Raw genomic sequence first — 115330 nt, 5'->3', positions numbered from 1 at the left:
ATGGCTCTGAATGGGGCAGATAAATAGGAAAGACTGTTTCAAAGAGCACAGAGCTTAACTCTGGAATTTACTCCTGAAGGATGTGAGGATGACTACCTTAAACCATTGTATAAGGAATTGAACAAATTCAAAAAGGATAGAGGTGCCCATTAGACCAGATGCTGCTGGCAGCATTCCTCTGAAAGCTAGTTGCTAAGAAATATCATTGAAAAAATCAATAAACCACTATAATTTGTTTTTTCTTTAATCAGAACTCTATACTTTAGATTTAATATTGGTTACAACATTAGTGAAAAGATGGCTCCATTTTGGAGTGCAGTGATTTTAAAATGCCTGACTAGCACCAGGAAGATCAAGAATCAAACCCACTACCAGCCCTAGCTGATTTTGGTTCATCTCTTAGGGCTACTGTTATGGAAAAACATAAATTGAACTTGTGTGTGAACAAAAACATGAACAGTGTGGAAAGTTTTAAAATGTCATTGTGCGTGCCCTCACTTCCTAAGGTTCTTCACCATGTTGTATAAAAATGATTTGCCCCTGAACTACCTTCCCTTAAAAGCAGAAATCTTATATAGACTTAGGGGTCTTTCTTGGAGCTTTTACATGCAGTTACCTTAAGATAGAGAAACAAATATATTCATCCCTCCGGGGATCTGAACAAACACAATTCCACATCAGTGGAATACAATTTGACCACTTAATACTTTCAAAAGTCAGCATTAATATTCCAAAATTACTGCAACCGAAGCTATGATTGAGGAAAGGGAGAACAAAAAAAAATTATAATCTTAAGAGAAAGTTTTGAGATTTAACATGAAAATATGAATTTGCTTTCCGAAACAGCAGCAACGAAGTTTTTTTAAAAAATAATGATGTACTCATCCATATTAAGCACAAAATGGGGGACATCTTTCTTACATCTTTCTGGTATATTTACTTAACATAGAAAGCTTATAACTTGCCAGTTTAGTATAGTGGTAAAGGAACTTGGCTGGAAATCAGGAGCCTGAGTTCTAGTCCCAGTTTATGCATAAAAATCAGCTGGGTGACTTTGGGCCAATTAATCTCTCTCTTTCCAACCCATGTTGCAGGGTTATTGATGTGGGGTAAATAGGAAGAGGAAGGAGCATTATATATGTTAAAAATAAAATAAAATGGGGTTATAATTTTTTTTTAAAAAATAGAAAAATCTTGTCAATCTTGACTGGTGAGTAATAGCACAGCAAAGACACACACACACACACACACACACACACACACACACACACACACACAGAGGTGATCAACCCATAATTGCAGACTACAAATACAAATTTCTACAATGTGTTTGAATTGTGCATTGGGTAGATTTTATTTGCTCCTGAAAATGCAAAAAACAAAAAAAACACAAAACACTATCCATGAGTTGGGAGAACATCACACTACCCCATTGTTGATGCCCAATGTTTCTCTCATAAGGGAATCTTTAACAAATCCTTTCTGGATGTCTGAACTGGATGGGCAGATTTCATTTCGGCAAGCTACTGCTGTTGCTGCCTGTTGTATCCCAGAGTTGTATAGATCTCTGATTAACTTCACTTCATGTCTCAAATAGCCAGCTGGTTATATTATATTATAGATATATTATGTAAAGTCTATGATATAAATTAAAATTTTAATTCTCACAGTTTAAGATCAGCAGGCTATATTTTTTAAGTGGGCCCATTTCAAATAAAGTTTCACAACCAGGAACTACCCAAGAATATTTCATTTTACAATCTATAAACTTTACCATATTCATGGTTAAGTTTTTTATAATGGAAATATTCTTTAATTTTATGAACATTAAAGAAGTAGAATAACTAGATACCTCACTGAAGCATCATAATTTTTAAAATGAAGGACTAATGCAGTACCATCTGAAAACCTAGTATAAAAAAAACCTAATCAATTTTGATTTCCATTTTATCATCTTCAGATACAAAATCCCATGAATTTGGAATTTCTTCCCTGTTTTTTCCTCAAAGAATTTCAGAGTTAGTGTGACAGTCATGGCAATATACAATTAAATACTTCACAATTCAGCCTCAAGCTGGAATAGTCAGGTTCTTCAATTTAACCCAGCCATTGACATTTTTATGTGTAAAAATGAAGAGTGCACCATATAAATTATCTCGTAAGCAACTTGAAGGAACAATTGGATTAAAATATATGTGAAATTAATTATATTAAATTGTCTACAAGTAGCAAAATCATTTAGGCTAAAGGAAGCTCATATAAGTTATATAGTCAGCAGGTGGTAGTATCTAACTAACCATGTCTGAATAGAGAAGCCAACCAGTGTGTTTCTGATTATTCGATTGTTCAACACGAGACTATCAGAGAATGCCAAGGCTTCTGGCTATGGGAAATTGAAAAATATCTTGGAAGGTAATTGTGGCAAACTTCACAGAATATGTACACTATTTCTGAGAAAACTGCATTGGTGTGTCCATGAAGTCTGTATTGCCACTGTATTGCTTAACACGGTATAAGCCGCCCTGAGTCTTCGGAGAAGGGCGGGATATAAATTCAAATTTAAAAAAAAAAGTCACCAGTAGTCAAGCTTAATTATAAATCTTTATGTCATGCAGAATGCTCTCAAATCAGAGTTAATTTCCAACTAGCAATTCTTTTATTTAATCCTTATAGTTAGGGTAAGTCTCTATATTTTTGGGACACTTTGAGAAATTCATTTCCTGAATTCTCAGTTTTAGTTTTAGCTATGTTAGAGTCCCGAAATTTCTTTCAGATGCCAATACAATGTAGTGAATTTCAGTAAGAGCATTGCCATTGGATATGGAGTTTTGTGACAGTAAGATGGTTGGGTGAATAAATTTAATAAATCCCTGCAGCTGACCGTACACATTAACTGTCCTACCTTTCTGCAAACTAGCCACTTCCAAAGAGTTTGCAGCCATTATGTTCTTTATAACTCGGGAAGATCCTGAGCTGGAGAAGGTCTAATTCACAATCTATGGGATCAGGCCAAGGATCTGCATCAACATCGGGTCCCAATTATAGAATAAATCTACTCTTATACTGACTTTTCTTTTAAAATAAAGTGCACCGTTTGAAGTCACTTCTAGATTTCTTGGTATTTGGAACTATTTGTTTTTGATTTCTATTTGTACTTATATTAAAAACATCTATAAGGCATATAGGAGAAAGATCCCTTTTAACATCTGCATTATAATTAACTTTTATATGAGTTACTCTCTTTTATTTATTTATTTAATTAATTAATTAATTAGATTTTTATACCGCCCTTCTCCCAAGGGACTCAGGGCAGTTTACAGCCAGATAAAAACGAGTGACAATATAAATACAAGATAAAAATACTGTTTAAAAAACTTATTCAATTTGGCTCTAATTAAGATAAATTTAAAACAATAAAACCCATTAAAATTAAAAATCTAAAATCCTATGCCAGTCCTGCACGAATGAACAAATATGTTTTTATTTGTCCCAACAGGCTTAAAGATACTCTCAGTCTTAAACTTGCAGAATACCTATAAAACCTTGCAACTCTAACCAGCTGTTTCTTTTGCTCTTCCGTGATTTTGCTTTCCATGATCATGAAGAATTCTAAAAATACCTTTTAATATCCTATTAGCCTAATGATGTAGCTCTAGTTTTTATTTTTCCCCATTATAATCTAAGTCGACCATTTTGCAAAATAATTACCCATCCTCTTTAGAAAGACTTTCGCAGCAGCAGCCCCGAAGCATTTCACCAGTTCTTCCCTCGCCACCAATTTAATAGACTTCCTGTTTATCGTATATGTGTGAGGAGAGAGGAGGGGGCCCTTTTCTTCCATCTGCCACCTCCTCCTTCCTGTTTTACCTTCTCTCCCTCTTCGTGTGTCGAACACCGACGCACCACTGGGTTAAGGGCTCCAGGAGCCCGCTCCCCGACATGATCCCTTCCCCAAACCAGCATCTCCGCTCTTCCACCTTACTCCCTTGGCTTTAGTGGGGCGCTGGCCCGGCCCTGTGTCGTTGCCCGGCTCTTCACTGTACAAGAGGCATCCTAGCCAGAGAGCTGGCGGCTCCGCCTTGCCCTGTCCCGCCTCTGGAGTTAAGTGTCGCAATAGTTTGGGGGGGGGGTGTTGCAGCCGTTCGTTCAGGAAGGTGTTGGATATATCACGGAATGAGGGTCATCCGCACCGATGCCAGCAGTGGGGGCACTCCCAGCTCTTCTGCTCCGTCGCCACTTTCCTACGGGCCGGACACTGGACTACTCGACAGAGGCTACGCGGGCTCTTGCTCTGCCATGCTGAAAGTAGCCCAAATGGTAAGGATCAGAGGGGAGAGGGGGCCCATGGGAGAATGGGGGAAAACTTGAATGTTTCGCCAAGCTGCTGGAGCAACTGCGCTTTCTCTCCGTTCAAGTTTTGCTAGGATTTGTTTGCCTGTCGGGCGTTTCCCAGGAAAGATAGAAAGATTTTGCTTCGCCCAGCCAACAACAGCTGGCGCTGCTGGCTACGTTCCTCAGGGCGGGCAACGCGCTGCACGTGTTACCTACCCTAGTTCCCGCCAGGAATTAATTGGCGACAAAAGGGGAAACTGAGGCGAAGAGCGGTTCCGAAAGTCTGGGAACTATCCCTTGCAGCTGGCGCGCCTTTCCGACTCTTCTGAGAGAAGCAGCACTGCTTCTTCCTGCAGATTTTGGTCAGAGTCAAGTTCTGTTTTAGTTCTCCCTCGAGTCACTCTAGAATGCCCAGAACAGTGTGCCTGAGTTAGCTTATAAGCTTGAGAAGAGGGCCGCATAAGATTTTTAAAACAAAGCTAATGGAGACCTTGAATAAATAAAAGAAATCGCAGAACTGCTAGGCAGAATACCCCAGTTTATTAGTATTCTTTCTATGATCGCAGTCTTTTCAATAACTAATCTCAGTTATTGTTTGTAGCCTGAATAGATTTGTAATTTATTTCTTTGACCAAGTCAACTTGAGAACTACATTGAGCTTTAAAGACTGTCTTTTAGGAACTGAAAATATAATCTCTAGACTTGAATTAGAAATACAATTTTGGACAGGTAAGTAATCATACAAATTGCAGAGAAGGGAGTTTCAACAGGTGTTCAGCCATCTCTGCTTGATTATTCTTATTTACTAATTTCCTTCATTTAGGTCTGACATAGAAAGGGTATTTTAATATTCCATTAACATTTCATTCACTTGCTTGAAGAAAGGGGGCTGTGAAATACTTTCATGCTGCAGCAGAGGGTGTTCCCACTTCTCTTTGGAAAAAGGCTGGATCTGCACACCCAGTGATTTACCAGCATTAACCACTGGCCTAGCCTCTGCCTGGAATCCATTTCTCCAGTGTACTCTGGAATGTTGGACTATGAATCATGTCTTCCTTAGCCAGTATGGTGATCTTTGGAATTAATAGAAATATGGAGAAATCAAAAAGAATTGTTCTAGATTTAGACACTGAATAGTTGATACATTGTGCTAAAATTTGGACTGTTTAATTATGGTTGATTGAATAAGCTTATGCAATATTTCAAGCAGAACCAAATCAATCACACTATAATTTAAATCAGGGATAGGCAGGCAACTCCAAAGACACAAGCCTGATCATCTCTTCTGTTCACTACTGCTGAAAATTGATGGCAGTTTCCTATTATTTTTGATACAGAACTCAGTCTGGAGTTTAATCTATTTTCTAATTGATTAAACATGATTTAAGAAAAATCCTATTCAAAGAAATACTGTAGTAGACAATGGATTAATCTTCCAACAAAATGAATGGATGATAGAGTGTAAAGGGAAAAGATGTGAAAGGAAGGATGAGTTTATATCAGACAAGAGGTACACAAACTACACTTTTTGCTTTTCAGGGAATCACTGAAATATGTACAGGTGGTCCTTATGATCACAATTTCTGTGGTTAATTGAGATATTAAGTGAGTTTTGCCGACTTTACAACCTTTCTTGTCACAGCTGTTAAGTAAATCATTGCAGTTGATAAGTTAGTAAGACGGTTGTTAAGTTTATCTGGCTTCCCCACTGACTTTGCTTGTGAGAAGGTCCCAAAAGAGGATCACATGACCCCTGGGACACAGCAACGGTCATAAATATGAACTGTTTACCAAGCATCTGAATTTTGATCACATGATTATGGATATGCTACAAAAATCGTAACTGAAAAATGGAAAGTCATAAGTTACTTTTTTCAGTGCCATTGTAACTTTGAACGTTCACTAAATGAACTGTTGAAAGTCGAGGACTACTTGTATAAGTGTGAGGGAAATGGCAACATTTGTCAATTTAGAGAATGCATATGATACAGTGGATTTAGAGAATGCATTCTGCAGTGCCGAATGTTCTCTGCAAATATAGAGTTGAATGTTGACTGCCAAATGTAATAAGCACAATATATGGAGGAACTAAGAAGCCTGTGTTAAAAAAGTGGAAATTGAATATATTGAGGAGGAAGTAAGGAGAATGTGATATCCTACTAATTGATTAATTAATATATAAAGAATACTTGACTTGATGTGTTGGAGCTTGCTGTTTTGCAAAGATTTATGTACAGTATACTGTATTTTTTGGAGTAGAAGATGCACCCATGTATAAGATGCACCAAGATTTTGAAGAGGTAAGCAAGAAAAAAAAAGTTTTTCCCTCCCCAGCCCCCAGGAGCTCTCTGCAGGCCTCCCAAAGCTTCTGCATGCCCCGTTTTTTGCAAAAACGGGACATGCGGGTGGGGTTTCGGGAGGCAAAATGGCTGTATTCAGTGTATAAGATGCACCAACATTTCCACCCTCTTGGGGGGGGGGAATGCATCTTATACTCTAAAAATATGGTAAGTAAAGTTTTATTATATAATAAAATACAGTTAAGGTGGATGCAGGATGGACAAAAACTAAAGAAAGAAGTGTTGACTTCTGATTATTTTCAACACAGTAAAATACTACTAAAATTATGACTTCAACTTTGTATGTTACTTGCAATTATACAAGTCAGTTCTGTAACTATACAATTATTATTTAGTTTTCAAACTAAATTCTAATTTCATTTTTTTATTTCAAGACTGTAAACCGCCCTGAGTCCTTCGGGAGAAGGGCGGTCTATAAATTAAATTATTATTATTATTATTATTATTATTATTATTATTATTATTATTATTATTATTATTATTATTATTATTATTATTATTATTATTACTAAAAACCAGAAGGCATATCTCGTTATAAACAAGACCAAAAAAAATACCTTTCTTTGAAACAGTTTGCCATCTTAACCAAATCCAAACAAAAAGAAGCTTTTTTATTTTTGTCACAAACTTTAGTTCATTTTGAGCCTTAGCTTTTCTGATCTCATTTTTACAGGTTTGGCCTGTTTGCCGATATTTTGCCTTGGTTACCGAATTTTTTGGAGTATAAGATGCATTAGAGGAAAATAGGGAAAAAAAAATTCTGCCTACCAGGTATTCATCTGACTAGTCCTTAGCCTGGTCAGCTTCAGCACGTTACTTTGCTTGTTGGTTTTGAGGCTGGGGCTGATTGGGGCTAAAAAACAGTTTCTAAACCACAGCTGATCATCAGAGATAGCAGCAATTAGAAGAGCAGGCAAAGCACGAAAGATCGCTTAGCGCTTGTTGGGGCTGAAAAACAGCTTCAAAAGCACAGCTGATCATCGGTGGGAGCTCCAGTGACTAAAGCAGGTGAAGCGGAAAGGGTAAGAGAAGGCAGCAACTGTTCCAGGTAGCCATTTTGGGCACTGCATGTTGCATTTTCAGCCTCCAAATGCACCGTGTTTTCAGGCGGCAATGTGCTTTGGCAATCCCTACAGCCTTGAAGGGCTCAAATAGAGTGTTTGAAGACTGAAAATGTGATGCGCAGAGCCCCAAAACACAAGCCATCATTGGTGGCAATCTCTGCAGCCAGGAAGAAGACATGCGGAGGCCAAAGGGTGGGGGTCAGCGGGTGGGCGGGGTTAAATTCAGAGTATAAGACGCATCCAAATTTTCAGCCTCTTTTAGGAGAGAAAAAAGTGTGCCTTATACTCCAAAAAATATGGTATGTGTTCCTCTTTCTACTTTCTATACTTGTCCTTTTTTGTCTTTCAGTTTTTCAGAGAGTTCTTTGTGCAGCTATGCTGGTTGTTTTGAAATCTTTTATTTTTCTTTACTGGTATTGTGCTAGACTATAATCTCACTTTCAAACTTTCCCAAGTTCTTGGGTTGTTTTCCCCTTGAGGATTCTCATCTATGGAATCCTTCCCAACTCTCTATAGGTTGATTGAAATCAGCTCTTCCGAAGTCCAAGACTCTAGTTTGACTTTGTTCTATTGTTTAAGTTTGCATAAAGTTGAATTTCAATATTGCATGGAGACTCCACTCCCCAAGGTTCCTGTAACTTCATCACCTTCCATAATTTCATTTCTGTTAGTGAGAATTAAGTCTAGTATGGCTCACCCTTTACTTCTTTTCTCTACCTATTGGGAGACAAAGATGTCTGCTACGCTTGTCAGAAATCTATGTGATCTTATTTATAGCATTTGAAAATTACCATATTTGAAAGTTTCTGTATTAATAAATCATTATTATCCCAAAAGATAAGACTTTGTCAGTAAAATAAAATTGCTGATAATTTTCTTTCATTGTTATCAAGTTCAACTTGTTAAAACAAGAAGCTTAAATATATGTTTCCTGTTGCAAAAAAAACTAGAAAGTGACTAATTTTACAGTCAACTTCCTCTAAATTAAAAAATTAAAAAAGCATTGCAAAATCTAAAGAAACACCATCTTCGGCATTTTCAAGAATTCAGTCTGTTATTATGGTCACAGACCAGGCATCTGAAGATCTAGAAATTGTATGCTGCTAAAAATTGCAGTTATCACATTATTACTTTCTACTGAAAATCCATATTGCTATATGTCCTGAACTAAGTTCAGTCTCTTCAGGATTGAAGGAATGAATGAATTTCTTCAGGTTTCCACCCCTTTCAATTTTTTAAATTCCTCTAATAAAATATGCACAGCAAGTGGCAGCATCTAACCAACTTTACCTGTCTTGAAAAAGTTAAGCATGATTAGCGATGATGGCCTTTGAATGAGAGCATCTGAAAATCTCAATGTTGTGAATTAGATGAAGAAATTTAAATAACAATCTTAGAAGACGACAATGTCATAATACATGAAAATATGTCCATCTAGTCCATCTAGTCACTTTGATCTCAGCCATTCTTTTTTTTTTATTGAAAAAGTTTTAAAAAAAACAAAGATATTTTCCCCCCTTTTTCCCCCTCCCTCCCGGAAAACCCCCTTCCCCCCCTTCCCCCCCCCCCCGGCTTCCCGGGTCAATCACAAGGTATTGTTATACATAAACCAAACATAGAATAAAATTTTCCCTTCCAATCCAATTAACCTCATCCAAAGCTTTTCATCTCCCAACCCCCTCCCCATTAGATAAAATAACTTTCTAATTATTCAAAGTCCAGCAATGCTGCATACTGTCACCCTGCCTATTTAACTTATATGCAGAGCACATCATGAGAAAGGAGATGAATCAAAAGTTGGAATTAAGATTGCCGGGAGAAATATCAACAACCTCAGATATGCAGATGATACTACTCTAATGGCAGAAAGTGAAGAGGAACTAAAGAGCCTCTTGATGAAGGTGAAGAAGGAGAGTGAAAAAGTTGGCTTGAAACTCAACATTAAGAAAACTAAGTTCATGGCATCCAGCCCTCTCAATTCCTGGCAAATAGATGGGGAAGAAATGGAGGTAGTGACAGATTTTATTTTCCTGGGTTCCAAGATCACCGCAGTTGGGGACTGCAGCCAAGAAATTAAAAGACACTTGCTCCTGGGGAGGAAAACTATGGCAAATCTGGATAGCTTACTAAAAGGCAGAGACATCATTCTGCCAAGAAAAGTGCATGTAGTCAAGGCTATGGTTTTGCCAGCTGCAAAGTATGGCTGTGAAAGTTGGATCATAAGAAAGGCTGAGCGCCAAAGAATTAAGGCCTTTGAACTGTGGTGCTAAAGAAGACTCCTGCCAGTCCCTTGGACTGCAAGGCGATCAAACGGGTCAATCCTAGAAGAGATGAACCCTGACTACTCTTTATAAGACCAGGTCCTGAAGAAGAAACTGAAATACTTTGACCACCTAATGAGAATGAAGGACTTACTGGAGAAGATCCTAATGCTGGGAAAGATTGAGGGCAAAAGAAGAAGTGGAGGGCAGAGAATGAGGTGGCTGGATGGAGTCACTGAAGCAGTAGGCGTGAGCTTAATGGACTCCAGACGATGGTAGAAGACAGGAAGGCCTGGAGAAATGTTGTCCATAGGGTTGCGATGTGTCGGGCACAACTAATAACAATAGAATACAACCCCCTTTTTCAAAATATCTTTGTTCAAACAGAAAAAAGAAACATTTTGCATCTCTATCATGTTAACTGAGAATTAGTGGAGCATATGTGGTGTTCTAGGAGAATACAAATTTCACTCTTCACTAATTTAATTTTGTTAAATTTGCAGGATCAATTAATCTTAAAATTTCATAAAAAGCTCTTAGTAAAGTTACAATTTCCATGGATTTTATTATATAGGTAGTCCTTGATTTTCAACCACAATCGAGCCCAACATTTCTATTGCTAAGTGAGAAAATTGTTAAGTAAGTTTTGCCCTATTTTATGATCTCATAAAATGTGGAAAACTACTTAACAACCTCTCTCTTAGCAATGGAAATTTTGGGCTCATTTGTGGTTGCAACTCAAGGACTACCTGTAATCAATTTAAAAATACATTGAATTTTCCATGTTTCATTTTTATTCCCAACTAGACTTTTTAATCACTTAAGTGGTGTTTGGAGCCAAAACGGCAAGAGTACCCAGGCCAGAAATATTGGAAATCCTGAAACCTAGGGATGGTATTAGATTCGGGAAAGCTGGATGCATGAATATATTGTCATATTTAAAACAATGCAGTTATATCTTGGGTTAAACCAGTAATTTCTTAACCAGTTTATTTTATCTTATGTGTTGTGTGGTTCATTAAACATGCAGTTGTTTCAGATTTCAGTGCTTGGGCTAATGATAATGAATTGAACAGTCACTCTTTTTCTGTTTTAAGAGGAGGTGCAGGCTGCTGCAGCTGCTGCTTTGTTCCGGTCATCCCGATCTCTGTGCCTTGAGTGATTTATTTATTTATTTATTTATTTATTCAAATTTGTATACCGCCCTATCTCCCGAAGGACTCAGGGCGGTTCACAGGCACATAAAACATTTATATACAATTAAAATAACTATTAAAAAACTTATTCTAATGCCAAATATTAAAAATATAAATATAAATCTTAAAACCAAATTTAAACCCCTGTGAATTTAAAAATCTATAAATTTAAAATCTAAATTTAAAAGTCTAAGCCAGTCCTGCGCAGATGAATAAATGCGTCTTAAGCTCGCGACGGAAGGTTCGGAGGTCCGGAAGTTGACGGAGTCCTGGGGGGAGTTCGTTCCAGAGGGTGGGAGCCCCCACAGAGAAGGCCCTTCCCCTGGGCGTCGCCAGACGACACTGTCTAGCTGACGGCACCCTGAGGAGTCCCTCTCTGTGAGAGCGCACAGGTCGGTGAGAGGTATTCGGTAGCAGTAGGCGGTCCCGTAGGTAACCCGGCCCTATGCCATGGAGCGCTTTAAAGGTGGTTACTAACACCTTGAAGTGCACCCGGAAGGCCACAGGTAGCCAGTGCAGTCTGCGCAGGATAGGTGTCATACGGGAGCCACGAGGGGCTCCCTCTATAACCCGCGCAGCCGCATTCTGAACTAACTGCAGCCTCCGGATGCCCTTCAAGGGGAGCCCCATGTAGAGAGCATTGCAGTAATCCAGGCGAGACGTCACGAGGGCGTGAGTGACCGTGCATAGGGCATCCCGGTCTAGAAAGGGGCGCAACTGGCGCACCAGGCGAACCTGGTAAAAAGCTCTCCTGGAGACGGCCGTCAAATGATCTTCAAAAGACAGCCGTTCATCCAGGAGGACGCCCAAGTTGCGCACCCCTTCCATCGGGGCCAATGACTCGCCCCCAACAGTCAGCCGAGGACTCAGCTGACTGTACCGAGATTCCGGCATCCACAGCCACTCTGTCTTGGAGGGATTGAGCTTGAGCCTGTTTCTCCCCATCCAGACCCGTACGGCCTCCAAGCACCGGGACAACACTTCGATAGCTTCGTTGGGGTGGCCCGGTGTGGAAAAGTACAGCTGGGTGTCATCAGCGTACAGCTGGTACCTCACACCGAAGCCACTGATGATCTCACCCAGCGGCTTCATATAGATGTTGAACAAAGGCGAGAGGATCGACCCTGCGGCACCCCACAAGTGAGGTGCCGCGAGCCGACCTCTGCCCCTGTCAACACCGTCTGCGCCCGATCGGAGAGATAGGAGGAGAACCACCGATAAACGGTGCCTCCCACTCCCAATCCCCCCAATCGGCGCAGCAGGATACCATGGTCGATGGTATCAAAAGCCGCTGAGAGGTCTAACAGGACCAGGGCAGAGGAACATCCCCTATCCCTGGCCCTCCAGAGATCATCCACCAACGCGACCAAAGCCGTCTCAGTGCTGTAACCGGGCCGGAAGCCGGACTGGAACGGGTCTAGATAGACAGTTTCATCCAGGTGTAGGGGAAACTGATATGCCACCATACTCTCTACAACCTTCGCCGCGAAGCGAAGGTTGGAGACCGGACGATAATTACCTAAAACAGCCGGGTCCAGGGAAGGCTTCTTGAGGAGGGGTCTCACCACCGCCTCTTTCAAGGCGGCCGGGAAGACTCCCTCCACCAAGGAAGCGCTTGTAATTGCCTGGAGCCAGCCTCGTGTCACCTCCTGAGTGGCCAGCACCAACCAGGAGGCACGGGTCCAGTAAACACGTGGTGGCATTCAACCTACCCAACAACCTGTCCATGTCCTCGGAGCCACAGGGTCAAACTCATCCCATAAATGTCACCAAGACCGCCTCAGCCGTCTCACCAGCGTCACTACAATTCTGGTCCAGACCATCCCGGCTGAACGATTTTATCGTATAGATAACCATTAAACTCCTCAGCATGTCCCTGCAACGGGTCATCCCTCCCCTGATGTAAAGGGAGCGAGTCACCCGAAACAGGGCGGCTGGGCGGTTATCTGCCGATGCAATGAGGGAGGAGGCGTAGCTACGCCTCGCTTCCCTCAATGCCACTAGGTAAGTCCTAGTATAGGACTTCACTAGTGTCCGATCAGCCTCCGAACGGCTAGACCTCCAAGAACTCTCTAGGCGTCTTCTCTGGCGCTTCATCCCTCGCAGCTCCTCGGAGAACCAAGGAGCTGGTTGGGACCTGCGCCGGGTCAGAGGCTGCAAAGGCACGACTCGGTCTAAGGCCCCCGCCGCGGCCCGTTCCCAGGCCGCAAAAGTTCCTCAGCCGAGCCGTGGGCCAGACCCTCAGGGAATGGCCCAAGCTCCGTCCGGAACCCCTCCGGGTCCATCAGGCGCCTGGGACGGAACCAACGCATCGGCTCCGTCTCCCTGCGGTGGGGAGTAGCGGTCAGAAAGTCCAGGCGAAGAAGAGAGTGATCTGACCATGACAAAGGTTCAATGACTATTTCCTTCAAGTCCAGATCTCTCAACCACTGACCAGAGACAAAAATCAAGTCCAGAGTGCCACCCCCAATGTGAGTAGGGCCATCAACTACTTGGGTCAGGTCCAAGGCCGTCATGGAAGCCATGAACTCCCGAGCTGCTGTCGATGACGAGCCGGAAGATGGCAAGTTAAAGTCCCCCATGACTAAAAGTCTGGGGGTCTCAACTGCCACCCCGGCCAGCACCTCCAGGAGCTCGGGCAGGGCGACTGTCACGTAGCAAGGAGCCAGGTACGCGATCAGTAATCCCATCTGACACCTATGACCCCATCTCACAAAGAGGGATTCGCACCCAGCAATCTGAGGTACAGTGGTCTCCCTCGGCTCTAGGCTCTCTCTAATCACAACCGCCACCCCTCCACCCCTACCCTGGGCCCTTGGCTGATGGAATGCACGGAAACCCGGCGGCACATCTCAACAAGGGGCACACCCCCTTCCGTGCCCAGCCAGGTTTCCGTAACGCCTATAAGGTCCGCAGCGCCCCCCTGAATAAGAGTGATCTAACATATTTCACAGTTCGCTCCATTTCTTCAAACTCAAAGACAGAAATGAGGTTCAGAGGGTAGAAAGGAGCTCATATAATGCTAGTAAGCAACTCTTTGAGGAAAACATTTTCAAGGGATTTGTGGCAACCTTCTGAAGCAATAGCAGCAGCAGCTGTGTAAGTCTGGAATAAGATTCATTTGATTAAAAAAACCCTGCACATCAGTACTACATGCAGATTCCCCCATTAACTCAGAAGCACTTTTTGTCCTCAAATCCAAAACACTGGACTGTAAAGTTTATTTACAGCACTAAATAAATAAATTTGCTACTGGCTGACTTAGAAGTATACCTCACTGACTTTAATGAGATTTTCTCCCAGGTAAAGAATGATAAAATGTATTAATTTTTATTGATGTTTAAAAATAGCGCCTTTTTTTTTTTTATGCAAATATTCTGGGCGGATTACTGAATTAATTACTACATATGGGTAATCCTCACCTTATGACCACAATAGAGCCCAAAACTTCTATTCCTAACTGAAACAGTTGTTAAGTGAATCTTAACATTTTACAACTTTTCTTGCCACATTTCACTGCTTAGTGTCTGTTTAAAGTAACCAGAGACCGTGGAAAACTGGATTTGAAGTTCTATCATTCACCCACCTTCCCCTCCCCAAAATCACATGACTATTTTTTGATCACTCAGCATCTGGCCATTCGCAGTGTCCCACGGTGACACAACTGCAATTTATGATGAAGTTCCTAGAGGTCTGAATTTTCTATTTCTGGAAAAAAATGCTCCATCGCGAATAATGTGTATGCTTAATGATCCTCACAGAAAATGTCATAAAATCAGGCACAGTCATGTGATGACCTACTTTATGACTATCATGATTTATAACTGAAAATGCAGGCTCAATTATGGTCATAAATCAAGGACTACCTATATTCCAACTATCACATAAGAACAACTTATAGGTACTGTAGATTACTTTTTAGCGCACACTCTTTTAGTCCAGAATGAGAACTGGATAGAATGAATTCTCTAAACTTTTAAAAATCCATTCTAATTTGGAAGTATCTGAATGCTTTCTCTTCTCCAGTTCTGAATATTTTTAGTCTTTTAGCTGGATTTTTTTTTTTCCTTTTCAAAATTGTTAGCTCTGAACATTTTATTATTCTTGGAATGTAGTCTTTCATGCATTCTTCACACAAACGTTTCATTTTGTTTTGCTATTTGTCTTACAGTTATTGTTGCTGATTGGATTCATTTGTGTAAGATCTTCACAGTGGACAAATCACAATGCATACAGCTACTTTGAAATTGTCTGCATATATGACTTAATTATGATCTTCATCTTTTACATTATCTACATCTTTAGAGCCTATCGAAAGTTGACTTGCATCAGCTGGCCACTTGCAGTAAGTTCCTATCCATAATTAAAATCATCATTGTCAACTTCTAGAAAGATTACTACTTATATTAAATTGTTTTGTTACACAACAGCAATTCCTATGTATCATTTTTACTCCATTTACTTATTATTTAGGATTGCAGCTTCTGATGATACATAGTTTCCTGGATCTAAAAAAAATATTAACATAGAAACAGGAACCACTGAATGTCTTCATTTCCTTATAAAGTTAAAATGGCCAATTTTTTATCAATCTGTTTGGCAAGATTTAGCAAGGTATTAAGAATAGATGTACACATTTTGCTACTCATAATTTGCTCTGATTTAGTTATTATCCTTGCAGATTGAACGTAATTGCTTAGATGTGTAATGGTCCCTGAATTTCCTGATTTTAGTTTATTTTTTTCCACTACTACCTCTATACAGCATCCATTAGGCAAACAAGCCCACCTACCAGTGATAAGAAACATACTCACCAAATAAAGGGGCACTGTATCTTACTGTACATCATATAGAATATCCTAGGCTTTCCCTTAGACATCTCAAGATGGAAAAATCTGAAAGGCATCTGCCTATGACTATTAAAGAATGAAGTTAAGTTCTTAGCCATCCACCCTCATGGAAAGCAAGATTCTTCCAGAGTGTTTTATCCAAGATCTACTGAAAGAGGGTAGGATAGAAATCTCAACACCTGGATTGTTTCACTTCTCTCTCTCCCCACCCCCACAAAATTCCATTTATTTTCAAGGTTCCTAAGGCATACACTTAAATAGCTAAAAGTTTCTTACTCATGGCTTCTTTGTGAATTAATGAGGAGGAGGCGGCTGGTTTCTTAGCTGATATGGGAGGGATGTCCTACTTGTTTGAAAGTGAATGTCTATTTCCTTATAAAAATACCATTATACTCCATCACTGGTCAATAGGCAAAGCTAAGCCAGATACACCAAGTATAAGGCAACTTCATCTTTTTAGAAAGGTATACCATGCTGAATACATAACTTTTAATTTATATACTACTAAAACTCTTATATCTGTAATCTTTAGGTGAAACATTCTGAACCAAAGTACCTCTACAGAATGCCTCCAAAATCTGGGATCCATAACCCCTGTGGAATTGAAATTTGGCAAATTTTGTAGAATATTTTACAACATAACAGTATCATAAAACAGTATGATATAATACAAAATGCTGTAAAACTTTTCTTCTGATCAGCTCTACATTTCAACATGGGCTATTTCCAACTTGGTGGTTGTTGTTGTAAGTTGTGAAGTCGTGTCCAACCAATCGCAACCCCATGGATAATGTTCCTCCAGGCCTTCCTGTCCTCTACCATCCTCTGGAGTCAATTTAAGCTCACACCTACTGCTTCAGCGACTCCGTCCAGCCACCTCATTCTCTGCCCTCTATTTCTTCTTTTGCCCTCAATCTTTCCCAGCATTAGGATCTTCTCCAGTGAGTCCTTCCTTCTCATTAGGTAGCCAAAGTATTTGAATTTAATCTTCAGGACCTGGCCTTGTAAAGAGCAGTCAGGGTTGATCCCCTCTAGGATTGACTGGTTTGATCGCCTTGCAGTCCAAGTTTCTCACAGGAGTCATCTCCAGCACCATAGTTCAAAGGCCTCAATTCTTTGGCGCTCAGCCTTTCTTATGGTTAAGCTTTAACAGCCATACATTGCAACTGGGAAAACCATAGCCATGACCATACACACTTTTGTTGGCAGGATGATGTCTCTGTTTTTCAATATTCTGTCTAGATTTGCCATAGCTTTCCTCCCCAGGAGCAAGCGTCTTTTAATTTCTTGGCTGCAGTCCCCATCTGCGGTGATCTTGGAGCCCAGGAAAAAATAAAATCTGTCACAACCTCTATTTCTTCCACATCTATTTGCCAGGAATTGAGAGGGCTGGATGCTGTGCTCTTAGTTTTCTTAATGTTGAGTTTCAAGCCAACTTTTTCACTCTCTTTCTTCCCCTGCCTCAAGCTCTTTAGTTTCTCTTCACTTTCTGCCATTAGAGTGGTATCATCTGTATATCTGAGGTTGTTGATATTTCTCCCGGCAATCTTAATTCCAACCTTTGATTCATTCAGCCTCTCCTTTCTCATGTAAGTTAAATAGGCAGGGCAACAATATACAGCCTTGCCAGACTCCTTTCCCAATTTTAAACCAATCAGTGGTTCCGTGTCCAGTCCTGTTGCTTCTTGACCCTCATATAGGTATCTCAAGAGACAAATAAGATGGTCTGGTACTCCCATCTCTTTAAGAACCTGCCACAATTTGTTGTGATCCACACAATCAAAGGCTTTAGCATAGTCAATGAAGCAGAAGTAGATGTTTTTCTGGAACTCCCTAGCTTTCTCCATAATCCAGCCTATGTTGGCAATTTGATCTCTGGTTTCTCTGCCTCTTCCAAATCCTGCCTGTACTTCTGGTAGTTCTCGATCCACATACTGCTGGAGCTTAGCTTGCAGGATGTTAAGCATAACCTTACTAGCATGTGAGATGAGTGCAATGGTGTGATAATTTGAACATTCTTTGGCATTGCCTTTCTTTGGAATTGGAATGTAAACTGACCTTTTCCAATCCTGTGGCCACTGTTGCGTTTTCCAAATTTGCTGACCAATTGAATGTAGCACTTTTACTGCATTGTCTTTTAAGATTTTGAATAGCTCAGCTGGATACTATCACCTCCACTAGCTTTGTTGTTGCTCAGATTTCGTAAGGCCCATTTGACTTCACATTCTAGGATGTCTGGCTCAAGGTCAGTAACCACCCCATCGTGGTTATCAGTGATGTTAAGCTCGTTTTTGTATTGTTCTTGTAATTTTGCCACCTCTTCTTAATCTCTTTTGCCTCTGTTAGGTCCCTTCCACTTTGGTCCTTTATCATGCCCATCTTTGCATGAAACGTTCCCTTCATATCTCCAATTTTCTTGAAAAGATCTCTGGTCCTCCCTATTCTATTGTTTTCTTCTATTTCTTTGCACTGTTCATTTAAGAATGTATTCTTATCTCTTTTAGCTATTCTCTGGAATTCTGCATTCAGCTGGGTGTATCTTTCTCTTTCTTCCTTGCCTTTCGCTTCCCTTCTTTCCTCAGCTATTTGCAAAGCTTTCTCAGACAGCCATTTTGCTTTCTTGCCTTTCTTTTTTTGGGGGGGATGGTTTTAGTTGCTACCTCTTGTACAATGTTGCGAACTTCCGTCCATAGTTCTTCAGGTACTCTGTCTATCAGATCTAATTCCTTAAATCTATTTTTCATCTCTACTGTATATTCATCAGGGATATGATTTAGTTCATACCTGAGTGGCCTGGGGCTTTTCCCTATTTTCCAATTTAAGCCTAAATTTTGCAAGGAGAAGCTCATGATCTGAGCCACAGTCAATCCTGGTCTTGTTTCTACTGACCGTATATAGAGCTTCTCCATCTTTGGCTGCAGAGCACATAGTCAGTCTGATTTCTGTGTTGACCGTTTGGTGATGTCTCTGTGTAGAGTCGTCTCTTGGGTTGTTGGAAAAGAGTGTTTGCTATGACCATTGTGTTATCATGACAGAATTCTATCAGCCTGTGCCCTGCTTCATTTTGTACTCCAAGGCCAAACTTGCCTGTTATTCCGGTTATCTTTTGGCTTCCTACTTTAGCATTCCAATCCCCCATCATGATAAGGACATCATTTTTTTGGTGTTAATTCTATCAGGTGCTGTAGGGCTTCATAGAACCGGTCAATTTCATCCTCTTCAACACCAGTGGTTGGGGCATAGACGTGGACTACTGTGATATTGAACGGTTTGCCTTGGATTCAAACTGAGATCATTCTGTCATTTTGGGGATTGTATCCCAGTATTGCTTTTTGTACTTTTTTATTGATTATGAAGGCTACTCCATTTCTTCTGAGGAATTCTTGCCTGCAATAGTATACCTGATGGTCATCTGAATTAAATTCGCTCATTCCTGTCCACTTTAGTTTGCTGATTCCTAAGCCGTTGATGTTCAGTCTTGTCATCTCTTGTTTGACCACGTCCAGCTTACCTTGATTCATGGATCTTACATTCCAGGTTCCTATGGAGAAAAAATATTTACAGCATTGGACTTTCCTTTCACCACCAGATACATCCACAGCTGAGCGTCCTTTCGGCTTTGGCCCAGTCGCTTCATTCTTTCTGGCGCTACTAGTACTAGCCCTCCCCTCTTCCCCAGTAGCATATTGGGCACCTTCCGACCCATGGGGCTCATCTTCCAGCATCCTATCTTTTTTCCTTTTTGTACTGTCCGTGGGGTTTTCATGGCAAAGATACTGGAGTGGGTTGCCATTTTCTTCTCCAGTGGATCACATTTTGTCAGAACTGTCTGCTATGACCTGCCCATCTTCCGTGGCCCTGCACGGAATAGCTCATAGCTTCATTGAGCTATGCAAGCCCCTTCGCCAGGACAAAGCAGTAATCCATGAAGGTAATAACATAAGTAATTACATGAAGCACATTATATAGCTCATAGCTTCATTTAGTTACACAAGCCCCTTTGCCACAACAAGACAGTAATCCATTAAGGGGCATCCAGGACTAAGGATGACAAAAACATGGATCCAGAGGCTTCATGCACTCTGAAGGCGTTCAGTCTTGCCAAGGTTCAGTCAAAATCTTTTGTCCTTATCCAGGTCACTTCAGGCACCCTGAGAGGGCAGGAACAGCATAATTCAAATCACCAGGTGTAGAGATGGAGAGCTGGGTATCATCAGCATATAGGTGCTATCCCAACCCATGATGACAGATGATCTCATTCAATAGCTTCATGTGTAGAGAGTATTGAGCCCTTCGGGACACAGCAAGTGAACAGTTGGGGGCTGGATCTCTGAATCCTATCTATATCAGTTGGGACCAACCTTGGAGAAAGGAGCTGAACCAGCACAAAAGTGTGCCACCCAGCCCCAGCTCATGTGTCTGTTCTAAAAGAATATCATGGTCGATGATATCAAAGGCTACTAGAGGTCAAGTGAAGTGAGAATGGTTGCACTGCTCCCATTCCACCCACCCCTAGAGATTGTCCATGAGTGTGCCCAAAATTGTCTCTGTGCCAGAGCCAAGCCTGACTGAAAGGAATCCAGGAAATTTGTTTCATCCAGAACCCGCCAGAGCTGTCAAGCAACCACCTTTTCCATTACCTTCCCCCCCCCAAAAAAAAATATGAGAAACGGAATAAAAATTGTCCAAGCAGATGGGTTCAATTGAAGGTTTTATTAAGGAAAGGACAAACCAGGGCATCTTTAAAATGTCCTGGGAATATTTCCTCTTGCAGTGAGGAATTTTTACGGCACGAACCTATCTGCTGGTCACCATCCTGCATGCTTTCACCAGCCAGGAGGACAAGAGTCTAATTGACTGGTGGGTGCACTGAGAGCACAGAGGAGCACATGGAGAATGGTTGCAGTAATTGGGTATGTCTAGTTTAATGAAAAGAAACATTAAGATGATATAACAGCAATGTTCCAACACCTAAAGGGCTACCACAAATGCAATGGGTCAATCTATTTTCCAAAGCACCAGAAGGCAAGACAAGAAGCAATGGATGGAAACTAATCAAGGAGGGAACCAACCTAGAACTAGGGAGAAATTTTCTGACAATGAGAACAATTAATCAGTAGAATTACTTGCCTCCAGGAGTTGTGGGTGTTCCAAAACAGAGGTTTTTAAGCAGGGATTGGACAACCATTTATCTGAAATGGTATAGGGCAGGGGTGTCAAACTCAAGGCCCAGGGGCTGGATCCGGCCCCTGGGATATCTAGATCTGGCCCATGGGGCCACCCTGGAAACAGTGAAGGACCAGCCCATGGTGCTTCTGCCAGCGAAAATGGGCTCCGAAGCTCTGGTTTCGGCTGCCACAGCTTCCTGCAAACCTCTACCAGTGAAAATGGAAAATGGAATTCAGGAGGGCTGTGCACAGCCCTCCTGAGTTCAGTTTTTACTGGCAGAGGGTTGCAGGAGGTTGTGGCAGCTGAAAATGGAGCTCGGGAGCCTGTTTTCTCTGGCAGAGCACTCGGGCTACCACAGGCATCCCCAACACAAGTGACATTGAGCTGGCCACGCCCATCCTGGCCGTGCCCACCCCGACCCCAGAGGTCAAACAGCCCTGATGTGGCCCTCAATGAAATCAAGTTTGACACCCCGGTATAGGGTCTCCTGCTTAAGCAGGGGATTGAACTAGAAGATCTCTAAGGTCCCTTCCAACTTTCTTATTCTGTTACATGAACTTATTAGCTATACCTGGGGCTTCAGTCACACTGAAATATTCCTTTGAAAGGCTTCTGATGTAAAGTACAGAGTCTTTGTAGCTTTTCTTCTAAACTGCATTTTCTTTGTTTCATTTTAGGAGTTTCTTCATTACCTAATAGGTACTATTCTGCTTCTTATTGCATCCATTGTGGCAGTTGCAAAAAGCTCCAATTCAGCAGGCCTGGTAGCTGGAGCGGTGAGGCTGTTTGCCATTTTTTTGTTACATATTAGCAACTTTATTTATCAGATCTTAAAATATATGTCAAATTTTTTCCCATAATAAGCACACTAAAAGAAAGGAGAGTTCATGTGTACATATTGATTGAGGACTGGGTATGTTAGATCTTAAAAAATACTGGCATAGATATTTAACATTGTCTTTTCCCACTTTTGTTCTAATCCTCCATTATCAAAATCCACACTGTACACACAATTATTAGGCAAGTTGTATTTTGGAGGATTAATTTTATTATTGAATAACTACAGTGCTCTCGGTCAATCCAAAATGTTAATAAATCGCAAACCTGAATATTTAAGAAAGTAAAAGTGAGGTTTTGGCTTTCTTAGGAGAATATTTATGTATGCACAATTATTGGGCAGCTATTAGTGTAAAGAATTATTGTGCAACCAAATGAAAAATGAAAAATTGCCCATCACACTCATTTATTTGCATCTGTTAAAGTGAGAATTAACTCAAAATATACAAATAAACATTTCTGACATTTCAAAAAAATAAATAAATCAGTGACCAATATAGTCACCCTCTTTGATAAACTGAAAGACAAAAAGGACAAGTACAAAAAATTGAAAGATGTTCACATAACTAAGGCAGAATATCAGCAAATAGCCAGAATCTGCAAAGACAAAGTAAGGAAAGCAAAGGCTCAGAATGAACAAAGACTTGCAACAAAAGTCAAAGATAATTTTTAAAAAAGTTTCTTTCAACTTTCAACAAATAACAAGAAAAAAAATATCAAGGAGTCAGTCCACTAAAGAGAGAAGATGGCAAGGAAGTAACAGGCAGCAGAGAGAAAGCAGAGCTAACTTTGTATCAGTTTTCATGCAAAAAGAAACTATAGCCCAACCTACCAAAAACATAACTGTAAAAAATAGATTAGAAATAAAAGTTAAAATAAGCAAAATAAAGGGTAAGAGAACACCTGTCTGATGTTAATTAATATAAATCACTGAGACCTGATGGATTACATCCCAAAATTCTAAAGGAGTTGGCAGATGTCATCTCAGAATTATTGTAACGTATCTTCCAAAAATCTTGGAGCACTGGGAAACTACCAGAAGTTGGAAATCAGCTGATGTGGTTCCCATCTTCAAAAAAGGGAGAGAAAAAACAGACCCAGGAAACAGACCAATCAGCCTCACATCAATATCTGGGAAGTTACTGGAAAAGATAATCAAAAAACATCTGCGAACATCTAGAAATGAATAAAGTATTAACTAGAAATTAGCATGGGTTTGTTAAAACAGATCGTGCCAAACCAATCTTATTTCGTTCTTTGACATAGTGACTAAATTAGTTAACCAGCGAAATGCTGTGGACATAGTATACTTAGTTTTCAGCAAGGCATTCAACAAGGTAGAAACCTACTTTTTGGTAAGCTAGAAAAAAATGGGACAGGTAGTATCAACATAAGATGGATTTGTAACTGGCTGACAAACCATACTCAACAAGTAGTCCTTAATGGTACTATATCTATATGGAGGGAAGTAAGCAGTGGGATACCACAAGGTTCCGTCTTGGGCCCAGTGCTCTTCAATATCTTCATAAACAACTTAGATGAGGGAATAGAAGGGGAATGTATCAAATTTGCAGATGATACTAAGCTGGCAGGAATAGCCAACACCCTAGATGATAGGCTCAAGATCCAATGGATCTTGATAGACTTGAACACTGGGCCCTTATTAACAAAATAAAATTCAATGTAGAGAAAAGTAAAGTCTTACACTTAGGCCAGAAAAACCAAAAACATATATAGATTGGGAGAAATCAGATTAATAGCAGTAATTGTGAGAAGAATCTTGGAGCCTTAGTGGACAACCAATTAAATATGAGTGAGTAGTGTGCGGCAGCAACCAAAAAAAGCCAATGCAATCCTAAATTATATTAACAGAGGTATTTAATCAAGATCAAGTGAGGTACTAATACCACTTTATAAAGCCTTAGTAAGACCATACCTAAAATACTGCATCCAGTTTTGGTCATCACACTGTAAAAAAGATGTTGAGACTAGAAAGGGTGCAGAGAAGAGCAAGAAAGATGATTAGGGGAGCTGGAAACAAACATATGAAGAACTGGCATGTCCAGTTTAGTGAAGAGAAGGGTAGACATGAAGCAATGTTCCAATAGTTATGGAGCTGTCACAGAGAGGTGGGTGTCAACCTATTTTCCAAAGCACCTGAAAGCCAGACAAAGAATAATGGATGGAAACTGATCAAGGAGAGATTCAAACTAGAAATAAGGAGAAATTTTCTGACAGAACAATCAACCAGTGGAACCCCTTGCCTTCTGAAGTTGTGGGAGCTTCAACACTAGAAGCTTTCAAGAAGAGACTGGACTGTCAGAAACTGTCAGACAACAGAAAGGGGGATGGGCCTGCAGTGTCCAGTTGCGGATTTAAGAAGCTCAGGGCAGCGGGAAAAACGGGGCTAGGCCTGCTGAACCTCTCATGCCCACCCTGGGGGTCAGTGTGTGTGTGTGTGTGTGTGCGTGCGCTAAGAAATGAGCGCAAGCAGTGGTGGAGGCTTCCTTCAGGTGACCTTCCTTCTCCCTCAGCGGGGCCAAGAGAAAGAAGGTGGTGTGAGGAAGCACTCCCCTCCCCTGGCCAAGTCAGAAGGCGCACTCCAACATCGCCCCAACACACGTTTCCAGCATGCACTCCTCTGTCCTGAAGTGGGATTGAGTGTGGGGGAGGTAGGGAGCAGGGGGACGGGTAGAGAGGCTTCTAGGAAGAGAAGCCTAGTTGGCTTTCCTTTTGGTGTGAGGTGGGGGGAAGACCCAATACCCGCTCCATGGCCTGCTCACTGCTCTCCCAGTGTCTTGTGCAGCACAGTGAAATTTAGCGCATCTCCCCGAGCACCTGAGGTACGCCCAGCACTCTTCACTTTTTCCTGCAGTGGAGCAAGCCCTGACACTCATCCTGCCAAATTTGGCTGAAGGAGCCCAAAATGCCCCCAAGGCAAGCTTGCTGTGGCAGAGGCGCTAAAGTCACAGCAGAGAATCCCTCAAGTTTCCAGCTCTTGCAAGGAAATGAGTCCTGAAAGGGGAAGAAACTTGCGGAAGTGCTTTCGGGAAGTGCGCAATGTAGACAGGGCAGAAATGCCACTGCCCTCCCCTCTTTCCTAATCATGCAAGTGGGGGCAGGCATTGATGGCTGGTGTTGTGGCGGGTAACTGTGAGGAGTTTCCCACAGAGAGGCCAGGGTGCAAATAGTACGTGGGAAGAGAGGTAGCAAGACTCAGCGACTGGGGTTGGTGGGTGAAAAAGAGAAAAGGGCGACCTGCAAATCTAGGAAGGGAGACCGTGGGAGAATGAGGGAAAATGAAAGAGAGACAGAGAGAGAGAATGGGAAGGAGGGTCAGGGTTGAGAAATAGATAGAGAGGGGGGAGAGAATGAGAGGAGGGGACATCATTTGACATTATTGTAGATGTCAAAAGTGTTTTGTGGCTCCCAGTGTTTTTTAACAACCAGTTCTCTGCCCTAATGACCAGTTAGGTAGGCATGGCTGGGGAGGGTCATGTGACTGGGTGGGAGTGAGTGACATTCCATTGGCCACGCCTATCCAGGTTTTGTGGCTCCTGGTGTTTTCTTTTCTATGGGAAATTGGGCTGTAATTTTGGCCCAAATTAAATAATGCCATTCTTTAAAACTCCATTCTGTTACCAGATTCTGCAATAATGTAAAGGGTTTCTGAGGTCATGAAGATTTCAAAATTTCTGAGTAACAGCTATTTGTGGCTTGGTCTTTTACCTAGTATTGCATAGTGCATGCAGTACTGCAGAGTACATGCAATATTAATAAAACAGCTAAATTTGAACTCTAAACTTAATGTTTAAGGAATCAGCTTGCTGAATGCATGCTAAATAATCATTGGTACTAGACACATTTTAAAAACAGATTTACAACCTTTTGCTCTAGTTGCTGAGCAGCCTGTTACAGGGCTCTCATACTCTCAATTTCTCAATCTCATCACAGATAATAGAAATGGATTAATAGAAAGAAATTTCTCTCTTCTCCCATCCCTTTTTTATTTATTTATTTTGTCACAATAGTATATATAAGCATGAAGTAACTGTGATAATATATAAGCATATTATTGAGTATAAGTATGTAATAACTATATAAATTGGATAAAATGAAAGGAAACAGTAGGACAGGAACGGTAGGCACGCTTGTGCTCTTATGCATGCCCCTTAAAGACCTCTTAGGAATGGGGTGAGGTCAATAGTAGACAGTTTTTGGTTAAAGCTTTTAGGATTTTGAGAAGAGACCACAGAGTCTGGTAGTGTGCTCCAAGCATTAATAACTCTGTTACAGAAGTCATATTTTCTGCAATCAAGATTGAAGCGGTTAACATTGAGTTTAAATCTATTGTTTGCTCTTGTATTGTTGTGATTGAAGCTGAAGTAGTTTTCAACAGGAAGGAAGGACATTGCAACAGATGATTCTATGAATTAAAATAGATCCTATTGAAGGCGGCGGAGTTCTAAGTTTTCTAAACCCAGGATTTCAAGTCTGGTGACATAAGGTATTTTGTTATATTCAGAGGAGTGGAGAACTCTTCTTGTAAAATATTTCTAGACACGTTCAATGTATTGATGTCTGAAATGTGGTATGGATTCCAGACAGGCGAGCTGTATTCAAGAATTGGTCTAGCAAATATTTTATAAGCTCTGGTTAGTAGTTTAGTGTTTCTGGAGAAGAAGCTACGTAAGATTAGGTTAACAATTCTTAATGCCTTTTTTGCGATGTAGTTGCAGTGGGCTTTGGCACTTAGGTCATTGGATATGAAGACTCCAAGGTCTTTGACTGGTGGGGGTCATCTGTAAGGTAATGTCCATTGAGTTTGTATTTAGTGTTTGGATTCTTTTTTCCAATGTAAGACAGAGCATTTGCTGGCTGAGATTTGGAGTTGCCAGGTTTTAGACCATTCTGACACAAAGTCAAGGTCTTTTTGCAGAGTAGCTGTATTGTTGGTAGTGTTAAATAGTTCGATATTGTCAGTGAAGAGAACACAATTACTTTTAATATGGTCACAAAGATCATTAATGTATAATATGAAGAGTGTTGGTCTAAGAACACTGTCTTGGGGAACGCCGCTATTGACAGGAACAGGATTTGATAGGGCACTGCCTATTTTGACCACTTGTTGTCTGTTTGACAGGAACACTGTTATCCAATTGTGGAGGGGTCCGGAGATGCCATAGGATTTAAGTTTTAGGAGAAGTTTGTCGTGTACCATTGAGTCAAAAGCTTTACAGAAGTCTATGTATATTGCATCTATTGTTTTGCCTTGATCAAGATTTGTAGTCCATATGTTTTTGCAGTGAAGACGTTGTAAGTTACATGATAATTTTTTTTCTGAAACCAAATTGTTTATTAGAGAGTAAATTGTTTGTTTCTAGGTGGAGGGTAATAGATTGGTTGATAATAGATTCCATAAATTTACAGGTGACACAGCATAGAGAGATAGGTCTGTAATTTTCAACTAAGCTGGGGTCTTCTTTTTTGAAGACAGGGATGACTGTGGCTAGTGACCGAAGTTTGGGAAAGGAACTGGTCATAAAGGCTTTTCCAAAGATTATGCTTAGGGGTTCTGCTATATTAGTGGAAAGCTTTTTCCAGAAGTATGCACATAGTTCATCAGGTCCTATAGATAGGGATGGTTTCAGTTTGCGAAGAGCTTTTTCAACATTTTCTTCAGTGAAATCTATATGTGTTAGGTGATTTTTGGTGCGGTTTGGAAATTTCGGGTATGAGCCATTGCTGTTGACAAAGACTGAGCCGAAGAATGTGTTAAAGAGCTTTGCTTTTTCCTTTCCATCGCTGTGTTTTCATTACAATTATACTGAAAAAGCATTCTGCCATTAATTGATACAGAACATTTCTGTTCCCAGCAATCTAAAATTGATAGGGTTATCGGTGCATGTAACATGTTTGTGCGGGTAAGATTATCAACCTTGCTGTCAAGTAAAACCAAGCATTTAATAATGAGTGCCATACCATTTGCATTAATCAAACAGGTGGCAAGAAAATAGGGACAGTCAGGCACAACACAGGTTATGTAGACAGTAAACATAGGGTCAATCAAAATGGACTTAAATGTCTATACACCAATGCATAGAGTATGAGAAATAAATGGTGAATTAGAAATTTAAATAAATGAGGGCAGATATGATATTGTTGCCATTACTGAAATTTGGTGGGATGAAACCCACAAATGGAACCTACAGCTAGAGGGATTTAAATTATTTAAAAGAAATATACCAAATAAAAGAGGAGGTGGAGTTGCACTATAAATAAGAAATAGCTACATCTCTACAGAAATAGAGCACAACAATGATGAAAATTCAGGTCAATATTAAAGGAGGGGGGGATGACATTGCCTTAGGTCTATCTATAGGCCACCCAACCAAACAGAGGAAGTAGATGAACTTTTTTCCAGTCAGCTAACTAAAGTATATAGGAAACACATCACAATAGTAATGGGGATTTTAACTACCCTGACATCAACTGGAAGACAAACTCTGTACCAAATGAAAGATCCAACAGGTTCCTAACAAACCTAGCAGACAACTTTGTTTCCCAAAAAGCAGAGAAGGGAACAAGGGGACTTAATTCTCACTAACAGAGATGAAATGATAGAATGTGTTGAAGCTACATGAACCTTGGAGGCAAGTGATCATGCAATATTGGAATTCAACATTATGCAAGCACAAGTAGTAGAACAAAGTTAAACTAGAGTCTTGGACTTTATAAGAGAGCTAATTTCGATAAACTTAGGGAGGGCTTGGGAAGGATTCTATGGATGAGAATCCTCAAGGAGAAAACAACTCAAGAACCTTGGAAAATTTTGAAAAGTGATATTATAAAAGCCCAGACTAGCACAATACCAATGAAGAAGAACAATAACAGCTCTCAAAAGAAACTAACATGGCTGCATAAAGAGCTCTCAGACAAATTGAAAGACAAAAAGGACAAGTATAGAAAGTGGAAAGAGGGGCACATAACTAAAGCAGAATATCAGCAAATAGCCTGAGCCTACAAAGATGAAGTGAGGAAAGCTAAGGCTCACAATGAACAAAAGTAAAAAATAACAAAGTTTCTTCCAACATGTTAAAAACAAGAAAAAAGTCAAGGAAACAATCGGTCCACTGCTGGGAGAAAGTGGCAAGAAGGTGACAAGCAACAGGGAGAAAGCAGAACTACTTAGCTCATTTTTTGCACCTGTCTTTACACAAAGGGAAAAAACAGTCTAACCTACCAAAAACAGCACCACAAAAAACAGATTAGGAATATCAATTAAAATAGGGAAGAAAATGGTAAGTGAGCACCTGTCTATCCTAAATGAGTTGAAGTCACCAGGACCAGATGGATTACACCCCAAGGTTCTGAAGGAACTGGCAGACAAGATCTCAGAACCATTGAACTATATCTTTCAAAGATCCTCTCCCCGCCTCTCATCTAACTCTCCCCTCCCCCTCAGTCTCTTTCTCTCTCATCTCTTATCTTTCTCCCTCTCTCTCTCTCATCTCTCTCAGTTTTTCTTTCTCTCTCTCTCCCTCCTCTTTCTCCCCCCCTCCCTTTCATATCTCTCTCTCTCTCTCTCTCTCTCTCTCTCTCTGTCTCGTGTGTGTGTGTGTGTGTGTGTGTGTGTGTGTGTGTGTGTGTGCCCTCATGTATCATTTTCAAAAACAGGCAAGGAGCTTTTTTTTTGGCTGATGTTGTTCTTTCTTCTTTGGGTACTTTTTACTATATGATTTAAATCAAAAGTAATTTCAGGTTCCCAGATAAATGAAGCTCTTTCGTCCCCCGGCTGTGGTTTCCTGCCGGCTGAACCCACCACTGGCTGGCCCCGCTCCTTCCCCTCCCAGTCACTCCTCGTCTGAGAAGGTAAGGGCGACAGCCGCAGATGGAGACTTGTTCTATATTCCAGAATGAGAGCGAAGCAGCCCTGTACTTGCTTCTTCTTCCAGCCCTTTTTGGTGCTGCACACACCTCTATCATTTGGGGAGACATGCAACTTTCTCTCTGCCCGGAGACATTGGCGGCTGACGCCGGTGCTCCCACCGCCTCCATAGCCTGCTCGCTGTTCTTGCAGCACCTTGTGCAGCACACTTAAATTTAGCATGCTTCACAATGGGGGAGACAACGTCCCCTGCTCCTCCTGGAGCCCATTATGATGGACAGCATTGGTCGCTCAGGGAGATGCACGACTTTCTCTCTGCCCCAAGACACTGGCCGGGCCTGGTGCAGCCAGTGCTCTGTGTTGTAATGGGCTCCAGGTGGAGCAGGGGACACTGTCTCCCCCTTGTGAAGGCACTAAATTTAAGTGCTGCACAAGGCGCAGCAAGCAGCACAAGAGCAGCAAGCAGGCCATGCAGGCAGTGAGAACGCCGGTGTGAGCCGCTGCTGAGCTGGGCCAGTGTCTCGGAGTGGAAAGAAAGTTGTGCATTTCCCCAAGCGCCCCAGTTGTGTGCAGCACAACAAGGGCCAGAAGAAGAGGGAAATACAGGACCACTTTGCTCCCACTCTGGAATATGGAGCGGGTCTCCATCCGCTGCTGTCACTCTTACCTTCTCAGGTGAGGAATGACAGGGAGGGGAAGGCGAGGGGTGGGCCAGCCAATGGTGGGATCCAGTTTGGCAGGGAGCCACAACAAGGGGCCCAAAGAGCTGCATGCTGCTCCAGAGTTGCTGACACTCGGTCTACTTTAATGAAAAGAAGGACTAGGGGAGACATGATAGCAGTGTTCCAATATCTCAGGGGTTGCCACAAAAAAGAGGGAGTCAAACTATTCCCCAAAACACCTGAGAGTGGAACAAGAAGCAATGGGTGGAAACTGATCAAGGAAAGAAGCAACTTAGAACTAAGGAGAAATTTCCTGACAGAACAATTAATCAGTGGAACAACTTGCTTCCAGAAGTTGTGAATGCTCCCAACACTGGAAGTTTTTAAGAAGATGTTGGATAACCATTTGTCTGAAATGGTGTAGGATTTCTTGCCTAAGCAAGGGGTTGGACTAGAAGACCTCAAAGGTACCTTCCAACTCTGTTATTTTATTCTATGGTTTACATGGGGGAAAAAAAAGAAAATCTGTCTTGGAAAGGTGATAGTGGACAAAGCTCACTCTTTCCAATTACTACTATACTTAAAACAATTTGTTACAAATTGCAAACAATAATTTGCAAGCAGATTTCTGCTGGTTGGAATAATAGAGAGTGGGAGGACAAAAATGTATTCATTTGACAGTACTTGCAGTAAATGTCTATTTGGGTATTTATTACTAACCTCTGATCACAATTGATACATTCTTTGAAATGTTAAAGGCTGTTTAATATTATTTAGAATCTATAGAAACTTAATGTAAGATATTTTTATGTATGGCTCCTTTGCTGATGCTTTTTTTTTTTAAATAGGTCTTTGGATTTTTAGCTACATTTATATGCTTCCTAAGTATATGGCTCTCTTACAAAGTCTCTTGTAACACTCAGTCAGCAGGTAAGATCCCAATCAAACAGTTTGACAAACCAGCTCTGTGTTGCCCATTTTCCTTGCATTATTTAGTCCATAGACAGATCCATTACATTATATTTTCAGGCTCTATAATCTATTTATGTTTATTATTTAATCTGGGGAGTGATAGGGAATTGATAGTGATCTGTTCCACTTATTTATTTGTTATAGAGAGAGAGCAAAACGAAAGTGACCCATTCTTTGTTCAGGCAGCTAAGGGTGGCACGCACGGTATTTTCACTTTCAATTTTATCCCTAAAACAATCTAATGGGAAATATTGATCAAAAAGACAATGACATCCTCCTTCCTCACTACAGTTGTAGGAAGAATGTTGTGTCTAACTGTGTGATAAAGTCATATTCAGATTTGAATTTTTATTACATATGTAAAGCCATCCAATCACTTCCATGATGACTATGGTGTGATATGAATCTGGGCTTCTTAAATTCTGTCTTGGGTCCTAATCATTATTCCAGTTTTGCTCTTGAAATAATATTCAATGAAGGAAGAAATTCTTTGGGAATTTTACACATATTTTCATTGCTGATTTGACCTATGTAGAGAATAGCCAGAGATGAGGGTTTTCTTTCTCAATTACTATAGTCCGGCAGCGACATTGCAAACTGCTCTGGAAATTTGTTCTTATTTCCTTCTGCTCTATGCAGAATTCTGCAGCTTACTTCTATACACAAAATTTATGAAACAAGACCGAAATAGGCACTCTATGTTTTATGGCTGTAGAATTCAAGAAGTAGCCATATTGCCAAGCAATTTATACTTCATTTGTTAGTTGCTCAAAATATTTGTAGTTTCTTCACTGATCTCCTTTAGCTCAGGATTTTCTTGACAGACCAAGATAAACTCCTATCCAAATTTCGCATCTCACATATAGGTAGTTGATTTTTATTATTTGCAATATTTCAGTAATTGTTTTATTTTATCAATTAAAGTATGTTTGCTTCTCAGTTGCTCTGACAGAACGAGTGATCTAAAATATTTATTTTAAAAAAATAATTTACAACCTACTGGGTAATCTTGATTTGTCAAAGCATTGAGAACTTTAAGATTACTTCTCATAATATTAGAGAAAAAGCCCTAACATGCTTTTCTAGTTAAATACAGTAAATACTTCAGATACAGCACATCATATTTCTATCACATGTTTATGGATTCATCCCTATCTAGATTTTAATGGAGGCAAAATTCATATTTGGCTGATTATCTTGCCCCGTCCTGGATTTGATGGAAGGTACTCTATGCTACTCTAAAGTTTTGCTATTTGAGATATTTTGGAAACCTTAAATTTAATGAGACGTTTACCATTAAAATTGCAGTAAGCTGGTTTTAGGTTTTTCTTTTCTCTCCTATTTTTTAGATGCTACCATATGAGTCTTTTGCTACTTCAAAATGTATACACCTGTTGAGGGAAAAGCTTAGAAAAACATGCAAGTTGGAATGGTATACTGAGATACAGTGACTCTGAAAAGCATTCTTACTGGGCATAGAGTGCCATCTTCTGGCACTTTTCAGCTACTCCTGAGGTTACTTTACAGCAGCCTGTTTCATCTGGTCAAATTTTTGGATCCTGGAAGACAAGAAGGGCTGCAGAAAAAGATCCTGTTGGAAAGAAAGGGTCTGTCTTTTAAACAAAGAGAAATTATCTTTTTAATTCCAGCTGCTAATATTTCACAGATTGTAGACCAATCTTTATGACCTAGATCACTAAGGAGAATCCAAATTAAAAAATCAAAATAGAAAATATATTCTACATCAACCCAGCTATAACTGGCAAAAGTTGGAAACATTCCCCATGAACCAACAACCGTTGCATCTCAGAAATCATTTTTTTACCTCTCTGCATTTCTTTCCTTTGGGTTCTAGCTCTTAAAATGGGCGTCTCATTTAACCTGCTGTGAATATAATATGGTTTAAGATGGTTCCACCCCAGTTTTTGGATTGTGCTCCCTTAATTAGTATGAATTTATTTTTCATACTAATTTTTTAAATGTTTTAAATGTTCTTGGCAAAATTTTAAATGTTCTTGTTCAACCATACAGTTTAACTTTCTATATTCTTTTGATTTCTTTGGTTAGTTTTTATTTCTCTTGCCATGTATTTTTATTATATTTTTATAATTGTATACCTATCAATATAAGATCCATTAAGAATGAAGAATGTTTACTAAAAATCCACTGCATTCTACTGTTCCTTTTTCATGTTGTGATACACTACAATCAATTTACACTTATTACTAATGTACATGGAGAATACAATTCTCTGTAAGGATTCACAGAAGCAGTATCAAATTATCTACAATGGGTTAAATACAAATTCAGTATATATTATTGGGAAGAATGAAAAAAATAGCTATATTGATTGATTTTCCAATACTACTGTGCGTTTATAAATGAATACATAATGCTTAGGGAAATTTCTAATATACCTATTCTAAAGAAAGTAAATTTTCTGCAAAATGTAATTTTACCAAGGATTTTTTAAAATGGTAACGGTTTCTCCTGCGCAGTCATGTCCATTTCTAGGGCGCGGTGCTCACCTCTGTTTCTTAGACAAGGGAGCCAGCATAATCCAAAGATGCTTCCATGGTCATGGTCGCCATGACTACACTGAAACACACAGAATGCTGTTAACTTCCCACTGAAGTGGTACCAATCTATCTACTCATATTTGCAAGCTTCCAAACTGCTAGATGTACAGAAGCTAGGGCAAGTAATGGGAGCTACCCCCTCAAACAGTGCTGCTGAACTATTACATGAGTGCATGAATGACTATCCTTGGCATTTAAATGTATAAATAAATGTATTTATTTTCTTTTTCTAATGATGAAATACTTGAGCTATAGAATAGCACAATATATAGGAAAGACTGGATAAATGAAAGTCTATAATATGCTGGGAGCAATTTTTCGTAGATATTAGTCCTACCAATGCAGAGAGCAATACATGAAAAAAGAGCCATATATAAAACAACTCCTGTCCAAGAGAACAGAAGCAACCTTCCACCCTTCCTTTCACTTAAAAGGGCCTGCTCAGCATCAAGGCTTGGAGGAAGAGTCATTTAAAGAATGGTTAAAGGCAGGCAAGGTGGGGCCCATATGAATATCCAGGGGATGATGTTGGGTGCCGCACAACAGGATTCCTGTGGCCAGTCTAGTCCAAATCCAAGGAACTGCAGCGCATCCAAAACTACAGTATATCTTGCCTAAATAGTCTCAGGCTGAGGAAAAGCATCAAAACTAGCCTGCACCAAGGCAGCCAATTCCCTATTTCTACTCAATATCATTTCAATTTTGAATGGCTTGACTTTTGTAAAAATCCTAATTCATATTTTTATTAATATAATTAATTTACTGCTTAGTTGAAAGCCATTTAAGGTTTACACCTGCCAAGCAAGCGTTATGGAAGTAGGATTCACAAGTAAACTTGAAAACTTCATAACAGATATAAGTAACATTTTAAAAAATGGTAGTGCTTCTTCTGTATATGAAACAATGAATTGCCGTGAAGCAGATGAATGTTACATGTCAACATTTCTTTCTGTTTGGGCTCTGTCAAATTAACAATTGAGGCTTATTGGTGATGGCAGAGAAAATAAAAAGGTTTAAATTGCTTAGAATCACTTGCACCTAGTACAAAGCCAGGGAAGGAATCTGCAGAATCCCCAGAAAGAAAAGCACAGCTCTGGACCATAGATGGCAGCAAAACACTAGGTGGTTCAGATCCTGGAGAACTGGGTCAAAAGAAGAGAGAATAGCAAACTCTGTAACATCTGGGCAGGCAAAGATGAATGTATTTGTGGGAGGAAGGGAAGAAATCAGCAGCTAAGCATGTTATATCCTAATTCAATTGGGTGTTGTTTAACATACCCCAAAGTGGGTGGAAATTCATATATGTTTTGCCAAACAAATTGAGTACAGGAGTATGCAACCGTGTACTGAACAACTTGGAGTCCAATTTTTACAAGCTGAATAAATTTTCAGGAACCTCAATCAACATGACCTATGGTGAACATCCTGAAAATTGGTGCCTCAGCAATTTATGCTGGTTGCAGCTGGGACATTTCTATCTTAGAGTTTATTTGATTTCTGACGTTCTTTGTTCACCATTAAAAGCGATGAAGTAGAAAGACTAAGCAACCTTGAAGAGTTTGTACAGAACAGTTACTGATATACACCTTTGCTTGTTCTTGCATGCATTTAGGAGGTGTCTTGGTGTTTATCGTAGAAGCTCCCCCGTTTTTTAGAATTGTATTTCCCAAGATTCTCAGGATCTTCTAGCAATTCTCAGAGCACCATTGATCTGAAAATTCCATCTAGAATGACTGCAGAATATAATTTTGTTTAAATGTTTTAAAAATATAATCAAAGAACTGCATAAATCAGTTAAACAAAGCAGTATAAATGTTACTAGGTTTTTAAAGGCCACAATTCTGTTTGCATGTGTTAATCATGTTGGAAAAAATACAAGTTCCTAACAGGTAACATACTGCAATATAATTGTCTACCTATGGCAACAGCATACAGTATATTGTCTTACAAATAACTCTGAGTTATTTTTAAGAACATTGATCAAATTAAAATAGTTTTTAATTAACTATTGATTCTAGCTCAAATTAATATTAGTATTGTGGCTGGTTGTTTGAAGACTAGTGGTTTGGTCTAGTGGTTAAAACTACAAACCAGGCAATGAGTTCTGTTTCTCCCTTAAGGCATGGAAGCATCTGGATGTCTTTGGGCCAGTCACTCTTAGCCCATGACAGCAGACTTGGGCAACAAGCCAGTAGGTCAATTTCTGTTACAATCATGTATTTGATTAAAAAAAGAAACATGCCCAGCCCTTGCAAGAAAAAATGCTAAGGAAAAAATATGTCTAATTGTTTATTATCAGTATTTTAAAGCAGTTCTTCCTGTAGACTGGAATGAACTAATATAGAAAGAAGCATTTTAAGGAATCCAATGTTGCTTTGGGGTTGCAGTTATCTAATACAAAAGTGGTTCAATCTGGAACTAACCCACTATTCAATTCAATATATTCACTATTAACTCTTATATTCTTTTTTTGTTTGTTTATTATATTCCACAAAATTACCATGGTTAAAACTTAACTGGGAATAGCTACTACTGGACACCATAAAATTACAATTGAAACATTTTAATAAGTACTTAATTAGATTCTCCAATGCTGCAAATGATGAGAAAAACAGAAACTGCCCTAACCCCAAATGGCAGAATATAAAAGATGAATTAAACACCAATGAAGAATAAAGCCACAAGGTTATACAGTATTTTCTGTATTCCTTATGATATTCCAACTTTCCCATTGCAGAGTTATTTTTAAACATGAAAATAAGGTAAAAACAAAAAATACTGGAGTGATCATGGATTTATATGCCAAACTCTGCAATGTATCTTTTCCTCCACAGTTTAAACCAGGTGTTCCTAAAGCATTTGCCATCAGACTTTTTTCTAGTGCAATCATAATATACACAGCACACACAAAAATCCAAACAACAAAATGAACACAAATGAACAATGAAGACAAATCAATGAAATTTTGATAAAGGTGGATTTATTATAACAATGTATAGTACAATTAAAAGATTCTTTACATCTTCATTGGATTCTGTCTGCAGTTCCCCAGAGGAGATACTGTGTTTTCCTGAAAATAAGACATGTCCAGATAATAAGCCCAATTGGGCTTTTGAGTGCATGTGTTATAATAAGCCCCCCCCCAAAAAATAACCCCCCCTAAATACTTAAACACATGCGCAGCTGCTGTGCAAACAGCATGAGGTGAGGCGAGGCAGGGGGTGAATGGTGGGGTAACATGCCCCACGTGCACCTGCCATCCACCCGAAATGGCCTCGCAGAGGCCGCTCCCACAAACCATAGCTTGCTCACCCCTTCTCTTAGTGGCAGCCGCAAACAAACTCTTGCCAGACCTAGCCCTGTTGACCTGGGGGGAGGGGTATTGGCGCCGGAGCTCTGAGCAGTGGCTGGTGTGGGCTGTCTGCGCAGCCATGAAGCGGGATCGGTGTGGCCGGTTCTTGCCCACAGTATTGCCAGCAAGGATCAGGTCAGAGCCGCTGCCGCCCAAGATCAGTAGGCCAGATTCAGTGAGCCGGACACATCACTGCCACTTGGGAGAAGAATAAAGAGGAGACATTGTGAGAGAGCCCATTTCTGACCTTCTCCTCCTGGGGGCAGCAGCATGTTCAGCTTCCTGAATCAGGCTTGCCGATCTCAGCCGGTGAGGGGGAGTGGCAGGTGGGGAGGAATGGGGAGGCGGAAAAGCGAGACACATGGAATGAGATGGAACAACCCAAAGGTGAAATATAAAGGCATGCCTTCCCCACATCAGGATGTTGCTACATGAAAAAGTCCTTTCCTTGTTAGTTTGATCAGTAATTTTAATGTCTAGAACCTGCTAGATTTTTATGTCAGTTGTCTGTTTTTACTCACTGCAATAAATTCCAGGACTTGGTGGGCTCAGAAACTCAAACGCATAGCAGCTCTTCCTTTGGGTGACCTGTTGCCTAAAACATTCAGGTTTTTTATTTTAATTTTTAGCTCGCCACTTAAGTTGGGGTTTATATACAGGAGATGGGAATGGTGTATTACAATGAAGTACTTTGGATTATTAAATTCAAATAATTTAACAACCGGTTCTCTGCCCTAATGATTTCTTCCAACAACAAGTTCAGCAAACTGCTCAGAAAGTTAACAACCGGTTCTCCCGAAGTGGTGCGAACTGGCTGAATCCCACCCCTGCTTTGGATTGCATCTCGCTTCTCTGCTGTGTCTTACCTGACTTCCAGCTCCTGCCATGGCTGGCGAGGGAAGGGAGAAGAGATGGCAAGGGGAGCCTTGTCTCATTCCATGCATCTTGCTTCTCTGCCTCTCCATCCCTCCCCACCTGCCACTCCCCCTCACCACCTGAGATTGGCAAGCCTGATTCAGGGAGTGAACACCCTGCTGCCCCCCAGGAGGAGAAGAATGTCAGAAAAGGGCTCTCTCACAGCACCTCCTCTCTTTCTTCTTCTCCTGAGTGGCAGAGGTGCATCCGGCTCACCAAATATGGCCTGCTGATCTCGGGCGGCAGCAACTCTGACCTGATCTTCGCCAGCAATGCTGCGGGCAAGAACCGGCCATGCCAATCCCACTTCATAGCTGCGCAGACAGCCTACACTGGCCACTGCTCAGAGCTCCAGTGCCAGTACCCCTCCTCCCAGGTTGACAGCGCTAGGGCTGGCAAGAGTTTATTTGCAGCCACCACTAAGAGAATGGGCGTGCGAGCTATAGTTTGCCGAAGCAGCTTCTGCGAGGCTGTTCCAGGTGGATGGCAGGTGCGCATGGGGCATGTTCCCCTACCGTTCGCCCCCCCACCTCACCTCATGCTGTTTGCATAGGAAGCAAATTAAAAGCTGTCATGATTGCTGGAGGCAGTGGCCTGAGCTGCACTGGCAAAGCAGCTGGTTGGCGCTCCAGCACCAGTCCCCCTGCAGCAGGCCAATGTTTAGAGGCCTCCTGCATCTCAAAAATAATAAGACCCCCCCCCCAATAATAAGGCCAAGGCCATAGTTTGGGGGTCAAAAGAAAATAAGACCCTGTCTTATTTTCGGGAAAACACAGTACATTTCACAGTTTCAGTATTAATTGCACAAATAGCAATAGCACTTAGACTTATATGCCACTTCACAGTGCTTTACAACTCTCTAAGTGATTTACAGAGTCAGCATATTGCCCCCAACAATCTGGATCCTCATTTTACCAACCTTGGAAGGATGGAAGGCTGAGTCAACCTTGAGCTGGTGGGAATCAAACTGCCAAACTGCTGGCAGCCAACAATCAGCAGAAGTAGCCTGCAATACTGCATTCTAACCACTGCACCATCACGACTCAAATAAAAGTTGTTGTAGAATAATGAAATGTGTATAAAAAGGTGTCATCATAAAAATGAAAAAAACTAAAAAAAAGTACAATATTGGATTCATTTATGGATAAGTATGATTTGATTTCAAACAGATACATTGAACTGATAGAATTAACATATAATCTCGGAGCCCACACTACAGTCACTCATGATCTAATGGTTCTTATCCACAACATGTATATCTAAAAAAGCTCTCAATAGGCCTCTGTATGTCATATAGTACAACCCTAATAGTAGTTATACCTTAAATGTTATTCAAATTGCCTAGGTTTCAATGTGCATTTTCTAGTCAGCATGTCTACTAAGGTACTGCATTAGGTGGGGCATCAGGTGGGGAAGGATCATTATAAATAAAATAGTTGAGTTAGGATTTGATTCAATATTATTATCATAGTATTATGTCTAGCAGATTTACATTTGTTAGATCAGAGTCTCATTACAGAAGGGGTAGCTTCCACAGCTACTGAGATGATTCTATAGATATTAAACTATATATGTTTTATTTTTAAACTGTCTGTTCCACTAAAATATACAGGATAGTTTATAAGGATAGCAACATAACTGCAATCAAGATGATCAAAGGGTAAATGTGACCATTTAAAGCCACAGAATAAAATCATTATTGACAGTGCACCAAACACCCAATAGAAATCTAGCCAGGAGTCCTCAAATTATGGCCCACCAAAGCCATTAATCCAGCCACATTGGACCACTAGGCTGCCCTGTCCACATCACCTGCCCCCACCCTTCAGCCAAGTGCAGTACTTATCTTCGCAAGCCCCACAGGCTGGAACTGGAAGGTAACGCCAACATTTTTGGCCTGCAGAGGGCTACTAGAGAAGGGTGAGGTGAAAAACAGGGCACACGGAAGCCCCAGGAGGCCAGGCCCATTTTAGCCTGTTTTGGGCCTGCAGAATATGCTTCTGGAGGCAGGAGAGGTGAAAAATGGGGCATGCGGATGCCCCAGGAAGCCAAAAATTGTCCTGTTTTTGGCCTCCCTCGCCTCCAGTAGCACTCTGCAGGCCAAAAACAGGGGGGGCACAGAGGCCTCCCAGGCTGTTTTTGACCTCCCCCGCCTCCAGAAGATAGCCAGAGAGAGAGAAAGAGAGAGAGCGGGGGGAGAGACTTGCTGATTGTAAGCTCCTTGAGGCTGAGAAGAATTGCTGCAAAACTGAGTTTCCTGAAGTGGTCCACTAGATTCCTAAACAACTGAAAAAAGGATCTAGTAAAAAGAAAAGTCAACCAAAAGAGCAACATGCAAACAAAAGCAAATAAAACACCCCCAGGAGTAAAATAAATTAAAGTTTAGTTTGTGTGCATTGTTTAGACTGCTAAATTGGCAATGCCCACCTAGTCACATGCCCACTTAGCCACACCCAGCCAGAGCCAGTCCACTCCCCCAACAGTCTGAGGGACCGTGTATTGGCCCCTGTTTAAAAAATTTGAGGACCCTTGATCTAGACAGACTCAAGTTCAGTTCCCAGCTGAGTTATAGTTACCATCGTTCTTTCTACAGTACTTATCCCATAGCTTTTTGGATGACAAAAGGAAGAAGGAAAATAATCTCAATGTGGTACAGCTAAACCAAATATATTTAAAAACATTCCATCAAATCAGCAGGAATGCATTGTGTATGTTTTAAGTCAGCGGTTCTCAACCTGTGGGTCGTGACCCCATTGGGGGTCGAATGACGATTTGCCAGGGGTTGTCTAAGACAATCGGAAATATGGGAAGTATACTTGCGAGTCGAAGAATCGTGCTTCAATGGTTGACTCCACAAGCCAGCTGCAGGCTCTTCAAATCGCTAGCCGAATTTGGCTTCTGGCGCGATGAATTAAAAAAGAGAGAAATCTTTGCTCTGATGTCTCCCTCTCAAGCCAGCTGCAATCAGTTCCAATCGCTAGCCTAATCTGGCTTCAGGTGCAATAAATTTAATAGGGGAGGAGTCTCCACTTTAATGCCTCCGTCCTCAAGGCAATCGCAAGCAGTTCAGATCGCTAGCCAATATGGCTTCAGGCGCGATAAATTCAAAACGAAAATAATTTTACAGTTGGGGTCGCCACATCGTGGGGAATTGTATTAAAGGGGTCGCAGCACTATAAAGGTTGAGAACCACTGTTTTAAGTGAATATTGATTAATGACGAACAAAAACCTATAACTCTTGTTTTCCCAACTTTAATATTTTAATATGCTGTTGTGATGTTACAGTTCGGCAGTTATTGTTCTTATTGCATATTTTTAAAATCTTGAATTCTATTCTGCAATATATTTTGGTTATAATAAAAAGTGGGTTATAATTATAAAAATACTGAAAGGCAGCTAAAAGGACAAGCAGATAGATATAATCCATGCACAAATTAGAATATTAAAGGAATACTTTTTAAAAACCTATCATAAATTATAAAACTATTTTTCAAAGGATAAAAGAAGACATAATTATAAAATAAGGTGGAAGAAAAGGATATAAATTTGAGTAAAATTCTCAAATTATGTCCTTTGTTTTGAGCCAAATTGCATAACAATAGTGTTGTTTTTTCATCTGCTTCCTACTAATACAAACCATAAAACCAAATTTGGCAACTTTAAAAGTTACATCGTTATGGTTTATGAAGAAAAATAAAAGTTAGAACTTGATAGAAGTGCAACAACAAATAAGACACAATTTCAATGTTTTCTAAAAGAGACAAAACTTTTCTAGTTATTTGGTACCTCCCAGGAGGGCTAAGGCAGTGTACAGTATTAGAACATGCTAAGGTAAGGGTCTTACAATATTTTATAATAGAAGATTATAGATAACCAGAACAAAATGTTTACAAGGTTCCTTCTCTCCAAAAACAAGGGAAGCTGCTAGAATTATCTCTTTGAAATCAATAACCATTATTTACTTCTGACAATTTCTTTTAGCTTTGGTAAAGTCCCAAAGTGCAGGGCTGATCAATATCTTCTAATTTTAGATGGAACTGCCTCCAAAAGTTAGAAATCCTTGAAATTATTAGAATTTATTTAAAAAGTTGCTTAAAATGTTTCTTGCATTATGATGAAGTTAAGAAAATTATAATTGTGACGAACATCTATGGCATACCAAATTCTGTTTGCTCTAGGGATTTTTAGACATTTTGCCTATGTCATAGTCCCAAACTTATTTCAAACCATTTTTAACTATTCTGGAAGTAAAATGATACACTTCCTGATAATGTACAACAAATCATTTGGTAGTGCAAAGCTGAAAGTGTTAACTCAGGATTAAGACCTACCAGATTCCTGCAGATCCAATGCATCTTAATTCTTTGGAACAAATGTTCTTCAAATTGTTGAAATCCAAATTCCTGTGTATACAATTTCTATAATTCCCAGCCAGTAATAACACCGGAATATAACTGAAATTTAATATGGGGTTGAAAGTTTGCTAATTACACATCTACACAAATATATCTTGTCGATATTGCGATAAACTACTGTCAGATTCAATTGTTTTGAATTTTCTGAACGCTACATTTTACATATAGATTTACAATTTTGTCAAGTTGGTGACACTATTTGTAATCTTGGTAATTTCCATCTAATTTTCCATTAAATACTTTAATCCTAGGATTTATTTATTTATTTATTTATTTTATTCATTTTATTAGATTTAGTCATGAAAACCTTTGAAAGGCTAGTGCTTTCCTACCTGAAAACCATCAGGGATCCGCTGTTAGACCCCTTGCAATTTGCATACCGAGCAAATAGATCAACAGATGATGCTGTTAATATGGCTCTGCACTACATCCTACAACATCTTGAGTCTCCAAAGACCTATGCAAGGGTCCTTTTTGTAGACTTTAGTTCAGCATTCAATACCATCATTCCAGACATTCTTCTAACTAAGCTAAACCAGCTACAGGTACCGGAACAGACTTGTAAGTGGATCACAAGCTTCCTAACAAACAGGAAGCAGCAGGTGAAGCTAAGCAAGATCACATCAAATACCTGTACAATTAGCACAGGGGCCCCCAAGGCTGTGTGCTCTCCCCACTTCTCTTCTCTCTGTATACCAATGACTGCATCTCCAATGATCCATCTGTTAAGCTACTGAAGTTCGCAGATGACACAACAGTGATTGGTCTCATTCGAGACAATGACGAATCCGCATATAGACGAGAGGTCGAACGACTAGCCTTGTGGTGCAACCAAAACAATCTGGAACTGAACACACTCAAAACCGTAGAAATGGTGGTAGACTTTAGGAAAAACCCTTCCATACTTCCACCTCTCACAATACTTGACAACACAGTATCAACAGTAGAAACCTTCAAATTTCTGGGTTCTATCATATCGCAAGATCTCAAATGGACAGCTAACATCAAAAACATCATTAAAAAAGGACAACAAAGAATGTTCTTTCTGCGCCAACTCAGTAAGCTCAAACTGCCCAAGGAGCTGCTGATCCAATTCTACAGAGGAATTATTGAGTCTGTCATTTGCACCTCTATAACTGTCTGGTTCGGTTCTGCAACCCAACAAGAAAAACACAGACTTCAGAGGATAATTAGAACTGCAGAAAAAATAATTGCTACCAACCTGCCTTCCATTGAGGACCTGTATACTGCACGAATCAAGAAGAGGGCCGTGAAAATATTTGCAGATCCCTCGCACCCTGGACATAAACTGTTTCAACTCCTACCCTCAAAACGACCAGAACAACTAGACACAAGAACAGTTTTTCCCCGAAGGCCATCACTCTGCTAAACAAATAATTCCCTCAACACTGTCAGACTATTTACTAAATCTGCACTACTATTAATCGTTTCATAGTTCCCATCACCAATCTCTTTCCACTTATGACTGTATGACTATAACTTGTTGCTGGCAATCCTTATGATTTATATTGATATATTGATCATCAATTGTGTTGTAAATGTTGTACCTTGATGAACATATCTTTTCTTTTATGTACACTGAGAGCATATGCACCAAGACAAATTCCTTGTGTGTCCAATCATACTTGGCCAATAAAAATTCTATTCTATTCTATTCTATTATAAACCGCCCTTCTCCCGAAGGACTCAGTGCGGTGTACAGCCAAAGTAAAAAGAAACAATGTACAGTTAAAATAAATTAAAAAACTTATTATACAGTGTGGCCGAAATTAAAACAGTTAAAAATCTAAAAGACCCCAAATTAAAACTAGAAAGAAATTTAAAATTTAAAACTAGACAATTTAAGAAAGCCCCGCACGAACAAACAGATATGTTTTCAGTTTGCGGCGAAAAGTCCGAAGGTCAGGTATTTGACGTAAACCAGGGAGAAGTTCATTCCAAAGAGTAGGGGCCCCCACAGAGAAGGATCTTCCCCTGGGGGCTGCCAGCCGACATTGTTTGGCAGACGGCACCCTGAGAAGACCCTCTCTGTGTGAGCGTACGGGTCGGTGGGAGGCATGAGGTAACAGCAGGCAGTCCCGTAAGTACCCAGGTCCCAAGCCATGGAGCGCTTTAAAGGTGGTAACCAGAACTTTGAAATGCACCCGAAAGGCAACAGGAAGCCAGTGCAGTCTGCGCAGGAGAGGTGTCACATGGGAGCTACGTGAGACTCCCTCTATCACCCGCGCAGCTGCATTCTGGACCAACTGAAGCCTCCGAGTGCATCTCAAGGGGAGCCCCATGTAGAGAGCATTGCAATAATCCAGGCGGGAGGTAACAAGAGCATGAGTGACTGTGCATAGGGCATCCCGATCAAGGAAGGGGCGCAACTGGCGAACCAGGCGAACCTGGTGAAAGGCTCTCCTGGAGACGGCCGCCAAATGATCTTCAAACGACAGCCGTGCATCCAGGAGAACACCCAAGTTATGCACTCCCTCCTTTGGGGCCAATAACTGCTTCAACAGTCAGCTGCGGCTGCAGCTGACTGTATCGGGGTGCCGGCATCCACAGCCACTCCGTCTTGGAGGGATTGAGCTTGAGCCTGTTCCTCCCCATCCAGACCCGTACGGCTTCCAAACACCGGGACAACACTTCGACAGCTTCATTGGGGTGGCCCGGGGTGGAAAAGTACAGCTGAGTATCGTCAGCGTACAGCTGATATCTCACCCCGAAGCCACTGATGAACTCACCCAACGGCTTCATATAGATGTTGAACAGAGGGGCGAGAGAATCGACCCCTGCAGCACCCCACAAGTGAGGTGTCTCGCGGTCGACCTCTGCCCCCCTGTCAACACCGTCTGCGACCGGTCGGAGAGATAGGAGGAGAACCACCGATAAACGGTGCCTCCCACTCCCAACCCCTCCAGCAGGATACCATGGTCGATGGTATCAAAAGCCGCTGAGAGATCTAATAGGACCAGGGCAGAGGAATGACCTCTGTCTCTGGCCCTCCAGAGATCATCTACCAACGCGACCAAAGCTGTCTCCGTGCTGTATCCGGGTCGGAAGCCGGACTGGAATGGGTCTAGATAGACAGCTTCATCCAGGTACTGGGGTAGCTGCCGTGCCACAGCACTCTCTACAACCTTCGCAGTAAAGCGAAGGTTGGAGACCGGACGATAGTTACCTAAAATAGCTGGGTCCAGGGAAGGCTTCTTGAGGAGGGGTCTCACCACTGCCTCCTTCAAGGCGGCAGGGAAAACTCCCTCCGACAAAGAAGCGTTAGTAATCCCCTGGAGCCAGCCTCGTGTCACTTCCCGGGAGGCCAGCACCAACCAGGAAGGGCACAGGTCCAGTAAACATGTCGTAGTATGCAGCCTCCCCAGCAACCTGTCCACGTCCTCGAGAGTCACAGGATCAAACTTATCCCAAATAACCTCCACAAGACGCGACTCCGCCCTCCCACCTGGATCATCCCAATTTCGGTCCAAGCCGTCCCGGAGCTGAACGATTTTGTCGTATAGATAACTACTAAACTCCTCAGCACGGCCCTGCAACGGGTCATCCCGCACCTCCTGATGCAGGAGGGAGCGGGCCACCCGAAACAGGGCGGCCGGGCGGTTATCTGCCAACGCAATGAGGGTGGAAGCGTAGGAGCGCCTCGCCTCCCTCATTGCCATTAGGTAGGTCCTAGAATAGGATCTAACTAGTGTTTGGTCAGCTTCTGAACGGCTGGACCTCCAGACACTCTCTAGGAGTCTTCTCCGGCGTTTCATCTCCCTCAGCCCCTCGGAGAACCAAGGGGCCGGTCGAGATCTACGCCGGGTCAGAGGCCGCAAGGGCACGACACAGTCCAAAGCTCCAGCCGCGGCCCGTTCCCAGGCCGCAACTAGCTCTTCAGCCGAGCGTGGGCCAGGTCCTCAGGAAATGGCCCAAGCTCCATCAGGAACCTCTCTGGGTCCATCAGGCGCCTTGGACGGAACCCACGCATTGGCTCCGTCTCCCTGCAGTGGTGGATAGCGGTCCGAAAATCTAAGTGAAGGAGAAAATGATCTGACCATGACACCGGTTCTGTTTCTAACTTATCTAATATCAGATCATTTCGCCACTGACCAGAGATATAAATTAAGTCCAGTGTGCCACCCCCTGTGTGCGTGGGGCCATCAATTACCTGAATCAGGTCCAAGGCCGTCATGGAAGCCTGGAACTCCCGAGCCGCTGTCGATGACAAGCCCGTCGATGGCAGGTTAAAGTCCCCCATGACTATAAGTCTGGGGGTCTCAACCGCCACCCCGGCAAGCACCTCCAACAACTCGGGTAGGGCTGTGGTCACGCAGCAAGGAGCCAGGTACGTGATCAACAAGCCCATCTGATTCCGAAGGCCCCACTTCACAAAGAGGGATTCACAACCGGCAATCTGAGGTACAGTGGCCTCCCTCGGCTCTAGACTTTCTCTAATAACAACCGCTATCCCCCCACCCCTACCTTGGGCTCTCAGCTGATGAAATGCTCGGAAACCTGGCGGGCATAACTCCACAAGGGGAACACCCCCTCCGGACCCAACCAGGTCTCCGTAATGCCCATAAGGTCCGCGGCTTCCCCCTGAATAAGATCACCAATCAGGGGGGCCTTATTGACCACGGACTGAGCATTACATAACATCAACCGGAGACCAATGTTCTGAGGACCATGACCGCCCGGGGAACGGGTAAAGACTGAGGGGCCGGAGCACGTGATCGCTTTGAGACAGCGAGCCCGTGCTCCCAACACTTGATATGGCCCCCCACTTCCGCCATATCTGCCTCTCCCACTTACCGTACAGATGGAACAATTCTCTACTCCTGGAACGAACCCATCCCCCTCTGCCTTCGGACCAGATGGTACAGTGCCGCGAACAAGCACAGGGGCTAAATCCCTCCCCGACGAGTTATTCCCCCCACCCGTCGTATCCCTCCCTCCCCTTAAAAGACCCCTCTTTAAAAACCTATTTAAAAACCCCCAAAAACTCTTCTTGGCCGCATGCCACCTCTCTGGGTCCCAAGACCCTTTGTTAAGGTAAGCTCTCGATAACCTAGAGGGCCATTCCTGCGAGGCGGGGGAACCTCGCAGTCGTAATAGATCGGTGGATGAGTATCTCATGAAAGAATAACAGTTTACGACAGCTAAAGTGTACAACCCAAGCCGGCATAGATGTTAAACGGCTTCTAGGCCAACCGAGTTGACTGTTCCGCCCAAGTCCAAATGAACCCAGAACCGGCCAAGTCCAGATGATCCAGGAAACAACCAAGGGGTCCAGGGGTCCGGCCAAATCTAATGGTCTCCCCCCCGACAGTTGGTACAATAATATCCTCCTCGGTTGCCGACCACTAAGATGGAATAGTGGCCCTCGGAAACCCAGCATTACTCCATCCTGGGAAAGGGGCTCCTGCCACTCCGTGGTCTGATGGAATACCGCATGCTCCAGTACCGCCAGTACCGCAATTGCCACCAAAGTCACCGCCGTTCCAGAGGCCGCCATTAATAGCGCTGGATCCATGTTAGATTCATGTTCCAGCGTGCCGCAGATAGAAGTCGAGGATGCTCCGCCAATGTGCTGCTGATGAAAAATGCGGCACAAAATCATGCCGCTGAGGAACATTTCAGCGAAGGCCAGGCCTGACTGAAAAGTCAGCTGGGGGGGAGGGGAGAAACAGCCGATCTTCGGGCCCTCCAAAATTTCAGCCCGAGCGGCCCACCACACTGCCGCCAACCTTGTAAGCGGCCAGGGGATCGAACTAAGGCCTGCCCGGGACGACTGCCCCACCCCGAAATGGCCGCCGCCATCCGCTGTCCCTCCGTTGGTAAAAAATGCGATTCAAAAATCCTGCTGCTGATGGAAGTCACGGCCGAGGCTAAACATACCCAAAAAGTCAGCTGGGAGGGGGAGAAATAGCTGATATTCAAGCCCTCCAAGACTCCGGCCCGAACGGCCCACCACACTGCCGCCAGCATTTGCTCATGGCCGGGGATCTCAAAAGCCAGTCCGGGACGGTAACCCCAACCCTAAAATGGCCGCCGCCATCCGCTGCTCTTCCCAAGACTCCGGCCCCGAATTCAGCAGCCGAGAGACCACCGAGGTCCAAAGACCTCACTCTCGGCTGCCAGCATGATGACCCACCTGGGGCTGAAGTCTATGCAGCCCGGCGAGCGGCCGGGGATCTCAAAAGCCAGCCTGTGGCTGTGCAGTCTGCAGTCTGCGAAGTCCGCGCAGCCCGGCTCACGGCCGGAGATCTTAAAAGCCGGTCTGGGATGGTAGCCCCTACCCCAAAATGGCCGCCATCCGCTGCTCTTCCCAAGACTCCGGCCCCGAATTCAGCAGCCGAGAGACCACCGAGGTCCAAAGACCTCACTCTCGGCTGCCAGCATGATGACCCACCTGGGGCCGAAGTCTATGCAGCCCGGCGAGCGGCCGGGGATCTCAAAAGCCAGCCTGTGGCTGTGCAGTCTGCAGTCTGCGAAGTCCGCGCAGCCCGGCTCATGGCTGGAGATCTTAAAAGCCGGTCTGGGATGGTAGCCCCTACCCCAAAATGGCCGCCGCCATCTGCTGCTCTCCAAGACTCCGGCCCTGAACTCAGCAACCGAGAGACCACCGAGGTCCAAAGACCTCACTCTCAGCTGCTGGCATGTTGACCCACCTGGGGTCGAAGTCTGTGCAGCTCGGCGAGCGGCCGAACAGCATCTCGGCCGGGAAACACCAGCCGCCGTCTTCACGAGGATCAAAATACCACTGCCATTACGCACATGCGCAGAAGAGCCAAGGATACATGTCGTTATCTCCTGTTTTGCTATGTGATTATGGACTCCAGACAAACATATGTCTACAATAACTAAAATACTATAATCTCTCCTTTTGTGGATGTTAGCTGGACCATTATATCAAGATAGGAAACATTCTACTGTGACATGTTTTCTCCCTCAATGTGAGTAGTCTTCTTGGCATAATATTAAATTTCAGTCTTCTTCCATGCCTTTTGCTTTGCCTTTCCTTCCACAGAGAACACCTTTTACTAGATAAGTCTGTTCATTTTAGAAAATTATCAGCCTTTTGAATAGTAGCTGTTGGAGGAAATAGGAAGCCACTATTCTATGAATGCATCTATCTTTAATAAGATATAATAAAATAGATTATTTAAAAATAAAGAAAACTTAAATAAATGAAATGCCCTTTTGGGAATGTTAGAAGGTAAGTATACATTGGAACAAAGTCTCATAACTAACAAGTGAATATTATTTATTATAATTTATTGTTATAGCATAGTGCAAAATGTATTTATAATAAATCTATCGCAAGGTGTTTATATTTATCTATCTATATATGAAGTGACCAAGCACTTGATGGAGCACTAGTTACAGGCAAACTCTGTCCACAACCTGGAGTTTGATCCTGATGGGGCTCAAAGTTGACTCAAACTTCCATCTTTCTTAGGTCAGTAATATGAGGACCAAGATTGTTGGTGGCAATAGGCTGACTCTGTAAACCACCCAGAGAGAGCTTTAAAACACTATGGAGCAATGCTCTTGCTTTTAATATATAATAACATACATTAAAAAAATCTAGCTATAATAACAGGATTTTAACCAAAAAAAATTCTCCCCCTTTATGTTAATTTGGATATCCATCTTTTTTCTTTATAACGTTTCAGTTTGCTTGCAAATCATAGAATAGAATAGAATAGAATAGAATAGAATAGAATAGAATAGAATTTTTATTGGCCAAGTGTGATTGGATACACAAGGAATTTGTTTTGGTGCATATGCTCTCAATGTACATAAAAGAAAAAGAAAAAAAATACCTTCATCAAGGTACAACATTTACAACACAATGATGGTCATAGGGTACAATTTAATACTTAATGATACAATACTTAATGATAATCATAAGGTACAAATAAGCAATCAGGAACAATCAATATCAATATAAATCATAAGGATTGCAACAAAGTTGCAGTCATACAGTCATAAGTGGAAAGAGATTGGTGATGGGAACGATGAGAAGATTAATAGTAGTGCAGATTTAGTAAATAGTTTGACAGTGTTGAGGGACTTATTTGTTTAGCAGAGTGATGGCTTTCGGGAAAAAACCTGTTCTTGTGTCTAGTTGTTCTGACGTGCAGTGCTCTATAGCATCGTTTGGAGGGTAGGAGTTGAAACAGTTTATGTCCAGGATGTGAGGGGTCTGTAAATATTTTCACGGCCCTCTTCTTGATTCGTGCAGTGTACAGGTCCTCAATGGAAGGCAGGTTGGTAGCAATTATTTTTTCTGCAGTTCTAATTATCCTCTGAAGTCTGTGTCTTTCTTGTTGGGTTGCAGAACCAAACCAGACAGTTATAGAGGTGCAAATGACAGACTCAATAATTCCTCTGTAGAACTGGATCAGCAGCTCCTTGGGCAGTTTGAGCTTTCTGAGTTGGTGCAGAAAGAACATTCTTTGTTGTCCTTTTTTGATGATGTTTTTGATGTTAGCTATCCATATCTTGTGATATGATAGAACCTAGAAATTTGAAGGTTTCTACTGTTGATATTGATACTGTGTTTCTAGTATTGTGAGAGGTGGAAGTCTACCACCATTTCTACGGTTTTGAGTGTGTTCAGTTCCAAATTGTTTCGGTCGCACCACAAGACTAGTCGTTCAACCTCTCATCTATATGCGGATTCGTCATTGTCTGGAATGAGACCAATCACTATTGTGTCATCTGCGAACTTCAGTAGTTTAATAGATGGATCATTGGAGATACAGTCATTGGTATACAGAGAGAAGAGAAGTGGGGAGAGCACACAGCCTTGGGGGCCCCCTGAGCTAATTGTACAGGTATCTGATGTGATCTTGCTTAGCTTCACCTGCTGCTTCCTGTTTGTTAGGAAGCTTGTGATCCACTTATAAGTCTGTTCAGGTACCTGTAGCTGGTTTAGCTTAGTTGGAAGTGTGTTTGGAATGATGGTATTGAATGCTGAACTAAAGTCTACAAAGAGGACCCTTGCATAGGTCTTTGGAGATTCAAGATGTTGTAGGAAATAGTGCAGAGCCATATTAACAGCATCATCTGTTGATCTATTTGCTCGGTATGCAAATTGCAAGGGGGTCTAACAGCGGATCCATGATGGTTTTCAGGTAGGAAAGCACTAGATTTTCAAAGGTTTTCATGACTACAGATGTTAATGCAACTGGTCTGTAGTCATTCAGTTCGTTGATGGTGGGCTTCTTCGGCACTGGGATGATAGTAGAGCATTTGAAGCAAGAAGGAACATAGCACATCTCTAGTGATTTATTGAAGATATGGGTGAAGATGGGGGCCAATTGGTCAGCACAGACTTTTAAGCAAGAAGGAGTTATCTTTTTTATTTTTTATTTATTTTTTATTTATTTATTTATTTTTGTCACAACAGTATATATAAGCATAAGCATGAAAATAACTATATAGTATATAAGCTTATATATGAGTATAAGTGTAATAACTATATTAATTGGATATAATGAAAGGAAACAATCAGAATAGTATTAGTTTAGTTTAGTTTATTTAGATTTTAGATTTAGATTTAGATTTAAGAGGAGTATTTTATCCATCTTATTTGCAAGTGAATGTACATTTGTTAGGAAAATTAAAGGCAGAGGAATTTTATTGCTTCTATTTCTTAATCTGTTTAAGATCCCAGCCCGTTTACCTCGCCGCTGCTTCCGTCGTTTGGTTTTTTTGATAATCCATGGCTCCGGGGGAATTGCCTCTTCCTTTGTTAGAATCTCCTCCACATTTGTAAAGATGGGGGGGGGGGAATCACAGAAAGCTGCTCCTTAAAGAAATGTTGGTTAATTTTTAGCAGATGGTCTCATGAATAGGAAATCAGTAGTGAGTCGCAGAGTACAATTAGAAATAAAGAAACCATTAGAGAGTATTTCACCGAGGCAGCCTTCGTTGGTGCCATTTTGAGGAAGATGAGATTATCTAGTTAGGGTAATAAAACATCTCCCCCTTTATGTTAATGAAATTCTCTCCCTTTATGTTAATTTGGATATCCATCTTTTTTCTTTATAACATTTCAGTTTGCTTGCAAATCATGCCTCCATAACACTTGCTTGGCAGGTGTAAAGCTTAAATACATAGCAGGTCCTTGGCCATTCAAATCATTAACAAACTATATATAATTTTTTGCTTAGGTAACTTAATAGCTTAGTATAAATTATTAAATCTTGTGATGAAGGGATAGGTCATTTTGTTGTTTTCTTTCTTATTTTCTTCCTTTTCCATTTTCCTTTTCTGTGCTAGTTTTTTTCTTTTTGCTCATTTATTTCATCATGTGTAGTTTTTATTTTTTCACTTACAATGTCTAATAACATTAATATCAATAAGTGTTTAAAGATATTTGAGGCTGAAATAATATTTATCCTTGAAATACCCTTGGGCTCCAATTTGATCCTCCTGCATAATTATAGAATTTAGTTTCTGAAAGGCATACCTTTCCCAGATATAGCATGTTGATTTTCCCTTCATGTCTGTAGGGTTTTTTTTAGTATATATATAAAAAAACCTTTAGTTCCATTATCAGTTTTCTGGAATTCTAATTAGGCATCCTGACTGTAATATAATCAGAGTTTCATCTATGTTAAAACAACTTGTAAGTCACCAGGTAGGACCTATGTTGCCTGCTTTGAACAGCACTTGGCCAGTTAACTATTAACCAATAAAGTTAGCAGCAAAAATTGAATAAACAGTTTTACACATTTTGCATAGTGTGTTACTTATGCATCCACAAAAGAAAGAGATCTTACATTCAGTTAAGGCACCTGGTGCTTAGTTTTTTGATCTGCATAAAAATATTAACTAGGATTTTTGCCATTCAGAATCAAAATACTAAGTATATTGAGTGGAGATAAGGCAATGAGTTGACCGTTCTGGTGCAGGTTATCATTTTTTAAAGCCTCACTCTTCCCCCAAGCCATGAGATGGGCAGGCCCTTTTAAGCTGGAAGGAAGGGTGGAAGGATGCTTTTGTTGTCTCAGACAGGAATTATTTTATTTTTTCACTTACAATGTCTAATAACATTAATATCAATAAGTGTTTAAAGATATTTGAGGCTGAAATAATATTTATCCTTGAAATACCCTTGGGCTCCAATTTGATCCTCCTGCATAATTATAGAATTTAGTTTCTGAAAGGCATACCTTTCCCAGATATAGCATGTTGATTTTCCCTTCATGTCTGTAGGTTTTTTTTTAGTATATATATATAAAAAAACCTTTAGTCCCATTATCAGTTTTCTGGAATTCTAATTAGGCATCCTGACTGTAATATAATCAGAGTTTCATCTATGTTAAAACAACTTGTAAGTCACCAGGTAGGACCTATGTTGCCTGCTTTGAACAGCACTTGGCCAGTTAACTATTAACCAATAAAGTTAGCAGCAAAAATTGAATAAACAGTTTTACACATTTTGCATAGTGTGTTACTTATGCATCCACAAAAGAAAGAGATCTTACATTCAGTTAAGGCACCTGGTGCTTAGTTTTTTGATCTGCATAAAAATATTAACTAGGATTTTTGCCATTCAGAATCAAAATACTAAGTATATTGAGTGGAGATAAGGCAATGATTGACCGTTCTGGTGCAGGTTATCATTTTTTAAAGCCTCACTCTTCCCCCAAGCCATGAGATGGGCAGGCCCTTTTAAGCTGGAAGGAAGGGTGGAAGGATGCTTTTGTTGTCTCAGACAGGAATTGTTTTATTTTTATTTATTATTTATTTATTTTGTCACACAGTATATATGAGCGTAATCATGAAATAACTATACAATATATAAGTATATATATATATATATATATATATATATATATATATATATATATATATATATATATATATATATATATGTATGAGTATGTAATAATTAAATTAATTGAATACAACCAAAGAAAACATTAGGACAGGAACGGTAGGCACGCTGGTGTCTTAAGCACGCCCCTTATAGACCTCTTAGGAATGAGGTGAGGTCAATAGCAGACAGTTTTTGGTTGAAGATTTGGGGATTTTGAGAAGAGACCACAGAGTCAGGTAGTGTATTCCAGGCATTAACAACTCTGTTACTGAAGTCATATTTTCTGCAATCAAGATTGGAGCTGTTAATATTAAGCTTAAATCTATTGTGTGCTCGTGTATTGTTACAACTGAAGCTGAAGTAGTCTTTAACAGGAAGGACATTGTAATAGATGATTCTATGAGTTAAACTCAAATCATGTCGAAGACGGCGTAGTTCTAAATTTTCTAAACCCAGGATTTCAAGTCTGGTGGCATAAGGTATTTTGTTGTATTCAGAGGAGTGGAGAACTCTTCACGTTCAATTGTATTGATGTCGGAGATGTGGTATGGGGTCCAGACAGTCGAGCTGTATTCAAGAATTGGTCTAGCAAATGTTTTATATGCTCTGGTTAGTAGAGTAGTGATTTTGAAGAAGAAGCTATGCAAGATTAGGTTTACAACTCTTAAAGCTTTTTTTGTGATGTAGTTGCAGTGGGCTTTGGCACTTAGATCATTGGATATGAAAACTCCAAGGTCTTTAACAGGGTCGGGATCATCTGTAAGGTAATGTCCATCAAGCTTGTACTTAGTGTTTGGGTTCTTTTTTCCAATATGCAAGACTGAACATTTGCTGGTAGAGATTTGGAGCTGCCAAGTTTTAGACCATTCAGATATAAAGTCAAGGTCTTTTTGAAGGGTAGCTGTATTATTGGTGGTTTTAAATAGTTTGACATTGTCAGCAAAGAGAACACAATTACTCTTTTTTCATATATTGCTTTCTAAATTTTGTGGAGCTAGTATCTATTGAAAAATTGCTCCAAGCACATTGTGGGCTCCAATTTTCCCAGTCTTCCCTATATATTGTGCTGTTTTATTCTAAACTAAAGCATTTCGTCATTAGGATTCATTAGGAAAAAGAAAATAAATAAATGTATTTACACATCCTAATGCCAAGGATAATCATTCATGCATTCATGTAATGGTCCAGCATCCCTAGTAAATGTGTATTTTGCAGAAGTTACTTCACTTAGAATAGCTGTGCTGCAAAATTTTCTAAGCATTATGTGTATATTTATGAGTGCCTAGTTGAATAAATAAATCAATATAGCTGTTTTTCATTTGCCCTAATAATATATATTGAATTCTTATTTTACCTGTTATAGATAATTTGATACTGCTTTTGTGGATCCTTACAGAGAATTGTATTCTCCATGTACATTAGTAATAAGTGTAAATTGATTGTAGTGTATCACAACATGAAAAAGGAACAGTAGAATGCAGTGGATTTTTAGTAAACATTCTTCATTCTGAATGGATCTTTTATATTGATAGGTATACAATTCTAAAAATATAATAAAAATACGTGGCAAGAGAAGTAAAAACTAACCAAAGAAATCAAAAGAATATAGAAAGTTAAACTGTATGGTTGAACAAGAAAATTTAAAATTTTGCCCCCAAAAAGAAATTCTTACTAATTAAGGGGAGCACAACCCAGAAACTGGGGTAGAACCATCTTAAACCATCTTATAGTTTAATAAGCATACTCATATTCACAGCAGGTTAAATGAAACGCCCAATTTTAAAAGCTAGAACCCAAAGGCAGGAAATGCAGAGAGGTAAGAAAACGATTTCTGAGATGCAACGGTTGTTGGTTCATGGGGAATGTTTCCAACTTTTGCCAGTTATAGCTGAGTTGATGTAGAATATATTTTCTATTTTGATTTTTTAATTTGGATTCTCCTTAGTGATCTAGGTCATAAAGATTGGTCTACAATCTGTGAAATATTAGCAGCTGGAATTAAAAGAGGATAATTTCTCTTTGTTTAAAAGACAGACCCTTTCCTTCCAACAGGATCTTTTTCTGCAGCCCTTCTTGTCTTCCAGGATCCAAAAATTTGACCAGATGAAACAGGCTGCTGTAAAGTAACCTCAGGAGTAGCTGAAAAGTGCCAGAAGATGGCACTCTATGCCCAGTAAGAATGCTTTTCAGAGTCACTGTATCTCAGTATACCATTCCAACTTGCATGTTTTTCTAAGCTTTTCCCTCAACAGGTGTATACATTTTGAAGTAGCAAAAGACTCATATGGTAGCATCTAAAAAATAGGAGAGAAGAGAAAAACCTACAACCTACAAATTACTGCAATTTTAATGGTAAACGTCTCATTAAATTTAAGGTTTCCAAAATATCTCAAATAGCAAAACTTTAGAGTAGCACAGAGTACCTTCCATCAAATCCAGAGCAGGGTTTTTATTTTGCAGACACATCTATTGTATAAAAGATGTAGGGGGAAGGGGTTAGGATCTGCAATGAAGAGTCAGCACCAAACAATAACTTGTAAGGAGTCTATAAGGAGTTATAGTGTTATAGATAATAGTATTTATTGTAATAAGCGTGAGAACCCCAGGGCCTCACAACTGTACTTGCCTTTCAGAATGGTGGAATGGACAGATGCGTGACAAATTCCCAAGGAACGGGGCTTCACAAGTTGTTCAAGGTGGGGGGAACCCACAAGCAAGCACATCACATCTGTCTTTAGAGGAACAGTTGTCAGATTGGAGCAGCAGATAACCACAACTCATGGATCGGAAGAAGTGGAAATGCAAGGTATGAACTGATATTACATGCATGTGTTTATATGAATTTCCAGGCGGCAGTCAATATGTTATTTATACTATAATAAGTAAGAATAAAGTAAAGGTAAAGGTTCCCCTCGCACATATGTGCTAGTCGTTGCCGACTCTAGGGGGCGGTGCTCATCTCCATTTCAAAGCCGAAGAGCCAGCGCTGTCCGAAGACGTCTCCGTGGTCATGTGGCCGGCATGACTCAACGTCAAAGGCGCACGGAACGCTGTTACCTTCCCACCAAAGGTGGTCCCTATTTTTTCTACTTGCATTTTTACATGCTTTCGAAACTGCTAGGTTGGCAGAAGCTGGGACAAGTAACAGAGCTCACCCCATTACACGGCAGTACTAGGGATTTGAACCGTTGAGCTGCCGACCTTTCGATCGACAAGTAAGTAAGTAAGAATACTAATCGCTAATTATTTGTGTGTCTACAGATAGAGGCAGTGAGCAGGGGAATGCAGAAGTATCAAGTCCTACCACATCAGAAAGTGTTCATCTGAGTATTGAATCGCAGCAGACTCCATCGTGCAGTGCATGGAATATACAAGGACAGGAATCTGAGCCCCAGCAGTCCATATCACATGACATATAAGGTTAATTAAAACATCCAGTAATTTCTAAATAGGTTGTTTGTATTCATTAAACTGTGGCAGCTCTTTGATATGTTTTTATTTTTATTTATTTAGAACTGGCTTGTAAAAAGTCAAAAATGGGGGATGAGAATCAGCAGTTTACACCTACATACAGTGACATTTCCAGTGAAGAGTGGGATATGTCAGAAACACAATCAGCAGAGGAATGGGACTCTGGAAGATTATGATTCACTAAATACACCAGAAGCACTGCCTATGTACCTGGAGAGTTCAAGAATGGCAGAGGGCCCTGCAGCATTACAGAGTGATAGAGTACTATGAACGCTATAGATTTGTAAATATGGAACATATTCAATCATTCACACAAGCTATAAATGTTGTTCATAATGAGATACAGAATCTTTTGAATCATATTTCCAGAGATATACGGCCCTGGACTTTGTACAATTAAGGCTGGATGTTGAGGAATTAGGCAGGCCACTCTTTAGTGTTAGAAGGCCACTCGAGGAGTTAGATGCTGATCAGTATCTTAGCTATATAGAGAGCTTATTACAAAGCAATGTGGAGATCTTATGAAGGAACTCTTTGGAATTAACAGTCCCGATTGTTAAAAACCACGAGGGGGGAGGCCTTAGAAAGTTAGGAACAGTTCTATTCAGTAAAGTCTTGGAGAAGAAAAGGCAACACCTGGTTGATTTCAATGTGGATGGCCTATTTCTGTGTTTTGTGTGCAGCCTGCTGTCGTTGTTAGATAACCACTTGTCTACTAAACAAGAAATTATCACCAGAGCAGGGGCGGGTTCTAAATTTTTTTACTACCGGTTCTGTGGGCGTGGCTTATTTTGTGGGCATGGCTTGATGGTCATGTGACAGTGGGTGTGGCTTGACGGTCATATGACTGGGTAGGCGTGGCCAACTCAATGTCTCTCATGTCAAGGGGTACCTCGCCTGGCCTCTCCCCTCCTAGCCTTTTCACACCCAGCCTCAACGTTCTGCAAAAATGTTGTTCACCTTTTTTCAACTTTATTATCTACATACTATAGATCAGGGGTCTCCAAACTTGGCCACTTTAAGACTTATGGACTTCAACTCCCAGAATTCCTCAGCCAGCTTTGCTGTCTTTTTTTAAAAAGTTTTTTATTTTCCATAATAATTCCCACAATTTGTCCAGTGTACAGTACAATCACTTATCCAGCAATAGATCCTATTATGCTCAATCAGGCCTGCTCGGTTGCCACTCCCTTCCTTAATCCTTTCTACCCTTCTCATCCTTCTTCTACTTTCCCTACCATCCTCCTCCTCACTTTCCTGGTTCCCCTCCTCCTTCCCACTTCTCACTTCCATCCTTTCTAACCCTCTATCTTCCCCTCCTTCTCGTCCTCCTATCCTTTCTTCCCCCTCCCTTCTCTCCTACCTACCTGCCTACCTACTTTCTTCCTTCTTTACTCTTCTTTCCTTACCCTTTCCCTTCCGGAGTGGTTACCGAGCAGCCCCGACTTTACACCATTCCAACTTATTTAATTCTACCATTATTCCTGTACAATGACAATCAATCAATTTATAATCTTCCCCTTCCCCCCCCCATTTCCCCCCCCCCCCGAGACTTCCCAGAACAGAATACAGGGTATAGTAACTAACAAACATAATCTAAAATATAACATAAAACATAATCCATTTCACACCATCACACTATCAATTCCTTTCTTTCTTAAACTCTATTACATAGCAAATCCTAACTTCACTCAAAAACTAATTGATATTTTTTAATCTGATACTTATTTTGAATATAATCAATCCACTTTCTCCATTCCAAAATATATTTTTCTTGTGTATAGTCTTTCAAGTAGGCAGAAATTTCTGCTAAATTTGATACTTTACTAATCCATTCTCCAATTGTAGGTAAGTCTTCTTTCTTCTAATATTGTGCAATCAATAATCTTGCAGCAGTTATTAAATTCAAAATAAATTTTGTCTCTATAACAGTACAATCTGGAATTATTCCTAATAAAAAGAACTGTGGAACAAACTTGATCTTCTTTTTCAGAATGTTCTGCATAATCCACCATATTTTAATCCAAAAAGCTTTAACTTTTTTGCAAGTCCACCATATATGATAATAAGTAGCATCCTCACAATCACATCTCCAACATTTTGCTTTCACATTTAGATACATACGCAACAGTTTTTTCGAATCTAAATGCCATCTATAAAACATTTTATAAAAATTTTCAATTAAATTTTGTGCTTGCGTAAATTTAACATTCTTCACCCAAATTTTTCCCCATGTTTCTAACATTATAGGTTGTTGAAAATTTTGTGCCCATCTTACCATACAATCTTTAACCAACTCCATTTCTGAATCAATTTCTACCAATACGTTAAATAATCTCTTTATATGCTGTTGACCTTGATCTTTTATTTGTTTTACCAAGTTATCATCACTTTGCCTAATACCAATTTTCTGATCTATTTTCCATCTAGTTTGCAATTGTCCATACTGGAACCACGTATAGTTTCTCCCTTCATCCCTCAATTTCTCCCTAGATTTTAATTGTAATTCCCCTTTTCCATAATCAAAAGCTCTTTGTAAGTAATAACCTCCATTTTTTGTAATATATTTATATTCTCTATCATATGTCTGGGGATAGCCCATATTGGTATCTTACCATCTAATTTATATTGATATTTTTTCCAAACCCTCAACAAAACACTTCTGACCATATTATTCTTAAATATCTTATCAATTTTCTTGTCATATAATACATATGCATGCCAACCATATAACAAACCATAACCTTATATATTCAAAACCCTTTCCTCTGTTAAATTAATCCAATCAGAAATTAAAGATAAAGCAACTGCATCATAAAACAATTTAAAATTAGGCATTTTTAAACCCCCTCTTTCCCTAACGTCTTGCATTATTTTTAACTTTATTCTCGATTTTTTACCCTTCCATACAAAATTACTAATCCCTTTTTGCCATTCTTGTAAATTTGCATCTTTCTTCAATATTGGAATCATTTGAAACAAAAATAAAAATCTAGGCAAAACATTCATTTTGATAGCTACCACTCTTCCCAACAATGATAATTGTAACTTTTTCCAATTCTCCATTTCTTTAATTACTTTTCCCCACAATACCTCATAGTTATTTTTAGATAACTTTACATTCGATGCTCTAATATATACTCCTAGGTATTTGACCTTTTTAACTACTTCATATCCAGTTATTCTTTCTAGTTCTTCTTTCTGATGTGTATTCATATTTTTAATTATCATTTTTGTCTTCTGTTGATTCACTTTAAACCCAGATACCTTACTATACTGATCAATTGTCTCCTTTAGCTATACGGCTGAATGTATTGGTTGCAGTGGTAGGATTCAGCCAGTTCGCACCACTTCGGAAGAACTGGTTGTTAACTTTCTGAGCAGTTTGGTGAGCTGGTTATTGGAAGAAATCATTAGGGTAGAGAACCGGTTGTTAAATTACTTGGATCCCACCACTAATTGGTTGAGATAAAGTAACAACCAGGTCATCTGCAAATGCTCTTAACATATAATCTTGATTTTTAATTCTAATTCCTTTTATTCGATCTAAACACGTATATTACTCAATAATATTTCCAAAGTTAAAATGAATAATAACGGTGACAAGGGACATCCTTGTCTAGTCCCTTTCTCAGTCTTGAAGGATTCACCATTTACTATTATTTGAGCTGTTTGCTTTCGATATATAGCCTTAATTGCTTGAATAAAATAATCCCCAAATTGCATTTTTTCTATTACTTTAAACAAAAACTGCCAATCCAATCTATCAAAAGCTTTTTCCGCATCCAAAAAGAAGAGTGCTGCTGAGTGCTGCTGTTTCTTTCCAAATATTCAAGTAAATTTACAATTTGTCTCATATTATATCTCATCTGCCTCCCCTTAATAAATCCTGTTTGATCATTGTGTATTATTTGAGTCATCAGTGGCATCAATCTATTCGCTAATATCTTAGCAAATATCTTATAATCAGTATTTAAAAGCGATATTGGCCTATAATTCTCTAGTTTAACACCATCTCGATCTTCTTTAGGTATTAATGAAATAAAAGCTGTCCTCCATGAAGGAGGAACTTCTCCTCCCCTTTGTATTCTGTTAAATAACTCCTTAAGTGGTTCAATCATCTCATTTTGTAAATTTTTATAATAAGTAGTTGTCAAACCATCTGTATCTGGTGCTGTATTAGCTTTAAGTGCTTAATTGCAAACACTATTTCCTCTGAAGTAATTAATTGGTTCAACTCTTCCCTTTGATCTGCTGTAATTTCTAAGATACCGTGGTCTTGTAAATATCTATCTATATCTTTATCATTAATCACATCTCTAGCATATAACTTAGTATAATATTCTAAAAAAGCTTTTTTAATCAAGTTTTGCTGATATACTTCCTTACCTCTATATTCTATTTTATCAATTATACGTCGTTTCTGTTTCTTTCTTAATAAATATGCTAATCACCTTCCAGGTTTATTAGCATTATTAAACAAATTATGCTTTGCATATTGTAAATTAGTTGCCACCTGATCTGCCATTAACATATTAAATTGACCTCAATATATATATTTTTTTTATTAAAAACTTTTATTTTTACATTCATATCCAACAACTCATCCAATGTACAGTCATATACAATTAGTCGGGCTTGCCCAGTCACCACCCCTTCCTTTTAACTCTCTTCCCTCTTCTACCTTCTTCTACTTTCCAGACCTTCCTCCCCTTCTCTTATCTACATCATCTCCTCCCTCCACCCTATACCTTCCTTCTCCCTCTTTTACCCCTCTTCCTTCCTCTTCTCCCTCTTCTCCCCCTCTTCTCCTCTTTCCTACCTCCTACTCTCTCCTCCTTTCTCCCTCCCCACCATTCTAAAATTAATGTAGACCCTACATTAATTATATTTATACATCTTCAATAATCCCTGTACATTAACCATCACTCCATCCTCTACCCTCAAACCCCCCCCAGTTCCCCTCCCCCTTACCCCCCCCAACTTCCCAGAACAAAATGCAAGGTATCAAAACTAACAATCATAATCCAAAATAAATCTTAAATTATAATCTCTAGTCACTCCACACATAATCACACTCTCAATTCCCCTCTCCTTCAAAAATATATCTAATACAAAATATTTCCTAAATTTACTCATATGCTATTTGATATTTTTTATCTGATACTTATTTTGAATATAATCAATCCACATTTTCCATTCTAAAATATATTTTTCTTGTGTATAGTCTTTAAATAAGCAGAAATTTTTGCCATTTCTGCCAGATTTGATACTTGTGTCCATTCTTCAATTGTAGGTAATTCTTCTTTCTTCCAATATTGAGCAATCAAAAGTCTTGCGGCTGTTATTAAGTTCAAAATCAATTTAGTCTCTATAGCTGTACAATCCATAATTATTCCTAGTAGAAAGAACTGTGGAGTAAATTTAATCTTCTTTTTCAGAATGTTCTGCATGATCCACCATACTTTAATCCAAAATGCTTTAACTTTTTTACAAGTCCGCCATATATGGTAATAAGTGGCCTCTTCACAATCACATCTCCAACATTTAGCCTTAGGATACATGTACAACATTAGGATACATGTACAACTTTTTGGGGTCTAAATGCCATCTATAAAACATCTTATAAAAATTTTCTCTCATATTTTGCACTTGTGTAAATTTAACATTCTTCACCCAAATTCTTGCCCAAGTTTCCAACATTATTGGTTGCTTAATATATTTATTGACTCTTTTATTTTACTATCTCCTGGGTTACATACCAATAACTTCCTTTTAATTTCCTTTTCTAATTCCTTTTGCTTTTTCTGCAATCTATTTCTATATTTCTTATTCATATCCAATAAAAATTCCCCTCATATAAGCCTTGCTGGCGTCCCAAACTATCTCTATAGGTGTCCCCTTATCTATATTCAAAGAAAAAAAAATTCCTTCATTTGAATTTTACATTCATTTACATTTTGTTCATATTTAAACAAATTCTCATTCATCCTCCATGACGTCCTGGCCTCCTTTTCCCGATCTAGCTCAGTCCAAACCGGGCTGTGATCAGACAAAATTCTAGAACAAATTTTAGTTTTTTTCACTCTGAAAAACAAATCATTAGTAATTAAAATAAAATTGATCCTGGAAAATGATTGATGTCTATCAGAAAAAAAGGTAAAATCTCTCTCTTTTTCATTACGTTCTCGCCATACATCTCTCAGTTCTAAATCTTCCATCAAATCAAAGAAGGCCTTTGGCAATTTAACACGATTGGAAATATTTCTAAGACTTCTTTTATCTTCCTGGATATCCATCGCTCCATTCCAATCACACATTAATATGTAAGTTTTATAATCCCAAGATGTTATTCTTTTATGTAAAAACTTATAAATTTTTTCTTGTTGTTGATTTGGCGCATAAATTCCTATTAAAAGTATCTTTCTCCCCTCCAATAAAAGTTTGATAACGATATATCTTCCTTGATTATCCGCCTCAATTAATGTTGCAGATAAATTACTCTTTATATAAGCAACTAGTCCATTCTTCTTCTCTGTAGCAGATGCAAAAAAATGTGTTCCCAATTTTGAATTTATCAAATATTTCTGGTCTAATGTTCTAATATGTGTTTCTTGTAAACATACAATGTCATTTTTAAATTGCTTCAAATAATGAAATATCTTTCTTCTCTTTTGTGGTCAGTTTAATCCATTAACATTCCATGATAAAAGTCTAATTGCTATTATCGGCGATCGGAAACTTTTGAAGCACCAGCTGCAAAGCATATCTTTCTTTGGGCCTTGCTCCTCCCACTATTTCCGTCTTGGTAGTAGCAGATTGAGCCTGTTGAGCCTTTTCTTCTTGTTCCTTGTGTTTGACAGCCGCTCTTGTCATCCTTGGCTCTTTTGGAATCTCTGATCCCATCTTAGACACATCCAACACTTGTAAAAGGTCTTCTTCCATTACTATCACTTCTTTTTCTTTAATTTCACCTTCCTTTCTCCTACCATCCGGAGATGGTGAACTTCCAGCTTTGAACACATAAGCATAAAACTCTCATACTTTACCGACTGTATTAAGACGATGTGCTTTCCCTTCATAGTAAACTATTATACCAGTTGGGATGTCCCATCTGTACTCAATCTTACATTTTTTAAGTTCGTTCACCAAAAAGGCAATTTCCTTCCTACCTCTCAACATTTTGGGGGGAATTTCCTTTAGTATTAAAATATCTTGACCAGCCGCTTGAATCTTGTCTCCTTTAAAAGAAGCTTGTAAAATCTCATTTCTCACTGTTCTAGTAGTAAAATAAATGACAATGTCTCTCGGAAGATTTCTTTGTCTTGCTATCCAGGAATTCACACGATGAATTTTGTCAATATGAAAAGCCACATCTGCTGGCCAAACTGCCAAAATCTCCGCAAAGGCCTCAGAAAAAATTTGCTTCAAATTCTCTTGTCTATTCTCTTTCAGACCACGTATTCTTAGAGCAAATTCCATAGCTCTATATTGTACCAAAGTAATTTCATCATCAGCTTTATCCATTTTACTTTGAACTACCTCAATCTTATTTTCCAATTTTAAATTAACTTTCTTTATTTCTTCTACTTCCTGCTCCAGTAAAATCACATTTGATGCGAAACCCTGTACAGCTGAGACCAAACCTTCCTTGACTTCTTTATTTCCAATTTGAATCTCTAACATCTGTTTTTTCATCTCTGACATTTCTTCTGTAATTAATGTAAACTTATCTTCTATCTGAGAGGTTTGCAAATTCATAGCATCATTAAGGGATTCTCTCATAAAATCTTTCAAATTATCCTAAAGTGCTTCCAAATTTAATGGTTTTGTATCTGCTGTATGTGCTGGAGAAACTCCCAGTGTAGATGTTCCTGGGGTTTTTGTTACAGTTGTCTTTAATTGTTTTGCTGCCATCTCTTAAAGTTTCTCTTTACCTTAATGTTACTTATAAATCTTCTAAGTCTTTTAAAGAAACAGTCTCAATGTCTCTTCCCCCTTCTTGTTACAATGTTTTAAAAAGTCTCCAGCAATTCTTCAGCAATATACAGCAGACAGTGAGAATTCTCACACTTTCATTTTCAACTGGTTAGCTCGTTAAAGAACAGCCGCCATTTTCGCTTTGAAGTCAGCTCCAAAACTTAGGGGAAAAAAATAACAGGGAATTGATTTAATTACTTGCTTTTGTAGTTAGAGTTCTCCCGTTTTTGTTCAGTGCGGTATTTTCTTCTTTAAGCTAAAATTCGTCCCGGTGTTGGTCGTGGCAATTAGGTCTGTCGAAGCAGGAAAAAAGCCTCAGATCTGAAGCGCTTAGAAGTTCTGAGGGGGCTTAACCCTTCGAACCCCCTGGTGTTTTCCTGGAGTTCTAAGGAAGCTCTACCTCTGCCTCTTTCACTCACCTCCTCTTCTTCGCTCGAAGAGGGGGAATTTTGAACCGCTGGGCAGCTGATTGTTGCTGTCCTAGCGGTCCAACACGATCCAGAAGTTGGTGATCAAAAAGATCACCTCCATTGCCAACGGAGCCAACTGGAAGCTCCTGCCAGCTTTGTTGTCTTAAAGTCTTAAAGTGGCCAAGGTTAGAGACCTCTGCTATAGATGCACTTTCATGGACCACTGAAAGGAGGAAATGGTTCACATGCTTTGCCCAAGAGTGTGATAGGCAACAGTTTTTTAAGGGGCTGCTAGAAAGAAGGGAGGAAAGTATTTTCCAAAGCACCAGAAGGCAAAACAAGAAGCAATGGATGGAAACTCAACAAAGAGAGAAGCAACCTAAAACTAAGGACAAATTCCTGACAGTGTGAACCTATATAGGTTTCAGTCATAATTTCACATATAAAATAGCCATTCATGTAATACAACCTGCATATTGTTCAAAACAATCATTAGTATTATGGCTGGTGTTTGACAGCAAGCCTAAAATCCCCATTCCCTCCTCAATCCAGGGGAAGGTTACTTCAAAATCCCAGTTCCTCCCCACCCCACTAATCTGTTCTGGGAAGGAATCAAACTCCCTCCCTCTTCATTTCCCAAATAAAATATTCCAGATAATTAAGGAATAATCAAGCTGTTAGCAAGGAACCTGCCTGGAATTCCACATTCCTGCCAGCTGCATAAAGGAAACTTTGTAAGCAAAAAACAGCTACCAGTGCTTACAGATAATATAAAGTGGAAGCCAGAAGTTTGGCTACATTTACAAGCAGGCAGAAAACTCATTCAAGACAGGATACTTCACAATGGAAATTGCCCAAACCTTTTTAGAAACACAAAGCCCATGTTGCATAAGCCCCAAAACTTCAAAAACATTGAACCATATAAGAATTCCTCCTCTTACCCAATTTGTTGTTCAGCTGACCCAGAAAGGAGCTTCTAGCCGCTCTGTCAATTTAAAACAACAGCATCCCCCCCCTTCTTCTTTGCCAAGCGATCTTTTAGCTGAGAAGCGAGCCGATCAGTTGGGAGGCTTCTTGGCTTCTCAATTTAAAGGGATGGTGTCTTGTTTGTTTGTTTTTCTCTTCTTCAACAAGTGAGTCTTGATTTTTTCCTTCTAGCCGATCAGCTGGGAGTCAGGAGGCAGCAATAGATTGGGGGCGGGGCCAAGCAGAATTTTTACTACCGGTTCTCCGAACTACTCAAAATGTTTGTGTGTATTTGTATTTTATCTGCCTGTTCACCGCCCTGAGTCCTTCGGGAGAAGGGCGGTATACAAATTAAAATATTATTATTATTATTATTATTATTACTACCGGATCTTGCAAACTGGGGAGAACCGGTAGCAACCCATTACTGCACCAGAGCCACAAATCTCCATAACACTCTTGGGATTTCTACAAACCGCAGAATTCATTTCTCACAGATACACAGATACTTTGATATAATGATAAAGATTGTGTTTTATCATGAAGGGGGGTGGAGATTTTTTGTAACAGGAGAGAGCTTGCAAGAAAAAGTGTTGTTTATGTTGTTACATGATCGTCATTACTACGGGATAAAAAACATCAAAGGTTCATGGGGGCACGTTACTTCTGCAAACTATGCCACATGGCTTATCACCACAAATTTAGACATGATTGTCAATATCTTTGTTGTGCCTGTTCAGGATCAGAATCCTGATCAAAGTGGCTGGGGGGAGGATGAGATGCCCTAAGTATAAGTTGTTTTGTTGTTGAAGCAGAATGAATAAATGCCATCTTGTATTAGAATATGTCTTCCTTGTCACAGTGCTTCTTCTTCTGTGCACGCCTCCTCTTGTTATGACTGGGTTTTTCCACAGTTCTTCTCTTTTTAAATGGAATAGGCAGGCCCAATACATAATTCTTCCTGGCTACAACCAACCCTGATCCATCCTGCCCCCTCTCAGCAACGCGGGATACAAGATGCCCTGCAACATCTCTGGCAATGTTTTTGGCAGCCGTTTTCACATGCGGCTTAATGATTTCTAATCCTCGCCTCAAAAAAGGCATTGCTTTTCAAAAAAGCACATGGAACAGACCCCCTAAACCTGTCCCATACATAATGGAGGCATCTCGGAATCCTGGAAGGCTGCCACCAGCTTGTGCCCGGTAGTACCCACATAGTCTTGAGGGCTCCCATGCTCCTTGATTACAACCATCCTTCACTTTTCCGAGGCCTAAAATGAAGCTTGACAATCACCTTCTCGTGATAAAAATGCATGTTTTTGTCCTGATCGGTTTTAATTTCTATAGTAATAGTATCGATGTGATGCTTGCTGACCGGTACATAATGTCGACGGTCATAGGTCATTGTGATGAAATCATTGTCTTGACCATGCACAGGCACACATCGCAGTAATGGCACATAGAAGTCACCCACTATCTGGAGCTCTACAATGTCTGTGTAAACATATAAGGTGCTGAATCCGGGAAACATACCTAACAGATGTTCTCTGCTAACTAGAATGGTATGAGGTTCATCTCTTTTAAGAAAAAAATTTCGATCCACAGAATCATAATGTAGGGTTGTCTTAGGTCCGTCCTTGGCATATAATAATAATAATAATAATAATAATAATAATAATAATAATAATAATAATAATAATAATAATAACAACAACAACAACAACAACAACAACAACAACAACAACAACAACAGAGTTGGAAGGGACCTTGGAGGCCTTCTAGTCCAACCCCCTGCCCAGGCAGGAAACCCTACACCATCTCAGACATATGGTTATCCAACATTTTCTTAAATATTTCCAGCGTTGAAGCATTCACAACTTCTGCAGGCAAGTCGTTCCACTTATTAATTGTTCTAACTGTCAGGAAATTTCTCCTTAGTTCTAAGTTGCTTCTTTCCTTGATCATTCTTTCTTGTTCTACCCTCAGGTGCTTTGGAGAACAGCCTGACTCCCTCTTCTTTGTGGCAACCCCTGAGATACTGGAACACTGCTATCATGTCTCCCCTAGTCCTTCTTTTTATTATACTAGACATACCCAGTTCCTGCAACCGTTCTTCATATGTTTTAGCCTCCAGTCCCCTAATCATCTTTGTTGCTCTTCTCTGCACTCTTTCCAGAGTCTCAGCATCTTTTTTACATCGCGGCGATATTGTCTAACAGTTGTTGGATGCTGTTATAGTATCCACTTCTCAAAGAAAAAGACCATCTCCTTCTCTCATTAGCAATTTCAAAATATCCTGGAGATGTTAATATGTGCCAACTATGTGGATACTGTATCTCTGCTAACCCTAGTTCCCATGAACCTGGAAGATTCAATGATCTCGCTAATTGAATAGGAAAATTAGAATGTTTGTTTTGGGGGGAAATTGCTGCGGAAGCATTGGTGGGAAGGGTGATGTAAAAATCCACCATATCAAAGATGTTGTACTTCTGTAGCCTTAACCCAACTGTTGAACTTCTCCGGCCATCCAGACCATTTAACTAGGAGTTCTCTTTGTTTTCTCTTACCTTTTTTTCTGAGTATTTTTTCAATTCTGTAGATATGTTCATGGTTTCTAGGTATCTTTTGCTCTTCTGGGTAAACTGATCCTTGTAACGGGTCCTCTGCATAATCCATTAATCTATATAACTCCCTTTCCCCCCTCCTAATTCTTTGACGATAAATATTTTATCTGTAAAGGTTTGCTGATAGCCCTTTTCAAACTTTCCTTTTAGTTTGGATGTGATCCCCCACCTTAAGGGTTTTGAACTTTCTCTTTATTTTAATTCTTTCCCGTAAAGGCGCATCCACACCTCTTTTTCATTAGATCGCTTTACCATATTGGGAGCTGTCATTATACTGCGATGGTAAGCACTGCTGTAGCCCTGAATGATGACCGGCAAAACATCCACATAATGGTGTGTGTTTTTAGCTGTAAAATATCTCCAGAGTTTATTTTTCAGAGTGCAATTAAACATCTCTATAACTGCTGCTCTAGTTTCACTAAGTGTTACAAAATGATGTATCCCATAACGAACCAAAAGCCTCTTCAGAGGTTTATTTAAGAATTCTTTTCCGGCAGCTGTCTGTAACTTTCTGGGGGGCCTTTCCTGTTTGGAAGATGCTCTGGAAGGCATCGGCAACCCCCCTTCCTGACTTATTAGTTAAACAGACACCCCAGGCATATTTGGATAGCACATCAATTACAGTTAAAATAAATTTTTTGCCGTTGTTTTTGATGGCAAACCCCGATAAGTCCACAAGATCGGTTTGCCACTGGCAGTCGATGCAAGAAACTATTGTTGCGTTCCTAGGAAGTTAATTCTTGCAAATTTATGAAGGCTATAAACATCTTGTCCAGCAAGCCATGTCTTGACACATTTCAATGTTAAGTCTTTAATGCACTTCTGACCAACTTTATATAGTGATTTTACACCGCAATAGCCGCACGCGCTATCAGGTTTATATCACTATCAGCTCATTTAGAATTTTTCATACTTCATTCTGCCCCATTCATATCATACAATAAACATACTTTACTCTTTAACACAACCCTTTTATTTGTAATTTAGAGTACACTGACATGAACATCGCCATTGGAATAATAACCTTCATCATCATCACCATCATCGTCATTATCTTCAACTTCTGTAGTCATCACATAAATACAACCAACATGACCACATGCACATCCTTCAGTAACGTTATCTACATTTGCAATGTCTCTTTTTACATCCTCTGTTAAACAAAGGGGGTTGTCGTGTCCCACTCCTCCGCTGACGGCCGGGTCAGGGAAATCCGAATCAGGCTTGCCTCTGCAGCTCTGCCCAAAGTCCTAGCAAAGTCCTCAGAGTAGGCAGGAGACCAGAAAGTGACTTCAGCAAGATAAGTTCGACTTTGCCTGACTCAGAGACTGCCAGAAAGCAGATCCTTTATATAGGCCATGGGGTGTGGCTCCATGACTCAGCATTCATTAAGGCCTGCCCCTCCCTTCCTTCTGTTGCCTCCGCCTATCCAGTTTTCTGATGCGAGGGTCACTCCAATCAGCAGCTGTTGGAAATAAACCCTCCTCAGGCTCACATGCTGTGGAGGAGGGGGAGGGGTCTAGCTGCTCCGTTTGCCTGGGCATGGAGCCAGGGCTGGGGCCGGGAGGTGCTCCTTCCTCTGCAGCTTGTCTGGGCATGGAGCCAGGGCTGGGGCCGGGAGGTGCTCCTTCCTCTGCAGCTTGTCTGGGCATGGAGCCAGGACTGGGGCCGGGAGGCATACATTCCTCCGTGTTTGGGAGCAGATAAGAAGGCCCGGCTGCTGTGAGAGCGGCCAAACACAACACTATCCCTCACTGCAGGGCCCTTCCCCCGGGGCTGACGATCGGGATGCGGTCGGGCCGGGTTCTGCTCGTGGAAGGCCCGCACCATGTCCGGGGCATGGACATCCGAGGCGTTGACCCAGGTGAACTCGGTCCCGTACCCTTGACACGCAACCAGGTATTGGAAGCGCCCCTTCAGCCAGCAGGAGTCGCGTATGCTGTGCACCTCGTACTCCTCCACCCCGTCCTCGTCGACAGCGATGGGCGGCGCCGGGCGCCGGAGGGGAGACGGCGGGGCCTCAGGGACCAGCAAGGACCAGTGGAAGATGGTATGGATCCGCATGGAATGCGGCAGGGTCAGCCGGTAGGCCACCGGATTGATGACCGCCTCGACAGGGAATGGACCGATGAACCGGTGGTCCAGTTTGTTCGCTGGCCGGTCAGACGGGAGATGCTTTGTGGAGAGCCACACGTGGTCTCCGACCACCAGCGGGGGTGTTGCCCGTCGGGAACGATCGGCGACCCGGTTGTAGTCCTCCTTGGCCCGATTCAGCTGCCGACGCACCATCTGCTGGACCGTGTGCAACTCGGAGAGAAAGGACTGTGTCTCGGGAACCGGGGAGTCTGGGGGCGCCAGAGGGAAGAGCCGCGGATGGTACCCTAAGTTGGCCTGGAATGGGGTGGTCTGGGTGGACGTGTGTTGGGAGTTGTTGAATGCGAACTCCGCCAGGGACAGGTAATCGGCCCAGTTGTCCTGCTGTTGGTTCACGAAGCACCGGAGGTACTGCTCTAGGACGCCGATGACCTTCTCCGTCCTGCCGTCGGTCTCCGGATGGTGCACCGACGACAGGCACACCTGCACCTCCAATCCGGCCATCAGGCTCTTCCAAAAGCGAGCCGTGAACTGCACCCCACGGTCCGACACCACCCTGTCCGGCAGACCGTGGAGGCGGAAGACGTGCTGCAAGAAGAGACAGGCCGTCTTGGTGGCGGTGGGCAGCCCGCGGCACGGGATGAAGTGTGCCATCTTGGTGAGCATGTCCACCACCACCACCACCGTGGTGAACCCCGAGGACGGCGGCAGGTCCGTCAGGAAGTCATGGAAATCGCCCCCCAGGGTCTGTCAGGAGTCGGCAAGGGCTGGAGGAGACCGGAAGGGGCCCCCGTGGTGGCCTTGGCTTGCCGGCACGGCACGCAGGACGTCACATAGGCATGGACATCATGCCGCACCCGGGGCCACCAGAAGGTCCGCGTCACCAGGTTGAGAGTCTTGAAAAACCCGAAATGGCCCGCAGCAGGGTTGTCGTGGCACTGGGTCAGGACGAGGGACCGGAGCGGTCCCGTGGGCACATACAACCGCCCCCGGAACTTGAGTACGTCGTCTTCCAATGTCCACGGAGACGTGGGGCCTGCCTCTGCTCGCCGCTGCTGAGACCAGGCGTCTTGGCACTGTGCCTCTCGCACCGGGCCCGTAAGTCCACCGGTTCCCGGGCGGCGGCCAAGGCTTCCGCCGGCAGTACTGTCCGTGGAGGAAGAGGGTCTTGGGCGCTCAGGTACTCCGGCTTACGGGACAGGGCGTCCGCCCTCCGGTTGTGGCCGCTGGGGATATAGGTGACACGGAAGTTGAACCGGGCAAAGAACAGCAACCACCAGATCTGCCGCTGGTTCAACTTCCGAGCCATGGTGAGATGTTCGAGGTTCCGATGGTCCGTTCGGACCTCCACCTGATGCCGGGCCCCCTCCAGGTGGTGCCACCACGCCTCGAACGCAGCCTTGATAGTCAGCAACTCCTTTTCCCAGATGGTATAGTTGCGCTCGCAAGGGTTGAGTTTCCGCGAGTAGTACGCGCAGGGGAAAAGAGTGCCGCCATCCGCCGGGGCCTGTAGCAGCACCTCTCCGAGGGGGACGTTGGAGGCATCCGTCTCCACCACGAAAGGCCGGTGCAGGTCGGGATGTCGCAGGATGGGCTCCGTGACGAAAGCCTTCTTGAGAGCTGTGAAGGCTTCCTCCTGCGGGGGACCCCACCGGAACGGGACCTTCTTCTGGAGGAGCTGGGTGAGCGGAGCCGTCAGCGTGGCGAAGCCTGGGATGAAGGTCCGATAGTAATTGGCGAAGCCCAGCAGCCGCTGGACATCCTTCATCCGACGCGGGGCTTCCCAGCTGCTCAGGGCCTCCACCTTGCGCGGGTCCATGGCGATCCCCTCGGGTGAGAGGATGTGCCCGAGGAACTCGATGGATGACCGGAGGAAAAAGCACTTCTCCAGCTTGGCATAGAGCTGGTGCTCCCGCAGGCACTGCAGGACCAGGCGGAGGTGCTGGAGGTGACTTTCCCTGGACCGGGAGTAGACCAGGATGTCGTACAGGTAGATCACCACGAACTGATCCAACATGTCCCGGAACACATCGTTCATAAAATGTTGGAAGACGGCGGGGGCGTTGGTCAGCCCGAACAGCATGACTGTGTACTCGTAGTGTCCGTACCGGGTGCCGAACGCCGTCTTCCACTCGTCCCCTTCACGCTTCCGCACCAGGTTGTAGGCCCCCCGGAGGTCGAGCTTGGTAAAGATGGAGGCCTCCCGCAGCCGGTCCATCAGCTCTGGGATGAGCGGCAGGGGGTAGCGATTCTGCACCGTGATGGCGTTCAGCCGGCGGTAGTCGCAACACAGGCGCAAATCCCCCATCTTCTTTTTCACGAAGAGGACCGGGGCCGACAGAGGGGACTTGGAAGGCCGGATGAACCCTCGGGCCAGATTTTTGTCCAGAAAGTCCCTGAGGGCGGCCAACTCGGGCTCAGACATGGAATACAGGCGTCCCGTTGGCAGCGGGGCGCCGGGTTGCAGGTCCACGGGGCAGTCGTAGGGCCGGTGCGGGGGTAAGCGGTCCGCCTCCTTTTCGCTGAAGACGTCAGCGAAGTCCTGCAGCTCAGGGGGCATGGCGACGGCCGGGCTGAAGACGTCCTGGCCGGTGCAGGTGTGGCGGATGTGGTCGACACACTGCAGGCTGGGAAACGAGATGGCGTTCCGCGACCAGGCCACCTGAGGGTCGTGAGTCCGCAGCCAGGCCAGTCCAAGGATCACCGGGAAGTGGAGGTCCGCCGTCACGTAGAAGCGAATCGCCTCCTCGTGGTCCCCAATGGCGAGGCGCAAGGGCTGCGTGGCGAAGTTAATGGGTCCGGCCACCAGCTCCCTCCCGTCGATGGTCTCGACGCTCATCGGAGGGTCTACCGGAACCAAGGGGACACCAAAATGGTCCACAAAGGCCCGGTCCATAAAGTTCGTGGTGGCCCCCGAATCCACCAGCGCGTGCACTGGGATCCCCTCCGGCCGGTCACCCACCCACACCCGGGTGTCCAAAATCAGGTGCCGAGGGGGCCCGGGGTCCACGTCGGCCATGTCTGGCTGGGGCTTGGTCCGTGCCCAGCCTAGGGTTTCCCCTGGGCTGGGCCTGCCCCGTTTCCCGACTGGCCAGGCCGGGATTCGGGGACGGGCGTACGTGCTCCGCCACGCTTCCTGGGGCATGCGGCGGCGAAATGGCCAGGCTCCCCACAGTACAAGCACAGCCCCCCTTGGCGCCTCCGGCTCTGCTCCTGGGACGTCAGGCGAGGCCTGGCCACTCCTAACTCCATGGGCTCCTCGGCGGCGGCCACGAAGCGCGGGGCGGCCCGGGATGGGGTCAGCACGGGTCGAGGGAGGGCGACGGTCTTTGACGGTTGCTGGCGGCGACAGGACGGGCGTTGCTGGAGACGGGTGTCGAGGCGCAGGCAGAGGGGCACCAGGTCAACGAGGGTCCGCGGCGCCTCCACCCGAGCCAGCTCGTCCTGGAGCTCTTCCGAAAGGCCCCTCTTGAACGCGTCCACTAGTGCCGTGTCGTTCCAGTCCGAATCATGGCACAGCAACCGGAATTCCGCGATGTACTCCCGGAGGGGGCGGGGCCCTTGTTGGATCTCTCCTAGGCACCAGGCAGCCGTCTGGGCCCGCACGGGGTCTTCATACATTAGGCACAGTTGCCCCCAGAACCCCTGGTAGTCCGCCAGCAAGGGGCTGTCCCTGAGCACCAAAGGCGTGGCCCACTGCGCAGCCTGGCCAGACAACAGGTTCATCACGAAGGCCACCCTGGCCCGGTCATCTGGAAAGTCCCCCGGCCACATTGCCATGTAGGTCTGGCACTGGGCCATGAAGGCCGGGAACATCTCCATCCGTCCTGAGAACTTCTCCGGCACCGGTACCGGGCTGTGGCGCTGAGGCGGAGGAGGAGGAGATTGGACTGCTGGGGCATTCCCAGCAGCCAGTTGAGCAGTCAGCTGGGCGACTTGCTGTTGCAGTTGCTGGTGTCACAAAATGGATGGTTCTAGTAAGCCCTAAAAACAAGGGCAGGGGGCTGGAAATGACATCACAAAACTGGGCAGGTTAGAGATGGAGCTAAACAAGTCCTCCAAGGTTGGTACAGGAAGTGACATCACAAAAATTGATGGGGCTACCAACCCCTCAAAACAACAGTCCTCCAAGGGGGTGTGATGTGGTGACATCACAAAAGGGGCAGAGCTAACTCCACTTTAAAAACGGTATGTACTCTTACTACTGAAATGTCTTCAAAAGAAAAAGCAGAAAGTCCAGTTGCTTCTTGAAAAAGCACCTTTGGGATCACCAACAGGTCCTATTTTTCCTAGACTTTGTTTCTGAAGTGGTTCAGTGGTGCAGCTCCTGTCTGACTTTGAATTTGCAGTGCCTTTATTTAAAGGATCTCAATCCTGATTGTGTACTGTACTGCTCTTTATGAAAAACCTGAAAAACAAAAGTGGCCCATTTGCTAAATAGACATCTTTTCATTTTTGTAAGTAAATAAACTGGAGGCATGAAATTTGGACTGGTCAACAGAAGAGAATTTTCAGGACTCTGTTTTAAAGATTTCTAACACCTATCTTTCCTTCCATTTCCCCCCGAAAACTTTATGGCATTAAGATTAAATTTCCAGAAGAATAGCAAGTTCAGTTTATTTTGATCACTGAAACCTCTGAAAAGTTATTGAAAAGACTCCATATTCCTATTAAAACTTTGTGATTTATTGCAAAATCTTGGGTGACCAAATTTGACAATGCATTTGAGGCAGTTGTTTTCCTTCAATACAGCTTCCACCCAAGCATCTTCGTAACATTGGCTCACTTGTTGTGTCTTCTGCCTTTCAGCAGTCGTCATCTTATCTTCCTTTGATGGTGTACACACCAGTTTACTTTTAAGTAGACTCTGTATGGACAATTGATTCAAATTTTGAATCTTGACCATCCAGACTTGTGAAAAGTTTTGAAAAGACTCAAATTGCTACTGAAACACTGGGATCCACTGCAAAATCTTGGGTGACCGAGTTTGAGAATGCATTTGAGACAGTTGTTTTTTTTCAACAATCTTCCACCCAAGCATCTTCGTAACATTGGCTCACTTGTTGTGTCTTCTGCCTTTCAGCAGTCGTCATCTTATCTTCCTTTGATGGTGTACACACCAGTTTACTTTTAAGTAGACTCTGTATGGACAATTGATTCAAATTTTGAATCTTGACCATCCAGACTTGTGAAAAGTTTTGAAAAGACTCAAATTGCTACTGAAACACTGGGATCCACTGCAAAATCTTGGGTGACCGAGTTTGAGAATGCATTTGAGACAGTTGTTTTTTTTCAACAATCTTCCACCCAAGAATGCTTCATTACACTGTCTCACTTGTTGTGTCTTCTCCCTTTCAGCAGTCGTCATCTTATCTTCCTTTGATGGTCATGTCCTTCTTCCTCCCTTTTACACATTTTCTTCCAATGAAGTTTCATAAGGAAAATATTTATGATATATTATTAGGATATAATTCAGATATTCAGAAATTATACAGTATATGAACAAGAAATTAAGCAAGTAGAAAACCAAAATAAAATACAATAATTGAGATTCAGAAAGATCAAATCTCTTGAACTATGATGTAGTAAAAAATATCACTGAGTTTACAGTTTAAAAAGGTAAAGGTTCCCCTCACACATATGTGTTAGTCATTCCTGACTCTGGGCAGTGGCAGTGCTCATCTCTGTTACAAAGCCGGAGAGCCAGCACTGTCCAAAGACGTCTCTGTGGTCATATGGCTGGCATGAGTAAACATCAAATGCACATGGAACACTGTTACCTTCCCACCAAAGATGGTCCCTATTTTTCTACTTGCATTTTTTTATGTGCTTTCGAACTGCTAGGTTGGCAGAAGCTAGAGCAAGTAACAGGAACTCACCCCCTTACACGGCACTTGGGATTCGAACTGCTGAACTGCTGACTTTTCAGTCAACAAGCTCAGCATCTTAGCCACTGAGCTACTGCATCCATTTACAGTTTAGACCAACTAATCCTTTAATGGCTGAATCTCTTTTTGATTTCATGGGTCACTTTCTATCTGTTTCTGTTCAACTATTGGCTTCATAATTATTTGGCCAGAATCCATAAGAAATGTTTTAGTCATAAAATAACTAGTTGTTAGTGGCCTTTTGAAATTATGACAGACCCACAAGAGCTACTTTCAGAATTGTTTCAAAGTGGACACTCCAGTGTCCTTATTTTCATTTGCCTTTATCATTGACTGCAGGGTGCTGCAGTGTCCCCCCCTGCCCATCCTGTCACACTTATTCCTCACAGACCTTGAAATTACTCCCAATCAGTTTAAACCCATTGCACACCCATTGCACATCGCCACCTATTGCACACTGTCCAGAGGCTACCATATGAAGACAAATCCAACATTGCAAAGATAACATGGAGGTGGGAGATATTTCTAACGTAATCTACCTGATCCCCTGAATAGTTTGCCCCTGTGATGATGTAGGACAGACAGGAAAGAAGCTAACCATCAGATTACAAGAATATAAGTGAGCAGTCAGACGAGTGGACCAGAACTCATTGGCAGTCTCACATTACAATGAACAAGGCCAAAATTCAGTTTTGCACCTAGTAATAATTTGGCCCAACCGGTACAAAGTTAGCCACGGCAATGCTTGAAGCCTGGGAAATGGACCTCTTGTCAATCCACAGTACTGATTTACCACCAGGAGCTAAGGACTTGGCAGCACAAAGAACAGCCAGAGATTTAATAGCTGGCCATCAACACCCCAATCAAAAAGCACCACATAAATACTATGCATAGAATAGCCCAAAAAACACATTCTGGTAGAGAGAGGATGCCTGGGAATGGGTTAGGATTAGGGTTCAATTCAAGAAGTAGCTTTATTGCCAAGCAATTTGCATTTCATTTGTTGCTTTCTCAAATCAGGAACTGAAGCAAGAGAAAGACCTGTAACTTGTCTTTCTTTCCTATTTCAGTAGGAATCCTGGCAATCTGTCAAAGAGCTGGTTGATAGGTAGAAAAATCTGCAATGATTCAGGAAGATGGTTTCCTGAGATGATTGACCCCGTTTGCCATCTGCCCAATAAGGGCTACAGCATGGAACAAATGCTGCAATGGCTTTGCTGCACACAATTGACCATACAAAGGACCAGAGCAGGTCACAAGGGGCTTGTGAGATGTTACCATGGTATCAAAATGTTCTAATATAGATTATTTGCATTTATGTATGTGTTTGTGCCTTCAAATCAGTAGTGGGTTGCCCCCGGTTCAGTCCAGTTCTTGTGAACCGGTAGTAAAACCGGAGGGAGGGTCTGCCAACCCACCTGGATATCGTCATAGATGATCTGCGCATGCAGAGAAGCTCGGCGCATGTGTGATCCAGTTGAAAACCAGTGGTAAAAGTAAGTAGAACCCACCCCTGCTTCAAATCAATTTTTGACTCCTAGCAACTACGTTTACTAATCCATGCAGGTGTTTTAGCAAGGTTCCAGAATTGGGGGCTGTCATTGCCTGCTTCCTAGGCTGAGACTAACTGGTCCAAGGTCACGCAGCTGCCTTTGTGCATCAGGTGTGCTAGGACACACAGTGCCTTAGTTTCTGGCCTGATGCTCAAGCAGTAGAAAAAATTGGTTTTGTATATGCAATTTATATAGACTTCTCTAAAGCCTTTGATTCAGTGATATATGACAAAGTACTTCTAAAATTAAAATCTTATGGCATTTCTGGATCCCTGTATAATTGGATAGCTGCGCTTCTGTCAAACAGGCAACAAGCGGTCAAAATAGGGAGTGCCCTATCAAATCCTGTACCTGTTAACAGCGGTCTCCCCCAAGGAAGCATTTTAGGACCAACACTCTTTATATTTTAAATGCCTACCATCCCTCTCCTAATGTCCCCTTTTATTCGTATTCAATTCATGTATTCAAAATCATGTTTATACTTATATCTGTTATCTAATACATGCTTGACAAAATAAGTAAGTAAATAAAATAAAATATGGGATTTAGTATTTTTTAGTATTCATATCTAGGTCTCAGCTTTTAAATTTATAGGGCAAAATAAATTTGAAGAATAGTATTTTGAGGCATGAATGTTTTTCTTTTTGAAACTTCATTGGAAGAAAATGTGTAAAAGGGAGGAAGAAGGACATGACCATCAAAGGAAGATAAGATGACGACTGCTGAAAGGGAGAAGACACAACAAGTGAGACAGTGTAATGAAGCATTCTTGGGTGGAAGATTGTTGAAAAAAAACAACTGTCTCAAATGCATTCTCAAACTCGGTCACCCAAGATTTTGCAGTGGATCCCAGTGTTTCAGTAGCAATTTGAGTCTTTTCAAAACTTTTCACAAGTCTGGATGGTCAAGATTCAAAATTTGAATCAATTGTCCATACAGAGTCTACTTAAAAGTAAACTGGTGTGTACACCAGTTATAGAATGCAAGTAAAGAAACTAAAATTAATTTGAATTTACAATTGCAGCATATTCAATTGGTGTCTTGTCACTGCTTGCAGAAAAAGAAATACAGCTAGTAAGAAAGATTAACCCTATTACTAATATAACTAAGAAATCCCACATATGAAGTAAAATATTAAAAATGTCACTTTTATCCTTCATTTCTAGCACATTAATTATTCAAATAACATTGTTATACTCTAAATTAATTACCAAGGTAAACTTATTGTAGATTGGAAAGTCAAAAATACAGATCTAATTATTTGCCTCAGATGAAGTCTTTATTCTAAGTGGCTTTTAAAGTAAAAGATCCATATCAGAATGTCTTATTTTACCTTCCCTCTACCTACTTTCTATTGTGCATTTTTTTCCTTGGCACATGAGATAAACTGAGCATAGAGGCGAAGGAATAAATTACCCACAAGCAAAATAAGATAAAATAAACTTGCTATCTGTAGGGCTAGACTCCATGCTGTAAAGTCAAAAGAATGGAAGGAAGGATCGTTGTTGAAATCAACGGGGTCACCCAAACTCTTCCCTCTTGACTATTCCAAATTTCATGCCTCTAGGTTTTTTTTTTTACAAAAATGAAACAATGCCACTTTTCCTTTTCCAGTTTTTCACAAGGAGCAGTAACCAATCGGAATTGAGAAGTTTAAAATAAAGGCACAACACCTGGCAAACTCAAAGTCCTGGACAGGAACTGCACTTTTTACCCCTTCTTCAGAAATAAAAGCTAGGAAGGATAGGATCTGTTGGTAAAGAATAAAAATGATCAAGCTCACATTCATTTCTTGGATGATTCAGTTCTATGTAACAAATCTTTCCTTCTTAGCTTTAGAAAACATGCTCTTTTAAAGGAGTACATTGTTTTAGATCCTGGGCTGCAAGATAGGAATTTGAAGATACTGGTAATCCATGACTGCAATTGAGCCCAAAATTTCCATTGCTAAGCAAGACAGTTATTAAGTGAATTTTGCCTCACTTTACTACAATTGTTTTTTCTTACCATAATTGTTAAGTGAATCAATGCAGTTGTTAAGTTAGTAATATGGTTGATAGGTGAATCTGGTTTCCCCACTGATTTTGCTGGTGGCAAAAGTTGGTCACATGACCCCAGTACACTACACCGTCCTAAATAGAGACCAGCTACCAAGTTTTGACCACATGACTATCAGGATACTGCAATGAACGCAAATGTAAAAAACAGTCAAAAGTCACTTTCTTCAGTGCCATTGTAACTGAACACTAAATGAATGCTGTAAGTTAAGGACTATCTGTATTTACTGAAAGTTTATGTCAGAATTGGAACGAATTATAAATATATCTACTAATCTTTTACTATGGAAAGAAATACTGTTTATCAAAATATGTCTGCACAGCAAAATATCTTTCATATTGTCAGTTAGGCAGTTAGAGGCGCATAAACAATATTTATCCCCTGAATTTTACAACAGCTTAACAAGAGAGACTGGACTGAAAGGCAGTGGCAGATGTAAAGACACCCAACCATGTCCACTGTGTGAAATGTGAATCTGGGCTTTTTAGATTGTAGTTTAGGATTGTAACAATATTCCAGCTTTACTCTTAAAACAACACATAATGAAGGAAGAAGCACTTCGGAAATTTTAAAAATATCATCATACCTAATATGGCCTAGATAGAGAATAACCAGAAAGATGAAGGTTTTCTACCTAACTTATGCCTGTAGTGTGAAGGTGTCACTAAAACATATTCTGTCCCTAGAAAATTTAGTTTTATTTCCCTTCTTCTCTGTGCAGGATTCTGCAGCTTTCTTGTATATACAAAGTTTATGAAACAAGACTGAAGTAGGCATTGTATATTTGATGGCTATGTAATTCAAAAAGTAGCTTTATTGCCAAGCAATTTGCGTTTCATTTGTTGCTTTCTCAAATCAGGAACTGAAGCAAGAGAAAGACCTGTAACTTGTCTTTCTTTCCTATTTCAATAGGAATCCTGGCACTCTGTCAAAGAGCTGGTTGATAGGTAGAAAAATCTGCAATAATAATAATAACAACAGAGTTGGAAGGGACCTTGGAGGCCTTCTAGACCAACCCCTTGCCCAGGCAGGAAACCCTACACCATCCCAGTCAGATGGTTATCCAACATTTTCTTAAAAAGTTCCAGTGTTGGAGCATTCACAACTTCTGCAGGCAAGTCGTTCCGACTTATTAATTCAGGATGATGGTTTCCTGAGATGATTGACCCCGTTTGCCATCTGTCCAATAAGGGCTACAGCATGGAACAAATGCTGCACAGGCTTTGCTGCACTCAGTTGACCATACAAAGGGCCAGAGCAGGTCACAAGGGGCTTGTGAGATAACTATGGTGTCAAAATGCTCTAATATGGATTATTTCCTTTTATGTGTATGTTTGTGCCTTCAAATCAATTTTTGACTCCTAGCAACTAGGTTTACTAATCCTTGCAGGTGTTTTAGCAAGGTTCCAGAAGTTGGGGCTGTCATTGCCTGCTTCCTAGGCTGAGACTAACTGGTCCAAGGTCACACAGCTGCCTTTGTGCATCAGGTGTGCTAGGACTCACAGTGCCTTAGTTTCTGGCCTGATGCTCAAGCAGTAGAAAAAATTGTTTTGTATATGGGATTTAATATTTTTCTTAATGATCTAGGTCTCAGCTTTTAAATTTATAGATCAAAGTAAATTTGAAGAATAGTATTTTGAAGCATGAATGTTTTTCTTTTTGATACTTCATTGGAAGAAAATGTGTAAAAGGGAGGAAGAAGGACATGACCATCAAAGGAAGATAAGATGACGACTGCTGAAAGGGAGAAGACACAACAAATGAGCCAGTGTTATGAAGCATCCTTGGGTGGAAGCTTGTTGAAAAAAAAACAACTGCCTCAAATGCATTCTCAAATTCGGTCACCCAAGATTTTGCAATGGATCCCAGTGTTTCAGTAGCAATTTGAGTCTTTTCATAACTTTTCACAAGTCTGGATGATCAAGATTCAAAATTTGAATCAATTGTCCATACAGAGTCTACTTAAAAGTAAACTGGTGTGTACACCAGTTATAGAATGCAAGTAAAGAAACTAAAATTAATTTGAATTAACAATTGCAGCATATTCAATTGGTGTCTTGTCACTGCTTGCAGAAAAAGAAATACAGCTAGTAAGAAAGATTAACCCTATTACTAATACAACTAAGAAATCCCACATATGAAGTAAAATATTAAACATGTCACTTTTATCCTTCATTTCTAGCATTCTAGCAATTATTCAAATAACATTGTTATAATCTAAATTAATTACCAAAGTAAACTTATTGTAGATTGGAAAGTCAAAAATACAGATCTAATTATTTGCCTCAGCTGAAGTCTTTATTCTAAGTGGCTTTTAAAGTAAAAGATCCATATCAGACTGTCTTATTTTACCTTCCCTCACACCTACTTTCTATTGTGCATCTTTTTCCTTAGCATGTGAGATAAACAGAGCATAGAGGTGAAGGAATAAATTTCCCACAAGCAAAATAAGATAAAATAAACTTGCTATCTGTATGGCTAGCCTTGATGCTGTAAAGTTATCAAAAGAATGGAAGGAAGGATCGTTGTTGAAATCAACGGGGTCACCCAAACTCTTCCCCCTTGACTATTCCAAATTTCATGTCTCTAGGGTTTTTTTTTAACAAAAATGAAACAATGCCACTTTTCCTTTTCCAGTTTTTCACAAGGAGCAGTAACCAATCGGAATTGAGAAGTTTAAAATAAAGGCACAACACCTGGCAAACTCAAAGTCCAGGACAGGAACTGCACTTTTTACCCCTTCTTCAGAAACAAAGGCTAGGAAGGATAGGATCTGTTGGTAAAGAATAAAAATGATCAAATTTTTATTTTACATTTTCACATTCATTTATTGGATGATTCAATTCTACGTAACAAATCTTTCCTTCTTAGCTTTAGAAAACATACTCTTTTAAAGAAGTACATTGTTTTAGATCCTGGGCTGCAAGATAGGAATTTGAACGTACTGGTAGTCCATGATTACAATTGAGCCCAAAATTACCATTGCTAAGCAAGACAGTTGTTAAGGAAGTTTTGCCGCAAGAGTTGTTTTTTTCTTGCCACAGTTTTTAAGTGAATCACTGCAGTTGTTAACTTACCAACATGGTTAAATGAATCTAGTTTTCCCATTGATTCTGCTAGTCAGATCATTGAAAAGGGTTATAAATCGAACCCAGGACAGTGCATCTATCCTAAATAGAAGCCAGTTGCCAAGTGTCCAAGGTTTGATAACATGACTTATGGATGCTGCAATGGTCGTAAGTGTGAAAATAATTATTTTTCGGACTATAAGACGTGCTTTTTTGTCTCCCCAAAGGGGGTGAAAATGTCTGTGCATCTTATAGACTGAATATTGCTGAAGCCCTGCCCACCCACCAGCCTTTTTTTTTTGCCTCCACACACCCCATTTTCAGGCCTTTCTTCCGGCTTTTTCAGGCCTTTTTCGGCCCATTTTCAGGCCTTTCTTTGGCCCATTTTGAGGGGTTTTTCAGCCCATTTTCAGGGCTTTTTTACCTTACTTTAGAGGTGTTTTTCTTTTTAAGAAACAAATTTGAAGCAATTGCCAAATAAGATCCTGCATAAAAGATAGTACACCAATTATAATATGCAAATAAAGAGCAGAAAATGGATATAAATTTATAATTGTAGCCATTTACAATTACTGCTCGGTCATTGGTTGAAGCTAGTAGAAAGATTAACCTGACTATTAAAACAACTAAGAAATCCCACAAATGAAGCAAAATATCGAAGTGTCACCTTTCATCCTTCATATCTAGCATTTTAATTATTCATATAATATTTTTATAATCTAAGTCAGGGGTGTCAAACTCAAGGCCCGTGATGTGGTTGGATCTGGCAGGCACAGCCGTCCTGGCGGGCAGCCAGGCTCCCTGTTCCCTGCTTCACCTTATATCATCCTGTGGGATGAGCCTCCTGCCCACTGCCCCACCCACCAAATTCCCTCCCCAACCCTGCCTGGCCCCCACAGGCACCACCCACCTGAGCAATGTCAAGCTGGCCATTCCACCGGGCCACACCCAGCTATATATACTGTTGTGACAAATAAATAAATAAATAAATAAAATAAATCCTGGCCATGCCCTCTCCTACCCCCTCCGGCCCCCACAGGACAACCACAATGCTCATCAGGCCCTCAATGAAATCTAGTTTCATAACCTGATCTAAGTTAACCACCAACAGCTAGATGTTATGGGTTGGAAAGTCAAAATACAGATGTAATTATTTGACACAGCTCAACGTCATTATTCTAAGTCCATTCTCAACACTAACTTTTAAAGTAAAAAATTCATTTAGATGATCAGAATGTCTTATTTTTCCTGCCCTCTCACCCACTTTCTATTCTATATCTTTTTCCTTGGCACGTAAGATAAACTCAGCATAGTGGTGAAGGAATAAATTCCCCACAAGCAAAATAAAATACTATCAGGATGATGCAATGAAGACAAATGTAAAAAACAGTCAAAAGTCACTTTCTTCAGTGCCATTGTAACAGAAAACTAAATGAATGCTGTAAGTTAAGGACTATCTGTATTTACTGAGAGTATATGTCAGAATTGGAACTCAAGGTTTGCATGAATGAATTATAAATATATCTATTAATCTTCTTTTACTATGGAAAGAAATACTGTTTATCAAAATATGTCTGCGCAGCAAAATATTTTTCATATTGTCAGTTAGGCAGTTAGAGGAGCATAAACAATATTTATCCCTTGAATTTTACAACAGCTTAACAAGAGAGACTGGACTGAAAGGCAGTGGCAGATGCAAATTCACCCAACCATGTTCACCATTACTGTGTGAAATGTGGCAAAAAATGTCCAGAACCATATTGGTAATGCAGAAGAGGCCTTCATGCTGCAGTGGATAGACAATGGGTAAAATGATTATGATAATGATGATGAAGGTGTAGCTACATTGCCAAGCAATTTACATTTCTTTTATTGCTTGCTCAAACCATGAATTGAAGCAAGGGAATGATCTGTAACTCATCCTCTTTCAACCGCTTAAATTCCAGTTATGTTGGTCTTTAAAAGTGCTGGTTAATAGGTAGAAGATGTTTTCCTGAGATGTCTGATTTCATTCACCATCCTTCATTCATTCAGCATCCTGAAACATATAGTATTGCTGCAGTGGGTTTGCTGCACACATACAAAGACCATATAAAAATCCAGAGAAGGTGCCAAGTTATGACCATGGTGTCATAATATTCCAATATGGATTCTTTGTGTTTTCATGTGTGGGGATCTTCAGATTTGTGTTTGACCTCTGTGTGGACAGGTTTCTGCATATGTTTTAGCAAGGTTGTAAAAGGGGGTTGCCATAGCTTGCTTCCTAGGTTGAGAGTAACTGGCTCAAGGTCAAAATTTACAAAACAAGACTGAAGTAGGCACTATGTTTGGTGGCTGCAGAATTCAAAGAGTACCTTTACTCCCAAGCAATTTTTATTTCATTTGTTGGTTGTTCAAACAATTGTAGTTTTTTCAGTGATCTCTTTTAGGAAAAGATTTTCTTGACTAACCAAGATAAACTCATATCCCAAATTTCCCATCACAGATGTAGATAGCTGATTTTCCTTTTTGTATATTTTAGTAAGTGATTATATTTGCCCTTACAAAAATAATATAAAAGAGTCAATTAAAATATATTTACTCATCAATTGTTTTGAGCACAAGACAAGTAGTCTAGAAAGACTGCTTTTAAAAAATGAATTGTTCAAAAAAATGATTTACAACTGGTTAATCTTGATTTCTAATGACTTCTTAAAACTTTGAAACTTTAAAACTTATTATTTGTCTTCTCATAATATTAGACAAAATGCCCTAATATGCTTTGCTAGTTAAATAAAGTAAACATTTCAGGTGCAGCTCATCACATTTCTATCACATATTTATGGGTTCATCACTCTCCTGATTTTAATGCATACAAAATTCACATTTGGTTGATTATCGTCCACCCCCAAGGGTTTGATGGGAGGCATCTATGCTACCTCTGAAGTTTTGTTATTTGAGATATTTTGGAAGCCTTAAATTTAACCAGCTGTCTGCAAGGAATATAAATCCTTCCTTTCCTCACTATCATGTCAGAACTGAAGAAGCTTCTTGGATGAGAAATGAAATGTCTTCAAAGAAAAAACTAAAAAGTCCAGTTGCCTCCTGAAAAAAGCACATTTGGGTACCCCCCCATCCCTCTTCACCAGGTCCCTGCAGGCCTTCTGCTTGCTTTCCACTCTACCAAACTCCACACTTACATCCTCCACACTTACTTACCTTTTGAAGATCTGCAGAACTCCATAGCTTGCGTTAGGGAACTAAATTATCACTTGAAAAATGGCATTTGCTTTCCGAATGGCATGACATGGCTAGCCAATGAAGTAATCCATTCTACTTTCTCAAGGCAGTCTGTGCAGCACTGTGGTATACTCCTGAGCACTGGAAATCTTCAAAAAATATGTGTGTGATGGGTGGTAGGAAGGAGACTTAAGCCCCTGCAGGAACCTACTGGGGGCGAAAGGGCCTGCAGGGACCCTTGCAATGGGGTAGGTGGAAAGTTGGCCCAAGGGCAGTGAGGATCTCGAGGTGTGGGAAGTCTCAAGGGATGGGAGAAGTCTTGTAAGGCCTAAGATAGGCAGGCATGCCTGGGCCTGTGCTAGGCTGTCCAGGTTCTTCCCACCTCTGAGGCATCCCATGTGGGCTTAATGACCCACAAGGTCATTTAACAACTGCATCAGGCAGAGCATAGTATGTAAGTCATCAAGCAAGACCATCTTGCTTAATGGACATCATCATTTGCGACCATAATTGGCAGGCTTCATTACTGTCGTTAATTCTGACTACCTGGTAAGCTAGGGTCCTACTTTTAAAGAGAAACTATTCTCTTTTAATTCTAAATGCCAACTGTTTAACGACTGCATCGGGCAGTGGATGGGGTCATTAAGCAAGATTGTCTCATTTAACTGCCATCACTACTTATGATTCCAATGGGCAGGCTCCATTATGGCCATAAGTTGAGGACTATTAACTGTAGTGATGAGAAAAAGTTATTTTAAACGAAGCGGAATATTCCCTTTTAAGATTTATAATAAAATATAATCCAATATTCCTTGGATTATATTCTCAAGAAATATTGGATTACATATTCTTTAAATAAGCACTTTAAGAAAAATCATTACTTATTACATCTTATTGATTGTATTGTTTAAATGAGCACTTCAAAGAAATATTGGGTTATATCTTATTGTTGAAATAAACACTTAAGAGAATCCAAATTAAGATTCTAAATGGAGAATATATCTGCATCCAACTAGCTATGACTGGCAAATGTTGCAAACATTCACCATAAACCAACAATTGCTGCATTTGAGAAATCCTTTTTGTATTTTCTGCCTCTGCCTCTCATAAAATGCACATCTTATTTAAGTTATTGTGTCTATAGCAGTGCTTTTTATGCTTAATAGAATAGAATAGAATAGAATAGAATAGAATAGAATAGAATAGAATAGAATTTTTTATTGGCCAAGTGTGATTGGACACACAAGGAATTTGTCTTGGTGCATATGCTCTCAGTGTACATAAAAGAAATATAAAATATAAAATAATACCATTTAACACGGTTGCATCCCAATTTTTGGATTGTGCTTTCCATAGTTAATGTAAATTTCTTTTCTGGTATGAAACCATACAATTTAAACTTTTGATTTGTTTGATTAGTTTTCATTTCTCATACCATTATTATACTTTTATAACTACATACCTATTGATATAAGATCCAATGAGAACGAAGAATGTTTATTTTAGGATTCCTTTTTCATTCTGATTTCATTTCATGAATGTTGCCATTTTTCAGTAGATATTAGCCCCACAAATACAGAGAGCAATACATGAAAAAAGAACCATACATAAATCAACTCCTTTCCAAGAGAACAGAAGCAACCTTCCATCCTTCCTTTCACTTAAAAGGGCCTGCCCAGTCTCAAGGCTTGGGGGAAGAGTCATTTAAAGAATGGTTAAAGCAGTGGTTCTCAACCTTTATAGTGCTGCGACCCCTTTAATACAATTCCCCACAACGTGGTGACCCCCAACTGATCTCAGCGCGCCTCAGCAGCCGCAGAAGGGGAAAAAAAGCAGCAAACTGTTTTTTTGAATTTATCGCGCCTGAAGCCATATTGGCTAGAGATCTGAACTGCTTTCGATTGCCTTGAGGACGGAGGCATTAAAGCGTTAAAGCTTTCAAGCTCCCCTTAATAGGGGAGGCATTAAATCCTCCCCTATTAAGTTTATCACGCCTGAAGCCAGATTAGGCTAGCAATTGGGAGTGATTGCAGCTGGCTTGAGAGGGAGACATCAGAGCAAAGATTTCTCTCTTTTAATTCTAAATGCCAACTGTTTAACGACTGCATCGGGCAGTGGATGGGGTCATTAAGCAAGATTGTCTCATTTAACTGCCATCACTACTTATGATTCCAATGGGCAGGCTCCATTATGGCCATAAGTTGAGGACTATTAACTGTAGTGATGAGAAAAAGTTATTTTAAACGAAGCGGAATATTCCCTTTTAAGATTTATAATAAAATATAATCCAATATTCCTTGGATTATATTCTCAAGAAATATTGGATTACATATTCTTTAAATAAGCACTTTAAGAAAAATCATTACTTATTACATCTTATTGATTGTATTGTTTAAATGAGCACTTCAAAGAAATATTGGGTTATATCTTATTGTTGAAATAAACACTTAAGAGAATCCAAATTAAGATTCTAAATGGAGAATATATCTGCATCCAACTAGCTATGACTGGCAAATGTTGCAAACATTCACCATAAACCAACAATTGCTGCATTTGAGAAATCCTTTTTGTATTTTCTGCCTCTGCCTCTCATAAAATGCACATCTTATTTAAGTTATTGTGTCTATAGCAGTGCTTTTTATGCTTAATAGAATAGAATAGAATAGAATAGAATAAAATAGAATAGAATAGAATAGAATTTTTTATTGGCCAAGTGTGATTGGACACACAAGGAATTTGTCTTGGTGCATATGCTCTCAGTGTACATAAAAGAAATATAAAATATAAAATAATACCATTTAACATGGTTGCATCCCAATTTTTGGATTGTGCTTTCCATAGTTAATGTGAATTTCTTTTCTGGTATGAAACCATACAATTTAAACTTTTGATTTGTTTGATTAGTTTTCATTTCTCTTACCATTATTATACTTTTATAACTACATACCTATTGATATAAGATCCAATGAGAACGAAGAATGTTTATTTTAGGATTCCTTTTTCATTCTGATTTCATTTCATGAATGTTGCCATTTTTCAGTAGATATTAGCCCCACAAATACAGAGAGCAATACATGAAAAAAGAACCATACATAAATCAACTCCTTTCCAAGAGAACAGAAGCAACCTTCCATCCTTCCTTTCACTTAAAAGGGCCTGCCCAGTCTCAAGGCTTGGGGGAAGAGTCATTTAAAGAATGGTTAAAGCAGTGGTTCTCAACCTTTATAGTGCTGCGACCCCTTTAATACAATTCCCCACAACGTGGTGACCCCCAACTGATCTCAGCGCGCCTCAGCAGCCGCAGAAGGGGAAAAAAAGCAGCAAACTGTTTTTTTGAATTTATCGCGCCTGAAGCCATATTGGCTAGAGATCTGAACTGCTTTCGATTGCCTTGAGGACGGAGGCATTAAAGCGTTAAAGCTTTCAAGCTCCCCTTAATAGGGGAGGCATTAAATCCTCCCCTATTAAGTTTATCACGCCTGAAGCCAGATTAGGCTAGCAATTGGGAGTGATTGCAGCTGGCTTGAGAGGGAGACATCAGAGCAAAGATTTCTCTCTTTTTTAATTCATCGTGCCTGAAGCCAATTCGGCTAGCGATTTGAAGAGCCTGCACCTGGCTTGTGGAGTCAACCATTGGAACGCGATTCTTCGACTCGCAAAGTATGCTTCCCACATTTCTGATGGTCTTAGGTGACTCCTGGCAAATCGTCATTCAACCCCCAACGGGTTGCGACCCACAGGTTGAGAACCGCTGGGTTAAAGGCAGGCAAGGTGGGGCCCATATGAATATCCAGAGGATGATGTTGGGTGCCGCACAACAGGATGCCTGTGCCCAGTCTAGTCCAAATCCAAGGAACTGCAGTGCATCCAAAACTACAGTGTATCTTGCCTAAATAGTCTCAGGCTGAGGAAAAGCATCAAACCTAGCCAGCACCAGGGCACCAATTCTCTATTTCTACTCAATATCATTTCGATTTTGAATGGCTTCACTTTTGTGTAGCAAAAATCTTTATTAAAGATTTTATGTGGATCAAAACATTTCTAGTATTCTAAGAATCAGAGGCCTTAATTGAATATATGATCTGTTTTTTTCTGCCTGCAAAAGTAATGACAATCTAAACAAGTGTCTAAAATTGCTTATCCAGTTTTATGCTGCTAACTTTATTGGTGTAGTTAACTGGCCAAGTGCTATTACACATTTCCAGTAGGCCATATTCTATGCAAAGCAGATTAGATAGGTATGGCTTAAAAGGTAATATGACTTCGATGAAGCTCGGATCATGTCATAAGTCACAATAATTCAGGATTCAGGATAGTTTTAACAGCTTAAGCTATGATTAATGGAAGTTGAAGGCTATTAAGAACTGGATCCCTAGAAATTAGCCTTCCAAAAAACTGATAAGAGAACCAAAAATTTAGATGTATAGAATAAAAAAACGCTACAGGTGTGAAAAGAAAATGTCCAGTTATTAGAAAGGTGGAGTGGACATAGTTTCTGGAATGCTGAACAGGACATACCCTTCAATTTTTGATGCAGCTTCCATTTGTATTATAGAAACCTTAATTTTCAAAAGATTGACAACAAAACCCCATTACTTTTTTAAAAGTTTAAGATGATTGATTTAATTTTGGAAAGAATAACAAAATGTTTAGTGGGAAAATGTGGGAACATCTACAGGTATACACAATAAGATTAACTAAATAAAAATCTAAATTTGAATATGAATGACAACATGAAACTGTTTAATGCTCCATTCTATTTATTCCGAAAAGCAATGCATGAGGATTTAACAATCTCAGATAAATTTTTTATCTTCAAAGGAACGCTGCACATTTATTACTCATATATATATATGAACAATAAAATGAGTGCAAGCATTCAGAAATTCAGAAATGATATAATATATGAATAAGGTAAAGGTAAAGGTTCCCCTCGCACATATGTGCTCGATTGTTCCTGACTCTAGGGGGCGGTGCTTATCTTCGTTTCAAAGCCGAAGAAGCCAGAGCTGTCTGAAGACGTCTCCGTGGTCATGTGGTTGGCATGACTCAACGCCAAAGATGCACAGAATGCTGTTACCTTCCCACCAAAGGTGGTCCCTATTTTTCTACTTGCATTTTTACATGCTTTCAAACTGCTAGATTGGCAGAAGCTGGGACAAGTAACAGGAGCTCACCCCATTATGTGGTCCTAGGGATTTGAACCACTGAACTGCCAACCTTTTGATCAACAAGCTCAGTGTCTTAGCCACTGAGCCACCTCATTCCTTAATATATGAATATAGTATAATATAGTTTATAGTTTGTTCAATAGGAATTGTAGATTAAAAAGTAAAAAGCTGAAATAAAATTCAATAATCTAGATACAACCTACAACCTCAACTGAGCCCAAAATTTGCATTGCTAAGCAAGACAGTTGTTAAGTGAGCCTCACAACATTTTGATCTTTTTGTCACAATTGTTAAGTGAAATATTGTAGTTGTTAAGTTAAAAAAAACATTGTTGAGTGAATCTGGCTTCCCCATTGACTTTGCTTGTCAGAAGATCACAAAAGGATCACAAATACAGGCCAGTTGCTAAGAGTTGGAATTCTGATCATATGACCATGGGGATGCTGCAAAAGTCATAAGTATGAAAACGGTCATATGTCCCTTTTTTTCAGAGGTGGTGTAACTTTGAATGGTCACTAAACAAATGGTTATAAATTGAGGACTACCTTTATACCTTAAAGGACAGTATCTCTTCAATTATGATTAGCATGCATTAAAAAGACATTGTGGTTTATAGCTTAGACGCGGTGATTATTTAACATCTCAATGTTACGCCGTTCACGATTGCGATGATTACGACGACTGAGGCCAACTGTTGGGTTGGCCTCTAGCAGCTTCTCTTCAGTGATACGTTTCATGATTATTTGGGCACCATCCACAAGAAATAAGGTACTTGCGCAGAAACCAAATATCTGTTGAAGAAAAAAACCACAATGACCTATGCATCATCCCCTTATATTGGCTTGCACGTACACAGAAACAACGCATGCATGCATACATATTTGAAACAGAAAAATCCTGAAATGTATTTCATGGTTTGTTATTAATAAAATAATTTTGAACCACGGATGACAGGCAATTTAAGGAAGTAGATAAAGAGTCTCTGGAGAGTCTCAATCATCCAGGTTATGGTTATCTCAAAGGTGCTTTTTTAAAAAGGCAACTGAACTCTTTTGGGTTTTTTTCCTTTGTAAACGTTTCGCTTCGCATCCAAGAAGCTTCTTCAGTTTTAACTGACTGGTGGGGAAAGAAAGGATTTATATTCCTTGCAGTCATCTGATTACTGCAGAGTGCTCAGGCCCTCAGAGTGCTAAAGACCAGATGACTTTCCTGGTTTTCATTTCAAAGGACCAATGAACAGATTTGCTTCCTGCAATGCCAGATTACAGGGCCAATGAATTTCCATTTCTTTTACATAGTAAGTGGTTTTATATTATATGGGGCAAGCTTACATTTTAAATCAGGTGAAGATTTTTAAATAGTGCTAATTTTATACAAAGTAAGATATGTTCACACTAGTTTAAATGCTAAGTGTGTGCAATAGCGTTATGGAGCTTGTTCTTCTTTGCTTTAATAACAGTCCTGGCAATTCTAGCAATCTGTCAAATATGAACTCACAATTGCAGTATTTTCAATCAGTTGCTTCTCAGCAGTTATAATAAATATAATCGAAGCCAGGAAGAGCAGCAATCCTACTCCTACAGCAACAAAGAAATCCTACAAAAGAAGAAAAAAGTAAAAGTATCATACATGTCATTTTTATCTTTCATTTCTATCACATTAATTACAGGTAGTTCTCAACTGATCACAGTTCGCTTAGTGACCATTCAGTTAAAATGAAGAAAGTGACTTATGACTGTTTTTCATACTACCATTGCAGTATCCTCATGATCACATGGCCAAACACAGATGCTTGGCAATTGACTCATATGTATGATGGCTGTGGTTTTCTGTGGATCTGGTGATCACTTTTTGTGTCTTTCTGACTAGCAAAGTCAATGGGGAAGCCAGATTCATTTAACTGGGTTACTAATTTAACAATTGCAGTGATTCACTTAACAACTGTGGCAAGACAGGCCATAAAATGGAGCAAAATTGACTTAACAAATGTCTTGTTTAGTAACACAAATTTTGGGCTCAGTTGTGGTCATAAGTTGAGGAGTATCTATATTCAAATAACATTTTTATAATCTAAATTAATCATCAACACATATTGCTGGTTGGAAAGTTAAAATAATGATGTAAGTATTTGCCCTAGCTCAAAATCACCTGTCACCTATTTTTTACTGAGTATCTTTTTTATTGGCATGTGAGATAAACTGAATATAGAGACAAAGCAATAATTCCTCACAAGCAAAATATAATAATCTTCTGTAGGTCTAGCCTTGATGCTACAAAGTTATGAAAATAATGGAAGGAAAGACCGTTGTTTGAAATCTTTATAATGGAGTCACCAAAATTCTTCTCTGTTGACTGTATTAAATTATGTGCTTCCAATTTTTTTTACAAAAATGAAAAGATGCCGCTGTACCATACAAGTTACTGTGTCTTCTCCAGCCTTTTTATAAACAGTAGTGCAGTATAAAACCAGGATGAAGATGCTTAAAATAAGGGCAATGCAGCTCGCAAACTCAAAGACGTAAAGTCCAGGACAGAAGTCGGATCTCGTCACAGCTTCTTCAGCAATAAAGGCTAGGAAGGATAGTATCTGTTGATAAAGAATAAAGATGATTAAGCAAGCAATCGTTTATTGGATGATTCAGTTCTATGTAACAAATCCTTCTTTATTATTTTGAAAGACACATTCTTTTAAAGAAATGCTTTGTTTTGGATCTCGGGCTTCAAGAAAGGAATTTGCATTTATAGAGAATTCAAAATAATGTCAGAATTTGAACAAGGCTTGAATGACTGAGTTATCTACTAAATTATACGTATCTCTTCTACTAATATCAAACTACAGCCATTACCTTTTTCTTTTAGTGGGTATTATTTGAATCAAATAGAAAAAGAAATGCAAATGTCTTACCTATTTTTGCTTATCTATTTTATTCACACAAACAAATATTTGAAGGTGATATGATATGGGAAGAAATACTGCTCAGCAAAATATAATTGGAAATATAAAACATTATCATCAGATGACAAGGAATGCAACCTAACATTCACCAAGTGAGTAGATGAGAGTCAGCAGGGTGTAGTACTTACCAGGACTCAGCAATGATTCAGATTTATTTCAAAGATGGAGCTGTTATGTATGTATGACATAGCATTTAGTTACTACTCTTTAAAACAGTTGTGTCTTTACAAAGTCTGCACAGCTGGTTTAAGAAATAGCAGGCAGCTGATATGTTCACACGTTTGTGCATTCTGAAACACTTTTCCTGAATGTTGCAGAGCTCTATGGTATATATTACTGGCATATGTGAAAAGGTGACATTGTATAGAATGCCTATGAAATTCATAGAATGCGTGACTTTTTAGGCAAAGTATGAAATGTCTGTGTTACTTTAACCTGCTATATACTTTCCCTAGGCATTGTATAGAATACCTAGGTAGTATGCAGAGTGATAAATAAATACTATTTAGGCCAATTACGAAAAGAGAGTCATGAAAAGGGTTAGGATTAGCCCTGCTAATCCTTTATTGAAAAGATGTATATGAAAATGAAAGAAGAAATGCAAAAAAAGTACAGGACTTTCTTACCGGGGAAAAAACAAGAGAAAAAGACTAGTATTGTTATACTTATTGCAACAAAGAAGGTTAGAAGGATATTTTAGCAGGAGTATTTATATTTTGCTGGTTTATCTTTTGGCATTGTACAGAATGCCTAGGATTTCTGTGAAATGTTAAAATCAAAATACTTTGATCTCCCATTTTTGGAATCTACAGATTTCCTAGGCATTATACAAAATGCCCAATGTCACACATTGATAGTAATATTTATAACATAATGAGCAATTCAATAGACAAGACATTTGTCGCTTTTCCAGATATCATTTACAAATCTTCAAATTTAAATACTTTTTTAAAAAAAGATTGTAGCATTCTCCTAAAGGGACTTGGGTGTGAGATAATAAAGCTCTCATAAGATTTGATTATTTCATGAAAAATTTAACAAAAAATTTGTTGATGAGTTAGGTTATTATGTGCAACAGTAAGATGAATTCTGAAAAGACTGTCAAAATTTGATTAAAAATGTCAAAAACAGGAACGAGAAAACTAAAACTTAAATCTCCATTCAGCTATGAAACTTGTATGGATTTAGACCATACAAATCTAAAGTTTATCTTAAGTTATAGTTACATAGACTCTGTGAAAGAAGATTTGCTAGCTGCTCTACACAAAATACTATGGGTTGAAGCAAACAAGTGATAAAATACTAGAATAACATATTATAAAGTTTAATAAAATATAGGAAACGTTGTAGCAAAATATTAGAGAATTAATTTTCTATATGTGCTTAATCAAATAAGTGCAAAGCAGGCTTCGATTATTTTCCCATTAAGATTTCACTTCCTTCCCAAAGAGGAGTTCATAATTATTTCCAATCAATTTTCTGACTGGCGAACTTAAGGCATTTGAGTGACATCCTGGTAATGTGCTTATTCATTTGTTAGCACTGTTTTGGTATTGAAATGCTTTTAAACTAATGACTTTCTCACCAGACTTTGAAGGCTCTTATATCAAAGTTAAAGAACTAATTATGGAGCCATAAATTGTAAAAAGCAAATAGAGGAACAGTATGTTAAAATACAATCTATTAGGGTACTTGATACAACAACGTCATGAAAAAGAAATACTGCCAATAAATGGATTGGTCAATAGTTCACTAGAAAGCAATTTTTTTCTTTTCCCACTTGTATATTCCTTCAAATTTCATAAGTCCATTTCTCAAATTACAGTCCATCTTCTCGAACTCAAATTTTTATCACTTATATATTTCTTCAATTGCCATAACATTTAATGTCCATTCTTCTTACAGTCCATTTTAAAAATTAGTCCATCTTCTAAAGTTCAAATTTTTTTATTTATTTTTTCCGCCCACTTGTATATTCCTTCAAATTTCATAAGTCCATTTCTTAAATTACAATCCAGCTTCTCAAATTCAGGTTTTCATCACTTATATATTTCTTCAATTGTCATAAGATTTAGTATTCAATCTTCCAATACTACTCCATCAATCAAATATCAAGCAAATAATCATTTAGACTACATCCACAATATAACAGTAAACAATTAAAATCATTACATCCACATTATCTGAATTCATAAATTTCACTTTCCAACCTTCACAATTGAGTAATATCATCCTATAGATTTATACCATACAAATAGCAAACAACACAAATCCTATAATTTATATCCTAAACAAATCAATTCCAAAAATTAACCATAATCATCCTATTCACATCTTAAACATTCCTCCCCTCTCCCATTCTATTTTCCATCATTTCCAAACCAGTTAACTTAGCATCTAACAACAAAGGATTCCCACTCTTTAAAACATTAATATAAAAATGTCTCGCTTTCATAACTGAATTAAGAAAATACTTTCTACCTCTAAAATTCACTGACAAACCCATTGGGACTTCCCATCTAAAATGTATCTGATATTTCTTAAACTCATCCACCAAAAAAGCAAATTCTCTTCTATTTCTTAACATTTTAGGAGGAATTTCCTTCATCATTTTTATATCTTGTCCCAATATCTGAAATTTATTTTTATAAGAGGCTTGCAAAATTTCATACCTAACCTTTTTAGTTGTAAAATAAATAACCACATCCCTAGGTACTCTATTTTGTCTTGCCCACCAAGAATTAACACGATAAATTCTTTCAATATTAATCTCAAAATCTTCTGGCTCCACACCCTTTATCTGTGCAAAGGCTTGCGTAAAAATCTCCTTTAAGTTTTCCTTCCTATTTTGTTTCAACCCCCTCACCCTTATAGCATATTCCATTAATCTATATTGTAATATTACTCTTTCTTCATCTGCCCTATCTACCTTTGCCTTTATATCTTCCATCTTATTATCTAAGTTCCAATTGTTTTGATCTTTTTGAATTTCTTCTATTTTCCTTTGCAGCTCTAAATTAGCTTTATTAAATTCTGCAAGATCATCCTGCATCTGAATACAAGAACTTAATATTTGCGCAATTGCATCCTTTACCATTTTCATTTCCCTCTTCTGCTCAAATTTGAATTTGAGAAGATGGATTAATTTTAAAAAATGGACTGTAAGAAGAAGCAATATGTGAAGTTGGTATTGTTTCTTTTCTTTTTTTTATTATTCTTTCCTATCTTTTTTATTTTTATTGTGAGGGGATCTATAGTTTTAAATTTTTTTAAGGTGGGAGTTATGTATATTTTGTATACTTTAGCTTGTGATTGTTGGTTATAATACCCGGTATTTGCTCTGGGAAGTCTGGGGGAAGGGGAGGGGGAAGGGGAAAATGAATCAACAAGTGATACATGGACTGATTATTAATGTACAGTAATTTTTGAAGATATGAAATTAAAAAATTTAAAATGATATTGGGGATGCTCGACTGCCATTTCAGGAAGAAAAGGAGAGAGGAGTAGAAGGAGGGAAGAAAGTAGATAGGAAAGTGTAGAGAAGGAGGAGGGGAATAAGAGGGTTAGATAGGGTGGAAGAAGGGAGGAGTGGAGAAGGAGGAGAGGAAGTAGTAAAGTGAAGGGGATGAAGGATAAGGGAAAGTAGTAGAGGGTAGAGAGGGAAGTTGTGTAGTAAGGAAGTGGCAGTCGGGCAGGCCTGAATTAGTAATAAATAAAAATTAATGATTAATGATGAAAAAAAAATAGTTCACTAGAAAGCAGTGGAATCAAATGGGAACTTGAATCTAGATCATCCTGCTTCTTCTTTTCCAACCTTTAACCACGAAGCGGGGGCGGGCGGGGGGGGGAGTAGTTAAAGTAAGCGAACAGTTCCTTCATTTCCATGCAAAAAGTGCCCGAATCGAAAAGCTGTCCTCTCTAAACTTTACCGAGCAATGCCGCTTGTAATACGGACAAAGATTAGAATTAATCAACCGTCTAGCGCAGCTTCTCAGAATGATGTGAAAACAGCCCCAAATAAGCCGCACGAACGGCGGCTTCAGACCCGTAAGACCAGCGACAGCAAAAATGGCCCAGAAAATAAGTCACTTTCTCAAAAAAAGCTATCCAAAAGCTGGCGGACAAGAGTTTGCAATTACGGGTTTACAGTCCACATGTTAGATATTCGATGAGGCGCCAACAGGATAGTACCCCCTTCTCTCCCAGGCCCTCCATGTAAAACATCGGTAGTGAGAAGTGAGCTCCGCTAGAATTAGTGATGATTTAAAAAACGTTTTAAAAGCGCCAGTTTGGTCTAGGGCTAGAACAGAAGATCGGGAGTTTAGTCCCTAGTCAGCTAAGGGACTTTTGAGTCAGTCATTCTCTCTCTCTCAATCCAACCATCTCATAGGATTGTTGTAGGAAAAGTAGGAGGAGGAAGGTGGGTTAACATGTGTTCACCGCTTTGAGATATTTGTAAAAATATTAAAAGCAGAATGCAAATAAGTAATAAATGTAAAATAAATAAACTTCCGAAGTCTTCCACGCCTACAAATTGCTGAAAACGAAGACAAAACAAAGAATGGAAGACGGCGCCGAAGAGAGGGTCGGCTGTGCCACCTGCTCGTTTCCGCCCTCCCTTACCTATTCATAAAACCCAACTTACCACTTGCGCAAACTTGAGGGATAGTCGCCAGTTGCTCAAGTTCTTGAGGGTGCAATGCTCCGTGCAAATACACTTCCTCGGTCTGGTCACTGCGCCGGGTTGTTCGTAAAACGGCACTCCGTTCTCCATGGCCACAAAATAATAGAAAGGGCAGACGAAAGCAAGTTCTCCAAGAAAATAGAAAGAAAAGGAGTCGCGGTCTCAGCCCAGAGAACCGCAACTGCCCTCTAGCTATGCTGCGCCGAACCTCGAAGAGGAGGAAGGGAAAGCGGCTTGGATTGCTCCTCTGTCTCCAAACTGAAGGAATAGCCCTGAACTTCTCCGCGGGTATGATAAAAAAGCCCCGGAAAAAAACTTCCAGCCTATCAAAGCAGCAGGGAGGTCCCAGAAAGTTCGGCTCAGGGCCAAATGCTCCCCACAAAGCTTACAGCGCTGAAGCATCAGTTTGGGAAAGGGGTTATGGCCAGAGAAAGAGGATGAACTGTCCCTCCCCCTCCACTCTCCTATTTTGCAATTTTTTTGATTCTTAATTTTGATTCTTAATTCCCTGTTGAATAGCCCTTGAAACTGAAGGCACACAACTTATTAAAAGATTTTTTTAACTAGAGCAAAGTACATTTAAAAGGCTAATAAAAGCAGTAATTCTTTATTGTGGTCATACAACATTGCACCTTATAGTGGCTTTCCATTTTCCATCCCTTTTTCAGCATTAAAATATCCATATATGATTGACAAGTTTACATTTGAATTACAACCTTGGAAAAATGCAAAAAAAAATTCACTTTTTGTTTTAAACAGCTTTTAAGGGGCAGTTCATTTACAAGAGTCTAATATTCACTATGAAAATGACTAGGAAAGATATGTTATCAAGGTTTGTCAAACCCCAACATGTGTTTGTCAAAAACAGATTTACCCAGACTAATCTTATTGCATTCTTTGACAAAATGACAAAATTAGTGGACCAGATGAATGCTGTCGATATAATTTACTTGGACTTCAGTGAATTATTTGATAAAGTAGACCATAACCTACTACTAGGTAAAGTAGAAAAATGTAGGTTAGACAGCACCACCACCAGATGGATTCATAACTGGCTGACAAACCGCATTCAACGTGTAGTCCTCAATGGAACTACATCCACATGGAGGGAAGTATGCAGTGGAGTACCCCAAGGCTCTGTTTTAGGCCCAGTACTCTTCAACATCTTCATCAATGACTTCGACAAGGGGATAGATGGGGAACTCATCAAATTTGCAGATGATACCAAGCTGGCAGGAATAGCCAAGACTCCAGAAGATAGGCTCAAGATACAGAAGGATTTTGACAGACTTGAACATTGGGCACTATCTAACAAAATGAAATTCAACAGTGAAAAAAGTAAGGTTCTACATTTAGGCAAAAAAAAAGATGCACAGGTACTGTATATGTGGTACCTTGCTCAATAGTAGTAACTGTGAGAGGGATCTTGGAGTTCTAGTGGACAACCATTTAGATATGAACCAGCAGTGTGCAGCAGCCGCCAAAAAAGCCAACACGGTTCTGGGCTACATTAATAGAGGGATAGAATCAAGATCACGTGAAGTGTTAATACCAGGGGTGAAATCTAAAAATTTTCTGTACCGGTTCTGTGGGCGTGGCTTAATTGGTGGGCGTGAGTTGGTGGTCAGATGACTGGGTGAGTGTGGCCAATAATAATAAATAAAAATAATAAACAAAATATAAAAAACAATAAGAGGTATCAAAAACCAGCTTTCACACTTTACACACACACAACACAACACAACAGACTCACACACAATGTAAAAGCAACTGCACTTCACACTTCATACAGCCACAAAAAGCTCAAAAACCAACTTTCACGCTTTACACACACACAACTCTCTCTCTCACACACACACACACAAAATGCCACATACAGCTTTCTGAGATTTTGTGTGTTTGTGTAGTTAGAGTAAAACACTACAAAAACACACCAAATCTCAGAAAGCTGCACAAATATTTTATTATTTTATTTTATTTTATTTTATTGTGGACTTCAAATCCCAGAGTTCCTCAGCCAGCAAAGCAGGAAGTCAAAGCAAGCTTTTTCTTTTCTTCAGTAGCTGAAGAAAGCATGGAGTTGCCAGCCCAAAAGAGCAGTAATTATAGGTAAGTGAGGAGGGGGAATTGGCTGGGCATGGGTGGGGGCTCTTGTAAGTGGGGGCTGTTAAAAAGTGAGTTTAAAAGCCTGTGAGGATCAGGAAACTCCTCTGGGATCCTCAGAGGAGGCTTTTAAAATCTTGGTTTTTTTTTCTTGTTTTTTTCCCCCTTCGGCTGAAGAGATTTTTTAAAAAAAAACTTTTAAAGGGTTTTGATGATCTCTGCTCAGCCCTGGGATCATCAGAGTGGTGTTTTTTTTTTAATTTTAAAGGCATGTTTCGGCTGAAGAAAAACTTTTAAAAGTAAAAAAAAAAACCTCTGCTGATGATGCGGCTCAGCAGAGGCAGGGGGGCGGGGCCAGAGATTTTTGCTCCTGGTCTTCCGAACCAGCAGCTGCCATCACTACCTAATCGGGAGAGCTGGTGCAAACCGGGAGCATTTCACCCCTGGTTAATACCACTTTATAATGTTTTGGTAAGGCCATACTTGGAATATTGCATTCAGTTCTGGTCGCCACGATGTAAAAAAGATGTTGAAACTCTAGAAAGAGTGCAGAGAAGAGCCACAAAGATGCTTAGGGGACTGGAGGCTAAAACATATAAAGAATGGTTGCAGGAACTCGGTATGTCTAGTTTAATGAAAAAAGGACTAAGGGAGACATGATAGCAGTGTTCCAATATCTCAGGGGTTGCCACAAAGAAGAGGGAGTCAAACTATTCTCCAAAGCACCTGAGGGTAGAACAAGAAGCAATGGGTGGAAACTAATCAAGGAGAGAAGCAACTTAGAACTAAGGAAAAATTTCCTGAAAGTTAGAACAATTAATAAGTGGAACAACTTGTATAGAGAAGTTGTGAATGCTCTAACACTGGAAATTTTTAAGATGTTGGATAACCATTTGTCTGAAATAGTGTAGGGTTTCCTGCCTAAGCATGGGGTTGGACTAGAAGACCTCCAAGGTCCCTTCAAACTCTGTTGTTATGATATGATAAGGTGCATTTGCTTTAACAACGATCAGTAGTACTACTTAACACTGGAAAAATCAGAATAACTAATGCAATTAACTAATGCAGAATTATTTCCAATCAAGAATATGTTTGTATTATTCATCCATCACTACAGTTCCATTGTCCCTTATTTGAAATATGACACTTCATGTTTTAGTTCTAAGCTATGCTTTTTACATTGTGTAATTATATCACATCTGCTACTTTATTTTTTTAAAGCAGGAATGGAAGTGTAGCAAACATCTCTAATTAGTAAAAGTATTCGGATAATAAACAATTCTTGTATACATATTAGTATCTGGCAAGCAACTACCCATAATCGCTTTGAAATATTACAGATTTAATTTAATTTGTCATGTTAATCTTTAAAACTGTATTTCCATGAATTCCTTACAGCACTGAGAATGAGTTTTATTTGTTGGCCTTTCAGAAAGTACTACAGTGACTTAACTACACAGTTATATTCAAAGCATACTCCTTTGACTGCAGTGTAACTCATTGTCAGGCAAATAAATATGTAGAGCATAGGATTATTTAGCATCTCTGAAGCTAAAGAAAGGTATTCTGCAATGAGGTTTTATCATTAAAATTTCATAACTATGCCCACAAGGCAGTGGGAAAACTTTCCTAGCTATTTAAATACTGTTTTAATACATATTGTGCTACATCAGGATTTTTAAATAACAGTTTATTGAAGTAGCTGTAACATTACAGTTTATACATTCTTAAATTTCAGTGGCTCTGTTCACACATTGTACTAAGCTAAAAATAAACTTTATACAATATGTGAATCTAAACAATTAATATGATTTTGTTCCATGCTTCAATATATGGTAAACTGAGCTACACTTGTCTATATAACATGAGGTAAGATTATGGTTCAAGATGAAGGGATTATGGTTCAAGATGAAGAACTTACTTTGGAAAAGTGTGAACCTACTTTGGAAAAGTGTGTATCAAGTATTAAAGATCGGTCACACAAGAAGAGCAAGGTATCCAAAAAGAGAAGCCACCTTCTGATTGGTGATTCAATTGTAAGGGATGTAAATTTAGGAAAGGATATGGAGGTTTTGAAAGACGTCAGGTGTCTACCTGGTGCTACTGCCAGCAGAGACAAGAGACGTATTCTTAAGATAGTCAAGAATGCCAGTAAGGATTCTGATGTTGATGCTATTATACACCTTGGCACAAATGATCTGTCCCAAAAGGATGTGCTTTCTGTGCAGAATGATTTCCAGAGCTTAGGGTATGAACTTAATAGCATAGGTTGTAGGCTTAACTTTTCAGAGGTTTTACCAGTACATAAGGAACAAAAGGTAAAGGCCAGCGTGTAGTGGAGTTTAATGTGTGGCTAAAGGAGTGGTGTAAAGGAAGGCTTTGGTTTTATTAGTCATGATGTCTGCAACTGGTCCAATGAAAAATTGTACAAAGAGATGGATTGCATCCATCAAAGAAAGGGACTGAGTTACTTAGCAATACATTCACAGATTTTCTGGATAAACATTTAAACTGACAGTGGGGACAGAGAATTAACTGATAAGAAAATTTCTGTCCCCAGCAATAGAAAACTAAAAGGGTTATCAGTGCATGTAACATAGATGTCTGTATGGGTAAGACTATCAACCATGCTATCAAGCAAAACCAAGCATTTAACAGTGAGTGCCATACCATGTGCACTAAACCAACAGGTGGCATGAAAGTAGGGCAGTCAACACAGGTTATGTAGACAGTAAACACAAGATCAATCCAAATGGACTCAAATGTCTATACACCAATGCACAGAGTATGAGGAATAAACAGGGTGAATTAGAAATCCAAGTAAATGAGGGTAGATATGATATTGTTGCCATTACGGAAACTTGGTGGGATGAAACTGACAAATGGAACATACAGCTAGAGGGATATAAATTATTTAAAAGAAATAGACCAAATAAAAGAGGAGGTGGAGTTGCACTATATATAAGAAATAACTACATCTCTACAGAAATAGAGCACAACAATGATGAAAATCATCTTGAATGTATTTGGGTCAATATAAAAGGGTGAAAACGATATTGCCATAGGTCTATACTATAGGCCACCCAACCAAACAGAGGAAGTAGATGAACTTTTTGCTAGACAGCTAACTAAGATATGTAGGAAGCACATCACAGTAGTAATGGGAGATTTTAACTACCCTGACATCAACTGGGAAACAAACTCTGCACCAAGTGGAAGATCCAACAGATTCCTAACAAACCTAGCAGACAACTTTGTTTCCCAAAAATAGAGAAGGCGACAAGGGATCAGCCATATTGGACTTAATTCTCACTAACAGAGATGAAATGATAGAAGGTGTTGAAGCTACAGGAACCTTGGGGCAAGTGACCACGCAATATTGGAATTCAACATTAAGCAAATACAAGTAGTAGAACAAAGTCAAACTAGAGTCTTGGACTTTAAGAGAGCTAATTTCAATAAACTTAGAGAGATCTTGAGAAGGATTCAATGGATGAGAATCCTCAGGAAAAACAACTCAAGAAGCTTGGGAAATTTTGAAAAGTGAGATTATAAAAGCACAGTCTAACACAATACCAATGAAGAAGAAAAATAGTAGATCACAAAAGAAACCAGCATGGATGCATAAAGAACTATCTGACAAATTGAAAGACAAAAGGACAAATATAAAAATGGAAAGAGGGCAAATAACTAAGGCAGAATATCAGCAACAGCCCGAGCCTGTAAAGATGAAGTGAGGAAAGCTAAGGCTCACAATGAACAAAGGCTAGCGACAAAAGTAAAAATAATAAAAAGCTTCTTCCAACATGTTAAAACAAGAAAAAGTCAAGGAAACAATTGGCCCATTGCTGGGAGAAAGTGGCAAGAAGATGACAAGCAACAGGAGAAAGCAGATCTACTTAACTCATATTTTGCATCTGTCTTTACACAAAAGGAAAAACAATCCAACCTATCAAAACAGCACTACAAAAACAGATTAGAAACACAAGTTAAAATAGGGAAGAAAATGGTAAGTGAACACCTGTCTACCCTAGACGAGTTCAAATCACCAGGACCGGATGGATTACACCCCAAGGTTCTGAAGGAACTGGCAGACGTGATCTCAGAACCACTGAACTATATCTTTCAAAGATCCTGGAGCACAGGGGAGCTGCCAGAGGACTGGAAAAGAGCTGATGTAGTTCCCATCTTCAAAAAGGAAAAAAACAGATCCAGGAAACTACAGACCTATCAGTCTGACCTCAATACCGGGGAAGATTCTGGAAAAGATAATCAAGCAACGAATCACCGAACACCTAGAAGCAAACAAAGTAATAACCAAAAGCCAACATGGGTTTGTCAAAACAGATCATGCCAGACTAATCTTATCGCATTCTTTGACAAAATGACAAAATTAGTAGACCAGAGGAATGCTGTTGATATAATTTACTTGGACTTCAGTAAAGCATTTGATAAAGTAGACCATAACCTACTACTAGATAAAGTAGAAAATGTGGGTTAGACAGCACCACCACCAGATGGATTCGTAACTGGCTGACCAACCGCACTCAACGTGTAGTCCTCAACGGAACTACATCCACATGGAGGGAAGTATGCAGTGGAGTACCCCAAGGCTCTGTTTTAGGTCCAGTACTCTTCAACATCTTCATCAATGACTTGGACGAGGGATAGATGGGGAACTCATCAAATTTGCAGATGACACCAAGCTGGCAGGAATAGCCAACACTCCAGAAGATAGGCTCAAGTTACAGAAAGATCTTGACAGACTTGAACATTGGGCTATCTAACAAAATGAAATTCAACAGTGAAAAAGTAAGGTTCTACATTTAGGCCAAAAACAAAATGCACCAGTACCGTATATGTGGTACCTTGCTCAATAGTAGTACCTGTGAGAGGGATCTTGGAGTCCTAGTGGATAACCATTTAGATATGAGCCAGCAGTGCAGCAGCTGTTAAAAAGCCAACACAGTTCTGGGCTGCATAAACAGAGGGATAGAATCAAGATCACGTGAAGTGCTAGTACCACTTTATAATGCCTTGGTAAGGCCACACTTGGAATATTGCATCCAGTTTTGGTCGCCACGATGTAAAAAAGATGTTGAGACTCTAGAAAGAGTGCAGAGAAGAGCAACAAAGATGATTAGGGACTGGAGGATAAAACATATGAAGAACGGTTGCAGGAACTGGGTATGTCTAGTTTAACAAAAAGAAGGACCAGGGGAGACATGATAGCAGTGTTCCAATATCTCAGGGGCTGCCACAGAGAAGTGGGAGTCGGGCTGTTCTCCAGAGCACCTGAGGGTAGAACAAGAAGCAATGGGTGGAAACTGATCAAGGAAAGAAGCAACTTAGAACTAAGGAGAAATTTCCTGACAGTTAGAACAATTAATAAGTGGAACAACTTGCCTTCAGAAGTTGTGAATGCTCCAACACTGGAAATTTTTAAGAAAATGTTGGATAACCATCTGACTGAGATGGTGTAGGGTTTCCTGCCTGGGCAGGGGGTTGGACTAGAAGGCCTCCAAGGTCCCTTCCAACTCTGATGTTATGTTATGTTATGTATTTATCTGAAAAAAATGGCAATAGTTTTCTGGTGGCAAATTGGGGTCTGTCTGAAAAGAAATATGCAAGTAAGATCTATGATATTTACCAAGTAAAATATTGAAAACATAAATAAAAAAATAGTTTGGTTGTTTTTCATTTCTGAGAATAATTTATACAAAGATTGCTTACAGACTTAGCAGCTAGGTGGGTAATAATTCTGTAAAGCACATACAAGGCTGTGTGAAGATAAGGTATTCAAATATTGCCCTCTAGTGGCTCTTCATGTAATTCATATCCATGTAATGTAATTCATGTAGTTACTTATGTAATTACCTTCATGGATTACTGCCTTGTCCTGGTGAAGGAGCTTGCGTAGCTCAATGAAGCTATGAGCTATTCCGTGCAGGGCCATCCAAGACGGACCGGTCATAGCAGAGAGCTCTGACAAAATGTGGATCCACTGGAAAAGGAAATGGCAACCCACTCTAGTATCTTTGCCATGAAAACCCCATGGACAGCACCAAAAGGGAAAAAGATAGGATGCTGGAAGATGAGCCCCTCAGGTCAGAAGGTGTTCAATTTGCAACTAGGGAAGAACAGAGGGCTAGTACTAGTAGTGCCAGAAAGAGTGAAGTGACTGGGCCAAAGCCAAAAGGACGCTCCACCGGTGGATGTATCTGGTGGTGAAAGCAAAGTCCGATGTTGTAAAGAACTAGTCTCCATAGGAACCTGGAATGTAAGATCCATGAATCAAGGCAAGCTGGATGTGATCAAAAAAGAGATGACAAGACTGAACATCGACATCTTAGGAATCAGCAAACTAAAATGGACAGGAATGGGTGAATTTAATTCAGATGACCATCAGGTATACTACTGCGGGCAAGAATCCTTCAGAAAAAATGGAGTAACCTTCATAGTCAATAAAAGAGTAGGAAAAGCAATACGGGGATACAATTCCCAAAATGACAGAATAATCTCTGTTTGAATCGAAGGCAAACCGTTCAATATCCCAATAGTCCAAGTCTATGCCACAACTACTGGTGCAGAAGAGAATGAAATTGACCAGTTCTATGAAGCCCTACAGCACCAAAAATGATGTCCTTATTATCATGGGAGATTGGAATGCTAAAAGTAGGAAGTGAAAAGATAACCAGAATAACAGGCAAGTTTGGCCTTGGAGTACAAAATGAAACAGGGCACAGGCTGATAGAATTTTGTCAAGAGAATATGATGGTCATAGCAAACACTCTTTTCCAACAACCCAAGAGACGACTCTACACATGGACATCACCAGATAGCCAACACAGAAATCAGATTGACTATGTGCTCTGCAGCCAAAGATGGAGAAGCTCTATACAGTGAGTAAAAACAAGACCAGGAGCTGACTATGGCTCAGATCATGAGCTTCTTGTTACAAATTTAGGCTTAAATTGAAGAAAGTAGGGAAAAGCACTAGGCCACTCGGGTATGAATTAAATCATATCCCTGATGAATATATAGTAGAGGTGACAAATAGATTTAAGGAATTAGATCTGATAGACAGAGTGCCTAAAGAACTATGGATGAAGGTTTGCAATATTGTACAAGAGATAGTAACTAACACCATCCCAAAGAAAAAGAAAGGCAAGAAAACAAAATGGCTGTCTGAGGAAGCTTTGCAAATAGCTGAGGAAGGAAGGGAAGTAAAAGGCAAGAGAGAAAGAGAAAGATACACCCAACTGAATGCAGAATTCCAGAGAATAGCTAGAAGAGATAAGAATGCCTTCTTAAATGAACAGTGCAAAGAAATAGAAGAAATAGAATAGGAAGGACCAGAGATCTCTTCAAGAAAATTGGAGATATGAAGGGAACGTTTCATGCAAAGATGGGTCTAACACAGGCAGAAGAGATTAAGAAGAGGTGGCAAAATTACACAGAAGAACTATACAAGAATGAGCTTAACATCACTGATAACCACGATGGGGTGGTCACTGACCTCGAGCCAGACATCCTAGAATGTGAAGTCAAATGGGTCTTAGGAAAGCTGAGCAACAACAGTGGAGGTGACAGTATTCTAGCTGAGCTATTCAAAATCTTAAAAGAAAAGGCAGTAAAAGTGCTATACTCAATTTTCCAGCAAATTTGGAAAACGCAACAGTGGCCACAGGATTGGAAAAGGTCAGTTTACATTCCAATTCCAAAGAAAGGCAATGCCAAAGAATGTTCAAATTATCACACCATTGCACTCATCTCATATGCTAGTAAGGTTATGCTTAACATCCTACAAGCTAAGCTCCAGCAGTATGTGGATCGAGAACTACCAGAAGTACAGGCAGGATTTGGAAGAGGCAGAGAAACCAGAGATCAAATTGCCAACATAGGCTGAATCATGGAGAAAGCTAGGGAGTTCCAGAAAAACATCTATTTCTGCTTCATTGACTATGCTAAAGCCTTTGATTGTGTGGATCACAACAAATTGTGACAAGTTCTTAAAGATATGGGAGTACCAGACCATCTTATTTGTCTCTTGAGATACCTATATGAGGATCAAGAAGCAACAGTGAGAACTGATTGGTTCAAAATTGAGAAAGGAATCCGGGAAGGCTGTATACTGTCACCCTGCCTATTCAACTTATATGCAGAGCACATCATGAAAAAGGCGGGGCTAGATGAATCAAAAGTTGGAATTAAGATTGCCGAGAGAAATATCAACAACCTCAGAAATGCAGATGATAGATCCACTTTAATGGCAGAAAGTGAAGAGGAACTAAAGAGCCTCTTGATGCCAGTGAAGAAGGAGAGTGCAAAAATTGGCTTGAAACTCATCATTAAGAAAACTAAGATCATGGCATCTGGCCCTCTCAATTCCTGGCAAATAGATGGCGAAGAAATGGAGGTAGTGACAGGTTTTATTTTTCTAGGCTCCAAGATCACAGCAGATGGGGGCTGCAGTCAAGAAATTAAAAGACGCTTGCTCCTGGGGAGGAAAGCTATGGCAAATCTAGACAGCATATTAAAAAGCAGAGACATCACCTTGCCAACAAAAGTGCTATGGTCAAGTCAAGGCTATGGTTTTGCCAGCTGCAATGTATGGCTGTGAAAGTTGGACCAAAAGAAAGGCTGAGCATCAAAGAATTGAGGCCTTTGAACTATGGTGCTGAAGAAGACTCCTGTGAGTCCCTTGGACTGCAAGGCGGTCAAACCGGTCAGTCCTAGAGGAGATCAACCCTGACTGCTCTTTAGAAGGCCAAGTCCTGAAAATGAAACTCAAATACTTTGGCCACCTAATGAAAAGACTCACTGGAGAAGAGTCTAATGCTGGGAAAGATTGAGGGCAAAAGAAGAAGGGGACGACCCAGAATGAGGTGGCTGGATGGAGTCATTGAAGCAGTCGACATGAGCTTAAATGGACTTAAATGGAGGATGGTAGAGGACAGGTGGTGCTTACTTTGGAAGGTTGCAGGGAAGCTTCCAAGTACTTACAATTTCTCAGGAATAGATTTAACATCAGTAACTAATTAATGACTACGTTAATCACTTTCAATTATTTTCTTTTTCATACAGTTACATTTGATGTTTGGAGGTTGCCTGGACAGATCCCTGCAGTTTTCTTGACTCGATTTTTTCATAAGTGGTTTGCCATTGCCTTTTCCCAGGGCAGAAAAAAAGTGATTATAGCTGCCTTTGTGCCCAAGATAGGAAGGACCAGAATTCACCGTCTTCCAATTTCTAATTGATGCTACATCAAATTGGCTCTAAATTTCTGTTTACTTGCTTTTAAAGAAAATCCCTTATATTTGGGGATTGTTATTTTTTTAATGAAATTTTTAATTAAAGTTAAAAATGTGCTTTTGAGCTCCAATAAATGGTTATCTGCAACAATTAAAATGAAAGATGCTAATCCAGGTAGTCATTTGTGCCACTTATCAAGTCTTACCATTTTAATGCTGCATATTTGTTTGTTTGGGGAATTTTTACTTGTTGTAACTGCACCACAAAGTAAAAGCTGTCTTCTCTGGCTGCCAAATATGATTCTAATATTTCTTTTAAAACACTGAACAGCTAAAGCCCACTTAGGTTACCTCAGAAATGTTACCTCTGCTCTTAAATCTGACAGCAAGCTTTGATTATCAGATATAAACCATATGTCAAATTGAAAGGAACAGAGAATGACATTTGCAATGGTAGCTATACAAATAATGCTCAAAAGGGATGTTCAATAAAGTTCAAGTCAGGGCTCTGACTGGGCCACTCTAGGACATTCATAGAGTTGTCCCTAAGCCACTCCTGTGTTGTCTTGATTGTGTGCTTAGGATCGTTGTCATGTTGGAAAGTGAACTTTTGGTCCAGTCTGGGGTCCTGAACACTGTGGAACAGGTTTTCATTGAGGATATCCCTGAATTTTGCTCCATTCAGCTTTCCCTCAGCCCTGACCAATCTCCCAGTACCTGCTGCTGAAAAACACCCTCACAGCATAATGCTGCCACCACCATGCTTCACTGTTGGGATGATATTGGGCAGGTGATGAGTGGTGCCTCGTTTCTCCAGACATTTAGAATTGAGGCCAGACAGTTTAATCTTGGTTTCATCGACCAGAGAATCTTGTTCCTCACAGTCTGAGAATCTTTCAGGTGCTTTTTTTTTTTCCAAACTCCAAGCGGGCTTTCATGTGTTTTGCACTGAGGTTTCCATCTAGCCTCTCTGCCATAAAGCCTAGACGAGTGGAGGGCTGCAGTGATGGTTTCCATTCTGGAACTCTGTTCCTTCTCAACATAGGATCCCTAGAGCTCAGTCACATCAGGTTCTTGGTCACCTCTCTTACTAAGAGCCTTCTCCCCAATTGCTCCATTTGACTGGGTGTCCACCTCTTGGAAGAGTCCTGGTTGTGCCAAACTTCTTCCATTTCAGAATTATGGAGGCCACTATGCTCTTAGAAACCCTTAATGCAGCAGAAATCTTATTGTAGCCTTCCCCAGATCTGTGCCTTGCAATAATCCTGTCTCTGGGCTCCTCAGGCAGTTTCTTTGCGCTCATGTCTTTTGCTCTGCTACAGTATGCATTGCTCGCTGTGAGGCCTTCTGTAGAGAGGTGTGTTCCTTTCCGAATCATGTCCAATCAATTTAATTTATCACAGATAGACAATCGAGTTATAGAAATATGTCAGCAAAAATCAAGAGAAACAGGAGGCACCTGAGGTAAATTTCATCTATTGTTGCAAAGGGTCAGAATACTTATGCCAATGTGATATTTTAGTTTTTTCTTTTTAATAAATTTACAGACATTTCTAAAATTTTGTTTTCACTTTGCCATTATGGGGTATTGAGTGTAGATTAATAAGAAAATAAATAAATTTGAACATCTGTACAATCAGGCTGCAGAATAACAAAATTTACAAGTGAAGGGGATCTGATTAGTTTCTGAATGCACTGTATATAAAAATTAAGCCACTTTAATGTTATCTACTTTGATTTTCAATTTTTTAATAGGGTTTCTTAATCAAGGTTTTCTCTCCTTGTGAGGTTTCACTTCTGTTGTTTCTGAAAAAACGGCCTGACAAAGCCTCAAAAATGGGCCAAAAAAAGACTCAAAAATGGGCCAAAAAAGACTCAAAAATGGGCTTGAAAAAGCCTAGAAAACAGGCAGGAAAAAGCCTTGAAAATGAGCTGGAAAAAGGCTGGAAAAGGCCCAAAAAGAGGGCACATGGAAGCCAAATACTTTTTTTGTTGTTGTTGATTTCCTCTTCTAAATTTAGGTGCATCTTATAGTCCAAAAAATACAGTAAGTCATTTTCTTCAGTGCCATTGGAACTTTTAACAGTCACTGTATGAATGGTGGTAAGTCAAAGACTATCTGTATTTATTGAGAGTTCAAGATTATGTCAAAATTTATTTCGGGATTTAAATGACTGAGTTATAAATATTTCTACTAAACTTCATGTATTCCTTCCCTAATTATCAAACTAAAATATTAAAGTGTCACCTTTAATCCTTCATATCTAGCATTTTAATTATTTGTATAATATTTTTATAATCTAAGTCAGGGGTGTCAAACTCAAGGCCCGTGATGTGGTGGGATCTGGCGCGCACAGCCGTCCTGGCGGGCAGCCAGGCTCCCTGTTCCCTGCTTCACTTTACATCATCCTGTGGGATGAGCCTCCTGCCCACTGCCCCACCCACCAAATTCCCTCCTCAACTCTGCCTGGCCCCCACAGGCACCACCCACCTGAGCAATGTCAAGCTGGCCATTCCACCGGGCCACACCCAGCTATATATACTATTGTGACAAATAAATAAATAAATAAATAAAATAAAATAAATCCTGGCCATGCCCTCTCCTACCCCCTCCGGCCCCCACAGGACAGCCACAATGTTCATCAGGCCCTCAATGAAATCTAGTTTGATAACCTGATCTAAGTTAACCACCAAACAGCTAGATGTTATGGGTTGGAAAGTCAAAATACAGATGTAATTATTTGACACAGCTCAACGCCATTATTCTAAGTCCATTCTCAACACTAACTTTTAAAGTAAAAAATTCATTTAGATGATCAGAATGTCTTATTTTTCCTGCCCTCTCACCCACTTTCTATTCTATATCTTTTTCCTTGGTACATGTGATGAACTCAGCATAGTGGTGAAGTGATAAATTCCCCACAAGCAAAATAAAATAAACTTGCTATCTGTAAGGCTAGCCTTGATGCTCTAAAGTTATCAGAAGAATGGAAAGAAGGCTGGCTGCTGAAATCAACAGGGTCATCCAAACTCTTCTCTCCTGACTATTCCAAATTTCATGCCTCTAGGTTTTCTTTTACAAAAATGAAAAGTTGCCTCTTTACCAAACATGAACTTTCCCTTTTCCAGTTTT

At 40.4% G+C, this 115330-nt stretch overlaps 2 protein-coding genes across 6 annotated transcripts; one reads left to right on the top strand and one right to left on the bottom strand.

Moving 5' to 3' along the window:
- Window positions 1-3789: 3789 nt before the first annotated feature.
- CMTM7 (CKLF like MARVEL transmembrane domain containing 7) lies at window positions 3790-59312 on the top strand. Of its 5 annotated transcripts, XR_009155152.1 has the most exons (7): window positions 3798-4317; window positions 15385-15558; window positions 21910-22008; window positions 31468-31549; window positions 57332-57504; window positions 57960-58118; window positions 58212-59312. XR_009155152.1 is itself a non-coding variant. In XM_058183762.1 (6 exons), exons 1-5 carry the CDS (start codon window positions 4174-4176, stop codon window positions 57466-57468), a joined length of 636 nt encoding a protein of 211 aa, XP_058039745.1. In that variant the 5' UTR covers window positions 3798-4173; the 3' UTR covers window positions 57469-57504; window positions 57960-58184. The 5 variants fall into 5 exon arrangements, 4 of the variants coding, with proteins under 4 accessions (XP_058039748.1, XP_058039745.1, XP_058039747.1 ...); XM_058183762.1 differs by lacking the exon at window positions 58212-59312 and having other exon boundaries at window positions 57960-58184; XM_058183763.1 differs by lacking the exons at window positions 3798-4317; window positions 58212-59312 and adding an exon at window positions 9376-9657 and having other exon boundaries at window positions 57960-58184.
- Window positions 59313-93817: 34505 nt separating this feature from the next.
- LOC131198236 (CKLF-like MARVEL transmembrane domain-containing protein 6) lies at window positions 93818-100930 on the bottom strand. Its single transcript, XM_058182727.1, has 4 exons — window positions 100802-100930; window positions 95611-95787; window positions 94698-94796; window positions 93818-93991 (listed from the first exon to the last, which is right to left on the bottom strand). The coding sequence occupies exons 1-4, from the start codon at window positions 100928-100930 to the stop codon at window positions 93818-93820; spliced, it is 579 nt and encodes a 192-aa protein (XP_058038710.1).
- Between the last annotated feature and the right edge of the window lie 14400 nt (window positions 100931-115330).

Source organism: Ahaetulla prasina, chromosome 4 (assembly GCF_028640845.1).
Source record: "Ahaetulla prasina isolate Xishuangbanna chromosome 4, ASM2864084v1, whole genome shotgun sequence".
NCBI lineage: Eukaryota > Metazoa > Chordata > Lepidosauria > Squamata > Colubridae > Ahaetulla > Ahaetulla prasina.
The sequence above is the reverse complement of the archived record's forward strand: the minus strand, read 5'-3'. Positions and strand labels throughout refer to the sequence as shown.

What these genes read in the sequence shown, in the direction of transcription:
- CMTM7 (XM_058183762.1), top strand. Translation starts at nt 4,174, where the DNA reads ATGAGGGTCATCCGCACCGATGCCAGCAGTGGGGGCACTCCCAGCTCT. An exon ending in TGCTGAAAGTAGCCCAAATG is followed by an intron (nt 4,318 to 15,384) that starts GTAAGGATCAGA and finishes TTTGTCTTACAG; the next exon opens with TTATTGTTGCTGATTGGATT. An exon ending in CAGGCCTGGTAGCTGGAGCG is followed by an intron (nt 22,009 to 31,467) that starts GTGAGGCTGTTT and finishes TTTTTTAAATAG; the next exon opens with GTCTTTGGATTTTTAGCTAC.
- LOC131198236 (XM_058182727.1), bottom strand. Translation starts at nt 100,930, where the DNA reads ATGGAGAACGGAGTGCCGTTTTACGAACAACCCGGCGCAGTGACCAGA. An exon ending in AAGACACAGTAACTTGTATG is followed by an intron (nt 94,797 to 95,610) that starts GTACAGCGGCAT and finishes CTTCTTTTGTAG; the next exon opens with GATTTCTTTGTTGCTGTAGG. An exon ending in TGATTGAAAATACTGCAATT is followed by an intron (nt 93,992 to 94,697) that starts GTGAGTTCATAT and finishes TTTCTTCAACAG; the next exon opens with ATATTTGGTTTCTGCGCAAG.